This window comes from Puma concolor, chromosome D1 (genome assembly GCF_028749965.1).
Source record: "Puma concolor isolate L17-30 chromosome D1, mPumCon1.1.hap2, whole genome shotgun sequence".
NCBI classification, from domain to species: domain Eukaryota; kingdom Metazoa; phylum Chordata; class Mammalia; order Carnivora; family Felidae; genus Puma; species Puma concolor.
Window position 1 is genome coordinate 115,642,119 of NC_141676.1, and position 129,242 is coordinate 115,771,360.

Here is a 129,242-nt window from a genome sequence, read left to right on the forward strand (position 1 = left end):
AAGGTAACTGCCTAGGGTTTCATCTTATTTAGGTTGTCCCTGCAGGGAAGGGAAGGCTTCTCTGCAGCTCCCCCCACCCCCACCCCAGCTGAGAGGAGGTGAGCCGATGACAGCAGGTTATGCTGGCCAGACTTGTGTCAGGAGACCCGGGTTGGGTCCAGTTCCTGCCGATAACCACTGTGTGCACTTGAGCAGCTGTTCCCTCCTCAGGCCTCAGTTTCCCCATCTACAAACTGAGGAAACCTTACTAGACCCCCTGAGTGCTCTGTCAGCCCCATCCCCAGTATAATGTTCTCAGAGTCCCCAAGGCTCTAATACAGTCTCTGCATAGGAGTGTCAGGACGTAGGAAAGACCCAGCTGTGAGGCTCTGAATGTCAGGCTGAGATGCTGGAAATTTTGTAGGTGCTGGGGAACCACTGAGGCTATTACAGCCCAATGAACTTGACCACCTTTGTCCGTTAAAGACTATTGTTCCCTTGCTGTTTCTATGATGATTTTACACCAAGAGGTGGTATCGATTTTAGAGGAATGGAAGAACCCTATCTAACATAAAACCTGAATCATTGGCAGGCAGCCAGTACTGGGCTCTGAGTGGCTATGACATTGAGCCAGGTTATCCCAAGGACATCTCAAACTACGGCTTCCCAAGCAGTGTCCGCGCAATTGATGCCGCTGTTTACTACAGGGGAGAAACCTTCTTCTTTGTAAACAACCAGTTCTGGAGGTAAGGTAAACTATTTTTTTTGGCTAGAGGTTGAAATCTGTATTTACCTTGTCTACAACCACTAACAACCAGCCATCTGGGGGTTTAAAAAAAACCCAGGTGATCTTTCATAGGCATTTTATTTTCATGAAATCATCAGTGTTGCCATGGCCTTTGAAAATGTCATTTTTATCAAGTCAAAAAGCTTCACAATGGTATTGAGGATTCTATGTCAGGGAACAGAGCAAACCTTAATATGGTCCCAGGAAGGGATGCAAAGAAAAAGGCTAATTCTGTTATGAGTTAAATTCTAAATTTTTTTTTTCAACGTTTATTTATTTTTGGGATAGAGAGAGACAGAGCATGAACGGGGGAGGAGCAGAGAGAGAGGGAGACACAGAATCGGAAACAGGCTCCAGGCTCTGAGCCATCAGCCCAGAGCCTCACGCGGGGCTCGAACTCACGGACCGCGAGATCGTGACCTGGCTGAAGTCGGGCGCTTAACCGACTGCGCCACCCAGGCGCCCCAGTTATGGGTTAAATTCTAACACACTCAAGAAAATGCTGTTTGGATAGCCTGAAAAATGTGGTGTCCACATTGGACTTATCACCTCACTACTGGGGGGGAACGGGGGGAGGGGGAAGAGGAGGAGGGAAGGGAGGAAGGCTGGTTATGCACCAATTAAGTAAATCCACAGGGAATACAAGCTTTTCTTTTTGAAAATCAGGTCGTGATCTCACAGCTTCTGAGTTCGAGCCCCACGTCGGGTGCTGTGCTGACAGCTCAGAGCCTGGAGCCTGCTTCAGATTCTGTGTCTCCCTCTCTCTCTCTAGCCCTTCCCCCAGTCACACTCTGTCTGTCTGTCTCTCTCTCTTGAAAATAAACAAACATAGGGGCGCCTGGGTGGCGCAGTCGGTTAAGCGTCCGACTTCAGCCAGGTCACGATCTCGCGGTCCGTGAGTTCGAGCCCCGCGTTGGGCTCTGGGCTGATGGCTCAGAGCCTGGAGCCTGTTTCCGATTCTGTGTCTCCCTCTCTCTCTGACCCTCCCCCGTTCATGCTCTGTCTCTCTCTGTCCCAAAAATAAATAAACGTTGAAAAAAAAAATTAAAAAAAAAAAAAAGAAAATAAACAAACATTAAAAAAATAAGTAAAAAAGAAAATAACATTGTGCTAGCGATCAAAACCCTGTTTTAGAATTAATGCGACCCACCTATTTTCTAAATAGGAATGTGCCCTTAGGTAGAAAAAAGTTAACTATTCTTAGGCCCAGGAAATAAGACATAACAAAGACTGAATGAGAAAATATGTGTGAAGGCACTTTGTAAAGTATCTGCACTTTAAATAAAACTGTTATCATTACATACTATATTGATACATGGGACATTTTTGTTTCATCAGATACGATAACCAAAGACAGTCCATGCAAACGGGTTATCCCAAAAACATAGCAAGCATCTTTCCAGGAATAGAAAGTAGAGTTGATGCAGTTTTCCAGCAGAATCGTAAGTAGAAAAAAAACCCTGATAATAAATTTGTTTACAGTCGTAAAATAGCACGTTTACGTTTCAGTGTTGTATCGGAACAATTTTAATTGAAAATGTCTAAGACCTTCTACAAGCTAATTCAACCCTTGATCTTTTTTTGCTTTTCGGGCAGACGTCTTCCTCTTCTTCATCGGACCCACGTATTATGCGTTTGATCTTAGCGCTCACAGGATTACTAGGGTTCAAAGAAGCAACAGATGGCTTAACTGCAGATAACCCTGAAGCAAAGTCACACGTGTCTGCATCAGTTTCCTGCGAATGGAAGGAAAGTCTAGTTTGCAAATTCATTTTACTGTGTCCTGTTTATACTTTTCTCACCCATAAGTAATGCCTGCTGTCACTGTCCTCACTGGGCCTGTCTTCCGTGAAAATGCATTTGGAGTAGTCCACCGTCTACAGGGCTGATTTAGTTCTCACCTATTCCAGCTCAAGAGAGGAGATGAAGCCTTCCTGGTCACCTCAGTGCTCACTATGTTGTTACTCATCTGACTTCTAGAATGCTCGTATATACCTGAGGCTCCTTAAACATGTCTTAATTATATCTGCTATGTACCGTTCAGCACTGGGTTCCAGTGAGACATAGAGCTCATGAACAACGTAAACAGAACCTCTTGCCTTTCCTGAAAACGTGGTGCTATATTCCAGTCCTGGAAAAAAATCCTGTTGACCCATGTGGTGGGTTGAACTGTGTCCCTCCAAGAAAGAGATATTGAAGTCCTAGTCCTAGGTGCCTATGAATGTACCCTGTTTGAAACTAGAGTCTTTGGAGATGCAGTTAGTTAAAATGAAGTTATCCTGGAGCAGGGGGGCCCCGGAAGAAGAGGGTCCCCGCACACACTGAGGGGGACGGTCACGTGAAGGTAACACAGGGCCTGGAATGATGCATCTACATGCCAACAACGGCCAGCACCCATCACAGGCCAGCAAGAGGCAAGGAAGGATCCTTCCCAGAGCCTTCAGAGAAAAGAATTTTATCCTCCTAACACCTCAATTTTAGACTCGTAGCTTCCAGAACTGTGATAGAATAAACTGTTTTTTAGGCAACCAAGTTTGTGATGCTTCCTTCTGGCAGCCCTAGTCCGTCCAGCCGCCAGGACAGAACATCTGCACTTGAGAAAATGAGTCAACACAAAATGACAAAGTTGATTATTGTCACCTTCCCCCGGAAAGGAGCAAGAAGGGCGGTACCACTTTCTCTTCCGCCTCCTCCCTGCTCTGTCCTTTTAGATTCCAAGCAAAAGGGCTAGTAGTTGGATTTCTTCTTCCCCATTCCTTTTTTTCCAGGGATACTCTGGGGGGCACCTGCTACCAGTAAGTGGGATTTACTGCACCAACACAACAGTGCTGGGCACAAAATACTGTGAAGCTCACTAAATTAAACTGAGCTTGGATGCATACATTTGATAATGATTCTTTCCCACCAAGAACTGTAGGACTTCAGGGACCATACTGGCCAACCAAGACATCAAGATCATTATAACACCATATCGGCAGTTGTTAGAACGTAATGCAGATTATTACACATTAAATGAGTGCATTGTAAACTATATTTATTACCAGCACATTCTATTTTCTTATTCTGTTAGTTTTTAAATCCCGCAGATAATTAGTAGAATTTGGTATCTTATTCTGGTTCAAAAATTATTAAGTGCATTTAAAATAAATATATTAAATGACTGACTTGTGATCCATAATTTCTTAAGATGCTACCACATGGTTCATATAAAGTATAAAAAGGAATAGCAGATTTTATATTTGCAGGCACTTCTTGTCTTACCAGAATTATTACATTGACATTAATCTTTCAGATACCCTTTTCATTTACAAAATATTTTGTAAAGATCTGATTTTCTTTACAAATTCCCTCAAATATGTCAGCACATTTTTCTCAACTTACTTTACGAGATGAGAAAACAAAGTAGGATGTACTGTCATTCCATTCGTTCATTCATTCAACAGTAAGTAATCGCAGACATGCCCCAGGTACTGTGCTAGGGAAAGTGAGAGAGAGAGAAGAGTAATTCATTGCATCAATATAACAAGTGCAAAAGAACCTGTAAGAACAGAGTATTTCTTTTTTTTTTAAATTTTTTTAAAAGTATTTATTAGGGGCACCTGGGTGGCTCGGTCGGTTGGGCGTCCGACTTCGGCTCAGGTCACGATCTCACGGTCCGTGAGTTCGAGCCCCGCGTCGGGCTCTGTGCTGACAGCTCAGAGCCTGGAGCCTGCTTCGGATTCTGTGTCTCCCTCTCTCTCTGCCCCTCCACTGCTCATGCTCTGTCTCTCTCTGTCTCAAAAATAAATAAAAACATTAAAAAAATTTTTACGTGTATTTATTAGAGAGCGAGAGCTGGGGTGGGGCAGAGACGAGGGAGAGAGAGTCCCAAGCAGGCTCTGTGTTGTCAATGCAGAGCCCAACGCAGGGCTCGACCTCCCAAACTGTGAGATCATGACCTGAGACAAAATGGAGACTCGAGCGCTTAATCAACCGAGTCACCCAGAACAGAGTATTTCATTTTTAACATTAGAGTCCATTTCAGACTATTATATTTCCCAAGACTTCTTACGTCTGTTTTTTCGGGCATGGAGGTAGGAGCTTCCTCTCAGAACCCCTGCTTGTTGTGCTAACTAGTTATGAGAGGTTCTTGGCCCACCTATACATTTTTGAGAGCAGAACTGAGTTCCTTGTTATTTCTTTAACCATATTTCACAGAGTCCTAGGAAGTGGACAGCTATAGGAAGTGAAACAAAGAATTGCAGACTTGCTCCTCATTTTATAGTTCTCTTCTGGACAATACGTGGTATTTTCTGGCTGTTAAACTGAAGTTAGCCTACGAGCAGCCAGAACCTGAGCTTAGAACTTAATGAGATTATTTTTTTATCTCCTTTAAATTTCTTTGAAACCAAAGCCCAAGTCCAGATGTTGCTGCAATTAGTTCACTGGGGACGTGGTCCCAGGAAGCAAGAGTGGGGAGGCAGGCAGCCCGAGGTGGACGAGAAAAGCCAGTACACATACGTGTGATCAAGTTTCCTCTGATGGGCATTCTGGGCTTGATTCCAGCTGGACCCCCTGAGAAGCCAACCCAATCCCGTTTAACTGTTCCCATCTCGAAGGGCTGGGAGGCCGGCGCACTCCTCCTTCACTTCCCTCCCGCACAGGCGGCTCCTGGATGTCATGTGCCCTGGGAACTAAGCAGAAAGGGTGCCAGAGACGTCTCCTACATCTGTTGGTGGGAGCTTAAAACGATGGGAAATTGGAGAAGACTTCTCTGGAGAGATGTAACAGCCCAAGAAGGAAGCTTTATAGATTGTGACACTGTAGAAATCTCCAGGTGGCACGTGTTGCTAAGAGCCCACGTGACCTTTCTCCGCCTCCTAAGACCCCACTTGGATTGGAGGCAGCAACGCATTCAGCTAAAAGACCAGATGCCGTGGTCTTTATAGCCAGATGGGGCCAGTGTTTCACGTCTTGCCAAAATGCATAAGCGGATTATTGCATGGGCTTCTCGAAATAGACGGGGACCCTCCTTTCTCTGCCGTCCTCCTTCCTGCTCCCTGTAATGCGGACGCAATGGTCGGAGCCTGGACCACGGAGCGCTGCACGGAGAGAGAAGTGTCCTGATGTGGATGCTGCCTGCGTCCTCGGGGTGGGGACTTGTCAGACAGGTCCTGCCCTTCCCAACCTGGACTTCTGCTATGTGAACGAGAAATAACTTTTATTTTATGAATCATCTGTCACCTTGGGTTCCCGTATGTTCAACCAAATCTTATCCCAACTAATGCATCACACGAAGTGTCTGGAGCACACCCCACCTCCCCGCAGGGAGGGTCATCGGTTCACAAGTCCTGGCCGTGCTCCCAGAGCCTCCCGGCAGCTCTCTGCTCTCTCGTTCTTGAATAGATGGCACAGCACAAAGGATCCAAACATGGGAGAACATTTTCCAGTGTTAAACACAGACACCCAGAAAGAAACTTTGAAGAAACAGAGACAATTCTGGGAGTAAAAGAAGATGTCAAGATAAACTTAAAAATACTATAAGTTCTCAAAAGATAAGCCATATTTTACATCCAAACACCCCTTAAAAATGTGAGAAAAAGAAAAAGTAAAATATTCAGAGAACATTGGAAACTAAAAATATAGCTGAAATAAGAAACATAATTGTTGGGCTGGGAAATAATGTTGACAGAAAACGGTAGTAGATATATTAGGAGCAAAGAGATTCAATCCAAGAGGTCCGATAGATATATGGATTCCAGAACGAGGAAGGAAAATCGGGTTGGAAGAAATTATCAAATAACGTAGGAACGTGCCCTTGAGGTTTTCATAATGACAGGACTGCTCACGCCCAGCAATGTTAACGCAAAAAAGAAAAGAGAAAAAAAGAAAAAAGGAAAACCACATCAAAAGACATCATTATGAAATTTTAGGATATCTGCATAAAGAGAATATTTCCAACGTTTTTCAGAAGCAAAAATATCCAGAATCAGAACAAAAGACTCCCCAGCAACAATAGCACATTCTAGAAAACAAGGGAAGACTACCTTCCACGTTCTAAAGAAAATTTATTTCAGCCTGAAATTCTACGGACACACCCTCGATCAAGTGTCAGGATGGAATGAGGGACATCCTGAGGCATGAAAAGATTGCAAACATTCATTTTCCTCGCACTCTTTCTTAGACCAACCACCCCCATCTCGCTTGGCTGTCTACACATGTATTTGCTCCCATCGGCCAGATTTCCTGCGCTTCATTTCTGCTGTGCTACCTGCTTCCTATGGCCTCCTTCCACACATCCTCTCTGGGGTTCAAATCCTACCCATTCTTCAAGACGCAGCGGAAGCCCCACCTGCCTGTTGCGGCCAGGACCTCCATTAACAGCGACCCACTCCCCCTACCCTTCTCAAGCTCTGGAATCTTCCCTGTACATTTTGCCACTTGCCTGTGTCTGGCATTCACGTCTGTGTATGTCTGAATTCTCCAACAAGATTGGAACAGTATCTTCTTCATGCTTCCATTTATGGTGACAGGCAAATACAGGTGCCCAACGAACATGTGAAGTTTGTCCTAGTTAATTAGCGTAATCTGATTCCTGAGTCCCGTGTCCTTTCACGACCCCTTTCTATCCAAGATATTCAGAAGGTTCGTTCAAAAGAAAATCATAAACTCTCAAGAATTTCGAACATAGGAAAACCTCCCAACTTCACAAGGACAAAAGTAACTTGGAGGCCGACTTGGTGTTCTATTCAATTCAGTAACGAGCAATGATTGTGTTTACTAAAAAAAACAAAAAACAAAAAACTGCAGATCATGATTGCAAAATCAAGTCAACCTAAGGGGAAAAAAAAAGCATATCATGACACATTTCATGGCAAGTGGTCCTTGCCTGTTACGAATTAAATAACGATACAAGCCAATTCATGCCACGTCTCACTGTTGTTTTCTAAATTCTGTGGCAACAGAGACAGGCTTCAGCTGAAAAGAGAGAGGAATGAAGAGCCTTCTGCTTCTGTTTTTGATCTGTGTAACGTTTTGCTCCGCGTTTCCTACAGCCCGAAAGATGGACCCTGAGGAGACCATGCACCTGGCACAGGTACTGTCTCCATAAATGTTGATGTCGGCTATCTGTAAAAAATGAATTGTACCGATTGTCTTGGAACCTAAAAAGACAGCAAATTCCTCCAAAAGATTCCTGTACTTTCCCCCAGCTCCAAGGACACCAAGTAACCGTGTGCGGGGTGGGATGGGGGTGGGGAAGGAGATTTGCCACCATTTCTCATGCCGGTTCCAAGTAAAGACAGAGGGGGGAGCAAGAGGGCGGCCCTGGGAGAAATGGACATCTCTGTACAACCAGGGGGGCCCAGCTCTAACTCTAGACCGCTTACCCCCATATGCGTGAAAGAGACATTGCCTTGGACATTCCCTCTAAAGATCAGTCCTGTGAATTTGCCATGTTTGGTTAAATTAATTAAATTTGCCGAATGAAAAACCATGTATCTCTTCTAGAATTTGTCCCAAGGAAACAAAATTTATAGGGAGTATAAATGAAAGTAACAGCAGAAATGGGTAAGATGTGTGGTCATTTACCACGTAGAAGAAGCTGATCGTCCTCTGTGGAGATTTGGAGCATGACAGGCTGTGTGCTTTGGAAGGTTCTGGTCGCACACAGCTCGGCCACTTCTTGAAAACTGAAAACACAGGGTGACTCTCTCCTTCCTTCCTTTCTTCTTTCCCCATCTGGCTCCTTCCTTCCCTGGCTCCTTATTTCTTTCTCCCCCCCACCCCCACCACTGCCCAAAAGGGTTTCAGGCAATTTTGTTTTATCCTGAGATACAGATCTGCTGTCTTGTAGTCTGTGCCGTTTTTTTTTCTTTTTTTGTCCCTTTGGCCAGGCATATCTCAACCAGTTCTACTCTCTTGAAATAGAAGGGAGTCATCTTGTTCAAAGCAAGAACAGGACTCTCATAGATGGCAAAATTCGGGAAATGCAAGCATTTTTTGGATTGACAGTGACTGGACAGCTGGACTCAAACACTCTTGCAATCATGACGACACCCAGGTGTGGCGTGCCTGATGTGGGTCAGTATGGCTACACTCTCCCGGGGTGGAGGAGACACAACCTCACATACAGGTAATGACTCCGCCAACTCACTTCCCCCTAAGCCAAGACCTTGGGGTATAATCTGCGAGGAACAATAACAATACGAGTTTATTCTACCAAGCACCTGCTAGGTGCATGGCCCTTCCCAGATCTCACTTATAGCAATTCTCCCCACAAAACTGGGACGTCGGCACCACTCTGAGGACCACCTCAGAGACACTGAAACAGAAGGTTGTTTGCCATAGTCAGTCTTAGCAGCAGACTGGCTCTGACAGATTTGCTTTTGTCTCTGGCCTCGGCCGCTTCCTCGGTGGGACCAGAAGCACCGCCATCTGATTGCAGATGGCTGAAGGTGCAGGTGGAGTATGATCAGCAGAGAATGGGAGGAGCCTGGGGCACAGCCAGTTCATGTCACGGACACAGGTGGGTTAGAGCCTTCGGGTCTCAGATGGACCCCGGTGTGAAGTACGGAGTTTGCCCTCAGGCATGTCGAGGAAAGGGGGCTGGTCATTGGCAGGAAGAGGACGAAGCGTGCTTCTGACATGAGTCAGTGGCCTTGACTTTGCTCTAGGGCCCTCTTGATAGACCCTAGAGAGGATTAGTTCTTCCTTCACTGTATTGGGTCTTAGGAATTAAAATAAAACTAGGTTTGGCAAGATAGGGAGTATAAACAAGAGGAAAATCTTTTTCTGAGTGAGTAATTCTTTAAGGCTCTCAAGGGAGACTCGAGACACATGCTCAAGGCTGATTTCCACAGGCATCTGAGAACACAAACCTCCAATCTGTTTAAAATGTTTGTGTAATACACCCATGTCCACAGCAAGCACAGACATGACATTAATGCTCTCCCACTTGGGAGGTGATCTTAAGGACGTCATTTAACCTCTTTGAGCCTCATTTGTAAAGTGCTAGAAGACTAGCTGATCAATAGGGCAGATGGGACGACTGGGTTGTATAGCTTTTGTGAAAGTAGAAAAGTATGATTCATGTGCAACAATAGCACAATACTAGAAGTCACTGCAGCATACAGTCGATGAGAAATGATTTTCTTTGTGTCTGTGTGTGCCTATGTGCATGTGTAACCAATTGGTCTATTTTTGAAATTTTTAAGAATCGTAAACTACACTCCAGATATGTCACGAGCAGACGTGGACGAGGCTATCAGGAATGGCCTAGAAGTGTGGAGCAGGGTTACTCCACTAACATTCACCAAGACTTCCAGGGGGATCGCAGACATCATGATTGCCTTTAGGACCCGAGGTAAGGGTACAGCAGACAGAAAAGTATGCCTATTTTCATCTCTGGAGATTTGAAGAGGCTGACCTTCTCCCCTGTGAATTGTGTCTCAGTCCACGGTCGGTGTCCTCGTTACTTCGACGGCCCCTCGGGGGTCCTCGGCCACGCCTTCCCTCCCGGGCTGGGTCTGGGTGGAGACACTCACTTTGATGAGGATGAAAACTGGACCAAGGATGGAGCAGGTGAGTCCCATCTTCTTCCTGAACAAAAATTTTATCATTCCGCACAATCCCTGGAACGAATAGCTGTGCAATTAGTTGCTTTTTACTTCTCAATTCCACCCCCTCCCACCCCAGTTTCCCATATTCCAAGATGACATCGATGAAAGTATTCAGTATCCTTTCAGACAGTTGTGCTTGTACAGGTCAGAGCCTCATCCACACAACACCCTCCCAAAGTTTCTCATCCTGCTGTGATCGGCACATTCTTCTTGTGCTTGTACATCCATTCATACACCCACAACGCCTGAAGGTCCACTGTGTGCCTGGAACTGTGCAAGGCATTGGACGGACCACAAGGTTGTACTAGAAAGTTTCCAGCCCTTCAGAGGTCATGATGTTGTGTGGTGCGAGGCCCAGACCACATAACCACCCCACAAGGCACAGTGTGCTGTGTGTTATACCGATAGTAGAAGTCATCTGTGGCTTCCAGATTGAAGAAGACTCTAGGGTGGTGGTCGTCTTGAGTTAGTCATCGAAGGATGGTGCGTGAGTTCATGGCCTGTACAAGGTCTATTTAAAAGCATGAACTTCCTCTTCTAACATTTGCCCACCTGCGAAGGAAGTTGACCCTAATCTTTACATTCAAACTATCCTTCAGAGCAACTGTGTTGGTTTTATTTCTTTTAAACACCTGCCTGGTACTAAAATAAGAAATATTTTATTACTTTTCAGACAAACACTAAAACTTTACTGCAGAAAACGTGCGTGCATCCGACAAAGGAGCAGGTCTCCATAAACTCTCCGATTCTCCCCGTTGTTTTCTGTCATTGACTCCAGTCGCCTTGGGTCTGGTGTCTGGTTTCCAGGGTCCCAGGAGAGCAAGGCTATGGCTCTCTTTATATGTGGTATACAAGATCACAGTTCAGTCCTGACCAAGTAACTCCAGATAGTCTGTGGGTCAATTTCATAGTTTGTTCAAATCAGCACGTGATAGATGCTCCACACGTTTGGTAAATGAAGTCAATCAAAAATCCCTTACTCCACACCCACTATGATACAAATGGAGTGAATGTTAGTGTGCAAGACGCAGACCCTGCCCTTCAGGGGTTTACAGTCTAGGGGACATACACTGTCAACTGGCAATTAAAATCAGTCTGACCAACACTGGGATAGAAGAAACAATGGCAAGGTAGTAGGAGCATGTAAAAGAAATTTGAACCCAAACACAGAGGTCAGGGGAGGAAGTGATACCAAGCCTGCATTGAAGGCTAAGCAGGAACTCAGAAAGCAAAGTGGCATAGAGAGTGTTCTGGACAGAATAACCCAACCAACTCGTGTACCAGGATTGTGGCAGAAGGCCAGGCTGAAATGGTGAATGGGACACAGACAACATAGTGTCTGAAAAACCAGGAGAAAGGTTTGGAATTCATTGAGATGACCTGAGTGTGAGTTATCTTTTTCAATGAGTCACTTGTCCCGTCTTGTCCAAAAGCATACCCAGTGACACTGCCAGCCAGACAAGAGGCGCCAGCAAAGGCCAGAGCACAAAAGCATGAAGGACCATAAGAGAATTCTTGACTGGTCCAGGTTTGTTTTGTGCAAACATCATTGGACAAGGCTCCATCATAGAAGGCTCAGCCTTTTCTTTAGGATCCATAGGCTTGATTGCAAGTCCAAGGACAGTGTTATCTTTAGAACCTTACAGACCAGTGGGAGAGACAGCAGCATAAAAAGGCAATTTCACCATGCATGGCGAGCCCTCTAGTATGGGGAAGTACGGGGGATGGGGGGCGATGCATTGTGCAGGAGCTCATCTAAACATTCTTTCATGCAAACACCTGGAGATCCAGCAACCATGATTAAGCACCTGCTACTGATAGGTAGTTTAGTAACCACCAGGAGTAAAAGGCTGTTAAGACACAGTCCCTGTACTGAAAGTTTGCTTCATGCAGTCCCGTACGTGCTATGACACAATTAAACACTGAGTCTATGGAAACACTGGATAGTAGGTGAAGGGATAAGAGAAACCTCATGAAGGAGATGATTCTAGTGGGGCTTCCTGAGCAACAAATAGGAGAGCTAGGCAAACAGAGGATGGGGGAGATAATATTCTGGGTAGACAGAATGTAGATGGTAAAATACAGAGATTAGAAGAAACATGCCCGGGTGGCTCAGTCGGTTAAGCATGTGACTCTGGATTTCAGCTCAGGTCATGATCTCATGGATCATGATTGAGCCCCGTGGCCCCCCTCCAAGTAAACATTTAAATAACTTTTAAAAATAAGGACTATGGCACAAATGAGACATGCAAATGATTCGGTATGGTTAGCTCATGAAATATGAAATAAAATGTGAGGCTGGAAAAAAGGCAGGGACTAGATCATAAATGGCCATTTAAGATCTTTGGACTTGATCCAACAGCAGCAGGGAACCTCTGAAGGATACAAGTAGGAGATACGTGATCCCATACAGTGCAGCCCAGCAACAACCAAAAACTGGTGGCTTCTGTTTTTTTTAGTTTATTTATTTATTTTGTGACAGAGAGTGTGCGTGTGTGCACATGGTGGGAGGAGAAGGGAGAAGGGTAGGGAGAGAATCTCAAGCAGGTTCCGTGCTGTCAATGCGGAGCCCAAGGTGGGTCTTGAACCCAACTGTGAAGTCATGATCTGAGCCGAAATCAAGAGTTAGATGCTTAACTGACTGAGCCACCAGGCGCCCCTCTATTTTCTACATAGGGTCCATTTCTGATACTCCTGCTTCCTGCCATGTACTTGCTCTGGGTCATATCTCTCCATGATATGACTAATACCAATTACTCATATGGAAATATTTCCCAGATACATCGTGGTGCATATGAGAATTATCCCTGCAATGGCAAGCCTTTTCTTCTCTCCCCTCAGTTACTTCCTAGTCTCAGATGTAACCCTTCTCCTTTTGGTTGACCCATAGACCTATGTTTTTCCTGTTTTTGTTAAGGATTCAACTTATTTCTTGTGGCGGCTCATGAATTTGGCCACGCACTGGGGCTCTCGCACTCCAATGATCAGACAGCTTTGATGTTCCCAAATTATGTCTCCCTGGATCCTAACAAATACCCGCTTTCTCAGGATGATATCAACGGAATCCAATCCATCTATGGTGAGCAACATCATAAATCTGAATATACGTGAACTAAATAGGAAGCTTTCCAGAAGGGAAGTGAAAAAATCACTTCTTGAAATATCACCATGAAGAAAATACTTGAGTAAGATCCTTCTGTAGGTATTTCCACACGCCTTCTTAATTCACTGTGGTGTTTCTTTTCTCATCAAAGGGAGTCTACCCAAGGCATCTGCTAAGCCAAAGGGACCCACTGTCCCCCATGCCTGTGACCCTGATTTGACTTTTGATGCTATCACCACTTTGCGCAGAGAAGTAATGTTCTTTAAAGGCAGGTAAACCCTTTCCCTTAAACACCTCAACTTCCTGTGAATATTTTTCTTTCCAAGAGATTTGGGGATGAAGAGAGAATCACAGATAGTGAGAACACATTCCTCCTTCTTTACATTTTATAACCGCCCATAGCACTTGAATGTTTTATGATGTGTATGTATCTCTTGCTTGTTTTTTAAGTTAATTTTTAAGTGTTCATAAGCATTTTTTTTCATTGCCATTGTATAAGAAGGTGTGGTAAAGTCACTTCCAGAGACTTCTTAGTTCAAATAGTATACCAGTCTCAGCGGTGCTGAAGCTGACCTATACCATTTCAGGAGCCAATTGTTAAATTTTGGGGACTTTTGCAAACCTCTTCACCTCACTTTGGTAGCTTGAAACTGCCCATGGTTGGAGTATTTACCCCCTGGAAATCACCAAATGATAAAAATTAGGTCTTTTTCCTACTTAGGGAGGCAGTTGTTCACACTGTCTGAGCAGACCATTCCTTAATGTTGCCTCAGTGTGGTGGCTATAGTAAGAAATCTCTCTTCTCTTCTCTCTCTCTCTCTCTCTTTCTCTCTCTCTCTCTCGCCGTGCTTAACTTACTGGACTTGAATTGCAACACAGTAAGTCAGCTGTGTGTACCGTGACTGTATTTCCAGACCAAGCATTGGGACATAGACCATCTCACAAGGGTATGGGCACAATGGCAGAGTATCTGAGATCTGTCAGCCTCCACCCACAACTACACAGCACTCAGATGACATGCTCCTGACAGCAGAAGCTGTGGCCACCTGGGGGTCTCAGGGAGGGATCACCAGTGTGGGAAGGGAAACAGAATGTCAGGGCTTTGCGGGTCTCCTTCGTAGACTCAGAGCTTTACAGCCAGAGGGGAACATCTGAGAAAATACTATAGCATGCACTGATAACATTTCTTCATTCTAGCAAACATCAGACCCATGAGTTCCTCTTAGAATGCTTGGTGTTGCCTTCAAATCTTGAGTATTGCTGCTTTGGCAAAAATGAGGCCATTGATCTCTCAGAATTGACATTTCTGTGGGTAGGTTGCTACTCTAAGCACCCAGGAGAGTGGGCACAAAGGCATGTCCTGACCTTGACCGTCCAAAGGGTAGAACTGAGCCCACACCCACCTAAATTTGCCGAGGAAAATTGTGTTCATGCTCTAAATTACCTGATGAGAATGCTAGCCAGTTAAATAAGAGACCAGCCTAGGTTTACAGTGTTTTCACTGCAGCATAGGCTGCATGTGTAAAGTGGTTTTGTTTCACACAGGCACGTATGGAGGATCTATTATGACATCACTGACGTTGAATTTGAACTAATCTCTTCGTTCTGGCCATTGCTGCCAACGGATATTCAAGCTGCATATGAGAACCCCAAAGATAAGATTCTAGTTTTTAAAGGTAACATTGCCCATCACGGTTTGTGTCTCTGGATGCCTGAACTGGTCAGTGGCTTTTCTGGTACCAGGAACATAATATTCACGCACGGGCCAAAGGGAGAGTGCTTCTGCCGTGACGTTGTGTTCCTGTTGTAAAGAAAAACTACCCAGGGGTTCTCGGTGACTGTGAAGACAAACATCATCCCAATTGCACGGGAGCTAAAAGAAACCTGCATGATAAAAACTAAAAACTATCTTTTTTCTACCAAATGAAGGTAACCCACTTCCCTTTTATATTCCCTTTCCACTACAGTCGCCAGATTTGGCAAATAACAGCACAAGATTACTTGAATTTCAGATAAAACACATAATGTTTTTAGTAGAAGTATGTCCCTTGCAGTATTTTGAATATACTTTTACCAAAAATTAGTCACTGTTTTTTAAAAAAAGTTTTTTAACATTTATTTATTTTTGAGGGACAGAGTGCTAGTTGAGGAGGGGCAGAGAGAAGAGACACAGAATCCAAAACAGGCTCCAGGCGCTGAGCAAGATGTCAGCATAGAGTCCAACACGGGGCTCAAACCCACGAACCGTGAGATCCTGACCTGAGCCGAAGTCGGACGCTTAACCGACCGAGCCACCCAGGCGCCCCCAATTAGTCGCTGTTTATTTGCAATTCAAATTTAACTGGAATCTTATATTTAATTCAGCATTGCTACTTTTCATCTGGATTTCATCAGATTACTTGCCTTTGAGAATCCTTGGAGGCTGAAATTTAGGAGAACACGTGCAAACATAGGTGTCAGAGAAATGATCAATACAGTGAAACCAATTGACACGCACACTCGCGTGCACGAACACTATTAACTGTAGATGGATGTTATTTATGTAAAACTAACGATAAAAGCAGCTCATGAAAGCAGTAAGAATAAATGGAGACATAAGATCACTAAATCTCTAGGCATTGAGCCTGAGAGATGACACATTCATTATTTTCAAACTGCTTTAGACATCTCTTTTTCCCTCTAGGAAATGGATAAGATAATCACGTTCTCTCTTCCTAGATGACAACTTCTGGGTGATCAGAGGATATGCAGTCTTGCCAGATTATCCCAAATCGATCCATACACTTGGCTTCCCAAGACATGTGAAGAAAATCGATGCGGCTGTCTGTGACCACAGCCTAAGAAAAACCTACTTCTTTGTGGGCATCTGGTGCTGGAGGTCAGTTTACAGACAATCCACCCCTTCATTTCATTCTGCAGAAAAGTATCCACATAGCCTCACTTTAACACAGGCAGAAATAGAACTCACCTAGAGGCTTCTTAAAGCCAATTATGTGGGTGGATGACATTCACCAAACAAAAGAGTGTGTCAGTGAGTCCGAAGATCTTTCTCCAACTTAAAAAAAATAAATAAAGATAAGATGAAATAATAAAGCTTGTGAAGCCAACCAAATTGCCAATAACACAAACATATCTAGTGAAAACCTGTGAACGCTCCAAGCTGAGTCCTTATTTGGTTTTTTTGTTTGTTTGTTTTGTTTTGTTTTAATTCCGGCTTCCACACATCACCCTGTGCACGTCACAGCAGGTGCAATCCTTAATCCCCGTCACCTCTTCTCCCATCCCCCACCCACCGCCCCTCCCCTGGTGACTACCAGTGTGTTCTCTGTAGTTATGAGTCTGGTTCTTGTGGGCCCATACTTTGATTTAATAGTTCCCCAGGACAGCATCATTCTGCCTAATGATGTGGCTTTTATCCCTCATCTTTTCTTGTTTTCAAGACAATACAAAAAATTCAGCCAAACATAATTTTTGATATATTTTTAATTATAATTATTTTCAGAAAGAGAGAGAGAGAGCTGGGGAGGGACAGAGAGAGAGAGAGAGAGAGAGAATCTGAAGCAGTCTCCATCCTCAGCACAGAGCCCGATGTGGGGCTCAATCCCACCACCCTGGCTGGGATCAGGACCTGAGACGAAATCAAGAGTCAGATGCTCAACCAACTGAGCCACCCAGGCGCCCCAACATGTTTTTAATTATTTTCATTGTAATTATTTATTGTAGTTATTTTAATTATTGACCTGATAGTTTTCCTCTCCTAGAGGCTACTTCCTCTCCACATCCCAATTTGAGTCCAAGCAGTGAAGGATTAAGTCCTCCCCACCAAGCAAAGATCCCCTGTAAACCTTTCAAACCCATGCATCCAGGTTTGATGAAACGACCCAAACCATGGACAGAGGGTACCCACGGAGGGTGGTGAAGTACTTCCCAGGAATTGGTCTCCGAGTTGATGCCGCCTTCCAGTATAAAGGTAAGCATCAATGCCTAACTTTTAGGATACTTGGAAGACTTTACTGGCTGTGAAAGAAGGTAGCACAGAAACGTAGGTGTTTCCATTTTAATGTAATTTTACTATTTTTTTTTAAATTTTTTAACGTTTATTTATTTTTGAGAGAGAGAGAGAGAGAGAGAGAGAGATCACGAGTGGGGGAGGGGCAGAGAGAAAGGAAGACACAGAATCCGAAGCAGGCTCTAGGCCCTGAGCTGTCAGCACAGAGCCCGATGCAGGGCTCGAACTCATGAACCATGAAATCATGACCTAAGCCAAAGTCAGATACCAACCAAGCCCCCCAGGTGCCCTGTAATTTTACTATTCTGGAGTGCATGTGATAATAAACTCTAACCAGGCAGACATTCTCACAAACTGAATTAGTAAGTCCTAAATGATATTCTCTATTATACTATTTCAAATCTATGCATACAGTACCAAAATTAACTTTACTTACCATTGATCCAAGATAGTCGCTAAAAGACACCCCCTGAAGAGTTTGAAAAGCTCTACGTGTTAAAAATGACTAAGCACATGCACTGAACAGTGACTCTCAAACTATTTAGTGCATAGTTTAATGTGCACACTTGGGGTTTGTGTGAGAAACTACAAATTCTTCAGAGTTTCCGAAAAAGATCTAGAATTGCAGGTAAGATCGAGAAATCTACAGTTTTAAATGAACCTCACACAATTTAATGTACCATTGTAGCTGGTATATCTTCAGACTTTGACGATGAACAATAACCTAGAACGTGGAGTGAGCAGGAGTCTACATTTTTTCTGAGTGACACCATCTTTTATTGCAGATAAATCTAACACAAAACCTTAATACTTAAAACGGAGCAGAATGACTCGAGGGAAATGAGGATGTAGGGCCCAAGGCCATGTCCACAGGATATGTGGCTCGCTAAGACACTGTTTTGAAACCTAGTTTGAGAACATTTGGCATGAACCACAGTCTGGCTAGAAAGGTGGTAACTCCCTTGACATTCATGTTTCATACCTTGGCGTCTTCCTTGGGAAAATAAAAATAACGTTTTTCATGAGACAGCAGTAAAATAAAATATATCTCTGTTATTGTAGAAGGTTCTTTTCTCTCCATAATATACAATTATTTTATTCTATACCCATTCAATTAAAAAGTGTGGAGCCATTATATAGTTGTGCAAGGTAACATATGATCCCCTCTCTCTAGGATTCTTCTATTTCTTCCGTGGATCAAAGCAGTTTGAATATGACCCTAAGGCAAAGAACATTACCAGAATGTCGAAAACCAATACTTGGTTTCAGTGCAAAGAACCATTAAACTCATCATCTGATTTTAGTGTCAGTGAGGAAGAAGTACACTCCGGAGGAGTAGAGATGTTTTATCGTACGAATGTAAACTTGCTTATTTTCAGTATTGTTCATGTGCTAAAAATATATATATAGTTATCAATAAATTCATAGACCTAAAATAAACCTCAAGAGGTCTTTTCGTCTGAACTCTGCTTCACAGTGGAATAGAACTGTTGTTGAATGTAAGCTGCCCAACCTGGTTCTAAACATCTATTGCATAAAGACTCAACACATACTTTGAGCTGCCTGACTCTTTTTACAGGAAGTTATGATGTATAAGCAAAACTCGCACTGTATCGTAAGCCTACTTTGTGTTTGTGGACTTGGATAAGTAAGCCATGTGTCTTATAATAACTAAATACTACAGACATTTATTAAACCAAGCTTTAGCATCCTATTTTGTCTGGACCTTTGCAGTTGGAGAAGCCGCATAAACTGCAACCCTCGTCTGTACCCATGCTCTGAACCCACTGAGAAGTAACGTTCAATCCTAAGAGCAAAATGGCACCTTTTTTACTGAAAGAGCATATGTTAGCAACTGTAACTGTGGGCAAGCTAGCTTTCTAATATCAAATTCTAGAATAAGACATACTTAGACTCAAGTCATGGGAAGAACTGGAAAGAAGCACATCCCCACAAGAATGTGAGCCCTCTATAGGCTGCATGGAGCCCAAAGAGAAAGAAAGAGGATGGAACCACATGTGCCCAGTTGTTGCCCCCAAATTCACTAATAAATAAGTTATTCCACCTGCCAAAGAGGAGTGATCGCCTAGAGAAACCCAGGAGGTGTTACACAACAGGTGCTCCCCCAACAATTAGGAAACTAGTAGAAGCAGGAAAGTGGTGTTCCAGCCAACCACCCAAGCATAGGCCAATGCATTTAACCATTCCTTAGAGAGCTTAAAATCAGATTTTACACACACTGATCTCATGTACAAGAAATTTAGAGATTTCCTCCCTATGTTGAAAATATATCTGTCACCTGAGCCTAAACCTATAAGTGGAAGGCTCCTGTCCTCTCTGCTACACCACTTATTTGTTGAGTTTCTAAATTCTTAATGCTTAGATTTTACCTTTACACCCTCAAAACTAAATGTTTGAATAAGCTCTTAATGAATTTTCTGACCCAGAAGATGAGAGGATGTCAGTTGAATTTGATTCTGATGAGATGATAGATTAAGCAGATACCAGCTGATAGAAAATATGCAGAGAAAATCTCAGGAATTACTACAACCACATTCCACCCCCCAACTTGAGTTCATTGTTCCCAGGTCCCTATTAGAAAAGGATATAGAAAAGAGCTATCACATGCTCAAAATAGAAAGAAAATTTTAAGAAGTACAGCTTAATACCTAGAATATAGTAGATACTAGGCTAGTCTTGGTGAAAACTAGTGCTGGAATAATCAAACATCCATATATACAGACAAAAAGAATCTCAATCCTTACTTCACACAGTTCACAAAAATTAATGCAAAATGAACCATAGATTTCTAGTAGAAACTTAAAGCTTCTAAAACTTCTAGTAGAAATATAAAACTTCTAAAAGAAAAAAGTTTAAAAAAAATTTTTTGTGGCCTTAGATTAGGCAGAGATTTTTGGATAGGGCACCAAAGGCATGAGCCATAAAAGAAAACATTGATGAATTAAATTTCATCAATATTTAAAACATTTGCTCTTCCAAAAAATATTAAAAGAATGAAAATTCAAGCCACACACTGGGAGAAAATATTTCCAAAACATGTTTCTGATAAAATACTTGTATCCTGAATATTGAAAGAATTCTTGTAATTCAAAAAGAAGAAGACAAACAGTTCAGTTTTTTAAATGAGCAAAATATTTGCTTTATGAGTGGCAAATAACCACATAAAAAGATGTTCAGTATCTTAATCATTTAGGAAACACTAATTCAAACCACAGTGAGACATCACTACATACCCAACAGAATGGTTCAAATGAAAAAGGCTGAAAATACCAAGTTCTGACAAGAGATAGAGTGACTGGAACTCTCTTGGAGTTAGAATAAAAAGTTGTATAGCCACTTTGGAAACCAGCTGGGCTAATCCTTATGAAGTTAAACATTCACTTACCATGTGACCTATTGACACGACTCCTAAATATTTACCCAAGAAAAATGAAAACACAGTCATATAAATGGAAGTACATGAAGTTCATGATTGCTTTATTTATGAGAGCTAAAACTGGAAACAACTCAAGTGTCTATCAATCGGTAAATGGGTAAACAGTGGTACATCCAGTGGTAAAACTCACATGCAACAACGTGGATGAATCTCAACAGCATTTGGAAAATGAAAGAACCCAGACACAAAAGATTACATATCATATGATTCCTGTTATATGAAAAATTAGAAAAGGCAAAACTGAAAGGATAGAAGCTGATTGCTGCCTGCAGAGGCTGGAAGTAGGGGAAGGGATGAACACAAAGGACCATAAGTGACAGAGATGTTCCACGTCATGAATATGGTGGTGGTGACACTATGGAGCATATTTTTAGACACTCAGCATAAAATTAGTGAATTTTATTATATGTTAATTCTGCTTCAGTATCACTGATTTAAAAGACTGGTGCAGGGGCGAGGGGGCTGGCACCTGGGTGGCTCAGTTGGTTAAGCTTGGTTAAGCATCCGACTTCAGCGCAGGTCATGATCTCATGGTTCACGAGTTCGAGGCCTACATCAGGTTCTGTGCTGACAGCTCAAAGCCTGGAGACTGTTTCGAATTCTCCCTCTCTCTCTCTCTCCCTCTCTCTCTCTCTCTGCCTCTACCCCACTCATGCTCTGTCTCTTCCTTTCTGAAAAATAAATAAAAGTTAAAAAAATTTAAGAATGGTGTGGCATACTGCTTAGTGGAATCTCTTAATGGATGTTGGTCAAGCTTGTTTTGTGTCCTTGCATCTATTCTCAGATCAGTGATATATTATTTGTTATATTATATGTGTTATATATGTTATATTATATATATGTTATATGTATGTTATATATAAAGTATAATATTATATATTATATATTACATTATAGATCCCATGATATTATAATTTGGGAATCATCAGATTTGCCTGTAGGCACTTTCTCCTTGATTTTCAAGAAAAATATTGGTCCACAGGTGAGAATAAGACACAACTATAAAAATAATCCTATTTTAAACCCAACAGAATATCTAGAAGTACAGTTTTCCAAGGAATATATGTGACTATTAGAATTATATTAAACATTTATAAGAATAATCCAGAGGTCAGATGATATCACTCAGTCTTTGAAATTTAAATAAACTTGACTTCCAAACTCCTATGGGGATTCTAAGACCATCCAACAAGCAACTGGGGAGAAATCATTCTAATTCTTACTGTCCCTTGGCCAAGCCACTTCTGGGCACCCAGCCCCTGCTCCTCTGCCTGACCCCTGCCCTGTTGTGCTCTATGAGGAACCCACAATTCTATTATTTTTTCTTTTAAGATGTAAAGCAGTGAAGCTGTAACTTTGTTTTATTGTCTCTTAAAGATGCCATTAGGGCCTCCCCTTTCTTGGCAAAGCAATTTATCAAGGTATGTTTCTCTCCTAGAGAAGAGCACCAGAATACATGTTCACTTTACTCCATAAAGAAAGCATGTGAATTTCCCTTTGCTAGATTGGAGGCTGGACAAGATTATGGGCTCTGGAGCCGGAGTGCTCAGGCTCGCGGCTCAGTTCCTCCACTTACCAGCTGTGGAACTTGGGGCCAGTTACCGAGCCCTCTGTTCCTCAGTCTCTCCATCTGTGACATGAAGATAGTAAGCGATCCAGGCTCAGAGTTGTCAAGAGTGTCCACAATTGGTACAGCATGCGGCATCAGGAGTTGAGGCGAATCAAGAGCTTGGTAAGTGTCAGCCATGAGCATTTAGTTAGATGAGTTGAATAGTTTATCCCAAACAGTTTGAAAAACAAGAAGCCAATCTCAGAGTTTCTCAAAACTGGAATAAAATATGAACCAATTCTTTCCCAGCTGTGTGTCCCAGCTTACTGGGAACAAATTAACTGGAACTACAGACTTTGTTCCAGTTTGCTGTGTCCTGACAGTTTTTCCAAGGGTCTGTGATCAGGTCTGGAAACAAAGAAACAGCTTAAAAAGCAAGCATGAACAAGACCGTGTTGACAGGGGTACTCGTTTTGGAGATCTCAGCCGCTGACAGGGAACAGACTGAGTTCACACGGAGAGAACATATTGGAATTTTCTCTTGCCCAGAGACAAAGAGGGAAGTCAACATGACCTTTCCTTTGTTGGCCATGAGCAGACTCTCCTAAGACATTCACCTGAATGAGTCACTTGTTGGAGAAAAATGGGAAGGTTTCGGTTGTGGTTTGCTTTGGTTCTGAAGATACTTTAAACACATGATGTGTCTTTAGGCTGAAATTCGGTCCCTTGTTGGTCTTCAGGTACAAAGAATCTTAAAAAGGAAGATCAGTAGGTATATCTATATCTATATATATCTTTAACATACTTAAATTGCTCACGGAATCGTAAATTTTGAGTCTATATTCACTCACCCAGACACCATCATCCATCCAAAGTTTCCACAAGGAAATAAAAATCCAGCTTTTCCTAATATGAACCACTTAGAATTCGATCTCTATAAGAGATCAGGAAAATATGAACAGAAGGGTCAATATTGCATTTAAGACTTCCTTAAAAGTACAGAGTTTCCAGAACAGAGAAATGTTTCTGTCTGACTGCTCTTGAGAGTTTCATGCAGTTTTTATTGCTTCCTTGACCATAAAGCCAGATTTGGTGTTCATCTCAAGACTTAATCAACTATTTTTGTCTGTTTCTGAACTATAGTGTTCAATTTTATTGGTAATAAATAGTATAAGATTTATTTTCAATCTTGCTTACTTTTTTTACAAACAGTTCAGAGTTTCAGGTTTTCTATTCTTTTTTTAAAACTCAAAAAGCAGAAAGAATCACATAGGGAGGGTCACATAGGGAATCACATAGGGAGATATAAGAAGATGAATAGAATGTAAAGGAATCTGACAGCCCTCTGGAACTGTGATGCCCAAGATTTGAAGGAATCACATATGAAAATGCATCCTAAATTACAGGGTTCTTATAACAAATGTGATCTTGCCAAGAATCTTGTGTTAGAGAATCTGTTGAGATGGCTTTCAATGAAGATGGCACCTTGTTATTTTTCACATAACATTTACCTGGTTGTATAATCGTGAATCAACGTCATTTATTTAGTATATATTTATTCAGTGCCTGCTGTAGGTCAGATGCAAGTCTGTTGAGGCATATTCTTTCATTCAGCAAACATTTACTGAGTGCCTGCTGGATGCCATGGACTGTTTTAGGAGCCAAGGACATAAAAGTGTGCAAAACAGCCAAGGCCCTGACTTTGTAGGCCCTGTATTCTGGTCAAAATGAGAAACCACAAATAAAAACAATTATAAACACGTCAAGCGCGATCACCGCTCGGGGCCTCTGTGGGCGGGAACAGGGTGCTGGGCACTTCCCCTGCAGGGTGAGCCCACAGCTGGGTGCCATCATCCAGTGGGGGGCAGGGAGAGGCCAGGACCCGTCTCCCCTCCCTCTCTGCAGTGTCCATCATCTGCTCCAGTGGTACGGCCCCACCCTAACTTCTGGGTTGCTCGTTGTCCCCTCTGGCTTTCTCAGCTTCTCCCATCACTCATACAATTAATTTGCTGCATTAAATCCCTCCTCCCCCTGCCCCCCCCCCCCCCGTTTCAGATACTCAGTGATTTGTTTTCCCACTGATTCGTGACTAATACTTTGAGTAAGCCCTGGCACATGTGGGGTGTTTGGGGACAAACTGCCCAGAGCCCTTCGTGAACACCTGAGCCCGAAATCTGAAGGAGCTCAGTAAGCAAACCATGTCTCTGGAAAATAATGCTCCAGGAAGAATGGTCCAGTGCAAAGGCCCTGAGGCTGAGTTGAATAGTGAAGGGGCTCCTGTGACCAGGGAGAACCTGGGGTCAGAGAAGGAGATTGAGGCAAGGAGACGAAGTTGTAGAAGCAGCAGGGAGACAGATCTTATAAGGTCTCATAGGTCACTATAGACTTTTAGAGTCTACAGAGATTTAAGAGGAGAAACAACATTACTATTATTTGACCTGCATTGGCTGCCCTGTTACAGTAAACTGTAGGAGCCAAAGAGGAGAAGCAGGAGGCAGACTAGGAAGCTCCTGCCTCAGTCGAGGATCTTGGTGGCCGCGAGACATAAGCTGAGGGTGTGTGATTGGAGGGAGGTGATTGCATGGGAGGTGACTGGATGTGTGGTGTGCTATCAACACAGGAGTCACGTATAACCCAACTTTTATTTCCAAACATCTGGAAGAACGGAACGTCCACTCACTGGGGCCACGAAACCCTTGACGAGAAAATCCAGATGTGCCGTCGGCAATCAGATGCTCGGTCTGAAGTTCGGAGGCAAATCAAATCCTGTCTCTGTGTGCAGACACCGGGTTGGATTAGGTCCCCCGGGCAATGACCCACAGAGAGATGAGAAGAAATTGCAAACTGGCCCCTGGTCATTAACAGATGAAAGAGAAATGGTGTGGGACATCCCAACCCCCATGGCAATTGCACTTAGCACGTGGGCACATCGGTCCTGCTGGGGGCTCATTCTCCAGGCGGTGTGCCCAGAGCCTGCCTCTCATCCTGCGTGACATACCAAGGATCTCGAGCCCACTGGTGGACTGTCCACGTTAGCATGGGGGCACGTCTGTAGAACAGGGATGAGGACCAGGGCAACACCAGCCCCCAGCTTCCAGATTTAAACAAAGCAGAACTCTCAAAAGTACACGAAGTCATTTATGCCAACCATGTACATCTTGGTTTTATTTAGTAAATTTATGAAAAGATAAATACATTTTTCATTAATCTGGAAAAATTTGCAAAACGATCAAGCTTCCCTCGTGTCGTGTTGAGGAGAGAACTGTTGTCCACGCAGAGCAGGACCTCTGTCCCGTGCGTCCTTGCTAAACGGTCTGAGAGCCCAAATTCTGGCCCTGGGAGACGACTGAGACTCTAATAACTATTATAAACTTGACTGACACTTTTTCTTTTTCTGTAAGAATGGAATTTAAAAAAAAAAAAATTCTTGGGGCGCCTGGGTGGCTCAGTCGGTTAAGCATCCGACTTCAGCCAGGTCACGATCTCGCGGTCCGTGAGTTCGAGCCCCGCGTCAGGCCCTGGGCTGACGGCTCAGAGCCTGGAGCCTGCTTCCGATTCTGTGTCTCCCTCTCTCTCTGCCCCTCCCCCGTTCATGCTCTGTCTCTCTCTGTCCCAAAAATAATAAATAAACGTTAAAAAAAAAAATTAAAGAAAATTTAAGAAACAGCAAAAAGAATCAATTCAAGACTTTACAATTAGAGGCAACGTTTCTTGAAAAACAAGAAAGCAAAATGAACCTGACTCGGCCGTTTTCCACCCCAGTCTCTGCATTCGAGTTAGAGAAACCGCTGGTCTCAGACCCCTGTCCCGAATGGCAAGAACAGTGGGTTATGGGAGTCACACACCTGCCGTGCCTGGTCACTCACTCACTCACTGACCATTATCTCTAGCCAGTTCTACAAAGAGTAAGTGATCACAATAGCATGTTGACCAAACACAACATGCTATTTGCTTTATGGCGTCTTGCTCGTCCTCACAGTCCTGTGAGAGCAGATGTTGTTTTGTTCTACAAATGAAGACATAGGCTGGGAGGGGTCACCTTTCCCACCCAAGGTCACATGATAAGCATCAGGGTCCAAATCCTGCCCCATGTACTGGCCATCTTCTCCCAGAGTATGAGTGTCCCAGCACCAGGCCTGCCCCGTCCCCGAAACAACAGAGTCCCTTACGCACGCTCACCCGCGTCCCCTTCAGAACGGGACTGTCCTCTTCGGCCCGCACTTAGCACAGCCGTCGGCAGGGGCTCTCGCAATGGGTTTCCGGGCTTTTCTGCAACACGTTTCACCAAAGTCTGATTTCACGGTTGCTGTGGTTTCTTTTCTCAACACGTGCAAAGGAAACAGAAGGGGCACAGGGCTTTCCCCATTGAGCAACCCACCAACACACAGGCGAGAAGCGCCAGAAAACTGGGCTCGGCCGCCCGGGCCCCGAAGACCCACCTCAGACTGTCAGGGACCGTGAGGACCCCGTCCGTGTCTCAGCCGGCCCGCCTCTCAGCCTGGGCCCCCTTCACAGCGATACAAGGATCTAACTATACTGGTTTGCAAGCTGTTTGCCTAGAACTCCGTAAGCAAAGGATGACCACAGCGACAATCACAAGTGTGTACTTCACTGCCCGCTGTCACGTCCGTGATCTTGTCTGGTTCTCTGGACAACCCCGAGAGGTCAGGGGGAGAGTAGGTCCCTTGCACGAAGAAGGAGGCTGAGACACCATCGTGTGCTTTGAGGCTTCGCAGGTGGAGTCCCCGTCCAGACACCTGGCTGGCACTTCCGTGTTCTTCTCCCTGGAACCTTCTTCCCGGCTGCCGGCGCCAGGAGGAGGCCCCCTGCCCCCTGAGGTGCAGCCCCCGGGGCTGGGCTGGAGGTGAATTCAGAAGGCTTGGCTCCCTTTCACTCCCCGTGTTGGTGTTCCGTTCCCGGCTAGCAGCTCCAGTCCCTTGAGGGCACCTGAAGTGCCAGTGGCTGATGGCACCGCGGACAACACCTGGCCGCATCCCCGGGACCCACCCTCCCCGCAGAGAGACGTGGCACCAGGCTGCCGAGGAACATCACCTATGCCTCTGACATCTGCGAGGAGGGCACCGTCTCCCCTCCTGGAAAACACACAATGCAGTTCCCGATTTCCGGCTTCGACGGTAATTCCCAACCTTAGACGTTCGCCCCACTAACGACGACGCTTGACGGCGGGGCGCGTGATCGGCAAACATGGAGGGCTCCTGGTTGTGGGGGCTGGGCGACCAGGGGCCCGCACGGCCGGGCCCCGCTGAGAGTTCTCTTCCTGGTCCTCCCTTCGTGTGAGCTTTCGGTTTCTCCAAGGGCAGTAACCCCATCGTCAGGGCGCCTCCCCCATGACTGGTCTCATCCTAATTACCCTCCAAAGGCCCCACCTCCCAGTGCTGTCACACGGGGGTTAGGATTTCAACACACCAATTGGGGGTGAGGGACACACACATTCAGCCCATAGCAATGCACAACTAGAACCGCCCTGGGAGCTTTGAAAATCGCCAACCGCGAGGCCCCTTTATGCCAGACCGATCTGGAATCTCGGCCAAGGCGGCCTGCGATTCTGCGTTTCCAGCGAGCTCCCGGGTGACGCTGGTCCAGACCGGTTGAGTAGCACTGACTCCCTGACTCAGCGGTTCTCGATGTCACTGCTATGGGAATTATCTGGAGGCTGCGTCGCAGCACAGGTTGTGGGGTCCCCACCTCCGGACCTGCTGATGCAGCCTGTCCTGCACCGGCCCGACTTTGTCATTTCTAACAAGTTCCCAGGCATTGGATGCAGCTGGAGACCACACTCTGGAACCCACTAGAGTGTGCGTAGGCGGCCCACCCACCCACGTCCCCTCCCACCGCCTCCTGGGCCCTCCCTCCTGTGCTGTCCTGCTAACCCCAAGCTGACCACGGCCCTGACGCCTGACAGCAGAAAGCACAACCATGGAAGGCAGGCAGAGGCCCCCCCAGGAGCGCTGGCTACCCCGGGGTCCGTCTTGGGCCTCCACCCTGCTCTTGCCCTGCAGTGACCTCGCAGGCCGGAGGTCAGCATAGGCCCCGACCGGGTGTGGGAAGGCCTGTTGTGATCGTCCCTAAAGGGTGCACAGCCGGCCCCACTTTCCATAACTCGTTGGCTGGCCCTTCACCTAACTACCTGTGTGACCTCATCACCATGCTCCTCGCCTTATAAAAGCCCGGAAGTAGGAACCTGATTCGGCAGAGGAGAGGGTTGGGGGGTGTTGCGTTGGTCTACTCTCGTCCGGTCGTGTCATTTTTGGGTTTCGAAGGGCCTTCTCCATCTGGACAGCACTTTTCTGTCCCTCCTCCGCGTCCCAGCATCTCCTCCCTCCCCTTGGTCTGTTCCTGAGTCTGGCTCCATCAGTGCCTCCTCGGGATGAGGGATGAAGGTCCGGGCAGACAGGGATCCTTTGTGCCCCCACGGTCCCTCTGTGGGCGCCCCCAAACAGGAGCCAGATTCGCATATACTGGCGCCTCCTAAAGAGACAGCGTTCTGGCCGGCCCTGGGTTTGGGACGCGGGTGCGAGAGAGGACAGGTGGTTGTGAAGCGTCTTTCCGAGAAAGGACCAACACCCACCTGAACGCTGAGGGCTCAGAAATCTGTGTGGAGTGTCAGGGCCCTCGTTCAGTCAATCTGACAACCTTCTTGGAAAGGAAACTTGCTCACAAAAATCGTCTGAGGATAGAGGCAGAGCGTTCCTTTCTGACTGGGGTGGGGGCAGGGGGGTGATTCCTGATTGCTTCTCCTGGCCCAGGGAGCCTGCCAGCGGTCACCCCCTCTGATTTTGCACAGACACATCCCCCCCTCCCCCGCCTGGCTCTGAGTGACCGGGGGAGGGTTCCAGCCCAGCCCAGGGTAACCAGCCAGCAGCCGCTGGGCCTGGCTCGGACTGGGCCCGTGCTAGGGAGGGTGATCTTCTCACCCTCTCGAGCTCGGCTGCGGCCGTCGGGTTCCCCTCCTGTCCACGGGGTCATTGGGAAGAAAGGAGCAGGTGCAGCCGGTGAGGGGAGAAGGCCAGGTGATGGGAACGGGCATCCTGGGAAGCACAGACCTGCTAGCTCTCTCTGGACCTCACTCTCCCCTCCCCGCTGAGTAACCAGCCCATCACCTTCTGCATTCAAATCTTTGAACCTTCAGCGTTATTTACAAATCCCCATGTGCCACCTAGTGAGAACTTCCTCCAGCTGAAAATGGGCTCTTTCCTCTACCCCCAGGGTTGGGCGCCGGCTGAGTTCAGGGAGAAATGCAAACATGTGTTTCTCCGATTTCAATCTTCGTGGGAACTACAAGGGGAATTTGATAAAATGTGGATTCTGCTGCAAGATGGCCAAGGGTGGGGCCTGCGATTCCTGGAATGAACGCTGCGTGAAAAGGGTCTGTTCTCCAGAACTGGTGCCGTGTGTGACCCTCACAAAGCACCAAGAGCGAACATGGGAGAAGTTTTATAAACATTTTTTCCTCCCTACGCGAGACACAAGCCCAGAAATTAAAACGGAAAATCTGAAAATGTGACGAAATACAAATTTAAATTTCTCCAGGGCAACAGGACTATAAACAGGGGACAATAGAAAAAATTTGCGTATGTGAAGGGATTGTCTCCTTTATTTAATGCTGAAAGCTCTCTTAACATAAGACAAAGACCTCAAGGGGGAAATGGTCCCACGACCCCGGAATCCTTCCTGGCCAGTGGAAGGAGGGCTTATGTATGAGCCTTAGCTCAATCGCACTCATAATTAACGAAATAAGAAAAAAAGAGAAAAGCACTGACATACTTTTTTTTCTACCTCTCAGACAGTCGAAATCCTTTGTTTGCTTGTAATACCTTAACATATAATGTTGACAAGAGTATAGGATAAAAGCTGTTCTCATGTCCTGCTAGTACAGATGTAAGCTGTCACAATGTGCTTGATGGGCAATTAGAAGAACACATCTTTCTTGGGTGCCTGGGTGGCTCCTTTGGTTAAGCATCCGACTTCGGCTCAGGTCATGAGTTCGAGCCCCGTTTGGCTCTGTGCTGACAGCTCAGAGCCTGGAGCCTGCTTCAAATTCTCTCTCTGCCTCTCTTTCTCTGCCCCTCCCCCACTCGTGCTCTGTCTCTCTCTCTTTCTCTCTCTCTCTCTGAAAAATAAATGATAAACATTAAAATTAAACAAAAAATTTTCCTAAGTGTTGGTCAAGAAACTAATACCAGAGCTGCCCCTGGGCAGGAGAGTTTGGGGGAAATCCAAGAGACGGACACTCTCAAACCGAAAAGAAGGCTCCAGGGACCGCAGGGGCAGAACTGGACAATCAGAGCTCGTGGTCACTAATAGCAAGGACTCAGTAAACCTCGGCTCTTGCTGTTTTTTCCTCTTTATCTTTTTATCTTTGTGTGAAAAAAAAAATGTTTATGGTAAGGGGGGACTAAGTTATTTGTATTGGCCTTCATACTGAAAATGAATGGATAAACTAGTTTTAAAGTGTTGTCAGCCCTTGGGGCGTCTGGGTGGCTCGGTCCATTAAGCATCCAACTACAGCTCAGGTCATGATCTCAGGGTTTGTGAGTTCGGGCCCCGTGTTGGGTTCTGTGCTGACAGTTCAGACCCTGGAATCTGCTTCAGATTCTGTGTCCCCCTTTCTCTCTGCCCCTCCCTCCCCATGTGCATGCTCTCTCTCTCTCTCTCTCTCTCTCAAAAATAAACGTTAAAGAAAAAAATTTTTTTAAATGTTGTTAGCCTGTCAAATACATGATAGGACATCTCTTAAAACACCTGTAAATTGCTCCGTGGCCAACAAACCAAATGCTACAAGGCCAGGCAGGTAAGGTAGACATGTGGGTGGGGGCATGTGTATTATTTAGGACATGGGTGACATTGTGAGAAATTGGAAAGAACTCCCGGACGAGGCAAACATTTACGAGACGCAGCATGGGCTCCCAAAGGTAAACTTTGTTCTCCCTTCACAAATGAGATCGAGGTGTTGGCCACTTCTCCTAATTCATATTAAATTAAATAGAGAATTCTAAGTGCTCAGAGTTACTAGGCAGGCAACGTAGCTCAAGTTTGTCCTCAGACAATGAGGGCTCCACACAACTCCCAGGCACAAGCTCCCAAGCCTTGGAAAAGTGATTCAGTCTTTACATGTCTTCATATTCACGGTGAAGATCATAAAAACACCCCGTCTGCTGAGCTGCTATGAAGGTCAATGGTAGAAACCTGTGAAATGCCAATATATGGCAAAGAAATGGTATCTTCTGTCAGAAAACAATGGTAAAAGAAGTTATTTGGGGCTACTTTTCATCGTCCTTCCATTTTTGTGACAGTGGAAAATGGGCAAGTCTTCGGAAGGAATTTTGTACCCCAGGAGCCAAGGTGTCGCCACCCGGCTTTCCATCCACCAGCTGTGTTTCCTCGCTTTGCCACCAGATGGCAGTGGCCTCTCAGAACGTTTGAGCTGGAAGGACGTGAAGTGGTGACTCTGGTGTTACAAATCCAGCCTAGAACCACGCCACATTAACAGAGTGGCACATCCAAGAGAAATGGTTGCCTTACTAGTTAAGAAATTCAGGGCCCCTTCCTGAAATTCAAGGGCTGAGGGGATGATGTCCAGAGCAGTTCATGACTTTTTCAGTGCTCACTCAACTGAAGTGAGCTTGCTCCTACCACAGGGCCTTTGCCCTTACAGTCTGTGTTCCCAGATCCTCTCACCCCAGGAGCCCGTGCAGGTCCTCACTAACGGAAGTCCCAGGGGAGAGGGGTTGGCTCTGTCCCTACCGCTTCCCCAACCCCAAGAGCTGTGCCTCTTATACAAGAAACGTTGTCTCGATAAATCGCCTTCAGATGAAAGTTACACAAATACCTGAGTTCTCAAAAGTTGCTCATCCCCCAGCTGAAAACACTTCTGCTTTTCCTCCAGAAAGCAAATCCAAGTGAAGAGAGACTGTCCACCAGCCTGGGGGGGGGGGGGGGGGGGGAAGGGGTTGCTGCAATTGCTCCCCACCACTTACCTGTGCGAACCACATCTCACCTCCTACCATTCCTTGAGCCCCCAGTGACGATTGCAAGGCTAAACTAACGGGAGATAATGGGGTGAAGTCGGGACCCCTTTTTCTCCTTATCAGTAACATGGCCTTTAATGGACTCATCTCGGAGAGAAAGTGGTCACCGAAACCAGATGTCTCCTTCGTGAGGCCTTTTATCTACATCTGGATATCTTCCAGATGCTTCCAGCACAGCTGACTTCACTGTCTTCTTCCAGAAACCGTGCCTGCCTTCAGCACCCCCATAACAGGCCCTCAGGTCACCGCCCTCTTGGGACCTGCTCACTCAGAGTCACCGCCCACCTCAAGCATGTGTCTGTCCTTGTCTCCGTTCTTACCGCCATCACACAGCCTCCTGGCCCCACCGTGTTTCATGTAGACTTCTCCCACAATGTCCAGTCCTCACCACAGTGAATTCTGAGCCGGCTCCAAGGACCAGAAGGTCCTTGAGGGCCGCACATATCTTACTCCTTTGTAGGGGTCTTTTTTATGCCTGGCCCTGAAAAATGCATCTGGAGCATTTTGATGCCCATAATTGGTCCCCATTACCTGCCAACCAAGTAAATCCCAAGCCGACTTCCCTGTCCTCAAGGTCACCAGCATGTCCCTTAATTACTTGCCTACATGTCCCATCCACTCCCAGCCTGGCTGAACACCCTGGGTGTCTACCTCATGCCCCCGGAGAAAGGCCCTTGAATGACTAATGCATGAGGGTAGATTGTACTTAAAATGTTAGAGTATTAGTTAACAGGAAGTTTCTAGAGCCAGATTGCCTGGGTTCATATCTCCCTCCCTCCACTGTCTCCAAGGCTGGGTGACTTGGGAAAGCATTATTTTACCCTCTCTGTGCCTCAGTTTCCTCACTGGCAAAAAGATGCTAATAATGGCACCTTTCTCTTAGGTTTTCATTTATTTTTGGAGAATTAGGTTAACGTGTTAAAGCTCTGGAACAGTCCTGACTCACAGTAAGCGTTCAGTTGATTTCTAAGTATCGCTGGGTGTGTGCTGTGTGTCAGCGGGGATGCTAGAAATGACGGGTGGTGCATCTCATCCTACAACACCGCGGGAGGGAAGCAGGCCACGTGTTCCCACCTCCCCATGGTCGGGAAGCACGGAGCACGGACCGGAGTCCAGGGCTGGCCCTTTCTGTGACGCTTCCACTTTCCAAACCAGTCCACGGCCACGCGTGAACCACCATCCTATAATTTGACCCTTTTACCTTTAAGTAATAGCCACATAAATGTAAACCTCATTTGCCTGCCACAAATGAGATTTAAAAAGTTGGCCAATTCTCCTACTTTGTATTAAACTAAATAGAGAATTCTTAAACGTTTCTTATCTGCCCTCTAAAAATTCTGACCATTACACAGGACTTGGCAAACAGTAGGTGCCACACTGCTTAGCCTGTTTTTTCTTTTAATTTTTTCAATGTTTATTTATTTTTGAGAGAGAGAATATGAGCAGGGGATGGGCAGAGAGAGAGGGAGACACAGAATCGGAAGCAGGCTCCAGGCTCCGAGCTGTCGGCACAGAGCCCGACGTGGGGCTCGAACTCGCGAACAGTGAGATCACGACCTGATCCGAAGTCGGACGCTCAACCGACTGAGCCATCCAGGCGCCCTGGCCTGTTTTTATCGTATGAGCTTGACCAGAGTAAAGTCGTTGGTCTGCTGTGTAACGACAGTGCTGTAACAATGCACACGGTAGTTAACAATACTGGACACTTAAAAAGTGGTTACAAAGGTGGCTTTCATGTGATGAGATCTTTGCCATACCTAAAACAAGAGTGGCAAAGCAAAATGAAAAAGAATAAAAGTGCAAAACAATAAAAGTGGGGCAGGGGAGGAGGGCGCCAGAACGGTGTGGGTAGAGAACACGGGACTCCGCGTGTCGCACCTGCCTTCTAGGCTTCTGTAGCTTTGCGGATTCACCGAAATCCCTCACCTACGAATAAAGCCACGTGTTCCTCCTCTTCTCCCTCCACACTGGAGGAAGAATAAAATTATCAACTGTGGAGATAAATTGTGAGAAATGGACTCTACACATCAACACTTTAATTACTGTTTGAGGAAATTAATCCTAACTTGCATTCCTATCGGAATCTGATGGTAACAACGCCGACCCCTCCGAGAAGGTCTGTTGTTCAATTCCAACCCGCTCACTCCTGCCCAGGGACACCGTGCTTCCTCGTAAAACTGCAATTTCCTGGACGGAGTTATTCTCCAGAGAGGCACAGGGTTCCTCGTTTGGTGGGCACATACTTCGGTGCAGAAGCAGTCCGGAAACTCTGCTAGGAATGAAAGGCCGAACGCTTCCTCCTGTGCAGACTAGAAACGAGGGCGGGTTGGGGGAAGGCCAGGCCTCCCCTTGCGGCTTGCAAAGTCCCCTATGCTGAGAGTTTTGGGGTGTTCCCAGGGGTCAGCTGGTCCCACACAAAAACAGGCGCTTGTGAGGTGCACGTTGACCGAGACTTCACGCGGGATCAGCGAGCGGCCTGCACACAGATACAACCCAGGACCGCAGGCGACGGTTACGTCCGCTGTGAACTCAGGCGTTGACTCACGTCCGTGGCGTCTCCTTGCCGAGGAAGGGCATTCGGCACCACTTCTGTCCAGCAAGCTCTGCTTCCCGCTTTGCATAGCCAAGGTGATCTGGGATGTTTGCGGTGCAAATACCAGGAGGGTTTACAATCTCTGTCCACCTATGGGAAAGTCAAGCACGGAATACGTTGTGTATTTTCTTTGGTCTCCATGTATTTCTCTGTCTCTTCTTTGGTCGCTTCATGGACACTTTCGTTGTTTGGTATCATGCTATTTAGACTCCGCGTGTTTGTTTTTTCCAGTTCTTTTGTTGTGATTTATTTCTAGTTTCATACACTCGTGGCCGGAAGAGAGGCAAGACTCAGGAAAGGCCATTTGCTTCCAGGAAGAAGCCGGGGGAGCCAGGGTGGTCGTCTGGAATGCCCCTGCGGCAGGCCCAAGACATGAGGCCGTAATGCTCTCTGCCAAGGGCACCGGAGGCCGGGACGGGGGACTGGTCACCTGTCTGCCAACCCTCTCAGCTCCTCGGAGCTCATTCCCTGCTAACTCGCCCTTCTCCCACCCTGGCTCCCTTCCGGGAGAACCCAGGCAGCCAGGCTGTCCCCAAGGAACAGAAGACAGAAAATGGAGCAATGGTACCACAGGAGACACACGGGGGACCAGAGCCATTGGGAAGGCGGCTCGAAGGGCTGCGAGGAGCTGTGCATGTGGGGCGTTCAGGTGCAGAGAGAAAGGACCATCTTTTCTCTCTTTCAGAAAGTGCGTAAAGGACCTGCCGGGAGAGCATTAACATGGCAGCCTTAGAAAGCTGTGCAGCACGGCTGGCCGTGGCTTCTAGAAACTTACATTTTGGAAGGATTCCCTCCATTAATGGATAAGCAAGGCCCTCCGGGCTGGAACCGTGCGAACAGCCTGGCTTATGCGGAACACCCGCTTTCCTTCTGGGATTTGAAAGCACGCCTGGCAGAGGCAGGCAGAGGGGGCTCGTCACCCGCTCTTCCAGGAGCTTCCCGGGTCGACAACACGGCACACGTATTGCGAGGAGATTCCAGAGGGTATTATGGGACTCCACCGGGAAGTACCCTTGCAAACGTGCACCTGGCTCCCCCTGGACGTGGCCTTTCCACCTTCCCCTGTGCTGACTTTTCTCTGGAACAAATCACAGCCATGAGTACGACTCCGAGCAGAGCCCCGTCCCTTCCCTGCAACGCGTGGAGCCTGGGGGTGGACACGGGGGTCCTCCGACCGCCTTGCTGTGCTCTGGACACGCAGGGAGGTGCTCATGGCCGTAAAACCAAGTAGATCCGAGCTACGAATCTGCAGCTCAGGTAGAAGGCTTGAACTCCACACATCAGCCAGACAGTTCATCTATGTCCCGGGCATGTGAGGAAACAGGAGGAACGTTTGTAGCAATTGGAGAAGGGGTGTCTTGCCCTTGAAAAGCACCGTGTAGTGTATGATCCAGTCTTAGCCTCAAGCAAAGTAAGTTGCTGCATAAGTTAAATGCTAGTTACCAGAAATGATTTTCCCCGAGGTAGAATCAAAACTAGAAATATAAGTTTCCTCCTTGCTTTTTCTTTTTCTTTTTCTTTTTTTTTTTAAGTCCCTGCCTGCCTGTTAAAAGGCATTTAGAAAAACTTGGAGTTAAAAGGGTTCTCAGGGGCCATTAATCTCCTATCCCTGTAGTAATACTCTAGAACATTCCTCCCTTACACTCAGGGCTTCTCACATCTTCCGTCAAAGCTCCCTAAGGAAATATTTCTAATTGACAAAGAAGTAGCTACAGATGTCGTACAAATGAGATTTGCGAATATAGATACCTCCAAATAGGCCTGGTTTTGCTTAAAAATTCATCTGAGTTTGGCTTTTGATTGCGTCGTGTGTCTGTTTTTCCTTAACGTAAAAACATTATAGACTCAGGCCTAACCTGGAGCATGTGTGTTGCTGCCGGGGTATTAATAAGCACAGTCTGAAGTAAGATACATTCTTGTAACATTTTTCCTAATTAAAAACTACATCAAAGTACAAAGGAAAAGGAAACAGTCCCACATAAACTCTCCCAGCCCTCCTGGTAACCGCATCTAATATCTAGGTGCCTGTCCTAGAAATTCTTTAAAGAAAAAAAACCAATTATAATACATAGTGATACATTAGGGGTGCCTGGGTGGCTCAGTCGGTAAAGCGTCTGACTTCGCTCAGGTCGTGATCTCGTGGTTTGTGAGCTGGAGCCCCACATGGGGCTCTGTGCTGACAGCTCAGAGCCTGGAGCCTGCTTTGGATTCTGTGTCTCCCTCTCTCTCTGCCCATACCCTGCTCATGCTCTCTCTCTCTCTCTCTCTCTCTCTCTCTCAATAATAAATAAATGTTAAAAAAATTTTTAAATGTGATACATTCTAGTTGTGAAAGAAAAAGAAAGAAAGAAAGAAAGAAAGAAAGAAAGAAAGAAAGAAAGAAAGGGAGGGAGGAAGGAGAATTACAATTTCGATGGAAGGAAGGACCTGGAAATCTAACTTTGGAAGACCTCAAGATGGGATAGACAGAAGATTAGATATAATAACCATGTTTCCATTGTAAAACACACCTTTCCAGTAAGGATCCCAGTTCTTTAGCTACAGCTTGACAGAGTCTAGAACACTAAGAAGGGATGTCTGCACAGTTATCACCTCGATGCCTTGTTAATGTCAGGTTAGGCGTCCGTATGCTCTTTAGTTAGCCTTACTCAGCGGCTGTCAGCAGTCGTCGCACAGGTGAAGAACACAGTTGGAAATTCATTTTCCACTTCTACATGCAGGTCTTTCCAAGGGAGTCGTTAGAAAATAATTGTGCCTGCGAGACTATTCAACTCTGTGGTTGGCCACATAGAAGACCCTGGAGGGTTTCAAGGGCCCGAAAGAAGTGAGTGTTATACACGCACACACACGTGTGCATGTGCGTGCATGCACGCAGCGAGTAGAACCATGGGGAGGGCGAAAGTCCTACTGGACAACCTTCCACCAGACATCTGGCTTATGGGCCAGAATTTACTCCAATGCTGGACACCTGCAGGTAGCAACAGTGCTCGAAAGACATGGAATGTTTGCCACGGAGAGGTCCAAGCTGTGCTCGTGGTTCTGGTATTCAGCAACGGGTGAGCGTTTGCAAGCCACCGCTCTAAGCCTGCTTTCCTATCACCTAGAAGGACTAAAGTTATATTTTGTAATGCCTGGAACATAATAAATACTTAATATATGATCGCTCAGAGGGTTGTTATGCTGGTAAATAAAACAGTACACGTGAAAGCACTTTGTGATCTGCGTAGTTATCTGAGGCTGGGAAGAAGCCAAATCTTGCCAGAATGCTAATGTTTCTAACTAAGAATTACATTGGATAAGGTCCTCACTGACTCAGGAAGGCAAACAGATTTCTCCTGGACGAACAACTCCAGTCACTGAGGAGCTGTTTCCTGGAGTGCTGCCTTGTGGAAAAAAATCCTGAAGTCATGTCCAGACACAGAAAGAAAGGGTTTTGTGAGAAATCAGTTATGTCTTCCAACAACACAGAAGGGAAGAGACTTACAGCATTCGCGCCTGGCCCTGCAGTGTCAGACCATCTCGAGGAACATGTTGGACCTGAAGCCTACCACCGGCACCCAGGGAAAGGCACCGCCTGCACCCTGGCCCCTGATCTACAGCTGCTCCACTTTGTGATGCAGAGAAAGTTTTCATGAACAGAAAACGGCAACCATAAACATCAGACATGCAAGGTGCATATGCTGCACGAGAAACCCACGATACTGCAACCCTTTCAGGTTTTTCCAAGTGTGTAATCTCCACCCCTTCTTTTCACTCCCTCTCTACTCAGATCCTAATTTTTTTTTATTAAATCAACAGTTTACATTTTTTATTATGTAATGATCATCTACTTCCAGGTCAAAATAGTTTAATGTAACTTTCCATTTACGTACAACTTTTGTTCCTAAGAAGGTTTTTTTCTAAAAGTTAGTTGTTGCTTTACTTTTCGTTGCTTAGTTTTCTATGTGCCCATTCCAAGTTTCTTCAAATGTGCCAGCTGATTCAATGTGTGCCTGTTGACAATTATCCAACTCAAATCTTATCTAACCCTTTAATTTAGCTCTACTTTTCCTCCCTGAGGTTGAAACTGCCCATACTGACCTCAATGGTAGGTCTCTAGCCTTAATGATCAGCTATTTTTCCCTTCATTTCTCTTCTGAGTTGGCTCCTCTACCTCATAGATACCATTTCTTTCTCTTCCTTTACTCTATAAATTCACTGAACCATATTCTCCTGTAACTTCCTGAGACAGGGAACTCCCTCCCTCTACCATCCTGTCCCCTTTACCAGGCCTTCTCCTTCACGTGCTTTAGGGCACCAGACAGCCCCTCCTCCGGGAAGTTTCTTGATTCCCACAGCTAGGGTTTCCCCTCACGTTCCACTCCCTTGGCACAGTGACTAGCATTTGTATCATCACATTTATCAAAAGTCTTTCTCAAGACAGGAGGCCAGGAAATCCACAACCAAGTGATCAGAGTTGGCACAATCTGTGTGCCTTGAGGTGACAACCAGCTCATACATGATGTTGACCTTCAGTCTCCTTTGGCCTTGAAGAGTAGACAAAAAGGAACAGCCCTCCTCCACTCTGTCTGAGAAGAGGACAAAATGAGTAAGCATGAAAACCTAGAAACCAGATGGGAAACAACAGAGCCTTAAAGACAAGAATGATCTGGCAGAGTTTGCAAATGGGGGTGTTGGGCAAATCCCAGGAACCCAGTCACCAGCCCTTCCAACCGCCCATGAACGCTACCATTGGGCCTTTTCTCATGCCCTGTCATCAGCTCTGGGTCTACATCCAGATGGGGGATACTGACCTGAGCAGAGGACCAACCAGAGAGGAAACATGAGCATGTCATGGTTCTGGGAAGGAAGCACTATGTCGAAAGAGTGAAGGAGCAGATTCGTTTATATAGAAAAGTGCACGAAAAGGTAACGAGATGAAGAAAAACCTCGGTTGCCGAAATCCCTGTTAGGGAAAGCACTACATTCATCCTGGAACAAACATCTTCAGCACAGCTGAGACTCACCCTCACCCTATGGGCACACGCTCCAGAAACAAGAACTGATTGCTTGGTTGCTGTGTATGTAGAGAAGCTAGAGGTTTAAAGTTCCCTTCCAGGCACATGGGTGACTCGGTTAAACGTCCAACTTCAGCTCAGGTCATGATCTCACGGTGCGTGAGTTCGAGCCCCGCATCGGGCTCTGTGCCGACAGCTCAGAGCCTGGAGCCTGCTTCGGATTCTGTGTCTCCCTCTCTCTCTGCCCCTCCCCTGCTCGCACTCCATCTCTCTCTCAAAAAAAGAAACATTAGAAAAATTTTTTTAAAAAGTCCCCTTCGAAAAAAGATTCAGAGAACTCCCAGAAGGGGCAAGAAAAGGAAGAACTGAGGAGAATCGTCTATCAGATGGTTACACCATAACCAAAAAAGACTTTGATAAAATATTATTTATTCACATTATAACTAGACATCTGTACCTCTTAATCCCAGACAGCATAGGGAATATAACCAATAATATTGTACTGATGCTGTTTGGTGACGGATGGGGATGACATTCATCGCGATGAGCCCTGAGCAATGTATAGAATTGTTGGGTCCCTGTGCTGTGCACCCAAAACGAATATACCGTTATATGTCCGTTGTACTTGAATTTTTAAAAATGCGAAAGAACTGGACCTCTATGTGTCCTCCCTTTTCCTGGGTATTTTAGAAGAAAACTGTAGGGTAAGCAGTTGTTTGCCAAAGTTTAAACTCCCGTCTCCTTAGAGACGTTCTGAGACCTTCTGAGTCCTGTGATCCTCGGCCTTTCGTGGAACCAGGCGCGTGATTACACCTCAAGAACTATAATAACAACAAGCGCGAGACATAATTATAAACCCAAAAGTGGCGGCTTCGTCTCTGCTGCTGGGGCTTATATTCTTCGCCCAAATTGCTCCAAACTGCAAGTTAGCGTTTTAAAAAAGATCCTGGGTTCTCCAGGGGGAAAAAGCAAATATTTCTGGGTTCAGAACACGATTCTGGTTCCAAGGCAATCTTTTGGCTGCTATAGTTGGATAGAATGAGTATTTGCTAAACTGCTCTCTGCGTTCATCTTACAGGGGTGGGACAGCAAAGGTGAGTGAAACGTGATTTCTGCTTTCAGAGAACTCATAATCTAGTTTGGGGCTCAGAAATACAATCCATAACCCAAGCAGAAAGGAGATAAACGTACCGAAACAGAGTTTTGCGGAAAGGCTACCTGATAAGACACATTTGGAAAAACACGTTCACTGCAAATCTGAAGCCTGTCTCCTGGGTGCTATTCTATCCTGTTTTCTTCCTATCAAAACACGAGGACCATATCAGCAGGCTTGTGGAGAGAAACAACCTTGACAACAGATGATGACTCCCCAGAGAGGAAGAATAAGGCCGGGACTAAGAGGAGGAGTAGGACTCCATAGAAGCGACCAGCCTGGAGGTCAGATGAATTTGCAGTGGAAGCCAAAGTGTGGCCTCACCGCTGGAGAGGTCACAGGGGGTCGGAAGACACAGCAGACCCCAGAAAGAGTCCCTAAGGAGGCATCTCTCGCCCCCGCCGCCAACATTTCATGCGGGTGAAATCAGGTTCAGATGAACATCAAGGGAAGAGAAAGATGTCATCAAGGGCAATTTGCCTCTTTCTCGGGCTGTGCGTTGGTGTGATGATGATGGTCCTGGGGACCAACCCGGCAGGGCGCTGTAAACGCAGCCTCCGAGGCCGGAGGTGAGGCGCACACGCCAACAACTTCTTTCCGTCCCCGAGGGCTCCAATTTCTCAGGAATGCACAGCTTCAACCCAGCCAAGGTTCTATTCTTGGTACTAGAAACACAACAAGAGGTCAGTACAGGAAACGTCAAGAAGCGAAACCCTCCGTGTTTATCCCTCACCTCCAAGGTCAAGTTCAAGCGCTGCCTGGTGTGCTCAAGACTCCCGCCATCGGGCTGCCGGCCTCTTCTGCCTTGCGTCCCGCCGCTCCGCTTGCCCTGTGGCCTCGTGAACTCTGGGTTGTCACGTTCTCGCACCACCTCATTCTGTCCTCTCCTTCGCCTGGTTCCTGCTGCCCGTCCCAATGCGCCCAGGAAGGCTTCCCCGACCTCTGCGACGATCCCACGACAATAACAGCCCGCATCCACCCTTGACTCCGGTTTCAATTGCCCTTTTGCAGGACCACCTGTTGGCCCAGCTCTTGAGCTGCTCCCCTGCAGAGCCAGGTCCTGTTTACCACCTGTGACTGGTGCCAGGCAGGTGGTAGTTAAGTGAATGAGCAACTGGGGTATTTGTAAACTTCAATCAAATATTCTCTTGCCCTTCGTTTTGGCTGGCACGAACGTCCCGAGCACCAGGGACTGTAGGGACACCCAAGAGAAAAGAAAAAAGAAAAAGTGAGCCTGTATCCTCAAAGAGGATGCTTCTTAACTGTGCCGTGTGGGTGGGTGGAGGCAGGAGAGAGAAATTTAGAGTATGTTTGGTTTTTTTTTAATGTTTATCTTTATTTTTGAGACAGAGAGAGACAGAGCATGAGCGGGGGAGAGGCAGAGAGAGAGGGAGACCCAGAATCTGAAGCAGGCTCCAGGCTGTGAGCTGTCCGCAAGGAGGCTGACGCGGGGCTCGAACCCGTCAACTGAGAGATCATGACCTGAGCCGAAGCCGGACGCTCAACCGACCGAGCCACCCAGGTGCCCAAAATTTAGGGTATGTTTAAAAGACGGGGAAGAAAAAATGAAGGGGAAAAGAGCAGAAAAACAGGGAGTATTCTTGTAAGCACTCATCACGCCCTGCTCGCGTCCTTAGCGGTTCTGAGCATGTGTGAAGGACCCCAGTCAAAGGGGGTGAAATTGGAAGACTTGTGCAGATAAATTAGACCTTATGATTATAGTAATTAGCATCTGTGATATTGAATTATAATTGTACCTTGTAGATGAACATAATGTGCAATGGTGCATAATATGTCACATGTAGTACATGTATCGCTGTCTAATGACAGCAAGCCCCACCCAGAGCTCTCTGCACACCGTCTACACACCCCATCTCGTTCCGTTCGTACAACGTGGAGTGGACTCCAATATCCTCAGTCCATGGTGAAGAAAGTAACGCTCAGAAAGGCTAGCTTTCCCCAAACCAGACAGCTGTGGCACCTGCCTGTCTTGTGTGCATCCAAATAGCCGGAGAAATCAATACCTTCATTAACTGAAACGTGCCATCGCTGTGCCTAAACACACTTGCCCAAGAAGTAGGTGTTCTGGAAAGAGCTTGCGAGGACTACTGTTTTCTTACAAACACGTCGCCCGTGTCTCGGACCAACTAGTCCTTCCCAAAATGGAATGTTGCCCTCAGTTAGAACCTGGTTAATTGTAAGGGAACCAAAACTACTGAAGTGTTTCCTTTGAATTTGTCCCAGATTATTAGGGAAAGGGCTTATAAAACAAAATGAAGGCTTTATGTAACCATTCTCTGGGTCTTGAGAAACCATTTACTGACAGAAGCACTTTGGGATTACCGAATGGAGAGAGTTAGGGATCTGTCCTCACAGAGAGTAAAATAAAATTATTTGAGAAGCTGGATGAACACAAAATACATTTGCAATTGCTGTGAACACTGCTCAGGAAAGTCTGAGGTCAGGAATCACTAAGATTACGCGGTTTAGGACAAGGAGGCTTTATTTCCATGCACCTCCTTTAAATCACCACCACCCACATTGTGCCTTCTTCACCATTTCCCTTCTTTAAAAATGCAAACCTTCACATTCAGCTACTTGAGTCCTATCTCTGGAGATTTTTAAATGACTGCATTTGTAGAATTTCGATATCTGATTTTGTCTATTCTTTGGGCAGAAGCACTAAGCATCATAAAGGCCCCTGGGAGCAGGAAGGGTGGGAGTTGAGGTATTTGAAGTCATTATTAGCAGATTCGGTTCACGCTGGGCCCACAGCGGGAGTTCCGTGGACTCTGGCCTCTGTCTGCATCCGACGACCCAGCTCTCCTTCCCCTCCCTGCACGGCTCACTCAGAGGAGGAATTTTCCACCTGGCCCACAGCTCCCAGCCCAGTGCCTTCGTAGCAGGAAGGGGGGCTCTGTTCTGGCTCCAGCGCTCAGGTCAGTGGGGGGCTGGGTGTGTGCCCCTGGCTGGCGGGCCTCCTGCACATACTCCTGCTGCGTCCACGGAAGCCTGGGGGTCATGACCACCCCACTCGCACCCCATACACTTGGTACTCATGGGGTCCAGACCCCCCAGATTGCAGAACGCGTAGATGCAGCGCCCACGGAGGCATCTGGATGTTCCTCTGGGGATGTACTGATGTCCCCAGCTGTCATGGGCCCTACAGCAGATGGCCCTCAACGTGGGCTCTGATAGGAAGAGCCGTCCCCTTCCAGCCACCCAAGACTGGCCCGTGGGGAGGGCAGATATCGAGGCTCAACGACCGCACCCCAACGCGGGTCAGCCCAGAGCTGCCCCCCCCCCCCCCCGGTGCCACCGTGGTGAGACTGCATCACCCCAGCCTCTCCCTCTGCCCAGTCCTGTTCCTTCCCTGCCCCATCCCAGGCGGTGGTCCCACACGACCCCCGGTAACTTCTTGTCCCCTACTGCCCACCGTGGGGTCTACTCCCAGGGGAGCCTGCTCTGTGACAAGGGACAAATCACTCTGACGAGGGCACCACAAAAATCAAATACTTCGATTCAAACCGTATTACGTTTGAACACTTTCTCGAATCTCTAGAAACGACTATGTGATATTCTTCTTACAAACCAAGTCTTCCTGTTTCCCCTTGTCCCCAGTGATTCTGTTCATTCGTTCACCAAATGTGTTTTGTTAATTTATTAGACGTCTGGCCATCAACAAATGTATTTCTGGGTGTCAGCCTTCTAAGGAGCAGAGCAGGGTGGAGGGGGACAGCCACCGACCCAGCAGCGTGAGTACTGTTGCAGACACACAGACAGGGGGGCATCCCTGGGCCGCATTAGAGCCCATGACACAATTCAGGGGCCACACGGGGTTCGTCACGGGTGCAGCAAAGGCCACAGGGAGAGAGAACGGAAAGGCGGCTGGTGAGGCCAGGCAGGGCAGGAATGTCCCACAAACCACGGTGGGTGTTTTCTGAAAGGTCAGTGGAGCCCTTGGAACCTTTGCGTACAGGGTGATGTGATTCTACCTTATTTTTTAAATGTTACCTTGGTAACAGGACAGAGTTTGAGTCAGAAAGTTGCAAGACTAATAATGCAGGGGGACAGGTCAGGAGGGTGTGTTAGTGACCCGAGGGCAAAACAATGAGGCCGCTCAGACAGCCAGAGGCAGACCCCTGGAACATTGCAAACACTGGCTTCCAGGTTCTGGTACACCATTTAGAAGTGAGGTTTGGGGGTGCCCGGGGGGCTCAGTTGGTTCAGCATCCAACTTTGGCTCAGGTCATGATCTCACAGTTTCATGAGTTTGAGCCCGAATTTCCCTCTATCTCTCCCCCTGCTCGCTCTCTCTCTCTCTCTCTCTCTCTCTCTCATGCTGGCTTCTGCTTCATTCTCTCCTACAGCCCCCTGGCATTTCCACCCATGGGTGACATGGCCACCAGCGACCCCACAATCTCACATCTCCGTTCCCATAAAGAGCTTAGTCTCTAATCCCAAATCTAGTCATCCTGGAAAACCAGTCTAATCCTGGGAAATGGGTCCCCGATGGCACATTCCTGGACCAATTCGAGGTAACCAGGAAGATGGGAGCCTGTCCTCAGCCCAGCACAGCTCTAGGGCTCACGAGGTTTTGCCTAAAGACCATGCACAGATGAGAATACGTAGGAGTGAACACTCACACAAGATGATTAAAGAGGAACCCTGGAGAAAACGAACCAGCGTTGCAAGGCCTGAATACAGGAAGGGCGATAGATTAAGGAGACTAGGAAGCAGCCCAGGGACTGGGTTCCACATGTGCACACGGTTAATAGGTTGGGCGTGAGGCCTCAGTAAGCCACCTGGTGAAGGTTCATCTCTGTACAAATGTGCTCATAATTTCTTGTTTTCACTATGCAACTTGATACCATTTTTGAGACACTCAGAGATTCAGAAAATAAAGAAATCCGTTATTAACAGGATGACTTCTTCCATGTACATTTCCAACCATTGTAATTTTTCCTGGGCATCTGCGAGATCGTATAAATCTCCTTCCCCAGTCAGGGCACGACCAGGGCTATGCTAATATTTATCCTGGTGACTTGAGATCCTTTCAAATCCATAATCATCGAGTATTTCTCCAATACTTATCAAAAGGAGATCAGAAGAAATGTTTTCTATGAATAAAGATCATATCTTTCATGTATAAAATGAGATTTATCACAGCACTTAAGGAGTCACAAAATTCTAACTTATTTGGACGTATTTGTAGGTTTTTCCCTTACATAATCAAGCTCAGCTGGAGTATGGTTTTACCGATTGTTTATAATTTTTAACAAGATTTTTTTGGCTCGAGGGTTGTCAAAGCAGCTCCACTTTCCTTCTCTTTGGTTGATGCAACATTTGAAATGTATAAATAACTTCCTGACTGTCCAGTTAGCTCCTCAGAGCCGCCCTGTGAGGTATGCCCCGCTGTGTGCGGCCGAGTTCTATTTTTCCAGCATAGGAAACTGAGTCTGAACTATTTAGATGACCGTTTGTTATGATTTTTGAAAAATATTTAATTTTCGAGCAGATTCAAACTCAGAGAGGCGGCACGAATGGTAGAAAGACACTCACCCGAGACCTCATCCAAATTCTGTCACTTGTGCCTGTGACGTCCTTTCCAGCAAGGGATCCGTGTGGCACCAGGTTGTCCCGTTCCCTCTGTTTTCTCCAACCTGGGACAGCGCTCAGTCTTTCCTTCACTTTCAGGACCTTGACCTTTTAGTTAAATTACAACCGTTATTTTACAGAAAGTCTCTCGGTTTGGGTGTGCCTGCTGTATTCTCATGAACGGGCTCGGGTTACGTTTTTCTGGCCAGAGTGCTACAGAAACTGTTCTTTTCTTTGCAACCTATTGGGCGGCACGTCATGTCCGTTTATGTCCTTATAGGTGACGGTAGCTTTTCCCCTTGGTAACTGACACACGTTTGGTGGGACGACGCCTTGGAACTAGGTAAAAACCCCTTGCCTCACCAACTTTTACCCACTGCTCTTAGCCTCCCTTGCTGTTTCTGGCCTTGATCGATCATCACTAAGCTGGCTTCCAAATGATTATTTTTCCCAACCATCATTCCCGTTGCATTTATTTATTAGCGGGCTTTCTACCAGAGGGAAGAGCTTTCTCTTCCCTCCACAGTCTGTTTGTGTGTTTATATCGGTATCGATCACGGGTTCCGATTTCACCCAACGGGCCGCAACCCAGTACTGTCATCATGTATTTTGGTGCCGAGTGTCCCGGATTCGGCCAGAGGAGGCTCCAAGAAGCCGCCTTGGGTCCTTCTGACCCACCTCCACCACTGCCTGGGCACCTCCTTACTACCGGCACCACGACGGGCTCCAGGCCCGTCTCTTCCTCTCCCTCCCTTCGCTCTAGACTCTTGCACTTCCCAGAAGGCCTGCTCCCTTTCTGTGGAGGTGGCTTTGGAAACAAAATCTGGGTGCAAGGTGTGCACGTCGTTACTGCTGTGTCCCTGCTCCCTTTCCGTGGACACCGATGGGAAATGTACACGGGGGGGGGGGGGGGAGGGGTGTGTGCACCCGCGCCCTTGCACACTCAGCTCCACCTTCATTTCTATGTTGTCTGAGTTTACAAGAACACCCGCATTCCCACCCTCTCCGGCTTCATTGAAGCTTCCCTGCATATCTGCGCCTCTCTTTTCTGACAGTGAGAAACCTGCCTCCTATTATCTTCGTCCTCCCTATGAGGCCAGTCTTGACCTGGCCAGGCTGCGGCCTCTCACTGTCCCCCTTACATGTGCCCTGACCCCCGCTCAGGCCTGTCTTTCCCAGCTTACCATCTCCATTTGGCCTTGCTTAATGGCTTTTGGGGAAGGAAGGAAGGAGGGAGGGAGGGAGGGAAGGAAGGAAGGAAGGAAGGAAGGAAGGAAGGAAGGAAGGAAGGAGAGAGGAGAAAAGAAGAAGCCCAATAAATTATTTTTTTAAGGCAGGGGAAGGGAAGCTCAAGATCCTTCTAGAAAGAGGCAAGTGGATGTCTTGTTTAATGTCAGGGTCAAGGCTGCCTTCCCTCCCTTCTCTGCCTGCTCCCCCCACAAGTGAACTCATCGGTGGTTGTGGCTCTGACATCACCTACACCTCATGCCTCCCACGTTCATGTCTCCAGCCTCGACCTCCCCAACTCTGGGTGTGCATCTGGCTGTCCACCTGCGCTTAGGCGGAGCCCCCAGCGCGGAGCCCCCCGCCCCCGGCTCCCAGCCTCACGCCGTCTGTGTCACAGCCATGGTCAGTGCCTCACTCGTCCCCCTTAGCCTGCGTCGGAGGCTGCCTGGATTGGAGGTGGCAGGCAGTCCCCATGTCTTCCTGAGGGCAGTGCACACCTGGCAGGTATGTGACACAGTCACGTGTGACACGGTCTGCATGCTCCGGAAGATGGATGTCTCAAGAGCAGCCTCGGGGGCCGATGGCTAAACAGCCCAGCTCGCTCGTCCTTCCCGGCACAGTTCTGAAGGACGCTGCATGCAGGGTCCCTGGGTCCTCGGTGGGGCTGAGTCCCAGATGCCCTCAGCGGTAACCTTGTCGTTCACGTTCCGCTTTTCCCTGGGAAATGACACAGGAAATCCCCCCTCATGCTTGCAGGGTCACCGCACCCAGATCGAGGTCTCGGGGACACTGGGCCCGGTTCTGGGTGATGGAGTTAGAGTCTGCACCCAGGCCGATGCCCCAGACGGATGCAAAATCGCCGTGATTTACTGCAATCCCTTCACCCATTGCTGGGACAGACTAGGACTCACGCTCACTCCTCCACGGCTCGTGCCACGTTTTTGCCATCAGCACGGCCCATAGACTCTGTGTGTCCCAGATCGGACAATGGCGCACTGTTTTAAGCCAGTGGCCCTCGTATTTAAGCGCGTGTCAGAATCTCCCGGGGTTGCTGGGCCCCTACCTCCAGGTTCCGATTCAGTAGGTCGTTGGGGGGGACAGGAACTTACAAATTCCCAGGTGGTGCCGAGGCAGCTGGTCCAGGGGCCACCCGTCCACAACCACCGGTCTCACGACCACTGTCTCTGGCCTGGACACAGAGCAGCCCACCTGGAGCCCCAGCTACCCCTTGAGGCATGTTAGGTCCTGACGCATCTGCTAGGAAGCCCTCCAGTGTCACTGCCAGGCAGAGAGCCCACTGCCGGGGTCCGGGGTTCGAGGCCAGCGCGGACTGATCCCGTCCCGTAATCCCTCACTCACTGTGCCCCGGCTCCTGCCCCACTCCTGGCTCCTCCCCAGACACACCAGGCCTTTGCAGCCACCCTTCCCTATGCCCGGAACGTTCTTCCCCCTAAATAGTCACGACCCTGGCCTTTTCGGCACCTTCAAGTGTCTGTTCCAATGCCCCCTTCCCGCTTCCTTGCCCCACGCCCAGCCGTGCCCGGCACACGCGAAGGACACTCAACAGACATTCTGGGACGTGTGTGACAGGAAATCCAAGAGCGGGAAGTGGTGACGGGGTGGTAGTGCCTTCAAAATGGCCACATGTTTATGTGTAGACGAAAGCAGAGCGGGAAAAGGAGATGTTCAGAGGCACCGTGGGCAGAAACCGCTGAGGCGGGCGCTGACGTGCGTCTCTGATTCAGCACGCCGGCTCGAGGGCCCCCGGCAGGTGGAGTGCGTTCTCATGGGGCTCCTGCCACCCCACCCTTCACACGGGCCATAAACACGGCTCCTTCTCAACCTCAAACGCTGGCCTTGGTGGCCTGGATTGCACAAGAACACACAAAGTGCTAACTCCACGGACACACGTGTCCTTCATGGTTCGTGATCTAAGACGTACATGATGTCAGCCCCCTTGGCCGGACGTCCCACACCCTCCTCCTTGACCCCTCCCCCTCCATGCCCACTCGGCTCCGATCTGGGCCGCACCTCCCCTCGGGACAGACTTTCACTAAATGCAAACCCAGTCCTGTGTTCCCGGACAGGAAGCCCTCCAGGGTTGCCCGTCACACACCCTTATGTGTGGGTGCCTCAGCCCAGCCACAGTGACCTGCCTGGCGCACCTTTCTCCAGGCCCTTCCAATGAACTCAGCGAGCCCTCAAAGCCTCGGCGGCCCCTGCTCCAGACTTGCTCTGTGACACTCTGCTCACACCTGCCAACCACGTTCCGCCTCTGAGTCCTGGAGCCTCGCTTCGGCCCTGCGCCTCGGACCTTCAGCATGGGTTGGACCCTGGCCTCTACCTTCCGGCTTCATCGTCGGAACTGTGGGTGAGAGGTGTCCTCCAACAGATGGGTCTCTGCCCACCTTTCCTGCCCCATCTCCCCCCAGTCACCTTGTGCGTAAAAACACCTTCAGCGTCCTAGACTAGGTGCTCCTAGACGTCTCCGCCTCCCATCATCCCTCCCCGTTGGCCTCCACCACCCCTCCCTGTCCCCCGACCCTCTCCTTTGCCAGTCAGCACTTAACCCCACTCCGTGGACGGCCCACCCTGACCCCTCCCCGCACCCTCTCCTACTCTCAACAGCCCGGACGCAAACAGGGCCTCCCGTCTTCTGCTCTCATTGGACCATCACGTACCCCTCTTATCCCCCTAATTACACGGTAGCATATTTTGAGCTTACACTCAAGTCTTTCTCTGGAGACTCTGAGACCCTGGCAGGCAAGAACAGGTTTCTGTTTACCTCCTGCACCCCCAGCACGAAGCCTGGCCTGGGCATCGGATGGAACGTGCCCATGCCGGACGGGCAAACACATGCGTCCGTGAAACACCCAGTTCACCGCAGGTCTTCTCTTTCCGCAAATGCACACTAGAATGTACATTGATACAGTCATTCAGAATTCCACTGACTGTCTTCAAAAATGCGTGATGGCTTTAAAGGAAAACGTACGAGAATGGTTAAATGGAAGGTCTTAAGACCCTGACGCTCGGATTTCGGTACCGTCGGCTCCCTTCCCGCTGTTGGTCTACAACCACATGCTTTTCTTTAGCAAACTAGCCCCAAATTTGCCCAATTTTGTAGTTTGCTCTTTTGGTTAAAATTATTCTTTTAATGTTTTACGCACTGCTATTTTATTTCTAATGACTAAATTATATAATATTGAGTTGCCATAACTTCTGTAACCACTTTTGTATTTTTAGACACTGAGGCGGTTTCCAAGTTTTTGCTCTATAACTGGGCATAAAATAAACATTTTTGTTTCTATTTTTGTAAATGGCTTTCTCAGTGGAAATTCTTACGGATGGAATGCGGCCCAAACAGCATAGCCCCCTTTATGGCTCCTAGTATATATACGGCATGGCTCCTTTCCGGAAGGATTCTGCCCACTGCAGTGTGAAGGCACGTGTTTCTCTCACAAGGTCTGTCCATGTTTACCTGGGGTTTGCTCCAAGGTCACCGTCCTACTACAGCAGCCGATCTGGGCTCCTGCCGCATACGAATGGTGCCTCACATCCTTGTATTTCCAGTGCCTAAAAAAGAGACTGATGGTCATGAATTGGGTATGAATTAAATGAAATAAATGGATGTGATTGAAAGAAATTGATGATGAATTTATTGAAAAACTTTATTGAATACATATATTGAACATAGTGAATTGACCTCTATTTTAAATATACTTTCTATTTATGTATATATATATATTTATAATTGTGTATGTAAATACATACACACAAATTGAAAAAATCATCTAATCTAACTTCTCCACATACACCCAAGCGACAGGCAGAACGCCACGTTAACTCAACCCATTGCTGTCCTCAAAGCCTCTCTGTCCTGTACTCCAAGGCTCCTGGGGGCAAGTTCACAAACGTCTTCAATAGCTCCTTTGAATGTTAACAATTCCTAGACGTTTCCTTCTCTCCAACCAAACTCCTGTGCAGTTCTCAACCTCTCCTCCCCTCGCTACCTCTCCCCTCTCTTCCCTGCCTTTCTTCTCCTGTTCTTGGTGACCCCTCCTCCCTCCCCTCCCTTCCCCTCCCTTCCTCTGTCCTCCCCTCCTCTTCCTTCCCCTCCCCTCTCTCCCCTTCTTCTCTTCTTCTTGGTGAACCATCCCCCCTCCCCTCCCCTCCCTTCTCTCCTCCCCCTCTCTCTGTTCTCCAGGTAGACACACAGGTCAGCTCCCCAGGCCCTCTCTGAGATGTTCATTCTCACAAGTGATGTCAGATCATTTCCCTAATTTTCTGTATGGGATTCTGAGGGTAGTCTTTGATTTCAAATACAGTTTCCTAAACACTAAATTTTGGTTTTTTTGATTTTTATTTTTTTATTTTTCTTTATTTTTGAGAGACCGAGCATGAGTTGGGGAGGGGCAGAGACAGGGAGGGAGACACAGCACCCAATACAGGCTCCAGGCTCTGAGCTGTCAGCAAAGAGCCCGATGTGAGGCTTGAACTCACAAACCATGAGATCATGACCTGAGCCGAAGTCGGTGGCTCAACCGACTGAGCCACCCAGGCGCCCCTTCATTCTTTTTTAATGTGTATTCATTTTTGAGAGACAGAGACAGAGTGTGAGTGGGGGAGGGGCAATGGGAAAGAGAGACCCAAAATCTGAAGCAGGCTCCAGGCTCTGAGCTGTCAGCACAGAGCCCAACGTGGGGCTCGACCTCAGGAATGGTGAGATCATGACCTGAGCAAAGTCAGAGGCTCAACCGACCGAGCCACCCAGACACCCCTCAAATACACTTTTCTTTCTTCTATTTTTATTCCATCTGATTCTAGAATATTTGCTTACTTAGAAATTCATAATAGCAGTTGTTTTTCTCCATTCTTTTTTTTTAAATTTTTTTTTAACGTTTATTTATTTTTGAGACAGAGAGAGACAGAGCATGAACAGGGGAGGGGCAGAGAGAGAGGGAGACACAGAATCTGAAACAGGCTCCAGGCTCTGAGCTGTCAGCACAGAGCCCGACGCGGGGCTCAAACTCACGGACTGTGAGATCGTGACCTGAGCCGAAGTCGGACGCTTAACCGACCGAGCCACCCAGGCGCCCCTGGTTTTCTCCATTCTTAATAAAAAGTTCTAAACTTCCAAAAGGCAAAATACAACTACAAAATAGAGTATTGCGTGACTTACAAGTTAAATAAGTGAATATCTTGTATAAGTCGGCGTTCAAAGTGGCGTATATTTACTGGAGAGGTCTGGAAGGAAGACCGTGTTGAGCTGGGTGTGGGCTGAGGGGAGGTGGAAGCCGGCCCCACTGGGGGGCATTCTTCCCAGTCGGGACTGAACTCCTTGGACATCCAGAAATTTAATCCAGTAAGCTACGTTACTAGAGATGGAAATACAGAAAGGAGGGTAACGGTGGATCGGTTGCAGGGACAAAGGCTATCGGCGGTCAGGGGGCTGGGCAGTCGGGCTGGCCGCGTTCTGTGAGGCCAGACCCAGGAGCACCCGGGAGCCACGCGGCCTGCCTGCCAGCCCCAGAGTCCCATGTGCGCCCGGACGCTGCAGGGCCCAGGCACCAGGGCACGGACGCTCCTGTGACTATCAGGGGCACGGGCTCTGAGCTCGAGCAGGTCTCGGTTAAAATCTTGGAGACCACACTGCACTTGAAAAATGAGATGTCTTGGGCCTGGGGGGCTCAGCCGGGTAAGCGACCGACTCTTGATTTCTGCTCAGGTCATGATCTCAGTTCATGAGCTTCAGCCCCGCGTTGGGCTCCATGCTGACGGCGCTGAGCCTAGGATTCTAAACAAACAAACAAACAAACAAACACACAAACATAAAAAAGGAAACTGAGATGTCTTGAGGTTGTGTGGAAAACGTACATCTTGCATGATACGGGTTTAGGAACAGTTCTGACACCCTGGGGAAGTGCTACACTCCTGTGTTTGATTTGAAAGTTACCCCTCCGAGGACCATCTTGATTTTCTTACTGGCTTTAGTCAGTCCCTCATCCGCGAGTTCGTATGTGCAGCAACTGTTCATGGCACCACTATTTTGTGCCAGACCCTGTTCTGGGTACCGGGGACACCGCTGTGGACAGAATGACATGATGCTTTATTTGTTCGCACAACTGGTTTTTTAATCAATGCTCCATCCAGTGAACAATGGTTGCTTCCAACTAAGAAAAAAATCTCACTTTCATTTTTTTTATTAACCCATCACAATACTTGTGGGAAATAGCTGTGATTCGTACCAAAAAGTAGTTCTGGGGTCTCCCATTTGTGACCCGGCCTGCGCACTAAGCGTCCGTTAGCCGTTTGAATCTTCCCCTCGTCCTGTGAGACGCGCCCACGTCACAAGGCGGGAGGCCGTGCCGACAGCCTCCCGGACTGCGGTGGGCATTTTCCGGGTTTGGTTCTGGTTTGTTCTTTGGCCGCCCGGCACGAACTTCCTCTCTGGGAGGCGTTGCCCTGCATGTATGGCCGGTGGTCTCTCTGGAGCCCGTCCTGCAGCCCGGCCGGACGCCAAGCTATGGGGCCCTCCTGCTTCTTGACTCTGCACATGAGGGTGAGGGCATGTGACCCAGGCCCAACCTACTCACCCAACACTGGAAGACTGGGCGCTGAGGGAAAGAGACCGAGGCCATTGGAACCAGGAGCCCGGCAGCGGCCGCCTCCCTGCTCAGCTGACATATCGTCTGGTGACAGGAGCCACGGGCCCCAGCAACGGGTCCCTCTTTGGCTTTGGTTTCTACGGCCCTTTGTCCTGCTGGTTCTTGTGGCCTGGAGCCCCAGCCTTCCTGGAAATTCTGAGATACCAGCTATTTTTTTCCTAGAGAAAAAAAATTTCTCTTAAATTAGCCAGAAATGGATTTCACAGCTCAAGACACTGACGACTAACACACCTAGAAGGTGGGGAGTCGATGTTTGATTCGAGGTCTGTCTGATACCAAGTCTGTGCCTCTCAACAAGGCGGTCAGCTGTCTGGTCAACAATTATTCATCAACCCATCCCATCACATGCAGGGCAGACACTATCTCACTCAGGATGGTGGGTTTGTAAACGTCCAGGATTTGCTAAAACTCCCGTGGAACTGAATTCAGCCGGGATCGGGCAAGAAGCATTCTCTGTAGTGAACTTGAGTCTGTGATTTAAACCCGTCTCCCTTTGCATTATTGGCACACAGAAACCCCCATTTAAAGTGCCTGGGAAGTCCGCAGGATCCCCCAGACATGACCCCTGCTCGAAGGCTACCGACCTCCTGTTTCATGTGTATCTTTTTTCCACAGATACTGTGCTCTCCGTGGTTCTGTACGATACGGTCTCTCATTTCATTTCCTTTTACTTGTTGACTGGCTTCAATATGATCTCTTTAGGTTGGAACAGCTTGGATTTAAATAAAGACTTAACACGAGAATGATAGAAAGGAAGCCGACTTTGCTCCCCTGTAATGAGGAGGAAAATCGGGAAAAGGATACACCTAGTGAGAAATTACCAGCCTGTTTGTCATGGTTTTTTGAAAGGTCAAGGATGTTGCCTCGCCCTGGCCTTGCGGTGAAACTTATTCACACTAATGTGTAAATGACTTATAAGAACATAAATTGCAAATCCTCTGCGGTGTTTGCACGTTACAACCGAAGACTCCCAGTGGGAACGCAGGGATTGATCGCATTCCTGCATTAGAAGAGAGGATGCTGGAACCTTCTAGAAATACGTAGGTCACCCCCTCTTCTTGATCTCAGTCTGCTTCCAAAAATGGAGTTGAGCAACTCTCTGAGTTCTGTAGGTGAGAATAGCCTCTGTTGACTCGTGTTTCTTTACTGTCTTCTGCTCCCTGGCTGCCTTTGCCTCAAGACCATCAGAAGGACTCAAGCAGTGACCTGGGGAGAACGCAAGCCAAGTGGAAAAGAGTTTCCTCTCTAATGTGGGCAGCTGCATGAAGATGTGGGAGAACAGGAAGCCGCAAATGCAAGTTTTGACCTCTTTTCCTCTCCTCAGACCAAAAGCGACCAGGAGTATGTGTGGCACATCCTTTCATTCATTTATAAAACGAACTTGATTGTGACTTTTGTATCATTCAGTCTTCGGGGAGCTTACAACTTGTAAGTCGAATGAGTCTCGTGGATCTCTGATTTGCCTTCTGTTACACAACAGAGTGCATTCTCAGGGTGCTCGACAGACAATGTTCACACGTGCGACGGACACTCGTCGAGGACCTGGCTTACTCACGAGACCCCACACACGGGCTGCTCCCTTCTGTGTCGAGGAGAGAATCTCGGAAGGCAACTGAATGACAGAGAGAAAGCAAAATCACCGTGGGAATAACCTTGAATCTAGCGCAAGTGGAAGGCAAGCCACTGATACATTTTCAGGGCTTAACAAGTATGAGCAATAAATTAGTTGCAACAAACTTAAAGAATGACGTTCAAATACGAGGTATATCACCACTAAAAATCACTGCTCTGGATGGCAAGGGCAGTACTGAATACCTTCTGTGACGGGGATATCCTTGGCACTTTTCCTATATTTTTTTCATCCCGTCCCAGACCCCACAATGCTATTTGCTCAACGAATCCAGTGTTTTCCAACTGTAGCGTGCCTCAGAATCACCCAGGGGCTTGTGGAAACACAGACGGCCAGGCCCCATTCCCAGACTCTCTGATTCAGCAAGGTGGCATTTCCAGCAAGTTTCCGGGTGACATGGATGCTACTGGCCCAGGAGCCACCCTTTGGGAATCACCGATGGAGTCATCCATTCATCCATTTGTTCAAAGCTTCCAGGTGCCTGGCCCCAAAGCAGAGAGATGAGTCAAACATTACTTTGTAGGACCTGATGTCCCCTGGGCACTCTGTGAAGGGCTTTCTCTTGACCTGGTTTTCTCCTTTGTGACAATCCAACAAAGTAGATCTCGTCCCCCCCCACCCCATTTTATAGATGAAAATGCCACAGAAAGAGATTGAGTAACTTGCTCCAAGTCACGTGGACAGGTGTCAGCCTGGGATTTGGGTCCACGCGTCCTGGATGCCAAGTGGCCATCAGACAGCACGCTGTGTGCTGTGCCTCTCCTAGAACGCTGAGCTTACACCAGTACTGTCAATCTTCTGCAGATGGAAACAAACCAAAGTTCAGAGAGGTTAGACAACATGCCCAAACTCACACAGCTAGGAAGTGTCTCAAGATTGAGTCTCACTTTGATGCCAAAGTGCTTTCTGCACCAGGAAACCCATTTCTCCACGCCGTCTCCAGACCAACATCTAAATCAGAGCCGGGAAAGAGAGTACGAGCCCAGGTAACCAGAGTGCACAGAGAACAGGTACTTCTGTCCAGTGTTCCGGTGAGCTAATATAGATCTCATGCATCAACTTACTCAAGAGTTTTCAAACAGCTCAGTCTACTTTCCAGCCTAAGTCAGCACTGTATAATGTAACGTTTCCTTGATGATTCAGGATCCTACATGCCCAGAACCGTCATCACAAACAGAGTTCGTTACTGAGAAATGTGGATGCAGAAGAGGCAGGTGACTGGATTGAGTTTTGAGGGGCGGGGGGCAGAACTACTGAGGACAAATTAAACTGTGTTCGAATCACTGACTTCTTCTGTCATCAGAGTGGAAAAAGGCCCCCCTCACCGAGGCCCATCAAATGTTTCCACTGAGTTGGGTTAAAATTAATCCAGTTTACCCCAATTTATGTAAGCAGCTGACAAACTTCATTCAATCCGACTGTCTTTCTCCTTTCGAGACTCGGTAAATCACAAAGAACGAAGCTTTCCCCGACTCCCGAGTCCCGGTGTGTTACCCCATCATCAGGGAGAGAAATGAGCTCTATAATTACCTTTTGAGACATGAGTCATCCTCGCTCCGAGGGCCCAGACCCGGTGGACGCTATAAAAGCCGCTCAAGGTCGAAGTGCAAAAGCGCAGTCTGCCTTCCCCGGGACTGATATAATTGCCGAGCCGCCCCAAGGAGATGAAGGTGCTCCCCGCGTCTGGCCTTGCTGTGCTCTTCGTCACGGCTCTGAAGTTCTCCACCGCAGCCCCCTCCCCACCTGCAGCCACCCCCAGGACCTCAAGAAACAACTACCACCTGGCACAGGTTTGTGAGTCTTTGCGCACTTTCCCCTTCCCGCCTCCACCCCGGAAAACCTGAAAGGGTGTAACGAGAAAACAAGGAAAAATCTGTTACTGTTCCGCAATCGTCTTGTGAGTCCAGTAGAGTCTAACGGATACCGCCTCCCATACGGCGAAGGTTGCTGTCTAGGGCGCGTTCGGGGTATGTGCTGCAGGACTAAGCAAAGGGAGAGCTAGGTGGCTGGTGTCCCACAGAAGTGAAGCGGCTTGCCAAAACGCATGCGATGCTGAAAGACCAGGTGTTTGAGGGAAAACGTAGGAGGAAAACAGGGACAGAAAAGCAAAAACCGAGGTGCAAGTTTTGTGCACTAGAGGTGGGCTGTGAACTTAGTGTTGGGTTTCCTGGCAGTCACCTCAGAAAGATTTCTTGTGTCCACATGCTAGAAAACGGCTCTTCCTTCAGGGAAAGCTGGATCAAAATCTAAAGTGAGCCGAGTTTTTCCTGGGTGTCTACTGCTCCTCGCTTGCGAGCCTTTCCTCTCTAAAGCGTACTCCCCGAGTACCTTATTTACACACGCTTTCTGTATTTTCTTCTTGGAAGACTTCTCTCAACTGGTTGGAGAAGATGCGATACAAATGATGCACGGTAGAATTTTTGCAATGATCATGTGACTCAAAGCGATTCATGTCTAGTTGCTTCCAAGTGGTTTTTGCATGTAACGGAAGGTGGTGATCTTTAACCTAAAGAAACATCCTAGGGGCACCTAGTTGGTGGGGCGTGCGACTCTTGAACTCGGGGCTGTGGGTTCGAGCCCCACGTTGTGGGTAGAGATTCCTTAAAGATAAAATCTTGGGGGGGAATAATCTGTAAGGATGGGACTCCTAACGTTAGTGACAGGTGTGCAAATGAGACATGTCTGTGCGAAAGGCTCTCTTTCAACGGTCTGTCAAGTGATAGCACGTCCGGGATTCCCAGCCCTGCCTCCAGGTTGCTTTCCGACCCGCCGGGCTGCACCCCTGCACCGCGCTGGTGGTGGCACTGAGGAAATGGTTTGCACACCCGCACCCGTGTGGCCTCACCGACTGTGTGGACCACCCGTGCCTTCTGATTAGTGAGCTAACTAGTCGATATTTTCACTCTCAGCCCTGCTTATGAACAGCATCGTGAATGCCAAGCACAGAGCAGTTACATTCAGCTTCGCGAGACGTGAGCCCACTGTTACGTAAACTCATTTCAAGAGAACGTGTCTCAGAATTGCAGGGTCTATTTCAAATCATGTTTCACCGGTGCCGGCTGGCTTTGGGTCCCTTCCCCCCACATGCAATGTCCCCTCAGCGCTCGTCATGCCACTTTGAGGAACCACAGAGTGTTTGTGGCCTCGGAAGAAGAGTCACGCAGAGGCCAGAATGGATCTGAGAGAGCCAAAGACCGTGATGGTAGCCCTGGTCCCGACAAACGAGGGTCATCGGGCCAGACGGTCCCTGGCCTTCTGTCTGCTTCTCGCCTACTGCTTCTGGACCACGATGGCGAGGTGTGGCAGAACCAAAAACGTTGCCCATCGGCCCTTCGCAGAAGAAACCAGCTAACCCTGAGCAGTGTATACAGGGAGAAGACCGGAAAGTCTCAGGAAAAGATATGCTTACAGTGGGTCTTGGGGAAGAGTGAAGTGGCCGTGGGATGCTGGGGATCCCTCACTTCTCCCTTTCAGAGGACCTTCAAACTAGGACCAGGGACCCAGTCAGCGCCTTCTTCTGCCTACAGCAGGCCCCGTCACCAACTAGGGGCAGGAACAAACCGTCACTCTTTAGCAGGCTAGAATGATCTGGGCAAGACTCACCCGGGGGAGGGCTCAGTCAAAGCAGCTGACTCTTGATGTTGGCTCAAGTCATGATCTCGTGGTTCGTGGGTTCAAGCCCTGCATCAAGCTCTGTGCTGATAGCACGGAGCCTGCTTGGGATTCTCTCTCTCTCTCTGCCCCTCCCCCGCTCACTCTCTGTATCTTTTTCAAATTAAATAGAAAGAAACTTAAAAAAAAAAATGATCCGGGCAAACCTTTCAAGTGGATCCCAGTGACTAGCAAGACTTAATCCCCCCCACCCTTAGAGTTTATAGAAATAGAGCAGTCACTCCTTATTTCTTTGCACGGTTTCAGTTACCCACAGTCATTCATGGTGGGGAAATCGATGATCCTCCTTCTGACATATCAGAAGGTTCATCGGTAGCCTAACACCGCGTCACAGCGCCTACGTGGCTCACCCGCCATGTCACAGCGCCTACGCCATTCACCTCGCTGCATTTCGTCACCTTACATTATCACAAGAGTGTGAGTACAGAACAATAAGATATTTAGAGAGAGAGCCCACACTCACATAATTTTTATGACACTATATCGTTGTAATTGTTCTATGCTGTTATTAGTACCTATTGTCAATCTGTCACTGTGCCTAATTTATAAATCAAGCTTTCTCATAGGTATGTGTGTGCAGGAAAACGTGTTTATATAGGGTTCAGATCTACCTGAAGCCTCGGGCCCCCACTGGGGGCTTGGGGACGTATCCCCTGTGGAGAGGGGGGACTTCTACACGTAACAGCTTCGGCAGCCTCACGATACAACAGATGAAATACTACAGAAGCGTGCAGCGTAAGCTCATCTGTTCAACAATCACTTACTGACAGCTTACCGTGTGCTGTAGGCCAGGGTCTGTTCTGAGCACTCGAGAAACACCAGTGAACCAAACAAGTCAAATCCTTGGGCCTAGGGCACTTACGTGGGGACAGTGGGGATGGGGGAGGGGAGGGCGCTGGGAGATCAGCAAGTGGTCAGTCAACAAGCGCCCAAGGTTATTTCAAAGTGATAAGTGATCCTGAGGGCGGAAGGAGTCTGGATGGTAGTGACTGGGGCAGCGGGGAACATTGTCACTGAATAGTCCCGGAAGGCTTCTGTGAGGAGGTGGCTCTCAAGGTGAACCTGAACTCTAAGAAGGAGCCAGTCACATGACTGTCTGGGGGTGAAGGAGCCTGGCCGCCACGCCAGGCTGGTGGCAGGAGCCGGGAGAGGGCACACAGCGGGACTGGCCGAGTCCCGTAGCCGGTGGCCAGCGGACCAGGGGGTGCCTGTGAACCGGGTCAGGATAATTAGCTTCTGCACGGCTGTCTTCTCCCCAGACCACTTGTTCAGGGACAACGGACGGTCTCTTGTGCCCGGAAACACCAGACCAGCCAAATTTCCAAATGCCAGATGCTTCCTGCAAACCCATGAGTCCGATAACCTGCACTTGAAAAAATGAACGAGGGTTTAGGTGACTTATTTCACGCCCTCTCATAACTCTTTACATTCTGCTTTGCTGATGAGCATAAAGGCTATGAAAATGATGGAACGATAAAATGCTTAGTCTCTTAAACCAAAGTTTTATTGTATTTTTGTTTGTCTTTTTAAAAATCAGTAATATCAATACAACACTTAAAACAACAACAGGTTGTTAAGCTGTCCTTAAAAATAGTATGTTTCATTATCACATTATTATAAACTCACAATTAAAGAAAATAAAAAATTGAAATTGAAACCTTTCAAATACAGAATGTTAAATTCAGGTGATTTTAATACCACTTTACTTTCTGTGCACGAAAAGATACTCTAATTTTTATATTTGCTTCCTACCTTTATTACTGATTATTGTATCATGAGAAAATTTTTATTTTTATGCTGTTTTCCTAAACATCACCTTCAAGAGTTACAAATATTCCGGAATATAAGTGAGTTATAACGTATTTAATTGGGCCCGTAGATTATATGCAACCTAGGAGTCCTCACACAGCATCAGAAGTCCTCACAATTCCCGTTCTGTGGCTTAGCCACAACACAAGAAATGCTGAAGAAACCATATCTAGAACTTTACCTTGTTTTGAAGCACACTTGACTCTGAGCTTTTTAAGTTCTTGATTCTCTAGAAGGATGCCAGGAAAGTGCACTGAACAAAGAGCTGGGGGCAGAGAGTGGACCTGGGCCACTGGCTTGCCAGGACTGACCCTCTAGGCCTCCATTATCTTATTCTTTCAAACACTGAAAGAGAAGCAGAGAGAGACCACCCAAAAGCCAACCTTAAAATTCTGTAATTTTAACAACAGGGGAGGGGAAAAGGTGGGGAGCAAATAGGACACTTCCGGGGGTGCCTAAAATCCTTGACCAGGGCCAACCTCACCGAAGGGTTCTGATAATTCTTCACAGAAGCAAATTTGCGTATTTTACCTAGAGAAAAAGAGCCCAAATATTAACTGAACATCTCCTCTGAGCCTAGGACCGTGTCGAGTACTGTTTTAATACTGTTGTTTATGATCGGACTTAAACCTTTTGAGCTAAAGATCTAGCATCTTCTGCGTATTTATAAGAAAAAAAAACATTGTATAAATTATATATGTTCACAGTAGAAAAATTATAAAACGGGGCCACTTGAGTGGCTCTGTTAAGTGTCTGACTCTTGGTTTTGGCTCAGGTCATGATCGCACGATTCGTGGGATCGAGCCCCATGTCAGGCTCTGCACTGACGGCTCGGAGCCTGCTTGGGATTCTCTCCCTCCCTCTCCCCTGCTCCCTGGCTCTCTCTCTCTCAAAATAAATAAACAATTTTTAAAAAGCAAAAACAAAAAAGAAAAGAAATATTATACAACACAGATAATGAAAAAAGTCAATTCCATCACTAAGATAAAACCACTGCTCACCCCTTCATCTATATTTTTCAACACACTTTGCTGTGACTCAGGGCTGGGATTAGGATGAGCGAATGAGGCAGGATTGGACCTCGTCTTAGTTAAAATATTGATATTTTGTTCATCATGGATTTTTTGCATTAATTTTCATTGTTAAATGTTGCACTCCATATTATTTTTCTTGATTACTGAGTTTTTGGCCACCCCCTCTTCCTCAGCCTAGTCCTGGCTTATGAGGATCTATCTGTGTGTGCATCATTCTGCACACCTTTCTCTTCACAAACATGGTTTATCCCGTAAGCGTAGTTCTAAACCTCTTACCAACTTTTTTTTTTTTAGTCTTTATTTATTTTTGAGAGAGAGACAGAGTGTGAGCAGGGGAGGAGCAGAAAGAGAGAGGGAGACACAGAATCCGAAGCAGGCCCCAGACTCCAAGCTGTCAGCACAGAGCCCGGTGCGGCACTCGAACCCACAAACCGTGAGATCACGACATGAGCCGAAGTCGGACGCTCAACCGACTGAGCCACCCAGGCGCCCCATCAACCTCTTTCCAACTTAATCCATCTTCCCTTCTATGACTGTATTTTGTAAACCAAAATTAGAACCCAGAGTGTAAGACTCACACATAACCTAACATGGGAACAAAATATTTGAATTCAAAACTGTCTCAGAAAACATAGTGTCTGGTCTCCTGCACAGAGCTTACCCCTGGAAGAGCCTTATCTAGACTCAGCGTGAGTGTCGTGTTGTCACAGCATCAACCTGAGCCAAGAGGAATGGCTCGGAGAAACATTATCTGCCAAAAAGATCAGAAAGAAGGACATAAAATGCTTACTTATGATGGCCTAGCCAGAGATGGAAATGAAACAAGATGGTCACACCTTTGTTTCAGGGCTCGCCTGGGCTCCAGGGCTGGGGGCTCCAAGCTAACCCCCTTCTTCTCCTTTTGGGTCTTTGCCTCATTAAGAATCTCACAAGGATGGGGCACCTGGGTGGCTCCGACTGTTAAGCGCCCGACTTCGGCTCAGGTCATGACAATCACAGTTCGTGAGTTCGAGCCCCGCGTCGGGCTCTGTGCTGACAGCTCAGAGCCTGGAGCCTGCTTCGGATTCTGTGTCTCCCTCTCTCTCTGCCCCTCCCCCGCTCACACTCTGTCTCTCTCTGTCTCTCAAAAATAAATAAACATTAAAAAAAAAGAAGAAGAAGAATCTCACAAGGAATCACCACCAGGAAAGACGGGGCAGGAGGTCTGGTCGACCCCACAGAGAGCAGACAGAGCATGTAGCCCAAACAAGTGTCTTACTCGTTTTAATCTTCTCCTTAACAATTACAGTCTGGGGCTCCTGGGTGGCTCAGTCGGTTGAGTGTCCAATTTTGGCTCAGGTCATGATCTCATAGCTCGTGAGTTCAGGCCCCGCGTCGGGCCCTGTGCTGACAGCTCAGAGCCTGGAGCCTGCTTCTGATTCTGTGTCTCCCTCTCTCTCTGCCCTTCCCCCACTCATGCTCTGTCTCTCTCTCTCTCTCTCTCAAAAATAAATAAACATTAAAAAAAAAAAACCACTTACTGTCTGCACTCACAGCAGGAAACCTTGGGATATAGGAAAGGATGAAAAATAAGTTGCCACCCTTGGTATTACAACCCAGAGGTAAACAAGATTGATATTCAGATATATTTCTTTCCGTTATTTACGTCACTCGTGCTCATTATAAGTTATATGCATGTAGTAACTATCAATACGTCAATTGATATCAATTTTCAATGTTAATTTGCACATTAACCTTCTGTTACTATACATATATAACAAACATGAGTATAATATGTACACGTATATATGGCTTGGTTTGTTTCGGGAATTACGATTATAATCTGTATAAAGACTTCACCTAGGCTTTTCTCAGTATATTGTCATTAGACTGAGTGCATTACTCCATGCCACAAAATATTTTTCTTTTTTTTTTTTTTTTTTTTTTTAAATTTTTTTCAACGTTTATTTATTTTTGGGACAGAGAGAGACAGAGCATGAACGGGGGAGGGGCAGAGAGGGAGGGAGACACAGAATCGGAAACAGGCTCCAGGCTCCGAGCCATCAGCCCAGAGCCTGGCGCGGGGCTCGAACTCACGGACCGTGAGATCGTGACCTGGCTGAAGTCGGACGCTTAACCGACTGCGCCACCCAGGCGCCCCACAAAATATTTTTCAAAAATGTGATCTTAGAGGCCTAGTATTGCTTCACATGAATATATAAAAATATAGTCAACAAAACCCCTATTGTTAGACATTAAGGTTGCTTTCAATGTTTTAGTATTCACATATATAAACGTGTAGATAGAGCAGAAATCATATACATAATTTATACGGAATCTAAAGTAATGCGATACGTAAATATTCATAGGCAGTAAATAAATACCTCATGCATAAAATGTAAATATAAAATTTTGCATCTAATGCAACACACACTGAAATCTTCCGTTGCTCAGGGTCTCCCTGCAATAAGGTGGGTCGTTGAAATCCTGGACCAGTGTCCAACTCCGGTCCTGCATTTACATGATGCCATCTCACTCCACCCAGGAGTTCTAGAAGAGTTTTGAATGATAAATGTAGAGGTTTTAAGCTTTAATGTGCAAATAAAATACTTTAAGGCTAATTTTACTTGCGGGGGTGGGGGGGTGGGGTGGGGGGTGGGATGGGGTGGCGGTGTGGGAGACAGAGACAGTCCTGGAAGCCTGGCCCCGGAGAACAGGTTCACGGACCTAACAACAAAAAGCCACCAGAGAAACAGATTGTCTGACGTTGTGTAGGACGTCAGGTTGGACTGCAAGGCCTCTGTGTGTAGAAACACACTGATCGTGCATAATGTTTGATGAAAACATGACACCAATAGCCACCTCCCAGATAATAGTCTTGGTTTTTGCAAATTGGGTGGAGATTGACAAACGATCCCTGGGGAAAATGTTCACATTATCTCCTTCTATTGTTGTTTCCTCTTGAAGTTTATTTATTTATCTTGAGAGAGAGCATGAGTCTGGGAGGGGCAGAGACAGAGGGAGAGAGAGGAGAGAGAGAGAGAAAGAGAGAGAGAGAGAACCCCAAGCAGGTTCCACACTATTAGTGCAAAACCTAATGGGGGGCTCGAACTCAGGAACTGTGAGATCATGACCTGAGCCAAGATCAAGAGTCGGACGCTTAACGGACTGAGCCACCCAGGAGCCTCTATGTTTTCCTCTTAAAATAATTAGTCCTTATAGGAAAACTATGAAAGATAAGTGGGTAAAAGGAGAAAATCTCCAATCCCAGCTACGCAAACGTAGTTAATATTAGTAATGTGGCATACGTCCATCAAAGCTTTATCCATGAGAATGTACCTAATTCTTTTCAAGGTGGGAGTACGCCCTCCACACTGCGTGTCGCTTGTGGAGAAACGGTCCCCTCCTAACCTGAGCATGAGTCTCTCCCGGAGACGGTGCACAGATGTGTCCACCTGCCTGTCTGTTCCAGGCCTATCTTGACAAGTATTACACCAGGAAGGGAGGCCACCAGCTCGGTGAGATGGCCGCGCGAGGAGCCAGTTCCCTGGTCAAGAAGATCAAGGAGCTGCAAGCCTTCTTCGGCCTCCGAGTCACGGGCAAGTTGGACCGGTCCACGATGGACGTGATCAAGAGGCCCCGATGCGGAGTTCCCGACGTGGCAAACTACCGCCTCTTCCCAGGTGAACCCAAGTGGAAAAAAAATACTCTGACCTACAGGTAATGAGATGGAGTCCTTCCAGGTCAGAGAGAAGCACCCCTCTTCTCCTGTCCGTGCTTTCTGTCTTTTCTTTCCTTTCCTTTTCCTTTATTTTTTCTTTCCTTTCCTTTCCTTTTTTTCTTTTCTTTTCCTTTCTTTTTCTTTCCTTTCTTTCGTTTTCTTTCCTTTTCTCTTTTCCTTCCTTTTTTCTTCCCTTTTCTGTTTTCTTTCCTTTTCTCTTTTCTTTCCTCTTGTTTTCTTTCCTTCTATTTTTTTCATTCCTTTCCTTTCCCTTTTCTTTTCCTTTCTTTCTTTTCTTTCTTGTCCTTTTCTTTCCTTTTCTTTTTTCTTTTCCTTTTCTTTCCCTTTTCTTTTCTTTCCTTTTATTTTTCCTTTTCCTTTTCTTTTCTCTTTTCTTCCCTTTCCTTTTCTCTTTTCTTTTTCTTTTCTTTTCCTTTCCTTTTCTCTTTTCTTTTCCTTTTCCTTCCCTTCTCGTCCCTTCTCTTCTCTTCTTATTTTGAAACATCTTCCTTCTGATCTGTATAAAATCGTGGCTCATCACAATCCTAAGGAAGACTTTTTAGGGCTGATCTGAGACAGTCACAGTGAAGGATTTACTACAAAATATGACCTCAGGATTATCGTGATGACTGGCCATTTTAGACATTACAATAATTTTATCGGTAAGAGACAACACACTTGTCTTTGAAGAAAAATAATCTAATCTAGGATTAAAAACCTGATGGTACCAACCAGTTTTCTTAAAACAGTTTCCTCAATCAGAGGGAAGCAATAAAACTCACCTATTAAAAAGTAACTTTTTATCAACTGCAAAAATAATTTATTGATGGTTTACTAAGTGCCTACTATAGGCATTCAGTTTTGGAGATACAGAGATGACTAGACCACCTTCCCAACCTCAGGGAACTCACAGTCCTTTGGGGGAGACACAAAAGCAAACAGACCATCGTGGCTGCAGGTCTAGCGGAGAACTCTGGGAGCAGCTGCTGGGAGCTCAGGGACCCAGGTCGGGGGGACAGCAGACCTCCTTCCTGGGGGGCCCCTCCACCCTAGGGTGGCTCAGAGGCAGGCAGAAAACGCTGCCTGCCTGGGCCTGCACCTGCCAGACAGAGGGGGGATCTGGGCCCTCACCTGCATTTTTGCCCAGGCCTCACCAACGGTGAGGATTTCCCAAGTGCTAGAGGAGTCGTGACAGACAGGGGCGCGCAGTGGGGCGGCCCGGTGGGCAGGTGCCCAGGGCAGCGGAGAGCCAGGCCTGGCTTGGAGCCAGACTTTGTTCTTAGGACCAGCACATTTAGTCGATGCCTGGGGATGGGGCAAGGCCGGACTGTTAAAACAGTCCGCACAGGGCTCACAGAAGCCCCTGACGCTCTGAGGAGTTTTACAGCCCAGGAACCCTGTAAGCCAGGTGCTAAACACAGCGATTTTTTTTAAGTTTATTTATTTATTTATTTTGAGAGAGAGAGAGAGAGAGAGCGAGAGAGAGAGAGAATCCCAAGAAAACTCCACACCATCGGTATGGAGCCCGATGTGGGACTCAAACTCATGGAACCGTGAGATCATGACCTGAACCAAAATCAAGAGTCAGACACTTAACTGACTGAGCCACCCAGGTGCCCCAAAACACAGCCATTACTAAAAAGTAAGCCCTACAGGGGCACCTGAGTAGCTCATTCAATTGAGTGTCTGACTTCGGCTCAGGTCATGATTTCACCAGTCATGGGTTCAAGCCCCGCGTCGGACTCTGTGCTGACAGCTCAGAGCCTGGAGCCTGCTTCACATTCTGTGTCTCCCTCCCTCCTTCTCTCTCTCTCTCCCTCTCTCTCAAAAATAAATAAATATTAAAAAAAAAGTAAGCCCTACAAACCTGCAATTCAATTATATTTATGCACAAATTATTATATATTACTTTGTGTACGTTATATGGAAAAAGCCAAGGTGACCAAAACATTGGTTTCTGATCACGACACCTTTCTATTCTCTGTGCTCACACGGTCATTCACGTTTGTATCTGAAGGGCTGCTGCTCATCTCTCCCCAAGGATACCTATGGGTGTGGCCAGTGGGTGGCTTGTAACTGCCACACCCAGTCCCCGGGTCCCTAGGGTCAAGGGAGGACCTGTACCCACGAGCCCAGAGGCTCCTCTGGGCCACCTGTTGGTGGCTGGGAGACTGAGTCCATAAGGTGACACTCTGAACACAAATGTTCCCCTGCCGCGGTCCAGGAAAGCCTCAAAATCCAAACGCGAGGGCAAGAACTCCCAAGTGTGTGTGGGGCGGCGGGGGCGGGGGGGGGGGAGGGGTACGGGGGGCAAGATGGGAAAATTGTGTATAAACCCAGGAAGTCTTTCCAACATTTAGCTGCGTCACAGAACTGTGACTAAGCACGGCCAAGACACGGACTCAATGCTAACTGGAAGCTGCGAGACGTAGAATATTGTGATACTATTCCTCGGACAGCCCCCCCCCCCCACCCCCCCACAAAAGGAGAGCGAGAGAAGGAGGGAAGGAAGAGAAAGCATAGAGGCATCTCAGTACTCTACGTAGCCACTGGATCTCAGAATAACTGCTAGTAACCCACGGGGTTAAAACAGGAAACGCAGCTTGGTGCTTATGTGTGTACGTCTTGGAGCCAGACTGGGCTCGGATCCCGACTGATCACACGATGCGGATCCTCATCCTTATCTCCGCAGGTTGTTGTGAAGGTCAGGTAGGCTCAGGGCCGTGGCCCGCACGAAGCAGGTGCTCGCAGAGTCTGACCGTGACCTCTACTGCCTCAGCGGTCTTCAGGTGCGGACTCTTGTCAGGGCGCCTCTGTCCATCCCTGCGAGAGGGTTCCGTGCTCCCTCCTCTCCAGGGCGGATGGCCACCTGCATGCGGGCTCCCTGTGGGACCCCGCCCCTTCCCTTCGGACCCCCAGGATCAGCCCCGCTGCTTTCTGGCTGGGACGGCCCCGCCCGCGTCAGAACACCCAGGATACTTGCCGAAATGCGCGTTTATGCTCACAGCTGTGTATCTCTTGACCCGGCCTCTCAGGTCGTTATCACAGGTGCTAACATTTGGCCACCACCCAGAAGCCCTTGAAAACCACTAGCTTTGACTCGGCACTTCCTGAGCTTCCCAAGTATTTGTTGGGCTCCGACTGTGCGCACGGGACTGGGCGAGGAACCAGAGAATGGAAGCAGGGCAGAGGTCCGCTCCCCAGGGTGGCTGTCGCCGAGGTGTCTCCTCACTCTGCGCTCCTGGCTCCCTCCGAGGTCCCAGGGGGCACCTCCTTCCTCCTCCCCTTCCTCTGCTTGCTGTCGGAAGCCCCAGCCCCCACGTCCCGGAGGCCGCCAACGGCTGCACCCTTTGCCCCAAATGCCCTCCACTTCTCTGGATCCAGAAGTCGCTGTCGCAGCAGCACTTAATGAAAGACTGCAGCCTCTTTCAGTCTACGTGAGCACCCTTGCTTAAAGCTGGTGTTTCCTCTTTGAGATAGCGTGTTATTTCGAGAGAAGAACCTTCCCCCCCCAAAGGGGGAAATCCCAGTGGCCTTTGAATACGAATTTGCTCCGTGTTTTTACTTGTCACGACTGAAAATGTTCAGTCCAGCTGGGGGAAGAAGCCCTGCTCAGCTAAAACCATCTCGGGGAAAATGTGCTTCTGACTCCCTGTGAAATTGCACCGGGTTCTGGTCTTTAAAACCAAGGGTAATGTGATCACAGTGAAAGCCAGCCTGTCTCAGCACCCCGGGATCTCGACCCTCATCCCCCTTCAACTTTTCCTAATTGTCCACCCGTCCCAGTAACGTAACAAAGGTGGAAGCAGAGTAAGAATTGTTTGGGAGAAAAATTCCCAGATGGCAGATGCGTGTTCGGCCTCTCGATCCGCAGCCCCACCTCGTCCTCCACATAACGGTCGCCCTTCCTCACCAGGAGCGTCTACTGAAAGGAAGGCCCGTTCCTTGTGTCTTCACAGGATATCCAAGTACACACCATCCATGGCGGCCGCTGACGTGGACAAGGCAGTGGAGATGGCCTTGCAGGCCTGGGGCAGCGCTGTCCCCCTCACCTTCGTCAGGGTGACTTCGGGAGAAGCGGACATCATGATATCTTTCGAAAGCGGAGGTACCGTGGGGGTCCCCGGGCTCTGCCTGCGAAGCCAGCTGTTTGCTCCTACAACCCTCAGTGCAAGGGTGGGCACCGTCCTCTCTTGCACAGGGTGAGACGGGCGGAGGCCGAGGTCATGGCAGAGTGATGACGGCCACCAGGCAGAGACTAGAACCAGGGGGTCCCGGCGAGGGCCCGTCATCCTGGCCCGGACCGTTCGGCAGACTCGGCCCAACCGGCTTCCGCTGTGCTGTGGCCGCATCAGAGACAAAGTCTGTCCCATCTGGCTTCCCTGTTGGCCTGGGGGGGGCCACCTGACCTCACCCCACCCCCTGACGGTGTCTGCTACACAGCAGGAACTTGCACCTTGAATCCTCACTGAAGGGCACGCACGCCCCGTGACCCTGACCGCTTCTTCCCTGCAGCAATGGCCGGGCGTGGTGGGGGAGGGGGTTTGCTGCTGTCCCGTCCACACGTTGTGGGGTCCCCAGGCCTCCACCCTGCTCACCCCAGTAAGGAGTGGACGCACAACCTTGCACGGGGAGCCCTGTCCAGAGCCGCGTGTCTAGTGGGCAGATTAAGGAAAGGCCGCGAAATTCCTTCCCTTCGTTGGCTTCCAAGCAGCAGAGGGGACCAAGTGTCCTGCCCTTTCTAAGGGCCCCTGAGTCTTCAAGTCTCCATCTGAAGTTTAACCTGCTGTCCTGGGGTGGGCGCGCCCAGAAGCCAGGAGAGAGGAGGTCAGCAGGCCCCGGTGTGAGCCCTCCGAGGTGGCCCTGGGTGTGGCCGGGTGCGTGGTGGCTCCCATTCCTCCTGGACAGCAGGGCCACCGTGGCCACGTGGCTCAGGCCGGCTTTGGAGACCGCTTCTCTCTTGATCGTGCAAGCCTGCGCTCTTTCCCGTGAAACACAGGCTGGGTGGGGGCCGTGCTGCCATGTAACAGGGACCTCGGGGCTCACAGTCTGAGGTCCCCGCACTGTGCTGAACCCCTCGAACGGCACACCAGAGCTTTGTTCTGTTGGATTTTAACAAAACAAAGTATTCCCGCTAAAATCCTCAAAACCCACGAACGTAGCTTTACAACATTGCCTCGTTTTGTTCCTCCTCCTTTTTAAATTAAAAACCGTCAATGAGGGGCGCCTGGGCACCTCAGTTGGTTATGTATCTGACTTCGTCTCAAGTCATGATGTCACGGCTTGTGAGTTTGAGCCCCACATCAGGCTCTGTGCTGACAGTTCAGAGCATGGAGCCTGCTTTGGATTCTCTGTCTCCCTCTCTCTCTGCCCCTCCCCTGCTCATGCTCTGTCTCTCTCTAAATAAATAAATAAACTTTAAAAATCTGTAAAAACAGTATTGTCCGTTCCCTGTAACGTGAAATATGCTTCGAAAATCGTCCGCAGGACTAACTTCTGTTGACCTCTCTCCCCAACTGTCTAGACCACGGGGACTCCTATCCGTTTGATGGGCCTCGAGGGACCCTAGCCCATGCATTTGCACCTGGAGAAGGTCTGGGAGGGGACACGCATTTCGACAATGCCGAGAAGTGGACTATGGGAATGAATGGTATATATGCACAATTGACCATAACCTGGAAACTATTGTACCTTCTTCTGGGCCTCCACCATGAAACCTTGAGGTCAACGTCCCAAGCCACCCTTAAAGTAGGGGGGCTGGCTAGGAAAAACAAGTAAGCCAAAAATCCACAAGGGAACACCATAAGGGGAACGCCCCACCCCCAAGTGTGCCGTAGACTCTCCCGAGCCCCGCTCAAAGCGAGGGGTGTCGAGGAACCTCAACCCTCCCTCCACAGCACTCTTTGCACCACACTTACGGTCTCTCACTGGTGCTGGCAAGCAGGCTGTGCTCAGAAAGGACCTGAGGGTCGTACTCTCCTAACAAGTGTGCTGGGGATGGGTGGAAAGGTTCCAGAATGTGATGCCTGTCATTGGAAGTCTTCCTCGGGAAGTGTGTGTGGATGACAAGGGGTGGAGGCTGTCACAGCAGGGAACTTACCCCGAAGTTGTGGCCAAATCTAGATCTCATTGCCGCCATGAGCTCTAACTGGGCCCTTCTCCACCCATCGACTGAGTGTCGCTGACAAGGAGCCAAATGGACCGAATCCCATTTCCATCCTTTCTCAGTCCGAAGCCCCGTCCAGCCGAGGGGGAAACATAGGTAACGTCAGCAAAGCTCAGCACCAGAATAACCTGGTTATGAAAGGCAAATGAGTTTCCTACTAGGATTGGGGTATAAATTCTCCTGTAAAGACAGAAGGCCCTAACAATAAATCCCCACATTGACGCTGTATTTTTCTGTCTCGCACCGTGTAGGTTTCAACTTATTCACCGTAGCTGCTCACGAATTTGGCCACGCACTGGGCCTGGCGCATTCCACAGACCCATCGGCACTGATGTACCCGACCTATAAGTACCAGCATCCCTACGGATTCCACCTGCCCAAGGACGATGTGAAAGGGATCCAGGCCCTGTATGGTACAGTCACCACACTTCTCTGACTACTAACCCTGAGAGTCACAGGCTTTCAGTCTCCAACTTAGGGAAAGTGTATTTTGCCAGGAGTTACCTGCAGGGGTAAAGATCAAGCGGGGGACCACAGCCCCCACTGTGGCCTTTTATGAGGAGCTTATCTACCAGATAAGAACATGGCTTTCTTTTCTAAGATGTGCAATTAAATTCCACATCTTTCCTCCAGGGCACTTGGTCCCTCAACAGCCATAGAAAATATAATCAATTGTCTTTTGGCGGGGGGGGGGGGGGGGGGGGGGGAAGGTTTTGGGAGGGTGAGGGTCAGAATTTAGATATTGGGAGAGGATGGGTATATTTTATAGTTTCCTATATATGGTTCTGACCCATCTGCAGATAATTGATCTGATCTTCCTAAAAATGTCAGGGAGGATGATCACTGCATTCCTAGTGGTGTAGATAACCCACAGGCTCACGTCGTTCATCCTATCACCCCATCCTCATGACCAGCCTGCTTAGAATGTTAAGTGTTTTCCTCACTGGACAGCTGAGAAAGTGGAGGCTCAAGACAGTAGGTACCCCGAGATAATCAAAATTATCCCATGGCTTACCATTCTTTCAAAGGTAATAAGGAATTATTAAAAACTCTAGACCTAGTCTTCCTTAAGAGAAAGATCCACAAAGCTCTGAGAAGGAATCTTGGAAGTCTTAGACCTTGACACTTTTGCTTTCATGTTTTATCCCAGAAAACTCTGGGCCACTGACTGTCCCCTAAACCCGGAGGGTGGTTACTCCGCCGTAAATTGCCAAAGCCTGTCTGCATCCTCCCAGCCTAGAAAAGGGCCCGGAGAGCCCAGATCCCTCTTGCTAGGAGTTGGCGAAGCCACCCGGCAGTTCAGACAGGAGCACACTCTTTCGCAGTCAGATGGCATCTGACTCTTGGGAGACCGATCTTCTCCAAAGAAGTGCTCAGTCAGCTCTGCCCACTGCTCCTCCTGGGAGAGATAGGAACTAATAGCGTGAACGTCTCCACTGTACAAACTTGGCTGCAGAGCACCGAGTGCAGGGCTCCAATGTGAAGCGACTCCCCTGGGCCACTGAGCCCAACGATTTGCCTGCCCTCTACAGATCCTTCCACACTGGAAGGTCACCACCATTCTGATGGCCGTGGTCCCTGGGCCAGGGGCTGAGGCATGTATTTGGACATGGCCAGTCTTGCACAGGTGAACAAAATATAAAAGCATCGTTTTATATCTCTTGGCGCATACACATCACCCGGCCCTGACTACTGTCACCTCCCACCCCTCCCAGGGTGCTTGGCTCACAGTACCTGTTCACTAGCACATTTCTGACCTGACCACCTTCCAGTTTCCAATAGTTTCCCAAAGCCTCACCCAGCCCCGATCGTCACCCCATCGCTGACCCTACACCCTAGATCTTACCCATCTCTTCCTCTCATGGGTCCTCTGTCTCTGACCCTCACCTCTGTTGACCACGGGGCTCGATCAGGAGCAGGCACCTGCCAGGGCCAGTGAGCGGCCCAGGCAGCCCTGCCCATTTCCTGTAGACGGCAGACAGCCCTCAGGAGCACAGAGGGGGAGTGAAAACTCACCAGCAGGCCTCCCAAGGAGCAGGACCCACCCGAAGGTGCCTTTAAGTGGTGCCCACCTCAGTGTAGTGTGTTGGCACTGGAATTCGGTCTTTCCTGGGTGCCTGACAAAGGCTTATGCACAGCAAGATGCCCAGAAGCAGATGTGCACGACCTGAAAACACACAAGAAAATGACCATGTCTCTTAGAACAAAGAATTTAATTACAAAGAAATAATCAGGGGCGCTTGGGGGGCTCAGTCAGTTAAGAATTCAACCCTTGATTTCGGCTCAGGTCATGATCTCGCGGTCCGTGAGTTCGAGTCCCGCGTCGGGCTCTGTGCTGAGAGCTCAGAACCTGGAGCCTGTTTCAGATTCTGTGTCTCCCTCTCTGTGACCCTCCCCCGTTCATGCTCTGTCTCTCTCTGTCTCAAAAATAAATAAACATTAAAAAAAATAAAAAATAAAAAATAAAAAAAGAAATTAAAAAAAAAAAAGAAATAATCAGTGGCAACTTTTAAAAGACACCTCTAATCTGGGACTCCTGCAGCTGCGATCCCTCTAACACTCACTATGCGCCAACGTGTCAGGTGCTTTACAGATATTCCTTCTCACAAAACCCTCTGCTCCCTCCCGTTTCACTAACGAAAGAACAGAGGCGTGGAGGGGTTAAGTGATAGGCACGATTTTCACACAACTCAGCAACTAGCACAGCCGGGATTCAAACCCCGGTCTGCCCGCCACAGGCAGCCACGCACCTCCTCACCTCGTCCTGTACCGACAAAGAGCGTCTCTGGAGTGTGAGTGCACAAACTCTAGATTCCTGGTACTGTGCTGACCAAGTCACTTTGAATCCTAGGACCCCGGAAAACATTCCCGGGAAAGCCCACCGTGCCGCACGCCCCACCTCAAAGTCCATCCACCCCCGACCTCTGTGACTCCAGCTCGTCCTTTGATGCCGTGACGATGCTTGGGAAGGAGCTCCTGTTCTTCAGGGACCGGTAAGCCCCAGACGTGCCACCAAGTCCTCCCAGGCCTCAGCTCCACGCGTCAGTCACTCTAGAAGTGCTCGTTGCCACCACGAGGGAGGACCGTGCAGAGATGCCGTCCTGTGTGGCGGGACGGTGGGAGGCGGGGGTCTCGGGGGAGACCTGAGAGCTGCCAAAGCACCATTTGTGCAGCACCCACCATGCTCTTGGTGCTGGGCGCAGAGTTTTCCGTATACGTAAGGTACTTCTGACCCTCTTCGTGGCCAAGTAGAGATTAGAAGCCCCAATTTACAGATGAAGAAAGAAACTCAAAGAGAACGAGGCACTTTTCTGAGCTAGCAGTGTCACTAAGTGTCTGAATTAGAGCACTAGGCCCAGATTGCTCTGATGTCTCTTCTGTCTATCATGTATCCCTAGTGAGAGCGCATAGGATATGCTCAAAAAATATTCGGTAATGGGGGTGGATAGATAGCCAGGTGGACAGACAAGTGGATGGACAGACAGGTGGGTGGGTGGGTGGGTGGAAGGATGATCAGAGGGATGGGTAGACGGGTGGGAAAACTGCAAAGACGGCCCTCTTGTGAAAACCCGCTTTCTCGGTGCCCCTTGACTTTTCCACTGTCAGCTAGAGGTCAGACAGTGTAGAGAAGGCAGGAATATTGATGGATTTTAGCTATACCACAGCTGACGCTCCTGAAGAACACCCTGAGGTTTGAGTTTCTAGTACTGTTGCCTTAGGACTGTTTCGTTTGGACTTATTAGTAGAAGCGTTTGCAGTTCTGTGAGTTGTAAAGGATGGTGAGGCCGAGCTGGTATTTAAATGCGATGGCGTAGGAGTAATTTATGATATAATTTGTGATGCTGGAGAAGCTGGGATTGTTAGTGTGGACGCTGTAGGGATCGCTGCCTTTACAGCTGTGGGAGGTGATAGTGGGGGTTCTGGTTGGTCTTTATTTATTAGTGTTTTTATTGGCATGGACATCACTCAGGAAAATTAAATAGAGTAAATTTAAGATTTGTATAATAAGGAAAGAGGAAATAAAATTTGAAAACAATGATACTCAAAAATTCAAAGCCATTGGGTTTGAAACTCATGTGGAAGTTTTACTAGAAGACAGGAAATGGTTGGTGGTAATATTTTTTCTACTTAAAGTACATCTAATAATATCGTTGTGAGTTTTCTGTTGGTTGAAAGAGTGATGAATGGTGAGAGGCAGTGGTTATCCTCGGAAAAAAACGCAAGGAAGTTGGCAAACGTATGCAGGGTGAAGGAGAATTAAGTTTCCCATTTTGTGTTACAAGGTCATATTCAAGTGCCAGAATGAAAGCTGGGGCGGTTCTGCCAAGGACTGTCCATTCCAGTAGGCGTTGGTGGCATTCACATAGGAGATGACAATTCTGGTCACCGGTTCTGATGCGGGGGGTTTTCCCCACCACCCAGCAATTCTCTGACACCAGCTGTGTGTCCTACAATTCAACTCCATTCTGACACCATCTACCTGGAAATAACATCGGATGAGTCCACAGGTTGAGGGCTCTGTCCACTTCAGATGCCACTTCTGCCCCACCGGCTGTGAATCACGGGTTCCTGTGACCCTCCTTGGGTGTGGCTGCCTTACTAGAGCAGCTTTACTCTACTAGACTAAGTTTATTATAAAAGGATAGAACTCAGGAACGGCCGGAGGGAGAGGTGCCGAGACCAGTGTATGGGGAAAGAGTGCAGACCTTCCCTGCCCTCCCTGGATGCACCACTCTCCCCACAGCTGCACATCTACATGTTCACCAGCCCAGAAAATCTCCAAAACCCCCTCCTTTGGGGGTTTTATGGAGGCTTTAATCACAGAGGCATGACTGATTAAATCGCGAGCCATTGGCCACGGATCCAAGGCCCATCCCTCCCCCCCACCCCAAGATGGGGGTGAGGTGGGTGTTGGGATTGAAAGCTCTAATCCTCTAATTGCCTGACCATTCCCTCAGGCAACTAGCCCCCATCCAGAGGTGAGGTCCAAAAGTCATCTCGTTAACATAACAAAAGACACCTTCATTGCTCTCCTCACCGGAAATTCCAAAGCAGCTCCGGAAATTCCAAAGCAGCTCCGTGCCAGGAACCAGGAGGGAGACCAAATATATACATGCTATTATAAATCACAATATCACGGATGGATTAGTGGGTTTGATCATTCTTCTGTGGCCGAGAAGTCTGTAAGGAAAGGCATACCTGTGGGGTTAGACTTCAAATAATAAGGAGGTTGTAGAAAGGGGCCAAGCTTCAAGCCACCTACTTTTTGGACATCCTTGTTCGTTGTTTAACTGATCAATAATAGACCCACAGCATAGAAATAACATGCAGTTGAAAAATGCATGTGTGCAGATGTGAAGGAACATCTGTGAAGACTGTGTCTGATGGTTAATATCAATAATGAACACGATTAAGCCTAACCGGCTTGAGGTAAGAAGGCGAAAACCTTTCTAATGTCATTTTGGGTGAAAGCCCAGATTGCCGTAAACAGCGTGGTGATAGCAGCTAGACAGAGTGCTCATGTTTGAATAGCTGTATCATTGTCTGCCGTTGGGTAGAAGCGAATTAATAAAAAGACACCCGTTCGAATGAAGTAAAGCTGAGACCGCGTCAGGTCTTTCGTGACTGAGGGAGGCCAGGGGTGGAGGCCAAATTGGACTCACCAGTTGCAGTCGAACAAAGTGCACTTAGTGGAATCCGATCATGACTAAGGTGAAATATACAAATTTGCTGGAAATTTCCTAATTTTACGTTAGGTGGTCCCTTTTGTCCTGGGGCTCTGGCCTCGCAGGGAGCTGGGGGACTTGTGTCCGTGACGCTGATTACTGTGGTCGCTTCTTTTCTTGGAGGGAAAGAGAGAGCCACCAACTGTCACCCCACTCCCCGCTTTACTGGGGACAGAATCCATTCACACCGGAACAGGCAGAGGTAGCTGAGGAATATGCATGTCTGAGTACTTTTTTATTCCTTTTCTTCACTGAAAAAGTGTTCATGGAGCCCTTCTGGGGGCCCAGGCACCACTGTAGTGGCTGGAGGTATGAAGAAAGATAAGTACTCGCCCCCCTGCCTTTGCACACCTCGGCTCCATAAGGGAGAAAGACATTCACAAACACTGCCATCGTCTTGCGTGCTCACACAACCTCTCTGTGCACGTTAGGAGAGACAGCAAGCTCTCTGGGGTCTAGTTTTATAAGGGTACCAGTCACATCAGACTAGGGCTCCACCCTCAGGGGCTCGTCTAACCCGGTCACCCCCAAAGTGTCCCGTCTGGTGGTTATCACCGCACCATCACACTGGGGGCTATGCTTCAATATATCAATTTGGGGGTAGGGAGCGGGACACATTCAGCCCTTAACAGAGTAATCACATTTTTAAACATGTTGTATTGATATGCCCCGATTCGAAAGACCCCCCCCCCGAAAACAAACCACCAGAGTCAAAGCCAAGCGGCAAGGGTCGTTTATTGCAGGTTCGAACGCTGTCCTGCGCGCACTCTTGCCGGTGACGCTAAGAGGCCCCGAGCAAGGATCTTACAGCTTCTTTTATAGACAGGCACAAACAAGTTAGGGATTTTTTTGTGGTTACAGAGCTGTTATTGGTTGACATTTAAATTTGAACGCTCAGCAGAACTCGATTGGTTCCCGCCTTTATTTCAAACCATTCAGCAGAACTCGATTGGTTCCCGCCTTTATTTCAAACCATTCAGCAGAACTCGATTGGTTCCCGCCTTTATTTCAAACCATTCAGCAGAACTTGATTGGTTCCCGCCTTTATGTCAGACTACGACCGGGCGTGCCCTGGCTGGATTCTGGAACGGCGGGGGGAGGGGAAAGATCTTTTCTTTGCAGTTGTGAGTACACCTGGTAATTTTTCTCTTAGCCTCTCAGTATATCCTTCCAGATTTTTTTCCAGATAGAGAGAGAGAGATACTAAATATGGGAGGGAATCAGGGATGTCCACAAAGATGGGATTTTATTAGATGAGCTAATCCATCACCCTTTTTTACTCAACAGTGTCTCATCTTTCCATGCCACTGAGTTTTGTCATCTTTTTTATATATATGCAAACATTACTCCAGTGAAGAGATACATCATCGTGTATTTAACCAATCCCATACTTAGAAACATCTCAATTCTTTCTCACTTTTAAAAATTAGCAACCGCTTGAACTCAGTCTTCCACAGTGGGTGGGCGTCAGGGGCAGATTGGAGCAGAGCTCAGGTTTTAGCGGCGGGCGGACTTGGTGTAGATTCTGGCAGTGTCTCTTACTGATCAGGTAACCTTGATCAGAGAGCGCACCAACACCGCGGGCAGCCAGTAATGACAGATGATATATTTCGGAAGGGGAATCTGAAAATCTGTGTCGTGGATTAAGGCTTAGGAACAACTTGAAGGCTTCTTATTACTATTAGCTTTTAATGATTTTTATCGATACTTATTGATTATAGACTTTTTATTATTACCAAAAAGTAAAGCAAAACCGTATTGGTGGGCTTTGAGCCAGGAGGGCCAGGCGTGTGGCGGGAGGGGCCTGGGTGTGGGGAGGGGCGGGGCTGTGCTGGTGGGGTCAGACAAGGGCAGGTGGCCCTGGGCCCCCGAGGAAGAGATGAGATGCTGGTTGTAGGAGTCGCACCGAGAAGCTGAAGTCAAAGACATTACGCCCTTAGGTACAATTGTAAGTGTTTTCTTTAAAAAAGCAAAAACGTGTTTCAAAACCCTCAATTAATCAAACCGTGAGTGTTTAGCAATTGCTAACAACTATTTGATACAGTGTCGCCATAAATCCTGGGAGTGGTAACAGAATGCGAAGGGAGGCCTGGGTGCAGGAGACACTGAGAAATGGGGGGGTCAGGGGACAGGAATGCTCAGTCACCACCCCCCTCGTGTCCTCCCATTCCGCTGGGTTGTGGGGGCGGGGCCGGCAAGCCCAAAGGTTGAGCAAGTACCCGAGGCAGGGAGTAGCAGTGGTCCCTCTCCAAGTGGCCGGGGGCCCTGAACCTCTCCTGCTCCTCTTTGGGACGGGTCGCTCGGACATCACCGGACATCACAGGGACCCCCGTGAGTGCGGCACTTACAGTGGTGAGCACTCTGTTATCAGGTCCTTACGATGGCCAGTGAGGTATGAAAGATGGTTCCCTTTTCACAAGACTCTGAGAGGAGCCACAAGAGCACAGAGCCGGGGACCGGCCGCCCTGTGACCAGCCAGAGCCCTCACCCCCACCGCTGACTCCCTGCCTCCCTAGGTGCCAAATGGAGCTCGAATCCCACGGCTGCAGCTCTGATCCCCTCCTGGCTGTCAGCTAAAGTCCCTAAGTGCTTGCTAAGCTTGGACAAAGCACAGAGAATTCTTTCAAGGCACAGCAGGCCGTTGTTCTCCCCCAGCCCAGGGTTCCCCAATAATCCGTGGAGGAGACAATTCAAACCGTGGACGTCATAACCACACGGTGTGCAATGCAGAGCTTTTCACGGTCGCCGTGAGACGGTTGCACACTCTCGCGGTGTCTCCGGGTCCATTGGAACATTCCAGCGTTCTGTTTGAAGAGACTGGGCTTCGACTATACTAAGGTGAACGTCATAAATACATACGACTTACATACAAGCGTATGCCCATGTTTAATTCACACATATTTATTCTTTATGGTGGATGGCAGAATATTAAGGCTTTCCCACATCTCCTCAGGCAATTAGGGAAGAGAAGGGGCCAAAATTGTAGTTGTGTCTCTCAGACTGTTGCAGGTTGTATCCAATTTAATGTTACCGATAAAACCAAGACTATCCCAGCCAGCAATAGACCTCACAAGAGGAATAGCATTTTGCTTATGGAATAAGCCTGAGGCTTGACTGTGTCCACATCCTTCGTGTTGGAGGTGAGAAAGGTGGGCCCTGTCTGTCTGGCAGCCCAGCAGACCTTCCTGCCAGCCGGGTCTTCTCACTCCTGGTCCAGAGTCCATCTTGTCCCTCACACAGAAAACTGGCCATGCAGGGGACCTCCCAAGGGAAGCACTGGACATGAATGCTGCCTAGCCTTCTGACCCAAATGCGCTGGAGTGTGCGGGGAAAGGGCGTGAGGGCCTTCACCTACCACAAGGAGAAGAAAGTCCTTAGACCATGGAGGTATGTGGAAAATGTTGGAGGGGCTTGTCCGCATTCTGTTTTATTCTCAAAACACAATTCTTTATTAAGGATATCCGTCCCTCACTAATGGCTGCCTCCTGAACGATGTTACGCATCTTAGATCAGCACGCAGAGGAAAACATTCACATCAGGCTACGCAAGGAAATGCAGAGGATGAATGAAGGGGCATCCTGAAGGGAGTCGCCTGCATGACCTGGCTCATTTAGTGAGGAGATAGTGGAAGAGAAGAGTCAAAGACAGCAGACAGGAAAACCACAATCTGTGAGACACACACAGAAACACTCGGTGTTAGATGTCCACAGTGATGGTGATGGCGATCTAGTTTTACAGAAGCTGGTGCTCAGGGGAGCACTCACAGTGGCCCCGTGGGTCCTCCCATGGGGACGAGGCAGCGGAGGATCTGAAAATGAACCCTAATAATAACATCTGACATTCCACGATCACCTGCACTGTGCTGTGCTAAGCATTTTCCAGACGCTTACTCATGTATGCACAGTGTTCTTTTCCCCAGCTGGAATTTTAAACCTACTTGACATCAGAGACAGAAACCCTTCATGGAACCTCAAATAAATGAAGGAAAAGAGGATTCCCCGCCCCCCTGGCCCCCCACCAAACGCGATCAATGGTGGAAAAGGATGCCGAGCCCATCAGACTGAGGACTGAAGAAAAGAGATAGGCTGGCCAGGATGAGGGGTGTCATTTCAGCGGAGGAGTGAGGAAGGAATCCAGGTCCTGGGGAGCAAAAGAACAAAAGTTGGGGGGCATGTGGAAACGGTAGATACGGGTCGTTCACCTGAGAGTCTTGTTGGTAGCAGAGAGAGGTAAGTTAATGGCTGGGTCAGGCAGCAGGGTCCAATGTGGGAAAATAACCAGACATGGTAGAAGGCATGACAAGGAGCCAGTGGAGAAACATAAGTGCGAAGCTCCTGGGGAAGGAGGGACAATAAACTAGAACTTTCTGTGTCTGGCATCCCCCAGGACTCCGTGGCTTTGAGCCCAGCCTGCACACCTGAAGGCTCCCTGACAATGTGTTTTTTCTGAGTATGAGATTGCATCATGGAAAGGGAGCGGGAGGCAGTGTATTTACTTGGACTGATTCTCCATTGTGTATTCAAGAATTCCAACAAAGGGGCAGAAGGTAGAGTAGAAGCCCGGATTCCTTGTCCCTTCCGAACACGCTCCTGGCTGAGGATGAGCCTTGACAGCTTCACAGGTTCTGGCTGATAAATATGGACGCCCAGGCTCCTCAGAGGGGTATAAACAAGCTAAGGACCCCACGCTCTGCTCTGGCCGTTTTTAAGCACTGTCTACATACGGGTCTTCAATTTTATAAGCTGTGTCTTCCTTGGGCTCCAGGAGATGAGCGATGACTGTTTTATTTCTTGGCGTCTATCTGGTTAGTGGAACCCCCAAAACGAGTGGCCTATCAGACAATGATGTGATAGTTTGGACTTCAGAGCTTCCAATGACAAAAATTTCACATCGGCGAGACAGATTTAGAAAGAAACTTAGCTCTACTAACTTCAAGGTTACCTATCACCAATCAGTACGTTTGCAGGGTGGAAACATGTCTTCCTACGATATCTACAAATTATTTTAAGAGTAGTCGAGAGCTTCTAAAACACTTCTATGTGCATTATCTCAATCGATCCTCTGAAGTATCAGCACAGATAGCATGATATCTCACTTTTATTTGACAGGAAATTGAGTCTCAAAAAATTGAGTGATACACACGAGGTCACACATCTCCCCAAGCCCCCTTGCTCCTGTCACAAGGCCACACAGCCCCACCTCCGTGGGACATAAGCAGAAATTCGACCAAAAGCATCAAAAACACAGAAGAAAGATCCTTCTTCCCCCTGAAACTAGGGAGCAGGATTAGAGAGAAGAGCGGTCAAGGAGGACAGAGGGTCGAAGTCAAGGAAAAGTAAAGGTCCCCATTTGGCTCATGCTGAGTTACCCTGACAGTTGGACGGTGAGGAGGTGGAGGCCTCTCCTGAAATGAGAGGTGAGGGACAGACAGACAGACGGGTTCAGCCCACACCAGTGGGGAGTGAAGACGGTTGGTACAACCAAGAAAGAACAAAAGTTCAGCAAATGTGGAGCAAGTGCCCTGGTGTTCGGGGGCTAGAAAGATGGATAAGCCATGACCCGGCCCCAGGTGAACGCCAGGTGAAGGTTGTGGGTAAACGAATCTCAAACTTGGTGAATTAGCTGCTGTTCTTTAGGAAAAGGGAATAAAAATTTCAGAGACTATGAAAGTTGGTGATCTCTTTAGCTCCTCTCCATCCCTGGCACCGACTTATGAAGTCAGCAAATATTTACTGAGCCCTGACCACGTGCCAGGCACGGCACTGGCTCCAGGGAACCAAGAGATAAACAGTGCAGCTAAATGTATGATCAGAAGATCTATCCTGTCAATAAGCCCCATTGTCCTGCCCCTCTTATCAAAGATCAGATTACAGACTATCGACGGGGTGTTTACCTATTCCCACTTCCAGTTCCAGTACATCCTCCAGCTGGCCTTGTCCAAGAAGTACGGGGATTGTCTTTCTTTTTGCTTAGATTTTAAACCCATTGACAGATGAATCAGGAGATTATTTGCCGTACTCGGTGGGAGAGCGTTGTCAATTTTCATTCATTTATTATTGTCATCAATAGCTCCAACTTTGTGTATCCTCTGAGTATGGGTTCTGTTGCTTCACTACCCACCATTAGCGTCCTGAAAATGTTCATGATTACAGATTATTCTGGAACTTGCGCTGTTTTATGTAAGGGATGGACAGTATTTATTTCTACCTTATGTGTCCAGTTTACGCATTACAATATGTTGTGACAGTGTTTCAACCAGGGTTTCGTAACTTGGGCACTACTGATGTTTGACCAGGTAGGTCTTGGTTGGCTGGGCTGTTCGTGGATGGTTGGATGTTTACTGGCATCCGTGGTCTCCACCCATTACACCCCAATTGTACTGACCGTCCCCAGGTACAACAAGCAAACTTGTCCCCAAGCATTGCCAAATGTCTCCGGGGGCGCAAGATCGCTCTTGATTTAGAATGCCCACTTTCCTTCGACCTGGTCCTCGCAATACCTGCAGTATCTGAAGTCAAGGTGTTTTTAGAAAGGAATTTTAGATTCTGCCACGTGTGACAAGTTCTGACAGTACGTTTTCTCCTGATCACTGCATTTTCCTCCCTCTCCTCCTGAGTCATTCGGGACATCTGTGTCCCTACTGCACCTGAGAATGAGGCCTAAGTTTGCCGAAAGTCACCTGTTGACTTTTAAATGAAAATTAATGGAAATATTTCCCAGCTTTATGGTGCCCAAGGAGAAAGAAGTAGGAATTTGTCTGAGCCTCGTCAGAGACCTGATGCAGGTGGTGACTCATCCCCAGAGGATATGTCTGCTCCTCTCTGCCCGCTCTCCTCACCTCCTCTTCCCCAGCATTCTCATCCCTGCAGCGCATGCTCACTCGGTGCCCCGGTCAGCATCTAGCACCGTGACATGAACAGTCAGCATTTCAGACCTACATATTGAATTAAGTGAAAAACACTTGATTTTTTGGATTTCTCATCAGGTTTTTATAAACAAAAATCAGACGACAGACTATGAACTTGACCTTTTTGTTTTCATTACCCAAAATCTTCTGGGTTCCCAAACCTGTCCTCCTGTCCTGGTGGTGGAGAAAGAGAAGGGAAGGGGGTCCCTCTTGCCTTCAGAGAAGGATAGCTCTGATTGGACGAGGCACCAGGTTATGAACAGAGGAAACCTGAGATCTGGGGCTGGGAGTGAACATGTGGAGGAGATCAGTGTGAGATGAAAATCAAGACAGTTCTGTCTGCCGCTAACCACCAGATGACCTCTGGGCCCACCAGCCTTCCTGGGTCTTGGTGTTTCATCTGTTAATACATGTTCTAGATAAGACTGTGATGTGCAGGGCTTGGACAGCGGGGGGGGGGGTGCCCTACATGGATGCCTGCCACCCTGGGGTGCCCAATTGGTGGGTGGGTAGCAACTAGGCAAATAATAATTTTTAGGATGGACAGTATCTCGCTATTTGGCACTTTACAGTTGATAATACACTTTCCAATCACTATCTCGTTACCCTCGTAATGACCTCATGGGACAGGCCAGGTATCAGTAGTTGTATCTAAGAGATGATAGGACTGAGCTTAGAGATGCCGGTCAGAGTTAGAACCCAAGCCCATGTCTTCTAAAACACAATGGGCTTTTCCTTCTGCATCATGATGCTACTTAGGAAACACGAACACATGTCTCTTGTAATAAAGCTCTTTTAAATTTCAACATCAGCTTCCACCGCCTCCCCTGGGACACTTTCACCGCAACGCTGAATGGGACAGAACTTGCGTCCTGTGGGGCACGCGCTGTGCTCCCAGGGCGTCCTGAACTTGACTCTGCAGCACAACTACCTGGTTGTAATTATGGTCATAACCGCCTAATCACCTACCTGTCTGAATTACACTTGCCTAGTTACATACCCGTCTGGAGAACTGTAGCTCCTTGGGGGCTAGGCCTGGGTCTGTTCAGTGCTTCATCTTTGGTATCTGCCACAGTCCCTACCGATAGGCGCTCGCTGTATCTGTTAAATTAACTGAACACGAAAACCCAACGTAAGATTGAGGAGTTCCTACCCTAACTACCCAGAAAATTAAATGTCAAAACTTTATCACAGTTTCACTCTCGATAAATAATTTTATGTATAGATTCTAGTTTCTGCAGAGTCAAGTCAGCTCTTCATGTTTTGTAAAAATGACTTTGACCTCCAAAATTCAAAATGGACCACATTTATATTGACAGTTTCAGCCCAATGCCCTTGTGGTACCACCATGGTTTTATGGAAACAATATTGGAAGAGTTGTCAAACCTCACGTTAATTTGTGTGTGCCAGATTTTCTGTTAACAAGCCATCACCTTCAAGGATATGAACACTTTGAATAGCTAAGTATATCAGCAGTATAACTGATCACGGTTAATGTTCTTGCTGGCTAATGATTCTGGCGGGAATAATTCGCATCTCCTAACCACAAAGTTTTGGTTCATTTGTAATACTCATAATGTTAACCTGGATTGAATTTTCTTTTTGTGAGATCTTCATTTTTAAAAGATCACAGTAGTAAAGGGACATGTGTACCAAGAGATAGTTCCGATGGAAGGTGCACAGCTGAAATATGTACATCACCAGTAAAAGGGGATTGCAGAGATGCTAAAAGAACAAAAGGGAACAAAAAAGAACAAAAAAGGAGAAAAGCTATTTACCAAGGTCAAAAAACTGATGTTCTCTTTGCAAACAAGGCAAGGATGAGAGGCATTTAGAAATGGCCTCTGATGTGTGGCTGGCAGTACGTTTCAGTCCGAGTCCCGTTTAAGATCAACCTCAACCTTGATGTCTTGTCCATTGGCCAACAGGATTTTCTGGCGTCGTCAGGTGCACATGATGGCAGGGATCCGGCCCAGCACCATTACCAGCTCCTTCCCCCAGCTTATGTCCAACGTGGACGCAGCTTATGAAGTGGCCGAGAGGGGCACCGCCTACTTCTTCAAAGGTACTTGACAGACCCCCAAAGGGAAGACACGGCAGGGGGCAGGGCCCGGAATGCTGGGACATCTGGTGCGGTCAGCCTCTGTCCCGTGATCGTGGAGCGTGTTCCAGTCACACCTCCTCAGGTTGGGTGGGAGATGCCACTCTGCCGTTACAACAATGGCAAGAATGGCAATGACTGTCAGAGCCAGGACTTTACCCAAGACAGGCACCGTGCTAAATGACACCACCCCCGGGGGCTACAGACCCGGCTCCTGCCCCGCAAAGTGGCACATCCCACTGAGATCCTCCGGTGAACAGAAGCCAACACAGAACCCCGTGTGAGGACAGCACCCTTGCTATGTGCCCTGCGGGAGGCAGCTGGGCATGGAAGGACCCCTGTGGTTTCAGGAGGTGGGCATGCACAGTGTCACTCCCTGGCTCCAGCCCTTTCCTGTTTGCGTGACTCTGGCCAATTCTCTTCATGATTCGCTTCGCACAGTGATTATAGTAACACCGACCTTGGAGATGCGACAATGGCTAGCCAGTGGACGTTACCCAGTTAGGGACAACTGTCACTTTTAGCTCCTTTTTCTTGATGCTGAGGTTAGGTAAAGACGGAAGGCTGGTGCCAGCCTAAGAATCACAGCACTGGCACGTCCCACACCCGTCCTCTCCCATGCACGCGTACGAGACCCAAATGAGATTGTACACATGGAAAGTGTCTTGAAAAAATTAATGTGTTAAATGTAAGACCCAATTGTATCAACGTTATTGCTTTCTTAAGGCATCGCTTGAGATTTTTGCCTCAAGAGTAGTTTTAATTGAATAAAATCTTATATATTGGGTAATAGCCACAGTGACTATCCCATAAACCACTCCCGTCGTGACCATGCATAGAGATCCTCATGAATGAAATGCCTTACTGAGTGGCACAGAATTTTTGTAAACTTTTTTCATATATAAATTTTTTAAGGTTTTGTTTTGTTTTGTTTTTGATAGAGTGCACAAGCAGAGAGGGGCGGGCAGAGAAAAGGAGAGAGAATCCCAAACATGCTCTGCACCATCAGCACAGAGCCCCATTTGGGGGTCAGACTCACCAACTGTGAGATCACGACCTGAGCCAAGCTCAAGAGTCGGACGCTCAATCGACTGTGCCGTTCAGGCGCCCAGAGTTTTTGTAAACTTAATTTCTGTTTTCAGGCCCCCACTACTGGGTAACAAGAGGATTCCAGATGCAAGGTCCTCCTCGCACTATTTATGACTTTGGCTTCCCAAGGTATGTACAGCGAATAGATGCTGCCGTCTACCTCAAGGATGTGCAGAAGACCCTTTTCTTTGTCGGAGACGAATACTACAGGTATGGCTCTTCTCCTTTTGATTTTCCAGATGCATTCAATGAGAAGGGAAAATCCTTCAGCAGAAAAGAATGCAAAGCAAGTTAGCAAAAGGCCGTGGGCTCCTCTTGGCCCCTGGGGTGCCATTTACTCATGGTGGGCACTGTCTCAAAGATACAAACTATTCAAATGAGTGAAACATTCATTCAGTAATCCCATTACCTGTTCTCCAGCACATGAAACACCCTCATGTTTCAATGCACTGGATCTCCAGTGGGTGCAGCTTCCCCAAATACATGGCTACTCGCAGGGAGTGCCTGGGGGTAGAACTGACTCCCTGGATGTGGGTACGAGTGTATCCCAGAATACTCTGTGATTTTGTGCAGAATGGATGTGGTCATGACTGTGGGGCTCTTCGAAGGAAAGTTCTGCTGAAAGGAAAAGCACTATTGCTAAGTTCTTTCATGCAACCCAGACCATGAAGGCTCTTCCTATCCGTAGTGGATCACATAGGATAGCCCTGTCCCACCTGCAGGGGTCTTTATAAGCAGACTGAGCAAGGCGCCATCTGTCGACCAATCCCTGCACATGGGGCCACACCTCTTCCCACCTGCTGGGTTTCTGTCCTTAACTGACTCGAGTTGAAGGCAGAGCACACTCTGCCTCTACTCCCCACTCTCAGTTCCGAATTGCCTGTTCATCCAAACTTCAGAAGAGGGAACTGAGAAAACCAGATTCTAAGCAGCTGACTGTGCTAAACACATCAGGTCCATGAAGGATCTGTTGGTAAGTGGGAGAGTACCCAACTTGGGCCCAAGGGTTTTCATCCTTATGTCACTTAACTATTTTTAGGTTTTTATTTTAACTCCTGTTGGTTAACGTACAGTGTGATATTAGTTTCGTGTGTAGACTATAGTGATTCCACACGTCGCCCAGTGCTCATTACAACAGGTGCCCTCCTTAACCCCCATCATCTATTTCCCCCATTCCCCACCTTCCTCCCCTCTGTAACCATCATTGTGTTCTCTAGTTAAGAGTCTGTTTCTTGCTTTGTCTCTATTTATTTTTCCCCTTTGACCCTATGTTTCTCAAATTATACATACAAATGAAATCATATGGTATTTGTTTTTCTCTGACTTATTTCACTTCATTTCTCTAGCTCCACCCACGTTCTTGCAAATGTCAAGATTTCATTCTTTTTGATGGTTGAGTAACATACCATTCTATATATACACCAGCTTCTTGATCCATTTATCAGTCACTGGACATAAGGGCTCTCTCCACAGTTTGGGTGTTGATGATACTGCTGCTAGAGACATGGCGGGGGTGGGGCCTGTATCCCTTCGAATTAGTATTTTTGTATCTTTTGGATAAATATCTAGTAGTACAATTGCTGGGGCGTAGGGTGTTCTATTTTTAACTTTTTGAGGAACATCCATACTGTTTTTGCAGGGTGGCGGCCCCAGTTTGCATTCCCACCAGCAGCGCAAAAGGCATCCCTTTTCTACACATCCTCACCAACATCCATTGTGTCCCGAGTTGTTAATTTTAGCCATTCTGACAGGTGTGAGGTGGTATCTCATTGTAGTTTTGACTTACATTTCCCTGATTATCAGTGATGTTGAGCATCTTTGCATGTGTCTGTTGGCCATCTGTGTATCTTTTTGGAAAAAAGTGCCTATTCAAGTCTTCTGCCCATTTTTAATTGGATATCTGTTTTGGGGGTATTGAGTTTTATAAGTTATTTATAGATTTTGGAGACTAACCTTTTATCAGATATGTCATTGGCAAATATCTTCTCCCATTCTGCATGTTACCTTTTAGTTTTGTGGATTGTTTCCTTCACTGTGCAGAAGGCTTTCATCTTGGTGAGGTCCCAATAGTTCATTTTTGCTTTTGTTTCCTTTGCCTTTGGCAACATGTCTAGTAAGAAGTTGCCACGGCAGAGGTCAAAGAAGTTACTACCTGTGTTCTCCTCTAGGATTTTGGTGGTTTCTTATCTTACACTTAGGTATTTCATCCATTTTGAATCTATTTTTGTGCATGGTGTAAGAAAGTGGTCCAGATTAATTCTTCTGCACATTGCTGCCCAGTTTTCCCAGTACCGCTTGTCAAAGAGACTTTTTTCCATTAGATATTCTTTTCTGCTTTGTTAAAGACTAGTTGACCATATAGTTGTGGGTTCATTTCTGTGTTTTCTATTCTGTTCTATTGATCTATGTGTCTGGTTTTGTGCCAGTACCATACTGTCTTGATGACTGTAGCTTTGTAATATAGTTTGAAGTCTGGAATTATGATGCCTCTAGTTTTGCTTCAACTTTTTTCGAGGTTGCTTTGGCTATGCAGGATCTTTGTGGTTCCATATAAATTTAGGATAGTTTGTTCTAGTTCTGTAAAACATGCTGTTGGTATTTGGATAGGGATTGCATTAAATGGGTAGATTTCTTTGGGTAGTATAGGCATTTTAACAATATTTGTTCTTCTAATCCATGATCATGGAATGTCTTTCCATTTCTTTGTGGCCTCTTCAGTTTCTTTCATCAATGTTTATAGTTTGCAGAGGACAGATATTTCACCTTTTTGGTAAATTTCTTCCTAGGTATCTTATTGTTTTGGATGCTGTTGTAAATGGGATTGATGCCTTAATTTCTTTTTCTGCAGCTTTATGATGACTGTATAGAAACGTAACAGATTACTGTTGATTTTATATCCAGCTACTTTTCTGAATTCATTTATCATTTCTAGCAGTTTTTTGGTGGAGTCTTTCAGATTTTCTTTTTTTTTTTTTTAATTTAAATTCAAGTTAGTTGACATACAGTATAGTCTTAGCTTCAGGAGTAGAACCCAGTGATTCATCTCTTACATATGATACCCAGTGCTCATCCTTAAAAGTGCCCTCCTTAATGCCCATCATTCATCTAACCCATCCCCCCAACCAACCTCCCTCCATCAACCCTCAGTTTGTTCTCTGTACTTAAGTGACTCTTATGGTCTGCCTCCCTCTCTCTTTTCATCTTATTTTTCCTTCCCTTCCCCTATGTTCCTCTGTTGCATTTAACAAATTCCGCATGTGAGTGAAATCATATGATATTTATCTTTCTCTGACTTACTTTACTCAGCATGATACACTCTAGTTGCATCCACATTGTTGCAAATGGCAAGATTTCATTATTTTTCATCTCTCAGTAGTATTCCATTGTACATATATACGACATCTTCTTTATTCATCAGTCCGTGGGCATTTGGGCTCTTTCCATAATTTGGCTATTGTTGAAAGTGCTGCTATAAACATTGGGGTGTGTGTGCCCCTTTGGATGATCATTTTTGTATCTTTTGGATAAATTCCTCATAATGCAATTTCTGGGTCATAGGGTGGTTCTATTTTTAATTTTTTGAGGAAACCTCCCTACTGTTTTCCACAGTGACAGGACCAGTTTGCATTCCCACCAACAGTGCCAAAGGGTTTCCCTTTCTCTGAAACCTCACCAACATCTGTTGTTTCCAGAGTTGTTAACTTTAGCCATTCTGATAGGTGAGAGGTAGTATCTCATTGTGGTTTTGATTTGTATTTAACTGATGATGAATGATGTTGAGCATCTTTTCATGTGTCTGTTAGCCATCTGGATGTCTTCTTTGGAAAAGTATCTATTCATGTCTTCTGCCCATTTGTTCCTTGGCTTATTTGTTTTTTGGGTGTTGAGTTTGGTAAGTTCTTTATAGATTTTGGATACTAACCCTTTATCCAATAAGTCATTTGCAAATATCTATTCCCAATATGTTGATTGCCTTTTAGTTTAGTTGATTGTTTCCTTTGCAGTGCAGAAGCTTTTTATCTTGATGAGGTCCCAATAGTTCATTTTTGCTTTTGTTTCCCTTGCCTCTGGAAACATATCAAGTAAGAAGCTGCTGCAGCCGAGGTCAAAGGGGTTGCTGCCTGTGTTCCCCTCTAGGATTTTGATGGTTTCCTGTCTCACATTTAGGTCGGGTTTTCTATATAGAGTATCAGATAATCTGCAAATAGTGAAAGTTTGACTTCTTCCTTGCCTATCTGGATGCCTTTTATTTTTTTGTTGATAAATTGCTGTGGCTAAGACGTCCAGTACTATGTTAAATAACAGTGGTAAGAGTGGACATCCCTATCTTTTTTTTAATTTATTCATTTATTGTTTCTGAGAAAGAGAGTCAGAGAGAGTGAGCACATAGAAGTGGGGAGGTGCCAAGACAGAGAGGGAGACACAGAATCAGAAGCAGACTCCAGGCTCTGAGCTGTCAGCACAGAGCCCGACATGAGGCTCAAACTCACAAACCATGAGATCATGACCTGAGCTGAAATTGGATGCTTAACCAACTGAGTCACCCAGGCATCCCATCTATCTTCCTGACTGTAGAGGAAAAGCTCTTAGTTTTTCCCCACTGAGGATGATATTAGCTGTGGGTTTTTTGTATATGTCCTTTATTATGCTGAGCTCTGTTCCTTCTATATCTGCTTTGTGGAAGGTTTTTATCATGAATGAATGTTGTACTTTTTCAAGTGCTTTTTCTGCATCTATGGAAATGATCATATTGTTCTTATCCTTTCTTTTATTAATGTGATGTATCACATTGATTGATTTGTGAATATTGAACCACTCTTACAACTCGGGAATAAATCCCATCTGATCATGGTGAATGATTTTTTTTAATGTATTATTGGATTCGGTTTCCTAGTATCTTGTTGAGAATGTTTACATCCATGTTCATCAGGGATATTGGGCTGTAGTTCTCTTTTCTAGTGGAGTCTTGTCTGGTTTTGGTGTCAGGGTAATGCTGGCCACATAGAATTAGTTTGGAAGTTTTCCTTCCTCTTCTAGTTTTTGGAATAATTTGAGAAGAATAGGTATTAACAGTTCTTTAAATGTTTGGTAGAATTGGCCTGTGAAGCCATCTGATCCTGGACTTTTATTTGTTGAGACTGTTTTCATTACTCATTCAATTTCTTCACTGCTTTTTGGTCTTTTCAAGTTTTCTATTTCTTCCTGTTTTAGTTTTGTATGTTTCTAGGAATTTATCCATTTCTTCCAGGTTGTCCAATTTGTTGGCATATAGTTTTTCATAATATTCTAAAATTGTAATTGTTTGTATTTCTGTGGTGTTAGTTTTCCTCTGTCATTTGTGATTTTATTTATTTATTCTCTCTCTCTCTCTCTCTCTCTCTCTCTCTCTCGATAAGTGTGGCTAGGAGGTTTATCAAATTTCATTAATATTTTCAAAGAACCAGCTCCTGGTTTCATTGATATCTGTTCTATTGTCATTTGTTTGTTTGTTTCTATCTCATTTATTTCTCCTCTAATTTTTATTATTTGCTTCCTTCTACTGGTTTTAGGTTTTGTTTATTGTTCTCTTTCTAGCTCCTTTAGGTGTAAGGTTAGGTTGTGTATTTGAGATTTTTCTTGCTTCTTGAGATGGGCCTGTAAACTTCCCTTTCACTTTTGCTGTATCCCAAAGGTTTTAGACCATTGTGTTTTCATTTTTATTTGTTTCCATGTATTTTTTTATTTCTTCTTTTGATTTCCTGGTTGACTCATTCATTGCTTAACAGTATGTTATTTAACCTCCATATATTTGTGGTGTTTGCACATTTTTTTCTTGTGATTGACTTCTAGCTTCATAACAGTGTTGTCAGAAAGGTGCATGGTATGACTTAAATATTCTTGTATTTGTTGAAGTCTGTTTTGTGACTTAATATGTGATCTATTCTGGAGAATGCTCCATGTGCACTCAAAAAGAATCTGTATTGTGCTGTTTTAGGATGGAATGTTCTGAATATATCTGTTAAGTCCATCTGGTCCAGTGTGTCATTCAAGGCCATTGTTTCCTTCTTGGTTTTCTGTTTAGATGATCTGTCCATTGGTGTAAGTGGGGTGTTGAAGTCCCCTACTATTGTGGTATTGTTATCAATGAGTTTCTTTATGTTTGTTACTGTTTTATATACGTGGGTTCTCCTATGTTGGGTGCATAAATATTTACAATTATTAGATCTTTTTGTTGGATAGACCCCTTAATAATGATATAATGCCCTTCTTCGACTCTTGTTCCAGTCTTTGTTTTAAAGTCTAATTTGTCTGATATAAGTATGATGACCCTGACTTTCTTTTGGATCCATTAGCACGATAGATGATTCTCCATCTCCTCACTTTCAATCTGCAGGTGCCTTTATGACTAAATGAGTTTGTTGTAGGCAGAAGGGTCTTGTTTTTTTCTCCATTCTGATACCCGATGCCTTTTGATTGGAGCATTTAGTCCATTTACATTCAAGGTAATTATTGATAAATATGACTTTATTGTCATTTTATTACTTGTTTTGTGCTTGTTTCTGGAGCTTTTCTCTGGTGTTTTCTTGTCTTTGTCACTTCCATGTGTTGCTGATTTTCTTTAACAATATATTTCAATTTCATTCTCTGTCTTCTTATGTGCTTATTAGTGACTTTTGATCTATGGTTACTATTAGGTATGTATATAACATCCTCTGCAAATAGCATTTCTGTACTAGGTTGATGGTCACTTAAGTTTGAACCCATTCTTCACTCGTCTCCTCCCCATGGTTTAGATGTATGTTTTTGTATTTTCTACCCTTTCTTTGTGAGTTCCTTGGCTGATTTTTTAACAGAAATATTTTTACTGCTTTTGCGTTTTCTGCCTTTATACTGTCACTTTTGGTGTCTCCTTTCCACCCAAAGTGTCCCCTTTAATATTTCTTACAGGGCAGGTGAAGTGGTCGTGAGCTCCTTTAGTTTTTGTTTGTCTGAGAAACTCTTCAACTCTCCTTCTATTCTGAATCATAGCTGTGCTGGCATATCACCTACTCTTAATAACCATTTCTAGGCATAAAGGAAATTTATAAATACGTTTTTGGCTTCTTCCATCTGACTGATAGCTTCTCCAAATTGGAGCCAGGAAAGTAATATAACTGGAGAACAGATCTGTTTTGTGAGAAGGGAATTTTATTTTATAGAAATGAGTGCCAAACAAATGTAGACCTGCTGACTCCAGGCCACTGAGAGCCCTGGGACCACTGCTCAGAGCATCATGTGTTGTCCTGACCCGTCACTTCCAGTCCAGTGATTAAACCAAGAAGCCAGAGATCTTTCTTTCGGAACTTCCTTTCTGAAATCCTGATCGTAATTCATTTATTAAGCCCCTGGTGTCTGCTGGGCAGATTCCCCCAGGTCCTCATTTAAAATAAAGTGGCTGTAATCACAGTGCTGACATACCGGAAGATAGGTATTGAGAAACCCAACTCCCATTGTGGATTTTCCAAGAATGAGATTGGAAATGCTTGTAGAAGCCTGCGTGTGGGAGTGTGAGGGCATTTGTGGTAATTCAGTTAATTTCTCAAAGATTGCTCACGGCCCGAATCTCACTTGGGAGATTATCCACTCTTCCATTATTTCAATTCTCCATTCATTGCCTAGTCTTTGAACTAATCTACCATCTACCAGCAAAGCATGCACCTCCAGCCAGGCGGAATTGAGGTTTAACAGCTGACACAAGAGGCTTGCTGAGAGGTTTTTAATTCTCTGAGAATGTAAGGTTGGTGAGGAAGGGTGTCTCTGATTATAATGATGCCTGATTCCCCCCTGAGGAAAGCACAGTGCACCTTTCCAACTAGGCTTCTGTGAGTGTCTATTAAGGAAAAGTCTTAGTAATCTGGATAAAACAGATTCATTAAAAAGGTGGTCTAGGGGTTTAACTCAAATGTCAAAGACCCATTTTGGTATTATGGGAAGGAAACCCGGCAGGCACTTTTAAAATTAACTTTCCAAGGCTGGGGCACCTTGGTGGCTCAGTCGGTTAAGCGTCTGACTCGTGATTTCGGCTCAGGTCATGATCTCGCGGTTCCTGAGATCAAGAGGCACAGTGGGCTGTGCGTTGACAGTGAGGAGGCTGGTTGGGATTCTCTCTCTCCCTCTCTCTTTGCCCCTCCCCTGCATGCAGTCTCTCCTCTCTCGCAAAATAAATAAACAGTTAAAAAATAATAATACAAGAAAATTACCCTTCCGAGGTTATTTAGAGTATTAAGTGAACAGTGCATGGAGACACCTAGACCGAGCCTGGCACATAGTAGGTGTTCAAATAGAGTAACTTTTCAGTAACTGTAGGAACTTACATGGTGCCTAACAACTGCTTAAAAACTTGTGATGATTAACAAATGATTGTTGAAACCTCAGCAGTTCTCTGAGCAGCACTCCAATCAGAGAGCTGGTCACAGGGAAGTTCCTTTCACCAATGAGAGTCTTCTGTGTCACATGCTCCAACACACCTGGTTTCTGCACCAAAGAACAAGACAAACAACCTGGACTTACAGCTCAGAAGTTGAGCAAAGGCAGTCGTTAGCTACTCCATTAATAAACTCTCCCACCCTGACCTCCGCACCCCTGGTTTAGCAGAGCCTCAGATGTATGACATCTTATTGTCATGTGAAGCCATGCGTTGGTTAGAAATTATGTTCAGCTGCGAGTGAGAGACACCCAGAAATAACTGTAGCTGAAACACGTAAAGGTCTGTTTTTCTCATGTATGTAATGTGTCAGGAGTTTCAGAGACTTAGAGTGAATCCATGGTCACCAGGGACCCGAGTTCCTTCTAACATTTTGCTCTGCTATTAACATGTAGACGCCACTCTTGCGGTTGCCCCAAGACTCAAGGAAGCCTCGGTCACTACATCTTGTCCCAAACAGGAAAGGCAGGAGGGGCAGCTGGGTGGCTCAGTTGGTTAAGCCTCCGAATCTTGACTTTGGTTCAGGTCATGATATCATGGTTTGTGGGTTTGAGCCCCACATCAATGTGGAGCCTGCTTGGGATTCTCTCTCCCTCTCTCTGCTTCTCTCTCTCTCTCTCTCTCTCAAAATAAATAAATAAACAAACTTAAAAAAAATAAACAGGAAAGGGGGGAAAGACCAAAGGACACAAATGTTCTAACAGTAAAGCATGTGGCCATACTCAAAAACACAGAAGGCCGCAGCCTCAAGTTATAGACCAAGAATTTGTTTGATGTGTTACGACTTACTTTCTTTAGTCACTCATCAGGTTCTTCTTCAGTCGTCATGCTGGTTCAGTCTGTGACATAAATGATGTGCCAAGGGAAGAGAAGTCTCTGGATAGGCTTAATGTCAGGGACATTCTCCATGACGTCCGAGGGCTGGGACCCGTTTCAGTGACTGATGTGCCATGAGACAACTATGGAAGAACATCCCCCACTGAGGATTGACTGTTAGCCTGGGGGCAGGTTGGTTTAGGCTCTAAGAGTGAGAGCCCACATGTCACTGTAGTAGTAATTCACAGGGAGCAGGCACAGAGAACTATAAGTTGAAATCCAAAAGGAAGCTCTATCATGCTGACGCCACCGCGTGCCCCACCCTGTGCTCACAACACCACAAGCTACATGATGTGTTGCTTAAACATAACAACAAGGGCTTCTTCCCCATACGTCCATTTGCTTCCACTCCTTCCTTTCCTCTTCCTGGCGGGCCCGAATGGTCCAGCCACTTTTTCTTCCTTTACGTTATTTCCGTCACCTTTGGCTAATTTCTCCCTGTAAATGTTCTCTCTTGCTTACCAACAGCAGAGGAGTGGCTACACCAGGGAGTTCCTGGGGACCGGGGGTGCCCTCAGATCCATCATTCTTTGAGGTAGTCAAAGAATTTTGTGTACAGTGACCTGCAGATCTGCAGGCCCCACCCCTTTCCATCCCTAGGGCACTCTTCTATGCAGACAGACTGGAGGCGTGATTGATGCAAAGTAGGACACGTTCTCCCCTTCATGATGCCCCAAGTATACTGAAGTCACCATCGAGAAATAAGTGATAAAAACCAGAAAGATGGGTAGAGTTCAAAATCTTGCTTTTTAATCTTAAATTCGTTAAACGGCATTACCCAGCCACCGCTTCCAGTCTACACATGTTGGGTACGTTTCTGCACCAGGCTCTGTACTAGGACCCTGACACTCAAGAGAGAGCTCAGAGTTTGTGGACTGAGAGTGCAGGCAGGACTAAGAGAGTGTTCATCTCAGCAGTGTTTGGGCAACAGGGATGGCCTTTCTGTTTTGGTTTCATCACCGTCCAAAGGGAGGCAAAAATAGTATCTGCTTCACAGGGCGGTGGGTGTGAGTGAGAAGGATATGAAATGACCGTCCCATAATAAATCCTGAGCTCGTATGGGGCGCCGCCCAGGCCCTCAGCAAGGCGCACAGTTGAGAGCACATGTATGGATAAAGATTTAAGAGCAATCCAAGTGTCACAGGTGCCCCCGTAGAAGACCGGATGGGGATCACTGGGGCAAAACAAATAGGAAATGGCCAGCTCTAGTTAAGGTGTCGAAGAAGGAACTCTTAGAGGAAGTTAAGGTGTCGAAGAAGGAACATCTTGAGAAGAAAGTAGGAGTTTCCCAGGAGGGAGGCGGGGCGGGGGGTGCGTGGCTTCCAGACAAAGCAGAGGCACTGATAACGCAAAACAGCCTGTGCGTCTGGGGACAACTGCGGGCAGCTCCAAGGGTCACAATGCAGTTAGAATGAGAGACGGGGCCCAAGGAGAAGGAGGGATAGATGACAGGGGGCCTGCACCTTTCCAGAGAGACCAGTGTGAAGTTAAAAAAAGAAGGATATCTTTCAGTGTCCTGAATAAGGGAGTCACCCAGTAAGATTCATGTGGTAAAAATCTCACTCTGGCAGCAGTGTGACTGGAGCAGAGCAGACAAGATGGCAGGTTGGCTAAACCAGGCAGGCCAGGACGTGCTGGGAAACGTCTTCAAAGTGCTCAAAGAAAAAAACTCTCATCCAAGAATCCTGCACTTGGCTAAACTATCTCAAAAATGGAGACCAAATACGACATTCCCAGATAAACAAAACTGAGAGAATGTGTTGCTAGCATATCTGCCTTACGAGAAATACTAGAGCAAGTTCTTCAGGCTGAAGGCAAGTGACGCTGGACAGCACTTTGAATCCACATTGAAACAACAAAGAGCACCAGTAAACGTAATTATGTAATTATGATAGAATAAAGGTATATTTCCTCCCTTTCCTTCTCTTAACTGATTTTATATTTTTTAACGTTTATTTATTTTTGAGAGAGAGAGGGAGAGATAGAGAGTGAGCAGGGGAGGGGCAGAGAGAGAGGGAGACAGAGAATCTGAAGCGGGCTCCAGGCTCTGAGCTGTCAGCACAGAGCCCGACGCGGGGCTCGAACTCATGAACCGTGAGCCAAAGATCATGACTGGAGCCAAAGTCAGACTCTTAACCAACTGAGCCACCACCCAGGCACCCCCAGTTTTAAAATTAACTGTTTAAAACTGCACGTATATATGTTTATTATTTATATGTATAAAATTGTATCGTTGGGCCTATAATATTCAGAAACATGATACATTTATCAACAACAGCATCAAAGAAGTGGGTGTAAGGAAAATTGTATTAAGCTGGGGAAATGATATCAAATCTGTAATGCAGGTTCACAAGAACAACAAAAGAAAGGAGAAATGATAAAAAAAGGTTAATATATCAAAAACTGTAAACATATACTTTCTCTCCTCTCAGCTTCTCAAGAAGACATTAAATTAGCTAAAATAGTAATTAGAACAACGTATTTTGGGGGTTCATAACATACACAGATGTAATAAGTATAACAATACCACCACCAAAAGGAAGACCAAAGAATGAATTTTATACGAATAATGTTTCTGAATCTCAGTGAAATTAAGTTAGTATAAATCCAACGGTTTGTGGTAAAGTAAGGTATATATGATATGGTCTACGGCAACCACTAAGGAAATAACTTTTTTAAATGTAGCGAAAAAGTCATGGAAGGAATTAAAACGGTACACTGGAAAATCTTCACTAATGCAAAAGAAAGCATTAAGGAGGAAAAAGGGAACCAGAAAGACATGAGACGTGTACAAAGCAAAGTGGGGGAGTCAGATCCAATTACATCAACAATATTAAATGTGAATGGATTAAACGGTGTAATCAAATGACAGAGGTTATTAGACTGGATGGAAAAAAAAAAAAAAGAAAAAAACAAGACCCAGCTCTATGCTGAAGGAGACACACCTTCATATTCAAAGATACAAATGGGGGCGCCTGGGTGGCGCAGTCGGTTAAGCGTCCGACTTCAGCCAGGTCACGATCTCGCGGTCCGTGAGTTCGAGCCCCGCGTCGGGCTCTGGGCTGATGGCTCGGAGCCTGGAGCCTGTTTCTGATTCTGTGTCTCCCTCTCTCTCTCTGCCCCTCCCCCGTTCATGCTCTGTCTCTCTCTGTCCCAAAAATAAATAATTGTTGAAAAAAAAAAAAAAAAAAAATTTAAAAAAAAAAAAAGATACAAATGGACTAAAAGTAAAAGGACGGGGAAAATATCTATCATACAAGCAGCAGTCATAACAAAGCCAGAATGACTATGCTAATATCAGGCAAAACAGACTTTAAAATAAAAAGCATTACTAGGGATTCAGAGGGACATTTTTTAGTGATCAACCAAGGGTTGTTGATCAAAACAAGGGTTGATCAAAAGGGTCAATCAACCAAGAAGATAAAACAACCCAACAACAGACCCCCAAAATTCAGGAACCCCCCCCAAAAAAAAGACTTGACAAAAATGAAGGGAGGAAACAACTGAATAATTATAATTGAAGGCTTCATTACTTCACTTCAGTAATGAACGGAGCAAACACACAACAAGATGTGTAAGGCACAGAAACTGTGAACAGCGCCACAAACCAACGAGCCCTAATGGTGATCTAGCAAACACTTGACACAAAAACTAAATCACGTTCTTTTCAAGTGCTTATTGCCCAGGATAAGGTGACGTGTTAGGACGCCACACACGTCTCAACTGAATCATACCAAAGATCTTTTCTGATCATAATGAAACTAAGCTAGAAATCGATATCAGAAGGAAAACTGGATAATTTACAACTATGTGAAAATGAACAACCGGTGTGTCAAAGAGGAAATCACAAGAGAAATTAGAAAATACTTAAAAGAAGAATGAAAACAAAAACACTGCATTTGAGAACGTATGGATTCAGTGACAGCAGTACCCAAAGGGAAATGCACAGCTCTAAGTGCCCTTTAAAAAAAGACCTCAAGTCCATAACCTAAACTTCCACCTAAGACCCTGGGTAAAAGGTGCAAATGAAACCTAAAGCCAGCAGAAAGAAGTAAATAATGAAGATTATGGTGGAAATAAATGAAGTAGAGAATACATAAGCAATTTGAGAAAAATCAACAAAACTAAATTTGGTTCTTTGAAAAGATCAACAAAATAGATACGTTTCTCACGAGTTGCCCTAATTAAAAAGAGAAGATTCAGGGTGCCTGGGTGGCTCAGTCAGTTGAGCATCCAGCTCTTGATTTTGGCTCAGGTCATGACCTCAAGGCTCGTGGGAACAAGCCCCACATCACGCTCTATGCTGACAGCCTGCTTGGGATTCTCTTTCTCTCTCCCTCTCTCTCTGCCCCTCCCCACTTGCACACACTCATTCTCTGTCTCAAAATAAATAAACTTTAAAAAAATAAAAAGAGAAGACTCAAATTACTAAAATCAGAAATGAAAACGGGAACACTACTACCAACCTTACGGAAATTAAATGGATTATAAAGGAGGGCTATGAGTAACTGTATGCCAATAAATATGATAAAAGACCGGAAATGGACAAATTCCTAGAAATAAATAAAAGAGTGAAGCTGATTCAAGAAGAAATAGCCTGAACCAACCTATAACAAGTGAAGGCATTTCATTCATAACCAAAAAATGATCCATGAAGAAAAACCCAGGACTACATGCTTCAGTAATGAATTCTACCAAAACATTTAAAGAGGAATGAATGCCAGTTTTTCACAAATTCCTGTAAAAAATAGAAGAGGAGGGGCCATTTCCCAACTCATTATATGAGGGCAGTATTACCCTGATACCAAAACCAGACCAAGGCATCAGAAGAAAATAAAACTTCAGAGCAATAGCTTTTGTGAATATGGATGCAAAAATCACTCAAAAATACTTCTGAAAATCAATTAACGTAATACACCATAGTGATAGGTTAAGAAACAAAAGCCATGTGATCATCTCAAATGCAGAAAAAGCATTTGACAAAATCCCACACTGTTGCAAAATAAAAACTACTAAACAAACTAGGAACAGAAGGACACTTTCTCAGTCTGGGAAAAGGCATCTATGAAAACCCACAGCTGGCCTCATACTCAATGGTGAAAGCCTTGATGCTTTCCCCCTAAAATGAGGAACAAGACAAAAATTTTCACTATCACCACTTCTATTCATCACTGTAATGGAGGCTCTAGGCAAGGCAATTAAGCAAGAATGAATAGAATAAAAGGCATTCAGATTGGAAAAAAAGTAAAACTGTTTAGATCTCATGACCTTTTATATAGAAAAGCCTAAGGAATTCTCAAAAAAAAAAAAAAAAACCCAGTAGAACTGATAAGTAAGTTCAGCATATTTGCAGAATGTGAGTTCATTTTGCAAAAATCAATTGTATTTCTATACACTTCAACAAATAATCCAAAAATGAAGGTTAAAAAAAACAATTCCAGTTAAATAACACCAAAAAGAAAAATAATATCTAGAAATCAATTTAATAGAAGTGGAAAACTTACAACCTGAAAATTACAAAACACTGTTGAGAGAAAGTAAACAAGACCTTAATGGAAAGATATCTCATGTTCATGGACTGGATGCCTTAATATTTTTTAAGTGACAATACTCCCCAAATTGATCTACAGGACTCCGCATGATCCCTATCAGAATACCACTGGATTCCTTTGTAGAAATGGACAAGCTGATCTTAAAATTCATATGGAAACTCACAGGACCCAGGAAAACCAAAATATCTTGAAAAAGAAGAACACAGTGGAGGACTCAGCCTTCCCAATTTCAAAACTTAACTACAAAGCAAGAGTAATCAAGACAGTGAGATAGGAACATGAGGGTAGACGTAGAGATCAATGGAATAAAATCGACAGTCCAGAAATACACCCATATGGTCAGCTGATTTCTGGCAAAGATGCTAAGGCCATTCAGTGGGGGAAAGAATACAATTAAGTACAGCAGAAATAAAGGAATAAACAGGAGTTCCATTTCGTACATGCAGCGTTTGGCATCTTGGTGAAACCCAAGAATAGAAATGTCCAGAAGACAGTTCTCTATACAGGTTTTGAACTCAGAGGATTCAGGCTGGCCATGCCAATTTAAATGTCATCATACAATCAGGTGGAAATGGAGGCCATCAATATTTTTCCACATTGTTACAGAGTCTTTGTTCCAAAATCTTCCCACAGCCCTTTCCCTCAAAGGCAGGGTTCCTAACCCCGATGTGGGATGGTCTTCTCCCTTCTTCCCACTCCTGACCACTCTCCTCCTAGACCACTTGTAGAGAGTGGTCTACACTCTGCACAAGGCCCTTCCTCCCCGAAAGGCCATTAATTCCTAGCTTGAAGTAGATTATGAACTTCAAAGGGGATTCCAGGTTTTCATCTCACTAGAAAGGTCTCCTTGAAGAAACTTCCTGAAAAACATGGAACTTAGATACCTTACCACGAAATTACCCATTTTGCCCTCCTTTCTCACATTTTCCTTAAGCAGACACAGCTCTCTTTCAGTGCTTCAAAGCAGGCAAAATGGGGTCAGTTTTTGCTACTGGCACATGCTAGAAATCATCATAATCGACACACCAGAATTCCTACCCGATCTAAATTCAAAGCATTAAGTTAAACCACATGCTGGCACTTTACCAAAATAGTCCCCCAAGCCCTTAGATTACCAAGGTGGAGAGTAAGATAACATATCTGAAAAAAAACACCTCACATTTATAGCGCTATGATATCGCCAGTAAAGTTTAACTGCCAGTCGTGATTTCTTTAATATCTATTTCCATTAACCAATATTAAATGATGAAACAGAAGCTCATAGAGGAAATAAACATGGTTACGGGTCAATCATTTTTAGTTGGTATTCAGGTTTTACAAACAAGATAAGACATTGCGGGCAGTGATTTTAGCAGGTGCTTGGTACATGACAGATGCACAATAAAAATGCATTTCTTTCCTGAACATTCTCATTCAGCTAGTTTTTGGATGGCTTATGTGTTAGGAATCATGGTGAGTATTTCCTCATATTCTTTCATTTTCCCTCTGTCTTCTCAACAACTTGAGAAGTAGGTGCTCCTCTCTCCACTTGACAGCTAAAACATTGCCTCTCAGAGAGCTTACATCATTAGTTCCAGGCCACCTCGCTAGAAAGTGGTCCATCTGAGGCTGGATTTCGTGCCCTGTGAGTCCAAACCCAGAGGTCCTCGTCATCCTCCGCACAGTCATTCTTCGTGACCTTTTCCCCATTCATGTTCCGTCGTCAAACTACGCACACCCGTGGCTCTCATCCTGTCTTACAACTTCCTTTTATCCTCAGCAGAATCCGAAACGTAACAGTAGACCTTCTGAATCGTAATCGCATCTCCGCTGCGTTCTCTGGACTACCTCCACATTCTGTAGTCCTCCTTTCTCCACCTCTTCTCACCCTTGCCTCTACTGCAAAATGTTACCCGGATGAAGTGTGCTTGAAGATTAGGTAAAGATTAAGCTCCTGGATGACTTAAGGGCCCAGGTCAAGTCACCAAGTTTACTCAACCCCATGCTAGCAGGTCCGTTAATGGTTCTTGGTGTCTCCATATGCCAGGAACGTGTGTGTGTGTGTGTGTGTGTGTGTGTGTGTGTGTGTGTGTGTAAATTGTCTCTCATCCTCATGACCACTCTTTTCCAAATAAGAAAACCAGAGCTCAGAGCTCTTTCCCCTGATCTTAGAGCCGGGAGGTGACAGAATCAGCTCACACCCAGAGCCATCTGATGGTACACAGTATGCTTTTTGCTCTGTAGCAGAAACCCTCAAAATCTGCCCACAAGCCAAGGACTAGATTATCACAGACTTTGCACCAATCCACAGCAAAATAGGAACAGGACAACTTTATAAATGTAGGGGTACAGTCCAGGTCAGTATAAAGACACATTGTTGGCAAGAACCGTCTTTTATGCTGAGATTATGTCCTTTCTGCCTTTTTGGTGTTAAGGTCTCTTTTCTTTCTGAAATGATCATGAAAATAAGTGGTAATTCTTTTCGGTGGTTTGATGGTAATGCTCTTCCTGTTTCTCCCGAAACACTTCTATGTATGTTATTACCTCTTTTATCCTCTGAAGAGTTATGTATAAGATCTTAGGTATTACTGCCACCCCTCTTTGTGAATAAGCAGACAGATAAAAGAGAAAGATCTTTCCTCCATATCTTCCTATTGGGTTGATAATCAGTATTCTCTCTTTAAAAGGTATTCCTGCCTTTAAACTGTTTTTCTGTTCTCAAGAACAACAGGTATTTGCTCTGTCCTTTTCCCAGCCCTCCCCATCCACTGTGATATAACACCCACCCACTGTAACATAACACCCATCCACTTTAATATAACACCCATCCACTGTAATGTAACACCCATTGACTGTAATATACCACCCACCCACTGTAATAAGAAGCATGCAATGCCTGTAACAGGCAGACCCCCACTTGCAAGTGGTTTCCCTGCAGGCGTTCTTTCATCAGTCACTCGTTCGGATGGAGAACACATTTTGCCGCAAAACAGTATAAATGGCGATTATGTTTTCAAGGTCCCTCCTAAATGTTTGGTTAACATGCACAAAGCTGAGGCACAGCCTGGTGTACAAAGTGCAGCCTCGAGGGCTCCATTCCGAGCAGGCGAAAGAGAATACAGACACGAAAGTCCTTCCACCACTCCCTGAGCACGGGGCTGGCTTCAGACAAAGAATTTGAGGAAGGCAGGTGCACCACCCTCCCACCACCTCCCTCTCTGCCTGCAGACCCTCCCCTCGCCCTTCCCTCTGCACTTACTCCCCAAGTATTCTAGGCTTTAGATCTCTCTTCCTCAAAGCTTCCATTTCCTCCATAAAACCGTGTCAGGGAAGCAAGAAGACACAGCCTAGTGAACAAAGATTAATAAGCAAAGGACTTTGAATGAACGACTGCAGATTTTTCACAGCCTGGAAGGGAGTGAACAAAAGAAATGTAGGAGCCAATGTGCCTAGGCCGTTCCTATTTTTTCCTCTAGCTTTGCCCTGACTGCTCTCCTGAGACATTGCAGTCACTCCCAACACCCAGGTGCCCCGTCCCCACACACGGTATCGACACTTCTGGTGACACAGTAAATGCTTCCCACTTTTATCTGTGTGCAGTGACTCCCGAAAAGGGAGTTGGGGACACTCGGCATCCACTCCCGTCCACACCACTCCACCAAGCAGCTCAACCCACTTGTCACTTTGGCCCGACTACTTCTTTCCTGGTGTGGGGTCCCTCCCAGTGTCCAGACAGGTCTGTCCCCAGCCCACAGCCTGCACTCAGAGCCACCCGCCGGGCGCACTGGGCAGGTGGCTGTCGTCTGTGGCGGCAGAAAACTGCCCCACACTCCAGGCACCAGCAGGAACCGGCTGACCTCTCGGGGCAGGGGCGGGAGGGGGCGGGTGGTGTCCACTCTGGGAATGTGCCCACGGGGGGCTCCGTGCCGACGAAGAAGGAACTTTCTCACACTTGAGACCAAGTCTGCCTAACTGCCTACGTGCCGAACCGTACGAGTCACGCTGATTCATACGAGTCAGTCTCTTTCACAAGGGGCAACGCAGATCACAAAGAGATGTATTAAACAGTCTTCTGAGTTATCACTGCGTGGTGGTTGCTGATCCAGAAAAAGAAAGTTAATCTACTATTCGGTCAGTCGTATAATCTTTCCAGGAAACAAAAGCGATTTAATTCAGTTCAACTGATTTAAAAGCAGAGCCTCAGTTATCCGAGATTTTCTTGTTTCTGATCTCTATCTATTGACTGTTCACATCTGTGTTTATTCACTCTGCATTGTTTGTTTGATCCTTCCTCCATGGCTGCGAAGCAAGAAGCCCATGACTAAAAAGTCCCCATGAAGGGCTTTCAACTGATTCTTGGACGAGAATCTAAGCCCACAGATTCATGCGTGGAGGGGGGCGGGGGATCATTGAAACAGTTAATAAAGCACCAAAAATATATGTAGAGTTTCTTTCAAGAGGCAGCGTGTCTTTTTTTTAATTATAGGAACATGTTGCTATAACGCATAGAATAACTCTAAGAATTAATGATTAATTAATAATTCCAAGAATAATTCTAAGAATATATCTGTTTAGACTGTTTGGAGCAAATGATTGCCAAATTAGTGGTCCTAGAATCCCAGGAACTTGGAAGAGAAGCGATAGAGTGTGTGTGTGCATGCGTGTGTGTGCACATATGTGTGACACAGAGAGGAACAGACACACACATGTGCATGTAAAGCCACAAATCAGCCCTGGCTAAATATGCCGGAGTAGCACCGTGTCACCTGCAATGGATAAGAACCTCTTATTAACATCATTCATGAAATAACACTTCTTCCAGCTATGACGAACGAAAAGGCAAAATGGAAAAAGACTACCCAAAGAATACTGAAGAGGAATTTTCAGGAGTTAATGGCCAGATAGATGCTGCTGTGGAATTAAATGGTGAGTGTTTCCACCAAAAACTTTCTTTGTGGAAACTGTGGCAAGAAATCTGGGCTGTGCGTTCACATGACAGAAAACAGGTTTCCAAATGGGAGTTCTTGTTCTTAATGTCAGTCCTAAGTCCCTTATAAATTTAGCGAACCACGTCGCTAGAAAGAGTATAAAATGTGTGCCACCCAGAATCTCTGTTTGCAAATAGAAAGGTTTAAAAGTACAGCTTCAGTCCATCAGTCGGGTACATCTTAAAGCCCATCCAGTAAAAACTGCCCTTTTCATCTTGAAAATGTGCATAGTCTTGGCCCTCCCAGGGCCTTTCCCTTTCCCATCACTCAACTCCTGAAATCTATCGTGTAGCCAGGAAAGTTGAATTGAACTGAACCAAGTGGAATAAATGCGATTGGATCTGGTGGACCAGTCTACACATTCTTCTTGAGCATATAGCACAGAGCTGGACTCTGTTCAGAAATTCAGAGACCCTTCCTGATACATTCTCTGCTCTTGGGGAGAGGCTAACAACAGTCGGAAATGCCCCTCCATCCAACATAGATAAGATTACTAGAAAACAAGACAGTCTGTAATTTCGTACTGAGTTGTGTGGCCATCTTCACAACAACTGCAGCAGGTGATCTAAGAAAGAAAAGATGAGAACCAACATTCCCAGTTGGAGACTTCAGGGTGGGACTTCAGCTGAGGTTTACAGAATGGCCAGTGGTTCGCTAGGGAGAGACGGGGGAGGGGATTTCCTGGAGGGTATACCCCAGCGGAAGGTGAGGGATGAGCGACAAGTCAGAGGTCCTGTGCTCCAGCTGACAAATCCCCAGTTCGCCTCCAGGACGACCTCCAAATCCTCCATTTATGGATTTCTAGGTCATCTTCAGTAACCACATTTTCAACTTTGTCTCTTCTAGGCTACATTTACTTCTTTTCAGGACCCAAAGCGTACAAGTATGACACAGAGAAGGAAGATGTGGTCAGTGTGCTGAAATCTAGCTCCTGGATTGGCTGCTAGACAGGAAGGTCTCGTGTTTTCTAGGGAACGAACGCGAGCGCAAGCAGCTGGTCCCTGGACATAAGGACCAAGGCAGAATGTAGGATGGGGGTTCTTCCCGTGGCCTTCAATCCTAAGGGCAATTTCCAGTTCATCAAAAATAATTACGCTTCTACATTTCTTCACGGTTGTGAATTCATAATTTTAATCAAAATGGGAGATTTCTATAGATGGTCAACTTCACATAAAATCGGAATCAACACAATGCTCTCCTCTGTGAGACACCCACTGTTGTTGTTTCTTACCCAACATACTGAAGCAAATTGAGAAATTTGGGTTTTTATTTCCGAGAAGAAGTCTATTTGTGGATTCCCTGACATGTATTATAATTCTTTTAAAAGGACATGTCATTGCCGTGCAAATTTTAACTACTCTTCACAGTAGTGGCTTTTGCTGCCTTTACATGTGTTGTGACGAGTATAAATTTGTCCCTCTGTGCTTTGAACATCTCACAAACAAAATACCATATAAGTTTTATTTCTCGTTTGTTTGTTTAACTGTGCTCACTATCTTTGAAGCAGGTCACAGTGGGCAAGCCCACTCAAATGAAATTTCGGACTAGGCAAGAGAGGGAAACTTTGCAACAGGAAAACTTTTAACAACAGCCAATAAAAATGCTGTATGAGAACCGTCGCTCATTTCTCTCCTCAGTCAGTATCTACTAGCTTCTATGACACATTCTTTGGCAACAGACTCCACGAACCTAGAGAAAACTCAAAACTGGAGATAGTTCATATGCAGACACAGGAGAAATGGCAGATATTCAGTCCATTTCCTGCCTCCTGACAATAAAACACCTACAGTGACACTGTCTCTAACCACGCATGTGAGTCTCTTCAGAGTAGTTTTCCATGTAGGGGAGTTGGTCTGTTTAGTTTTTCTTACTTCAAATTAAACCTTTTCTCTTTCTTACCTGCTCATCAGTACAGAAAAAACCACAGTGGTTTGTCATTCTTGTGATTTTTTTTTTAATCTGACCCTCTAGAATGTAAGGAGTCGAAAGATGAAGTGATCCTAACGTTAGATGATAAATACATTTAGTAGACTTCCCAGGCTGCCCGGGATGGCCAGTGTCACCCTGTCAGCCGTTACTGTTGTGTCCTTTACTGAATTCCTTCCTAGTGTTGAGAAGGGACAGGGCTGGGTGCCTGGGTGGCTCAGTAGGTTGAGCATCTGACTCTCGGTTTCGTCTCAGGTCATGATCTCACAGTTCATGAGTTCGAGCCCCAAGTCGGGCTCTGCGCTAACAGTGTGGAGCCTTCTTGGGATTCTCTCTCTCTCTCTCTCTCTCTCTCTCTCTGCCCCTCCCCACCTTGTTCTCACTCACTCTCTCAAAATAAATAAACTTAAGGAAAAAAAGAAGGGCAGGGCCCTCACTGGAGGGTTGACTCAACCCTCCCCTTGGCTTCTGTTACTGAAAGTGGCTATTGATGGCCAACCAGATGTCGAATCTTTGACGGTTGAAGGCACATTCGAGTATGCGTGCTTTCCAGAAGAAAGTCACTTTTGCAGAAGCAGCTAGCTGAGGAGAACTACTTAATTGCAATGAGCAATGAGGAAAAGCGGTCTGGCGGGTCCTCGAGAGGCTAAAACCAGAGTTTCCATGTAACCGTCCCACCACTTTCCAATGTCTGCCTGCGAGCCAGGAAGACACGTCCACACAAAAATGTGCACAAAACGTGCCCAAAAACCTTCATGGCAGCGTTATTCAGAATAGCCAGAAAGTGCAAATGTGCTCGTAAAATGACGAATGGAGTTTGTTTATTGTGGTAAATCCATACAATGGAATATTATTGGGCAATAAAAAAAAAAAAAAAAAGAGCCACCGCGTGCAACAGCACAGATGGAGCTTGGAAACGGTGCACTGAGAGACCAGATACAAGAGGCCACATATTCTAGGATTCTGTTTATGTGAAATGTTCAAATAAGAAAATCCAGAGGCAGAAGGCTGATGTGCACCTGCCAGGCATCGTGGAGGGGCACTGGAAGGTGATGGCTAAGGGGTGGGGGCTTTCTTTGTGGGGCGATGGAAATGTTGCCCAAGTGATGACGGTGAGGGTTGCACAGCTCTGCGAATATACTACAAGCCATTGGATTGTACGTCTTAAGTGGATAAATTGTATGGTGTGTGAATTACATCTCAATAAATCTGTCATCTTCAAAAATGACAATAAACCAGGAGATCAAGGTGGTGTGACGATCTCTGCGGGCCGAGCGGTCTGGCCAGCTCGGACACGGAGCCCACGGCAATGAAGCTGTGGCCTGAAGACATCTGGACCTGAGCACGACCAGCCAGATGTCCCCCGGGCGCCCGCTGCTAGCCTAGGGGTGTGCGCATTATAGACCCTTCACTGGAAGCAAAACAGCTTGTGCTTTGAGGTCTGACGGGCTTAAAGCCCCAGATCTGTTATTTTTAGCTGTACGATGTTGGTCGGTTCCTTAATCTCAGTCTCGATTTCTTCCTTTATATATCAGAATAGGGAGAGTTCTTACCTCCCAGAGATACTTAGAGGCTTAAATATACAAGTCACAATACACAACGCTCTTAGACGGTCTATAATTGTCGTTGTGAGACATCTCAGAGAACGTGTCTGCCTCCTCTGGGATAGCTGAGGATATGACAGCTCTCCAGCACCCTGAGGGTTGATAACCAGTGACCTGAGATTTTCCTTTTCCAAACTGCAAATGAAATCAGTACGCGAGTAATATGCTGACTGTTTTTAACTCCCATCCCCCTGAAATAAATCTTACAAATTATTACTCCTTTGTTGAGTAAGAGAACTTCTGTCTCCTAGATAGAGTTGGACATATTTTGGAAAGACACAACAGTGTCTCTCAAGCACAAAAAACAGTAACCGTGTTTGTGTCAAAACTCCATCGGCATATTTATCGGCTCCCCTGAGACAAGACTTTGTGCAGAAATAATGTATAACATGTATTCGTCACTCGGCTCCAGAGCGAGCGTGACAATGTTTTGTGAAATAGTTTTGAGCCCAGTGTGGCTCGACCATTCCTCTGAGAAAGGAAGGAGTAAGCAGAACAGTTTTCTTTCTGACGACCCGTGTGCATTGTCCTGCTGACCTCAGTGATCGTCACTTGACGGGTGGCCCAGAAGCTCTTGGAAAGCACCAGAGGGGCTGCTGAAGGACAAGTGGATCCACCCCGGTGGGGAGCTCCCCTACCAGCTCTGCACTGACTTTCCCGCAGTGAGGACCACGTAGCCTGGAGAGAAATGGAGACCCAGCTCGATCGTCGTGTCCTCTGTTCTTTTCCAGATGGCCATTCAGAAACGCGTCAGACCCCCCTTTTACGTAGATGCCGAACTATGCGGTTTCTTTTTTTTGGGGTTCTGTTTGACATATTTTTAAACCATCACCTTCAAGTGCTCTCGTTTATGAATTATCCACGTGTACTCTACTTAATCCTGCTTCTAGTCATTTCCTTCTATGATACTGCAGGGTTTTTTGTGAATATTCATCGCTAAAATTACCCAGTGAAGCGCCGTTTGAGAAGAAATGCATAAAGCTGGTCAATGGCGTGGAGGTTTTGACTCCGTCACGGAGCATAGGAAAGTCAAAGCCACAGGTTTCCTGTATTTGTCCCCTGTAGGCGCCAGTAGAAGGGAGAAGGAATATCCTCTGATCGTGCCATCTGTGGAACTGTCCTTGGTGCCACCACCCCCAAGGGGCGCACAACGTGACCAGACTAAAGCACATCCTGTTGTACCCCAAATGCCCCAATCCCTGCCCCACTCCCACCACCGGGGCTCCCGTAATCCCAATAAGAGCAGAACTGGGATCTGCTGGTAAATATGCTGTAGCAGGAAGTTCGTGAATGACTCTGGGTTCCAGAAGAGAATTCTTGTAAGGCACATGTCCTGACTGTCTCCTCCATTAACCTTAATCCATCATACTTTCCTTTAATTCGGTGTAGCATTTTAAATGGCGGGGGACAGAATCAAACTTTCGTTGTACAATGCAGCTTGCTGTCCTGACAAGAGTGTGAGGGGACACCAGAAGAGACAAGGAGGGACGGACTCAATGAGAAAACATTTGCAAAGACGAGTTGAGAAATGAGCCGTAGAAATTCATTTTAGATCATCTGCAGTGGGAAGGAAAAGGAAAAAAGCATGTCTACGTGAGTAGCCAGAAAACGCCAGCCTGTAAAGCAATGAAAAATAATGAGAGCTTTAGAGGTTGGGTCGTAGACATGTTTACAGCTGCCCCTGCAGAGGATGGAACAGAAGTCCTGCTAGGGCCCGGCCTCCAGAACCCCGGGTGCCCAGTGCTTGCAGGGTGCCCCTTCTCCAAACTCCAGACTTACATCCATGATGTGCTGGAAGTTTCCGGAAGTTGGTAATTTTATCAGCAGTTGCTTTTGAAACATTTCATCTCTTCGCTACACTATTGTGTCATCCCCATAAATACTCACTTTGGCCTGTTCGAGGGACCCAGCTACCCTGCCATCGCCCACCCACCCTCTGTGTTCATGGAGTCCGTGCACAAATATTCACGAAGCACGGACCGTACGTTGACATGACCTAGGCTCAGCGGCTTTGCAGTGAAACTCTTGCGCCCGAGGCACATAGATTCTGATGGGAGAGACATCCCACACTCAAATGAACAAACAGTTGCAGACGTAGTGAAAGACACTGAACATGCTTTGAAGACGGTCAGTAAGGTGGGGGAGAGGCTAATGCGTGTGCCGTGCCGTTTTACGAAAGCATGTTGGGGGAGAGGACTTTCTGAGGTGGGGCCGTTGATGCAGAGACGTGAGTAAAGGGAGGGCCAAGGAAGCAGTAAGTGAGAGGCCTTGAGGCGGGAAGATCAGGGAGGCAGGGAGGGAGAGATGAGGAGAAAGACTGAGATCAGAAAGGAAGGATCCCCTAACTGCGGGAGCCTTGCTGGCCACCAAGGAAGGGCAGCTTGGCACTGACGAGACAACAAGGTTCTGAGCAGGTGCATAAGGTGTTCTCAGTTATGTTCTGGAGAAGCACTGTAGCTGCTGGGTGGCCAACGTGTGTAAGAGCAAGGGGAGGTGGGGACACCAGATGGTGGGTTTCTTCCAGGGTAGAGACGGTGACACGCCAACCAAGGAAGCGGCAGTGAAGGCACGAAGGTTGGTCTGATGCAGCGAAATTCTCCAGCAGAAGCCGACGGGAATTGCTCCCACCGTGTGTGTGTGCTGGGATTAAGAAAAGGAGGAGGGTAGAGAATGAGTCCAGGTTTGGGGCAACGTGAGCCAGAGAACGGCGGGAAATCGGGAAGATCCGGGGTTGAACCGCAGCTGCGATAGTAAATTAGTCGGGTTTGTCTGCCCCCTGGACGTGCCAGGGTCGAGGCCCAGCTGGGTAGGCAGATGTAGACGCCCGAGTCAAGAAGGAGGTGGGAGCCCCCACAACCACCGACCACCATGGAACTTGGGACAGAAGTGCCTTCTACAGGAGTAGGAAGGCAGATGAAAATAGTCTCAAGTGTTTTTTAATCACATCCAGTGCGCAGTCTACTAAGCCACGCTCCCTCCCTTCTTCAGGAACATGGTTTAATTCTCAACTAGAGGCTTGGGTTTTCTTTTTTCTTCGTTTTTATGTTTCCTGGTACAAATATCCAAGCACAAATCACAAAAAGAAAACACAAAATCTTGAGGATTGCTCTCCCGGGAGAAAGCTGTTGGTCACCTAAGAACCTGAACTGAACAGAGTAAAAGAACGTTCAAGATTTTTTTTTTTAATCCATCTTGTTCTTACAGTGAAAACACCTGTGTAATCTCACCAAGCCTCAGAAGGAGACGGGCAAGGTCTCCACCACATGCTCCCGTGTTTGCCTGAAAACCACAGTCTCTGTGTCTTTACCACATTTCCCGGTCCCGAAATCACTGTTTGATTCCATTTTTCCCCGGAACTTTGGTCCAGCCATCCAGGGGGGCGTGTATGGAAAGGGCCAGCCTGGCTCGCCAGTGGGCCAGTGCACTGAGGTCCAGGGCAAATCCCAGACTCGAATCCCTTTCACCCCTTGGCTGGTGCCAGAATTACACTCAACACTATAGTTTTTCAAGCATCTCTGCATACCTAATCTGCTTTGAGACCCACAGTAACCCTGACAAGTTGTGACTTCGTGGTCACACAGGTAAGACTAGAAATGGCCGTGAGCACGCACAGAGAGGAAAATCCATGCCAACGGCCGAGTGAGTGGCACGGACCAAACGCGCTACAGGAACCGTAATAAATTAAAAGTGGCAAAAGGGAAGGAAAGAGAAAAGATGGCTTGGATTTGCCTCCCTCCAAAGGAACTGGAAGGTCAATTCTGTTGTTTTCAAAACAATACTCTAGTGGTTAGGCTTTGCTGACAGGACTTTGACCTTTTCAGAAGAGCTACAGCCACATTATCAAGCTCTCTCCATCTCTCTGTCTCTCTCCTCCTTTTTCTTTCTTCGTTAATCGCAAGTTAGTCACAGAAATATCTGGGTAAGTTTCCGCCAGCTCAGATTTGTTTCGAGAGCTTAAAACGCACGTAGGTTATGTGCGTACTAAGGAATGGAAGTTTCACCCATTGACAGCAGGTTGAGGACTTGTCGTCCATCATCAGGAGCAGGTGTGGAATTTTGTTGAATGACTGCCTACATATTGAAATGGCGAAATAGGTTTCTTTGGTTTTTGTTTTTTATCGTAAGTAAAGTGATTTTTCAAATCTTCAACTGACCTTGCTCTATTTCTGGAATAAGCCCCCCTTAGTCATGACGTGTTATCCTCTTTCTATACTGCGGGATTTGATTTGCTGACACTTGTTTAAAATCCTTGCATCTGCGGACGTGAAAGATATCAACCTCAGATTTTCTTCTCTTGTGTTTGTTTGGTTTTGATATTTGGTTTACGCCGTCTCACGAAATGAGTTGGCAAGTATATCTTCTCCACTGTTACACGAAAGAGTTTGTCTGTGGTAAGTATTTTTTTTTTCTTCAATGTTTACTAGAATTTATTGGTGAAGCCGCCAAGGCCTGGAGTTTTCTTTGTGGGAGGGTTTCAATTACAAATTCAATTTCTTTAATATATCTAAGGCTATTCAAATTTTCCAGTTTCCCTGTGTCCCTTTTAGAAAGTACGTGTTTCAAAGAAACTGTCCAAACAAGCCGCCATCTGACTTCATACGTGGTCAAATGTGCGTAAACGCTCCCCGTGGGCTCAGATACAGGTTTTCAGGGTGTGAACTGTTCTCGGACACCCTGCTCTCCTCAGATGTGTCACTCGCTTCCTCTGTGAGCTCGCATTTCCGTGGGATTATCAGCTTCCCTGGCTAGGGGAAGGGGGAAGGCCCCCATCTGGGTTTTGGGCTCCTTGCTGGGTTTAGAACCTGGGAAGCAATTGAGGCACCTCGGGGCAGGTGCTCCGTGATGGGAGTCTGGGCTCAACTATTCTCGTGTCTCATCCTCGTCAGCCCAGGGTCCCTGAGCGTCATCTCAGAAACCCAGCCTCAGGCTCTGCGGATCTCTCGGGTCTGCTGATCTGCCTGTACTGTGCGTAGGGTCCGTTCCAGAGTGGAGGGACAGAGGAGATTTGTCAGGAGCTGGCCAGGCCGACCATACATCCTGTCAGTGACTTCTCATCTCTGCCGCCATCCAGCATCAACATTTGTCGAGTATCTACGTGACGCAGGATTATGTCCACAAACCAAACGAAAACCGCTATCCTTCGGGAGCCTCCCCCGGACCCGAGGAAGACAGGTGCCCAGTAGACATAACGAGTGGTTAAACTATGCGGTAGTTAGAAGGTGATGGGAAAAATAATTGAGGAGCGGGGTCAGTCGATTGTGACTGTGGGCTGGGGGCATAGTTTGCAATTTTGAGTCTGGAAAGCAGGAGAGCCCCCCTGAGAAGGTACAAATTAACTAGTATTTTCGTGAGAAAACAAACGAATGTCTTATTTAAAAAATGCATAAAGTATATTATACTTAACGGTGAAAAATCAGAGAAAAAACAGCTTTTTTCTTAAAACCAACATGATTAAGCCATTCTGATTGGTCCAAGACTTACAGTTATGACGTGAACATAAATTCTTAAGATGTTTCTGAGTAAACAGCCTCTGCTAAAAAAGGGTTTTTTACAAATTAGTGCATTTACCACATTAAAACTTCACTTTTCTTATTTTCTGTGAATTACAGGAATCTGACAATTACATAAGGGCGTATCTACCGCTACAAAAAAGAAAAAAATCCAAACAGGGCCTCTTTAATTTAAAAGACATTATAATCCGACTCCTTAATGCCCTCCAGTGTTAACAGCTTCCAGAAGTTGTGCAGAACTTCCCACTCGCACAACTGAAGGTGCAGCCCCTTTTAGTTCAGACACGAACACGCACAAATCAGAACACGCAGGGCTTGTGGCTTCCCTCTCACACTTCAGCCAGGGGTCAAGAAGGAACACAGAGACACAAAAACGCACTGGTTTAGATCTCGGGCTCTGCTCCTTCCCCGCGCGCACAACATTCTGAACTGATTCGAGCTCACAAGCTGATGAATGGACAGCCGAAGAAGACTCATCCACCGGAGTCTATGTTGTTGCTCACCCAACAGAGAATTCGCCTCCACCGTCTCGTTCACCACATGGTTATGCTATAACCCGAATTTCCGGTCACCGGTGCAACCAACTGAAAATAAATTCTTGACCTGGGGCAAATCAGAAAGAAAAACAAAACACAAGACCAGGAGGGAGGGAGAGAGAGGAAAAAACCAGAGAATAAGAGAGTCAGCAAAGCTAAGAGCTCTGTCGCCACTCGGAACTCTCGCTGGAAGCCAGACAGGGTGTGGCCAGTTCAGCCACCGGGACCCAAGGACTCAGGACAGCGTCCTCGCCCTTCTCCGTGGAGCCAATATTGCTAAAGTAGGATTTCCTGAAATTAGGTTAAAAACCATGGCTCTCAAACAGACATAAAATGAAGATGTGTCAAAGAATTTGGAGATTTGGGAGAATGTGTGTATATATGCAATTAGTGCTGATGGGATTGTGCTAATAAATGCAAAACTGGTTAATATCCTATAGCTCACTAAAATACGAATGTTGCATCTTAGCGTTTTTTCTCTGTGGTACAATATGCCTCTGCCTTCCTGTGGACAGGATTGTTTGTGTTACTGGGGTGCCTTGTGGCTCAGTCAGTTAAGCGTCCGACTTCGGCTCAGGTCATGATCTCGCGGTCTATGGGTTCAAGCCCCGCGTCGGGCTCTGTGCTGACAGCTCAGAACCTGCAGCCTGCTTCAGATTCTGTGTCTCCCTCTGTCTCTGCCCCTCCCCTGCTTATTCACTCCCTGTCTCTCTCTCTCAAAAATAAGCATTAAAAATTTTTCTCAAAAGGTAAGTGTTGTTTTTTTTTTTTTTAATTTTTTTTTCAACGTTTTTTATTTATTTTTGGGACAGAGAGAGACAGAGCATGAACGGGGGAGGGACAGAGAGAGAGGGAGACACAGAATCGGAAGCAGGCTCCAGGCTCTGAGCCATCAGCCCAGAGCCTGACGCAGGGCTCGAACTCCCGGACCGCGAGATCCTGACCTGGCTGAAGTCGGACGCTTAACTGACTGCGCCACCCAGGCGCCCCAAAAGGTAAGTGTTTAAAAAAAGATTGTTTGTGGGGCGCCTGGGTGGCGCAGTCGGTTAAGCGTCCGACTTCAGCCAGGTCGCGATCTCGCGGTCCGTGAGTTCGAGCCCCGCGTCAGGCTCTGGGCTGATGGCTCAGAGCCTGGAGCCTGTTTCCGATTCTGTGTCTCCCTCTCTCTCTGCCCCTCCCCCGTTCATGCTCTGTCTCTCTCTCTCCCAAAAATAAATAAACGTTGAAAAAAAAAAAAAAAAGATTGTTTGTGTTACTGTGAACAGGAAAAGCTTGCATGGTTACTAGTGTTCTGCAAGTGAGTGTTCATCCCTGCTGAGCTGTAAAGCTGCCTGGTTGGTCGGAGACAGTGAAATAATGAAACAGAACCGAATCGTCCTAGAGAATCAGCAAGACCACACTCAGGACAACTTCGCTGGAAGAGCTCTCAGTGCTCTCTCTTTTTCACCCACTTCAAAGTCTGATAACGGTTCCTAAAACGTACAATAAATAACAAAAATGAGATTTCCCACATTAGTTTACTCAGTCCTATGTAATTAGTTCTTTGTCCGGCAGGATCTTGGGCCAGCGGTCTGCTTCCCTAGGCCCATCTGGGCTGAGAAAAATCAGCACTAGTCTGTTATAAGCAAAGTTAATTCTAATATTCATTCTTAATATTATGGTGGACCTTTGTATTTTATTTTTATTTCTTTTTCTTTTAGTTTCTTAAATGTTTATTCTTGAGAGGGCGAGAGCATGAGCAGGGGAGGGGCAGAGAGAGAGGGAGAGACAGAATCTGAAGCCGGCTCCAGGCTCTGAGCTGTCAGCACAGAGCCCGACGCGGAGCTTGAACCCAGGAACCGCGAGATCACAATCTGAGCTGAAGTCGGACTCTCAACCAGCTGAACCACCCAGGCGCCCCATTTTTATTTCTTTCTGAAGTTATTTTTCCAAGTAAAACCAACATATTTAAAGTGAAAATTAATTAAACAGCAGTTTCTTCTCCCATTGTTCCAGGCACAGTTCTTCGGAGGGTTGATCGGAGGGCAAGCTGCTGGAAGGTAGGACCCTGTCTGCCCCGGGGTCACAGGGGACGGCGGACGAGGTCACGAGGGCCATCTGAACACCCGACCCGGGGAAACGCAACAGGCCCACAGCCTCCAGGGAAGGACCAGCATTGACCCAGCTTTCAACCCCACACCTGACAGGTGACTGGAGAGAAGTCTGCACTGAGGCAGCTCGGTACCAAATAACAGGGTAAGTGAAAACTTTTACACCAAGTATTTTTAGGTACAGCCAGTTTTGTCAAAAGGATAAGAAGCCCCACCGCGCCCCCACCTCCCCACCCCCACATTTGAGGTTTTCACCCTCAAGGTTTCAGTTCTTTGCAAGCACAGAATGTCCCAGGACTCGGGGTTGCCATTTTGTTAAAGCACTTGCCTCCCAGGGGTGGCGGGTGCAAAGGAACCATGGGCCGCGGGTCCTGCTGGCCCCCGGACACCTGCACTGCAGCACGGCTGGCCAACACCCGTCACCGCTATTCAAACCACCTACCACGTGCCCCATGCTGCCGGGAGCAGAAAACACAAACATCACGGGGGAAATCTTCCTCGCCGTCAAAGAACATTCATTTTCGTTAGAGAGAGAGCTCGCACAAATCAGATGACCGACAACAGCAGAGACACCATAGTCTGGAGCAGGAGGAAAAGCTAAGGGCCCATGAATGATTATGGAAGAGGGGTCGTTTGAATCCCATCCTGAAAGAAATACAGGACCGGGGCCGACAGGAAAGCAAGAGTGGGCATCCTCAAAAAAAGGAAGAAAAATAATACCAGAACTAGAGTAGACAAGGAAGGAAAGAAAAGGACTCGTGCAGAATGTGCACAACGTGGAACGTGGCAAGGAACATCCCTTTGGTGGCCGGACCGGACTGAATAAAAAGCAAATGTTTTCATAGGAGGAAACAGCAGAGTAACACCGAGTGTGTTACACGTCATGCCGGGCGTTTTTGCCCCATTATGCCACACAATCTTTGAAGAAAAACAAGCCTTGGTGAGGAAAAGGTCACTATCATCCCATTTCACAGACAAGGACACAGTGAGACTCCAGAAGTAAAGCGAGATTTGCACCCAAATCTTCCAACTCTGCCGACAGCAGTTGTGCAGGGGACATGGGGACAGGGATGGACTACCAGGAACACGGAGGCAGGGACAGACTGCGGAGGACACAGGGACAGAGATGGACCACAGGGGACATGGGGACAGGGACAAGCCAGAGGGGACATGGGTGCAGGGACAGACCACTGGGGACATGGGGACAGGGATGGACCACAGGGGACACGGGGACAGGGACAGGCCACAGGGGATATGGGGGCAGGGACAGGCCACCGGGGACACAGAGACAGGGACAAGCCACAGGGGATATAGGGGCAGGGACAGACCACCGGGGACACGGGGACAGGGACAAACCACAGGGGACATGGGGACAGGGACAAGCCAGAGGGGACATGGGTGCAGGGACAGACCACTGGGGACATGGGGACAGGGATGGACCACAGGGGACACGGGGACAGGGACAGGCCACAGGGGATATGGGGGCAGGGACAGGCCACCAGGGACACGGGGACAGGGACAAGCCACAGAGGATATAGGGGCAGGGACAGACCACCGGGGACACAGGGACAGGGACAAGCCACAGGGGACATGGGGGCAGGGACGGACCACTGGGGACACAGGGACAGGGATGGACCACAGGGGACATGGGGGCAGGGACGGACTACAGGGGACATGGGGGCAGGGACAGACCACCAGGGACACGGGGACAGGGATGGACCACAGGGGACACAGGGACAGGGACAGGCCACAGGGGATATGGGGGCAAGGACAGACCACTGGGGACACGGGGACAGGGATGGACCACAGAGGACACAGGGAAAGGGACAGACCACAGGGGACACGGGGACAGGGATGGACCACAGGGAACACAGAAGCAGGGACGGACCATGGAGGACACGGGGACAGTGACAGACCACACAGGACACGGGGACAGGGATGGATCACCAGGGACACAGGGACAGGAACGGGCCACAGGGGACATGGGGACAGGGACAGACCACCAGGGACACAGGGACAGGGATGGACCACAGGGTACACAGGGGCAAGGATGGACCACAGGGAACACAGAAGCAGGGACAGACCATGGAGGACACGGGGACAGCGACAGACCACACAGGACATGGGTACAAAGATGGACTACAGGGAACATGGAGGCCGGGATAGACCACGGAGGACACAGGGACAGGGACGGACCACTGGGGACACAGGGACAGGGATGGACCACAGAGGACATGGGGACAGGGACAGACCACAGGGACACGGGGACAGGGACAAACCACAGGGGACATGGGGGCGGGGACAGACCACAGGGGACACGGGGACAGCGATGGACCAGAGGACATGGGGCAGGGACAGACCACAGGGGACACAGGGGCAAGGGTGGATCACAGGGAACACGGAGGCAAGGATAGACCACGGAGGCCACGGGGGCAGGGACGGACCACAGGCAGAGGCAGCCGCCCCAGACCTGCAGGCTGCGATTCACAAGGACACTCACTGGCAGGCTTGCCCTGGGTGCTGCACGGCCGGCCTGTGTGCACCTGCTGGCAGGATCTTGGGCTCAGTCCTGTGTCCTATACAGGTGGTCTCAGCTCCACGCGCTCAAGGCTCTGGGCTTGCACATGGCTCAGCAGGGGGGATGGCGGGATGGACCCCTCCGGGTGGGGCAGGGGTGAGGAGCCTCAGAGTGCCCGGGAGGAGCTTGGGGGTCGCTGGGGGTCACGTCCTCCCCATGACCCTTCCCACAATGGTTTAAACTATGTTACCATTGCCTTAACAGAGAGCAACGATAACGCCAGCTTCTGGTGTGGAAACAGCTGGCTTCTGCATCTAGAGGAGGAGGGAGGGGGGAGGAGGGGAGGGGGAGGAGGGGAGGAGGAGGGGGAGAAGGAGCAGAAGGATGGGGGAGGAGGACAGGGAGGAGGAGGAGAAGAGAAGAGAAGAAGAGGGAGAAGGAGGGGGGAGGAGGAGGAGAAGGAGGAGAGGGAGGAGGAGGGGGGAGGGGGAGGGGGGGAGGAAACATGGCAAATCCCTTGCTTCTCTTCAGAAGACATTGTTGCAGATTCAACGGAGTAAACTTACTCTGAGAAGTTGCTTCTGAAAGAGTGTAAACGCCCACCCTCGAGTTCTGCAACCGGCGCCAACACAGCCGAGGAGCCCGCAGGGTCCAGCTGGTGCTCCGTGGACCAGAGTTTGGGTAGCCCTGGCCCACGGGACACAGCCGTTCGTGTGCACGATGTGCCTCGGGTTCAAACCTGTTACCTGTGAACAAAATCATTTGCCAGGTTTCCGAACTAAAGATTGAGTGACTAATATATAATAGATACACTGTAACATGTGTGTATATTATACTCACGTCTGTGCATTCATCCCACATACATTTATGTGCGTATTTGCACCTATCTTGTTTACCTTCATATGTTATATACTCATATACAGTGTCTAAAAACAGATGATGGACAAGATCATCTTACACGCACATGACATATCTAAAAACAGGGGCGATGTGAAGAAAGAAGGGGAGGAAGAAGTGACACTGGCCGACAACTTCATAATTACACCAAAAACTATTTCAACAAGGCCTTACTCCTTAAACACTGAAATCACCAGTAAAAAGTCTACCAAGGGGAGAATAAAAGACCGTTGAGTTCAATTTCACCCAAGAGCGGGTTAATTGTGGCACAGGTGAAGAATGTCCTTGATGATGCAAAGTGGAAAAGAATTTTAGAGTCGTCCCTGTCGTACCCAGAAACCGTGCCTGGTGGCTGGTGTCATGGGACCCGCCCTCGGCCACTCGGGGATCTCAGCCAACTCCCCCCCAAGATTTAATTACCCCTCTAATGGCACAGCCCCCGATTTCAAAACAGGACTGCATGACTAAGCTGACCGCGCTGTGGCAAGGACCATACAGCAGCAAAGCTCTAGAATGTGAGCACCAGACCACAGAATTCTGCAAGTGTGGTACCGACAGCCCCAAGTTACAAGCGGGGTGCGTTGCCAAGCTTTGTCAGCTGGCTCTTCAGAACTCAGAACCTACTTCCCACGGTGGTGACCTCACCAAGTAGCAGCGCCTGGGGTGCTGTGCCCCCACGAGTACAGCTGTGGGGTCAGCGACCGCGCACGCATCCGGCTCGGACCCACCACACGCCGGACCCCGACGGCCGCTGGGCCCCGAGGAGCGTGGGAGGCTGTGCGGGGATTTGCAAGGAGGGGAGGATGGCACGGCGGGGCAGGTGGGCGGCTCGCCCGTGAGGGCCGGAGCTGGGATTTGGCGGGGGCGAGTTGGCTGGGGTCCTGGCGCCCTGCCCGGGGTGCCGTGGCCCCGGGGCCGCGAGTGCAGGCGCAGATCCACACAGCCTGGCCTTTCCCTGGGGAGACGACTGGACTCCGCCCGTGGCTCCGTGGCTCCATCTGCGGTTTCTTCCTCATCCCCTCGCCGCCCGGGTGGGGCTCGCTCTCTGCTGCCCAGCCTGCGGCGTGAACCCGGGCAGGGCGCCCCGAGCCTCCCCCAGCCTGCAGGTGGAGGTGTCTGCGGACATCATCCAGTCCCTCCCGCGGCTCCTGCGTCCCCGGAGGGGCACAGCCTGGGACGCTGCCTGCCTCCTGGAGACCCTGCCCGGCCCCGCTCTCTGTGTGGGCGATCCCCGAGCTGTGACCTAGCTCAGGTGTCTCCAAACTCCCAACCGTGACGTAACACTGATTTCTAACTCCGAATACAAAAATGCCAGCCCCATTCTGCATCCCCGTCCCCCCGCACCTGCCCAAACGTGCCACCACTCGGGGCCCTCTCCTACTTGTCCCCGTATCTCTCCTCCACGCTCCTTCTCCAGCTCCCCAGGGGTGTCCCTGCCCTGTCACCCTCCAGGCCGCCATCCCGTCCAACAGGGACGCAGCTCTGGGGAATCACGGCCGCAGGGCTGGTGTGAGGGGCACAGGCCCGTATGGCAAGGTTAGAGGGAGGATAGGAGCTTGGCTTCACCAAGCCCCTCCACCCCCTCCCATGCCAACATCCTCTCCTGCTGCCTCTCTTCTTAGGCCCCAGCCTCCTGGCTGCCGTGACCTCTCCTGCCCCTTTGTCCACTTCCCCAAGTTCACAGGCCCTTGAACACGTTTGGGGAACCCCCGGGAAAACCAGGAATCTCGGATCACTTCATCACACAGAGCAGTTTAGCCTCCTTTCCCTCTCTTCCCGTTTCCTGGACCTTGACTTGCACCATCAAAATGTCACACATGATATTCTCCCAGGAAAACCATCCACACCAGGCGTCTGTCCTCAGCAGTAGCTCTGATCTCCTAAGTCTCCCGTTCAGGTTTTATTAGTTCCGGGGGAGTCTAGAAGGAGTCTGCGGGCCTGAGGGCGCAATCTGGTCCCCACTCACCCGGTCACCTGTAAGAGCTGCAGGGGGCGGGGTGGGGCGGGTTTCATCCTCTTTCACGGGTCAACATACTCCTCACAGATGCCGTGTCCTGGACAGGAATCATGTCTCCTGCATCAGGCAAGAGCTGGGTTTAAGGACTGGACGTAGCAGAGAATGCAGAAGGTTCCTCTCCCTTCTTCCCTCCAGGAAAAAAAAGACACCCCTGGTTGATGATGGGGTCAACACAACAGGCAGCAAACACACCGAGTTAAACACAAAAGAATATTCCAGATCTCACACATTTCTAACTTCACGATGCATGACGTTTACACAAGAGATGTTGGGGTCCTGCCTCCTGTGGTGAAAGAAGAAAGAAGCTGTTTCTTCTCCTCCTCCAGCACTTTACTTCCCCAAATATCAGTCCTAAATACTTTGTTTCCATGTGTTCTAAACAGACGCCTAGGTTGCAGTTGAATAATGTACCTGCAGGCTTCCAGTTAGCAGGTTTTCATTATCTACCTTTAACGAATACGGTGTCCCGCATCAGAGTGAATTTGGAGATGTTCTAGCTGAACAGTGAGCCCTGGACGAGGGCTCAGCTGCCGTCGAAACTCCTGCCTCGTGCGCACATGGGCGAAACTCGTTTCTCCCATGTCCGTGGTCCTACCCCTGCCTGCGTTTGAACGCAAGATTCAGAGTAAGTAATGGGAAGATGGGATTCTAAAGACAGGAAAACAGGACCTGAGCTCCGTCGTTAGGGTCATGCCCTGTGACCACGCGGAGGTTTGATTTGTACATAAACGTTTTTCAACTGTAGACGTGTAGGAAAGATGCTCAAATTGATCCCAAAGAAACAGACATAGATAATTTCTGGAATTGTTGTGAAACTGGGATTTTTTTTACGGCTCTGACAGATGTATTCGTAAGCTCAAGACTTTTCCTAACCATGTGTATATTGCTTGTTCCGTGTGAAAGAAATTTCTCGACATTATAATTGGCAAAAAGTGTTCTTCAGTTAACTGAGTGGAGACAGGTTGACAGATGCTCACATGGGTCAAAAACAAAACCTGTAACATTATTCATTACTGATAGGTTATTACAGGGTTTTTTTTTCCTTTTTTCAACATTAATATAATTTTCCCTTTCGAACTTGAATTTTTGTGTTTTTTTTAAGATATCTAGAAAATCCCCAAATATTTCATAAAGATCTTATTATTTTTAAGTACTCTCTACACCCAACGTGGGACCCAAACCCGTGACAGGCTCTACTGACTGCCGGACAGGCACTCCCGTGTTTTATTTTTGTATTTGTTTTCCTGGCATGGTTATATATAAACTGTTCAGGAACTGAAACTTTCACTTTCTGCCTTTCTCTTCCAGTCAGTATTCTTACTCGTTTCATTTCCTGATTGGGACTGAAAATGACTTGGTCATATCGAGAAAGACGGTGTTAAAACATGAATCACTCAGTGGACCGAACACGCAAGGCTGGCTCCTATCACCGGCCACTAGAGGTGAGGGCCGGGCTGGTTTCTGAGCTGGAAACGGGGGTTCCGGGGCTGAAATCAGACCCCAGGAGGTGTTCTGTCTGAACTGCATGGTGTTGGGCCACATGACATCGCCGTTCATTCATTCATTCATTCATTCAAGTTAGCTGAGACTTTAAAAATCAGGACTTTCAGTGTAGTGTTAAGTAAACATTTCTGGGATCTCTGGGAAAACCTGAAAATCTGGGAACCGTTGGCGACGGCTGCCCAGAACACGGGCTGGCCTGTGACTCTCTACTGCGGCTGCCAGTTCTTCCTGTCACCGCCCTGACCCTGAGGCTGGGCTGTGGCTGCAAATTGGCGATGGTTTGCAATGACCTGCATGTTGAAAGTGCCCTCAACCAGTATAATCTGCTGCCTCTTCACTTGAGGATCAGAGACACTACGTGACCACCCCGTTACGGAACAAGGGCATCCGTGTGCTTCTCCTGATCACATTCTGGGCCATATGCCCCGTCTCCTTTCCTCAGCCACGCTTTACGTCTGTAGCTGCACTCACTGAGCACCTGTGATTTACCAGGCACTGCCCGCTCACTATTATTCATCCCCCCAGATCTCTGCACTCAAACTGTCTCAACCCCATGGTGCCCAAACTTCACGCCGACACACCTCAAGGCGCACAAGTGAACTCACGAGACGGAAATACAATTCTAGACACTTGTTGGACACTGCACAAGTCGGCAGCTCAAGGTTGTCCATGTTTTCAATACCAGATTCCTTTAAATGTCGTCAAACTGAAAAACTGGATTTTCCACTGTTGCTATAATGAAAAGCAAATACTGTACGAAAACCAATGTAGGTTGATCTTATTCCAAGAATCAGATCCCATTAGTAAGAAATTGTGGTTGAGAATGAAATACAAATAATTTTTCTTTCATTTACGTATATTCTTTGTTCAAATAGTTTCTAAGTTTTTAGAACAAAAATAATTTTTAAGTTGATTTGGACCTACTTCATAAACAGGACTCTTGGACATTTCTTTTGGCCTAAAGGCACTTCAAAAAAAAAAAATCGCTAAGATCCAGGAAACCAGAAACAAGAAAGTTTTAAAACTTTTATATTAACCCATTTTAGAGATGAGAAAACAGGCCCAGAGAAGTTGAGTAACCTGTCTAAGAGGATAAAACTGAGATTTGAATCAATGAGTATCTGACTCCAAAGTCCATGTTCCTTTTACAGACCAGCTCTGTCCACCCAAATGAACCCAGGATCAGACGTGGCCTCTGCCTCAATGGACTCAGAACCGTAACCATTCTGTGGTGAGTGCTTTACTAACCCTTCCAGCATTGCGTTACGCACCCCCAGTATTTATAACTTTCCAGGAACTTCCATTCTGTTTCCCAGTTGATAGTCTCTGTCTGGCTCACAGCATACACCAAACTCAGGTCCCTAGGGGAAGGGATGATTTCCCCTTGTATCCAGTAACCCTGCTCGTAACATATGGAGACATGATGTCAACTCGGGCCGGTCTGTGACCGCACGTGGGATGTGGGAAATGCAGAACGAGAGGGCCCCATGAATCTGAATTTGAAGCCCACGGTCGGGCTACCCAGTCACCGAGGGAATCTTTCTGGTTTGGGAGATTCTCAGACTGGAACGACCAGCATAAGGCACGATGTTAGAAGTACTTCCAAGGGAGATGGTAAACATCAGACAAGTCTTTCCTTCACCACAAATGAATGCAACATCTTCAAAACAAACACAGAGCCAGAAGAAAATCCTGACAACAAAAACAGTGAACATATTACCAAATGCCACACACACACACACGTAGTGCTATGGTGTATGATTTAATCAAGATGTACATGGCCAAAAATAATGAAATGCAAATTATCAAAAAACACCAGCTTTTCACCTTGAGGGAAGATTGGGGACTTTCACACGCCTTGCTGTATTGCCCAAGGCTTTCTCGTCTGTAGGTGCTTAACAACTGTGAGTGGGTTGCATTGAATCAAATTATTGGACACTAAGAGTGAATCTGAGAATTCTACCATGAGGTAAAACAAAACTCTCTAAAACTCTCCTTTAAAAAAAAAAAAAGGGGGATGCCTGGGTGGCTCAGTCAGTTAAGCGTCCAACTTCAGCTCAGGTCGTGATCTCATGGTTTGTGAGTTTGAGCCCTACGTCAGGCTCTGTGCTAACGGCTCAGAGCCTGGAGCCTGCTTCGGATTCTGTGTCTCCCTCTCTCTCTGCCCCTCCCCTGTTCGTGCTCTGTCTCTCTCTGTCTCAAAA

General features: G+C 47.1%; 3 protein-coding genes across 3 annotated transcripts in view; all 3 read left to right on the plus strand.

Annotated features, from left to right (window-relative positions):
* The window catches only part of MMP8 (matrix metallopeptidase 8), a 15,231-nt gene extending 11,937 nt beyond the window's left edge, over positions 1 to 3,294 (plus strand). Inside the window, exons 7-10 of the mRNA XM_086679271.1 lie at positions 1 to 3; positions 572 to 725; positions 2,105 to 2,208; positions 2,363 to 3,294. The exon at positions 1 to 3 is cut by the window's left edge and continues 131 nt beyond it. Of these exons, the coding sequence (XP_086535397.1) occupies positions 1 to 3; positions 572 to 725; positions 2,105 to 2,208; positions 2,363 to 2,466 (365 nt within the window). The 3' untranslated portion in view covers positions 2,467 to 3,294. The remainder of the gene's footprint in view (positions 4 to 571; positions 726 to 2,104; positions 2,209 to 2,362) is intronic.
* A 4,376-nt stretch (positions 3,295 to 7,670) lies between these two features.
* On the plus strand, positions 7,671 to 19,191 carry MMP27 (matrix metallopeptidase 27). Its single transcript, XM_025929184.2, has 10 exons — positions 7,671 to 7,841; positions 8,641 to 8,879; positions 9,961 to 10,109; positions 10,199 to 10,327; positions 13,283 to 13,444; positions 13,620 to 13,740; positions 15,014 to 15,144; positions 16,187 to 16,346; positions 17,335 to 17,438; positions 18,652 to 19,191. The coding sequence occupies exons 1-10, from the start codon at positions 7,740 to 7,742 to the stop codon at positions 18,885 to 18,887; spliced, it is 1,533 nt and encodes a 510-aa protein (XP_025784969.2). The 5' UTR covers positions 7,671 to 7,739; the 3' UTR covers positions 18,888 to 19,191.
* A 38,868-nt stretch (positions 19,192 to 58,059) lies between these two features.
* On the plus strand, positions 58,060 to 109,384 carry MMP20 (matrix metallopeptidase 20). The gene is made up of 10 exons (XM_025928453.2): positions 58,060 to 58,185; positions 66,362 to 66,609; positions 70,570 to 70,718; positions 72,135 to 72,260; positions 73,028 to 73,189; positions 75,628 to 75,769; positions 87,338 to 87,474; positions 88,653 to 88,809; positions 108,272 to 108,375; positions 109,284 to 109,384. Exons 1-10 carry the CDS (start codon positions 58,060 to 58,062, stop codon positions 109,382 to 109,384), a joined length of 1,452 nt encoding a protein of 483 aa, XP_025784238.1.
* Positions 109,385 to 129,242: the final 19,858 nt, after the last annotated feature.

Bases quoted from the DNA above. Each gene is read 5' to 3' on its own strand.
- MMP27 (XM_025929184.2), top strand. From the start codon at position 7,740: ATGAAGAGCCTTCTGCTTCTGTTTTTGATCTGTGTAACGTTTTGCTCC. The intron at 7,842-8,640 runs GTACTGTCTCCA...CCCTTTGGCCAG, and splicing joins AGACCATGCACCTGGCACAG to GCATATCTCAACCAGTTCTA. The intron at 10,328-13,282 runs GTGAGTCCCATC...GTTTTTGTTAAG, and splicing joins CTGGACCAAGGATGGAGCAG to GATTCAACTTATTTCTTGTG.
- MMP20 (XM_025928453.2), top strand. From the start codon at position 58,060: ATGAAGGTGCTCCCCGCGTCTGGCCTTGCTGTGCTCTTCGTCACGGCT. The intron at 73,190-75,627 runs GTACAGTCACCA...TTTGAATCCTAG, and splicing joins AGGGATCCAGGCCCTGTATG to GACCCCGGAAAACATTCCCG. The intron at 87,475-88,652 runs GTACTTGACAGA...TTCTGTTTTCAG, and splicing joins CACCGCCTACTTCTTCAAAG to GCCCCCACTACTGGGTAACA.